Genomic DNA, 144,179 nt, shown 5'->3' on the forward strand with positions numbered 1-144,179 from the left:
GCATTATCAGTTTCGGGCTCTACCATTCGGCTTAACATCTGCGCCGAGGGTCTTTACCAAGATTCTAGTGACCCTCATGGTAGAGGTCCGCAAACTGGGAGTCCAGGTACACCCGTACCTGGACGACATCCTCATTTCCTCTCCCACGCAGGAAATGAGTCGGATCCACACGAACATTGTACTCAAGATCTTACAGGATCATGGCTTCCTGATCAATTGGAGCAAAAGCCAACTGATTCCTTCACAGAGGCTGACCCATCTAGGTGTCGTCATCGACACTACGACCAGCTCTTTCATCCTCACGACAGAGAAAGTACAATCCATCTCTTCTCTCGCCAGACAGGCAGCATCTGCTCCATCATTTTGCCTCATGGCTTTAGCCAAGCTCCAAGGACACATGATCTCGTGCATCCCGTCAGTGCCATGGGCTCGTTTTCGGGCGAGACCATTACAATGGTTCCTCCGCCCTTTCCAGAAGGACATCGCCAAAAAAGCGCACAAGTTCCTCAGACTCTCGAACTCCGTCCGGCTGAGCCTGGCCTGGTGGACGATTCCCGACAATCTATCTCGGGGGCTGCAGTACATTCACGAAACTCCCGTACAGCTGTTCACGGATGCCAGTCTGACGGGATGGGGAGCAACTCTACACGGTCAACCGGCTCAGGGTCTCTGGGAACCCGATCATCTCGGGAAAAGCATCAACTTCCTAGAGATCACAGCTATTTGGAAAGCCATCTTACACTTCGCCCCTCAGCTAGCGGGAACGCACCTTCTCATAAGGACGGACAACATAGCCGCGCAGGCGCATATAAACAAACAGGGGGGCTCCAAGTCGTCCTCTCTACACAAGCAGGCCTCCAGAATCTTGGAGTAGGCAGAGTCCCACTTGGCTTCGATATCGGCCGAACACATCCAGGGAGTCCAGAACGTTCAGGCCGACTGGCTCAGCCGACAACACCTCGACGAGGCCGAGTGGACCCTGCACCCGGAAATATTCCAACAAATCACTACCAGATTCGGGGTTCCACTAGTAGATTTGTTTGCGACTCCAGCCAACTCCCAGTTCGAGAGGTTTTACTCCAGGTATCACCAAACCGGAACGGAGAAAACAGATGCCCTCTTGTCCCCTTGGCCGACCGGGCTACTGTACGCGTTTCCACCTCTACCTCTCATTCCCAGAGTAGTCAGACGTATTCGGACTCTCCAAGCCATGATACTACTGGTAACCCCAGACTGGCCAAGAAGGCCATGGTATCCGGCATTACAACAGATGTCCATCCAACCTCCCTGGCGACTTCCGTTCAGACACGACCTGTTAACCCAAGGACCGATCTGTCACCCGGACCCAGGGTGGTATCGACTAACCGTATGGCACTTGAAAGGAGAGACCTCATAGATCAGGGATACAATTCCGGCATCGTCGATACCATATTGGCTTCTAGGAAACCAGCCACTCAAAGAATATACGGGGCTACTTGGAAGGTTTTTGCCATGTGGTGCCACCGTAACACCAAAAATCCCCTAAAACCCAGGGTGGCGGACATTTTAGCATTTCTTCAGGATGGAAGGAAGCTTGGCCTTAAGGTTTCCACCATGAGACGTCAGCTGGCCGCAATAGCCACCCTAGTACCTCGAGTGGCAAGATACCCTTTGTCAAAACACCCTCATATCCGCGCCTTCCTTAGAGGGGTTAAGCTGTCATCCCCGGCGGTGGTGCATAGGTTCCCTTCCTGGAATTTACGCACCGTGTTACAAGCCTTGACTAAGTCACCGTTTGAGCCCCTCAGAAAGGTCGATCTCAAGTGGGTCCGCATGAAGGCTCTTTTCCTTACCGCCGTTACATCGGCCAGAAGGGTATCAGAGCTCGGAGCTCTCTCTGTACGACCGGAGCTGTGTGTTTTCCATAAGAACAGAGTGGTTCTTAGGACAGATCCTACCTTCATACCAAAGGTTCACACGCGTTTTCACCTCGAGCAGGAGATTGTTCTCCCTACCTTTTCCCCAAACCCTTCCAACCAAAGGGAAAGGGAGTGGCATTCTTTGGATGTTAAAAGAGCCCTACGCATCTACATCCGACGAACTCAGCAGATTAGGAAATCAGAACGCCTCTTCATTTCCTTGACGGCTCCTAACAAAGGCGGTGCCATGTCCCGGGCGGCTATTAGCAGCAACATAAAGGCCTGTATTTTCCAAGCCTATAAAAACTCCGGCATACGTACTCCGTCTAGTATTACGGCACACTCTGTTAGGAGTGCAGCCACCACTACGGCTTTTAGACATAGGGTGTCGCTGGAACAAATATGCAATGCCGCTACTTGGTCTTCCTTGTCGACCTTTTCTAGACACTACAGGGTGGATACTTTCTCCACAGATTCTTCCGCATTCGGCCTGGGAGTGCTTCAGGCAGTACAGGAAGACTAACTCCCCACCCTAATTCATTAACAGCTCTGGTAGGTCCCAGAATGAAGACGCCCTTCTTACCTAGAGCGAGAAAGAGCCTTGGTTCACTTACCGTGAAGGCTTCTTCTGCTCGTAGGTAAGAAGGGCGTCTTCCCCGCCCTAGTTTCCTGCCAGAAGCACACCAAAAAAAAAAAAAAAATTACATCGGGGAGGGTGAAATTGTTCATGTTAACCTTTGAAGGTGTTTCGTTACCAGTCGTTTGTTCCTTTTGCTACCTCTTCTGTCAAAGGGGGGAAAATGTTCTTTGCAAACGAAATAGTGATAGTTTTTTCGATGATTAATGTTAAGCTTTTCAACTACTGAGGCATTCCGATGGGAGGGGGTCATTTCCCCCGGGGAACCGGAAGGCCTACATTTTTGTTGAATCCTGCCTTCCCTAGCAAATAAGGAAAATAACCCAGAATGAAGACGCCCTTCTTACCTACGAGCAGAAGAAGCCTTCACGGTAAGTGAACCAAGGCTCTTTCCAAGTGAAATAAAGAAGTCCAAAAAATGACATTAAAGAAAACAAGAGAGATCAAATTCAGTGTTAAGACCTCCTGGAGAAAGGGTTTTAAAAAGAAAGATAAAGCTCATTTCCTGATGCTGCAAGATTTTTGTAATGTCTTGTGTATGAAAAGAGCAAGGGCCACCACAGCAATTGCTCCTTGCAAGCCATTGTTTACGCAATTATTTGTTCATGTTCTTTGATGTACGTCAGGTCCACCATTCATCCGGTATGGCTCTGCATAGTTGAGCACAGAGCCAGGATCTGGGGGAAGGTGTTAGATGCTCCATTGGTTTCCCGTTTCCTACAAAAGGGACACTCGGATCGGGACTTTTTCTTCTTTGTGCTGTGGCAGTTTCGCCCTTGCTCTTTTCATCTTTATCCCTAATTAAGCACAAGTATGTCCCCCTTGCCTGCCCCATCACTTTCCCTCTCTAGTTATGGTCAAATTTTAGGTTGAAACATCTGGGAGGGGCATGGAATTTGCTTGTGCCATAAAGTTCCTTGCATGTTGGCAGAGTATAAATAATGCCTCATGGGGATTCATGAAGGAAAACATCAAGCTCTAATTTTTCTTTGGAAACAAAGATGAAAGCAAATGTGTCTCTATGACATGCTCTAGACACCTCCAGTGACTTAGCTTTACAGCACTGTCTGGTAACACCACAGGTAGGGTAATTGAATGGAATACGGGCATGCATACACTCAAGAATGGCACGCGATAGGAAAATGGCTATACAAAAACATGGGTTCCTTAACTAAAAATTAGTCTTATGTTCATTTTGGAAGTGATAACAACAGATACAATAGATCATGTCTATTTGAATGTTTAATAAGTTGTCCTATACAGACTTAAATGCAATTTTTTAAGTTGAGAAATGGGGTATCCACAGCATACTGTAGGGTGAGTGAGGAGCAGTTTTCAAGAGATGATGTCAGTTGTGTTTTCAGGGACTCATTTTTTAGGGTACATTTGATTTATTATTTTTATTTGCGATGTTGAAAAATGCATCAGTGAAACTTGTGAATGTCTCCAAAGTTAAGAACTGTTGTATTGCAGAGAGTATAAACTGGATGATCTCAAAGTGGTTGGCGTCAAACAAACATTTTTGTTATCAGATAAAGACTTGTAGTTTGGTATGTACCTTGTACCTAGGTATGTTTTGTGTTGTACCTTGGTATCTTGTACGTTGTACTTTGGTATGTTGGTTGATCATAAGGTAGTTCAGTGGCTGAATTACTTGGAATGGTTTTGGCCTGCAGGCATGTTTCTTTGGTGCATCATTTCTTTGCTTGAAGCACAATCTCTGGGATCCACCTATGCTGGTCTCTAGGCAGAGATCAACTGGTGAGGAAAGAGATCTTGGGATGGATCAGAAGCTAACTCAGGGGTCACTTTGAGAGGAGTATGGCACAATGCTCTGGATTAGTGGGCAGCTGAATGTAAAGTTGTGCAGCCTGGCCAGTAGGAGAGGTGCAAGCACTGGATTTAGGTGCTCCCTGCCCCTTTGGAAGCATACGTTACTGCCATAGCACTCCTTTGTCTTGTAGCAATGGCAGTGCAGGACTATCTGGTTGCCAGTGAGGGCGAGCAGGGCTGTGCTCTGAATGAGTAACAGAGTGGGGCATTTTTTTGTCTATTCTGCCTAAGGAAAGGAGTACTTCAGTTGGGCTGCTCATTAAGATGACTAGTTAAGCTTATAACTGGGTAGAGAGCCAGCGTGGTGTAGTGGTTAAGAGCGGTGGACTCTAATCTGGAGAACCAGGTTTGATACCCCACCCCTCCACATTAAGCCTGCTAGGTGACCTTGGGCTAGTTACAGTTCTCTCAGAACTCTCTCAGCCTCACCTACCTCACAAGGTGCCTGGGGAAGGAAAGGTGATTGTAAGCCGCTTTCAAACTCCTTATGGTAGGGAAAAGTGGGGTATAAAAACCAACTCTTCTTCAAAACCACCAGAAAAGTTTGGGATTCCGCATGATAGTATAGGGCAGTGATGGCAAACCTTTTAGAGACCGAGTGCCCAAACTGCAACCCAAACCCACTTTTTATCGCAAAGTGCCAACACAGCAATTTAACCTGAATGCGGTTGCTAACTCCAGGCTGGGAAATTCCTGGAGATCTGGGGGACAGCGGAGTTTGGGGAGGGAACTGATCTGTGTAGAGCGGCGGTCGGTTGTAATCCCGGGAGATTCCCAGGCCCCAACTGGAGGTTGGCAATTGCGTGTGTGTGTGTGTGTGTGTGTGTGTGTTAAGTGCCTATGAATCAAAGTCCTCCAAAAAGTCCTATCTTTGGCAATCGTACCAGGGGAGGAATCCCTGTGAAGGCGGGAAAGCAAGGCGACGTCGCTGTGTTACAGCAGGATCGCCCACTTACTGCAGCCTCGGGGAAGTTGGCCAGGCTGCGCAAGCAGCAGCAGTTCTTTGTGAGAAGTGAGGGCGGAGGTTGCCCTGGCGGGACTCCTCCTCCGAGGGCAGGGCCGGGGGCGGCGCAGGCAGCTGGAGCCAGCTCCAGTCTTTCCGCCACTCACGCCATGCGGGACAGATGCTGGCGGCGCAAAGCAGGAGCAGCGCGGCGGCTCCCACTCGAGGAGAGCCTGGACACGCCACCAGCCATCCCAGCCGGTCCCGGTGCCTGGGGGGCGACCGCAGCAAGGTTGCCCTGCACCACCAAGGGGGAGAGAGAGGGAAGCTTGCAGGAACCCCGGTGACGGCGAGAGGACCCAGGGAGCTCAACTTTCTCCCCCCACCCCTCCCCTCGTGGTTGCCAAAAGAAGGAGAGGAGAGAGGCAAGAGCCGGGGCTGCGGGCAGGGGTCGCCACCATGAGGCGGCTCGGGGGATCCTGTCCGCCGCCTCTCCTTCTGCTGGGGCTGCTTTTCTGTGCTGGGGCGATGGTGCGCGTGCCCACAGAGAGGGCTCTGAGTGCCCCCTCTGGCACTTGTACCATAGGTTCACCACCACTGGTATAGGGCTTCATTTCAGGCACATTGAGGCATCTGAAACAATGAAGGGAAATTTATCTAAACTAGTATCTCAATGGACTGATGGGAAATGGTGATGGAACCATCTTGGAGCTGGGCAACTTTCAAATTTAAGATTGAGCAAACTAGAAGTGTGGGTTGTCATGCTTCTGGGCCCTTCCTGGCTTACTTTTCATTGTGCAGATAAGGAAGGGTAAGGCACTTATGTTTGTTAGTAAGATATGAACTTCTCAAAGATGGAAAAAATTCTCTTGCTGTTCTTGCCACTGTTGATTCATCTGGTTTGCTGAGTTTTACAGTGTTTAATGGAATTTTTATAATGGTGTTTATGCGGAGTTTTAAAGCTTTCACAGTTAGAAGGTGCAATAGAATTTTTGGTTAAATAAATTTTTTAAACATTATCCAATTACCCATGTGTTGAATTACTGCAAAAAGTAGGTAAATATACAGTTTCAGCACTTTCAGTATGTCAAATACTTTTGGAAACATTACAAAAAGGGAAGCCTATTCCATATCTTTTGCATTATTATACTTCCTTACATTATTAAGCAAGATGCTGTGCTGAACTTAGGTAAACCCAACTGCAATGGTTGAATATACTCAGCAGAATTGCTTCTCTACACATTTAGTATAATAAGATCCTAGTTGAGCTGATAGCTAAAAATAAAGATTTGCCGGGTCATAAGAAAATAAGAGCCATTCTGGATCAGACTTTAGACAGACTAACACGGCTACCCACTATGGATCAGATCAATAGTCTTTCTAATCCAGCATCTTGTTTCACACAGATGCTGTTGGAAGGCTTATAAACAGGAATGGAGATCAATGCTTCCCCCATTGCTGCTCACCAGCACTTGGATTCAGAGAGTTACTGCTTCTGAACATGGAAGTTCCATTTAGTCATATCATAGCTAATAACCATAGTTGGACCTCTTCTCCATGAATTTGCCTGATCCCCTTTCCAAGCCAACTGTTCTAGTGGCTGTATTTTTAACAGTGAATTCCACCATTTCTCTTTCAGTGAGGAAGTATTTTCTTTGGTCTGAATTTCATTGGGTGCCCCTGAGTTCTAGCATTACAGCAAGGTAGAGGAAGAAAAATGTTCTCTTTAGGTACTTTTTCCACACTATGCATACATTTATAAGTCCCTATCTTGTCCCTAAGATAGGAAAAAAAGAGTCCTTCCTCATAGTCTAGATCAGAGTTTTTCAACCTTTTTACCCTTGTGGAACCCTTGAAATAATATTCAGATTCAGACACCTTTATTGACATAGTAAAATAGCAACAATGGCGATCTGGCTGCGACATCTGTCACCTCATTGATCGCCAGGGTTGATTCGGCTGATCTGGCTGGCTAGGTGGGTATACCCTACCTCCCTCACCACTCCATGTGCGTCCTGCCCGAAACTGCATGCTCGGTTGAAGAGGACGACCTCCCAGATAGAAGGAGTGTACCGTTCTTCGGTCAAGGGTATACAATAGCTGCGCTCCCCTGCTAGAACCTCCAAACAAACAAGAAATCATATTCATGTCTCAGGGAACCCTTGCATATTATTACATATGATTTACATATGATTAGCCTATTCATCACTATTTCTTGCAGAACCCCTAGCGATTCCTTGCAGAACCCTGGTTGAGAAATGCTGGTGTAGATGCTCCAACCTCTTGAGTATTTTGGTTGCTCTGTTCTGCACCTTCTTCAGCGCTACAATACACTTTTAGCGATACAGTGACCAGAACTGTATACAGTATTCCAAATGTGGCTGCACCATAGATCTATACAAAGGCATTACTATACTCGCTGTTTTTTGTTAAAAAAACTTCCCTGATAATGCTGATCAAAAGTCTTTTTCACCACTGCCATCCACAGAATCAACTTGATCAATCACCACCAATTCATCAGCGTATATTTAAAGTCAGGATTTCTGAGAATGCTATCTTGGAGGACTTAGGCGCTAACTTCCTGCCTCCAGGATCACATATGACTATACTTCCTAACGTTGGTTGGTGCTGACCAATGATCACTGGCTCCTTCACACACTGTCTGGGTGTAATGACCTCAGCCTTTGCCCCAAGTAGGCAAATCAACATACAGTCCATAAATGCCCATCACAGGCTCAACGCTTTATGTTCCTAAGAATTGAATTATGCATGAAAATAGTAATACGGTTTTGTTTGTTTTATTATATAGTACTAAAAATAATTCAAGTTGGAGACTGTCCAGTGTGAAGTAACATCACAGCAGCTGATCTTTTCAATCACCACCTGTCCCAGGATCGGCCACTGAAACAAGAATGTCCTCTATAGATCCTTATCAACACATTACGGTAAGAAGAAATGACTGTTTCTGTTCCAGTGTCAAGGACAAACCACAACTAATTATTTTAACAAGGCTTGTAACACTGAACCTCTGAAAATGCAGGTTTTGTAATAGAAATTTTAGATAAGGTAAGAGAGGGCTTAAAAGAACCCGAGAAAAAGTAACTTAACAGCAGTAAGTACATTTCAGCTAGCTGCCATTTGCATATTTCTAAAGAGTGGTCATAGAATTTTTATCTGAAAAAAAATGGCACATTTTGCATTGGACAGTGTGAACATTCAGATTTTAATTTCTCTCCTCTTACGCCATTTATGCTTGACTACTTCGGAGTTTTGTTTGGATTATTCATGATTTTTACAACCTTCAGAAGTCACTTCGCAGCCACCCTTCACTTATCCTGCGTTATCAGGAACCTTGTTTTATCATGAATTTAAATTCTGCTTTGAAGCAAAATCAAGGAAGATTGCTGCAATTTCCATGCATAGTCTTAACTCTGGGTTTCTCTCCCCCAGCCCTATTCTCGCTTTCCCCTCCCAAGTGTCTGTCCCTCCCATCCAACCCCTATCTAAGCCCAGATACACTATTCTGGGACTGGAATGACAGCCCCTAGGGTGGAATGACCCTGGGGGCTTTCATTCTAGTCCCAGAACACTTCTGTTAGTCCCAGGGGCTGTCATTCCACCCTGGGGGCTGTCATTCCAGTCCCAGAATAGTGTATCTGGACTCAGAGACTTTACTGGAAAAGCCATTCCACATTTTTTTTGCAACTCTTTTTGTGTTGTAATGTATTTCAATGGAGCCCATGCAAGTCAGTGGGCAATCAAGGCTCTCATTATCTTCAGTGGGCTGTGCGGCTGCTCCCATTGTTTCTAATGGGCTATCCTGTTATTCATTTTAGTACACCCCTGCATATGTTCGTGTTTTTTAAGGGTGGGAATGGTGTGAATTTGGTGGGTAAAATATCGTTACGAAAATTTTAAAAATATATTCTCAAGACAAAATCCTTTAAAAAAATATACCTCCTCCATGCTGCTTACTACCCTTGGCATAACACTGTACAGCACCCCCAAAATTGGTAACCCCTCCAAACAGACAGGTTTCCCCGACCACTGTAGCCCAAAAAATAGAAAAGAGAGTAGTGTTCCATGTGAAGCTTTAAACACAGTGATATATTGCTGTTTTTGCAACCAGAGTTTTTTTTTAATTACATGTTCATGAGAGGGGGCTTGTGGATTGGGAAACAATGAAATGGATGGGAAAATGTTATGCCCTGCTTCTTCTTTCGCACTTCATACATCTCTGTCCCCAACAAAGAGGTACTTTTATTTTCCGGCAACTCAGTCGGCCAGCCAGTGGACGGGGCAGGGAAAGGGGTAGGGAGAGGGGCAGGGATTTGTGGCCACCTGAGGTGTAATAATGGCTGAGGGAGGGCCAGCCCAACCCTAATTGGAGTGGAATACTGCAGGGTTGACTACCATGAATACCGTCAGCCTCGGAGTTTCCCGGTTAACAGCATGTCCCTGAATAGGTGTTTTATGGTCCGAGTTTTAAAAGTCTGCTTCCAGTGAGCAGCAAACTCTTCCCTGCTTAAATGACCTATGAATGAGGATCACATAACTGCGTTGCCTTTTGCCACCCTTTAGATGGCAAAGCCAGGGTCTGAACAAAGAACTAAAAAACCCCATATAACAGTCCTAGATGGAACACTTTTCTGTATTCTGTGGTTAGAGAAAGAGAATCCAATAAGTAAAATTAACAGCAGTAAATGGTACATCAAAGCCTTTGCCTCCAACAATTCATTTCTTGACTATAAATTCAATGAGATGCAAGCTGGCGCATGCAGAAGTATTTCCACAGAATGCAACCTTGCAAAATGCAAACTAAGGTTTATTATAATTCTTTGGAAACAGCTGGGAGCAAGCAAGACCACGTATGACTGGAGTTGCAGCCACTGGTGCAGTCTTCCGTGTGCTGCTAAAAATACCCTTCTGCACTTCCTCGGAACGATCCTTTATCAGCTGTGTGGCTTTGGGCTTTCCTTTTTATACAGTCACATCCTTCTAATTTACTACTGCAAACAGTCACTGAAACCATGTGCGTTTCACAATTCCAGAGCTTTATTAATGGCAGCATAATGCTATGGGAGGATGGTGGTGGTGGTGGGAAAGGGAGGGTTGGTGATAACTTGCAGCGCAACCAAAATGCTAAGATGGGGATTGTAACAAACTGAGATAAGACCATGCTGCCACCTCCTGGATAGTATGTTGCTCTGGACTTAAGACCCGGGTTGCAGCACCCTGTCAAGCTTACTTCGCCAACAAGGGTTCCACCTAATGTGTAGCAGAGATGAAGTGCAAAGATTGGCTGTGCAGATCTGTACTCTTAAACAGGTGGGATGTGTTGAGATGGCCATCTAGGCCTGATACTCACAATCAAATTCGGACCCGTGTAGACATTTAGCATAGTCCGGAAGTACTACGTTTTTGCCTAGACTGCTATTTCTGTATTGATGGTGGTTGGAAGTTTGAATGAACTTCCGTAATGCAGAAAACTAGCATGTTTTGGGGAGGGACAGCATGATTACCTTTTTCTGCCGGCAGGTCGGCTTTTTATGGCGGAGTGTTCAAGCGTGCTAGCTCCCACCTGCAGCCTGAAATGATACATTCCAGGAAGTTTTTGCCATTTCATTCTGCTGAAAATATAAACAGTCTGAGGGTGTGTGTAAGAGGAATGGATGGGTGCAGCCTCGCTTGTCAAAGTTGTGCCTCCACCAAAAAAAGGCTGCTGAGAAGGGGAGCTGTAAAATTCCCTGGGCCCGGCTTGCTTTGACTGCCGAAGAAGCCAGGCAGTCCACTTATCCTGTTTGTTTCAGCCTCATGCAAAGGCAAAGGAGCAGTCAGCCTGATGCTTGCAGGTAGGTTGCCAACTTTTAAACAGGGCCCTCTAGCTGTCTGTTTGATATCAGTTTGATCTGCAAGCAATTGCCAAGTGGTGCACAGCACAATAACCCCACCAACCAAAAAGAACACAGCAGCAATGCTAAACTTCCAAGCAAAGAACAACCCCCGCCCCGACCAGCCATCTAGAAATTAAAGGGCAACAGACCTCAAGACCCCTATGCAATTCAAAAGTAGAAGCCTTTCAACAAATAAAACCAGCAGAAAGTGAAGGCAAAGGCAAAAAAGGAACCACAGAAAGCAAGCTAAGCAACACAGCCTCCCCAACCAGACCCCAAAAGGAAAGGAACCCCTCCAGCAAAGGATAGGAATGCTGAGGAACCCCCCAAGCAGAATAGCTTAAAAAAAACCTAACCCTAACCCTCCCAGGGCCAGACTGCATCTACGGGTGCTGTTCCTATGCATTTTAGAGAATCTGCAACCACATTGTGTTTTCCAGGCTTATGATGAACTGTGAATGTATATTCAGACAGTTTGTGGATCCATAGCCATAGATAACCTTCTTTATTGCGGTTTGTAAGTAACCACTGCAAAGCATTGTGGTCTGTATAAACTATGAATTCCATACCTGGTAAATAGGCTTAAGCTTTGAGAGCCTCCACTGTAAGGAAACATTTCCGTTCTGTTGCTGAATATTTGGTTTCTCTCACATTTATCTTCTGGCCACCAAAAGCTGTTGATCTAAGTCTTCCCAGTTCATCTGTTTGTTCTAGTGAAAACCCAAAGCAACTTTTGAATCATCTCAAGTCACAGTAAATGGTGGATCCAGGGAATTGCATAATTGAACAGACCCTCCTTTAGTGATTCAAATGCAGCCTGATGATTTGCCTCCCACAGAAAGTTATTCTTCCTCAGCTGGTATGGAAGTACTGCCCTCTCTGCCCTTTCTTTTACAAATCTTCTGTAGAAGCCACAGAAAGCAAGGAATCTTTGTACCTCCTCCACAATTGTTGGTATCTTCCTTTTTAAAAATCACATCTAGTTTTTGGCTCCGACCCATTTTCACTGACAATATGACCCTGAAATATAATGCAGTTTCTTGCAAGCTGGCACTTATTCCCTGCTGGTTTAAATCCAGACTCTCTGAATAGCTTCAGAATCCTTTCCAGGCTCAACAAACATTCATCCCCTGTTTTATGGAAACAAACGAAGTCAGCTAGGTCAGTGAGGATATCTGCACCTTTCAATACTCCTGAAAGGTCATCAACAACTCTTTGATCATTTATGCGTGGTAATTAGCATAGAATCATAGAGTTGGAAGGGACCACCAGGGCCATCTAGTCCAACCCCCTGCACAATGCAGGAAACTCACAACTACCTCCCCCCTCACACACCCCCAGAGACCAGAAGATGGCCAAGATGCCTTTCCTCTCATCATCTGCCTAAGGTCACAGAATCAGCATTGCTGACAGATGGCCATCTAACCTCCTCTTAGAAACCTCCAGGGAAGGAGAGCTCACCACCTCCTGAGAAAGCCTGTTCCACTGAGGAACTGCTCTAACTGTTAGAAAGTTCTTCCTAATGTCTAGATGGAAACTCTTTTGATTTAATTTCAAACCCATTGGTTCTGGTCCGACCCTCTGGGGCAACAGAAAACAACTCGGCACCATCCTCTATATGACAGCCCTTCAAGTACTTGAAGATGGTTATCATATCCCCTCTCAGTCTTCTCTTCAGGTAAACATATCCAGCTCCTTCAACCTTTCCTCATAGGACTTGGTCTCCAGACCCCTCACCATCTTTGTTGCCCTCCTCTGGACACGTTCCAGCTTGTCTACATCTTTCTTAAATTGCAGTTCCAGGCTGAAGTGCCAGACATATATTTTTTATTTCTTCATGCTGAGTCATCACTTCGAAGCCAGCACATACCTGCTTCACATTTCTTAACAGCCCTTTTAACGCGGCCTTTTGTATTTGCTCTGCCCTCTCATCAAAGCATTTACTGAGGGAACCATGAAAAATCACAGCCGCGGCTTAGCTATGCAAATGACCATTGCTAATGGCTATGGAAACGAAGGAGCAGGTGAGTGGGGGGTGGAATTTGTTTCATTTTCTCCTCTTGCATTGGGACCATAAATAGTAATTTTAAAGGGCGGATTTAAAAAAGCAGAGGGCGGATTTAAAAAAGCAGCTTTGGGCGAGCATCAAAATTGACTCTGCATAAATGGCCCTTTAAAGGTACTTGGAGTATTTATGATCCCAAAAGGAGAAGTGAGCTATGACTCAGAAAGCTCATACCCTGCCAATTCTTTTTTTAGTTTTTAAGGTGCTACTGGCTTTTGCTCTTTTCTAACAATCTCGGAGAGCATTTAGCATTACTGGAAGAGTTCATAGGCAAAAACAGTTTTTCCTTGACTTCTAGAGCCACTTGAATTTTGTGATATCCAAATATCAAATCAAAACTACTAAACTTTGTTCTAGTCATTGTATCCAACATTATCTACTATGTTTGGCCATGGATAGCTATCTTGAACAGTTTGTTTTAGTCTTCTGTAATCACAGATCCTCTAATCTCCACTGGATTTCAATAATACAATAAAATAAAATACAAATACCTGGTTTCTTTACAAAGACTATTGGGGAAATGCAGGTGATGTAGAATGTTCTATTAAGCCTCCTTTTAGCATGTGAGTTAACTTTTCTTTCACAGTGCCTTGATATGCTAAAAGGATTCGATATGGAGTTTTCTTCACTGGTGTGCTTCCTGGTTTTAGTATAATCTGAGATTGCATTTTATCATATCCCCCAAGTTCTTCATTATTGTATGGAAACTCACTTGCATACTCTAGGAGCTTCTGTTGCAGTCGCTTCTTAGCACCACCTTCTACCGCTGTTTCTGTCAAACCAATATCCAGTTTACTTTCTGACTTGGCTCCTGCATAGCTCTTAACTTCCATATCTTTAAGAGGCTCTGAGACACTAGTTACCTGAGACACGGTCCTTAAGGTCTGATTCTTTTTAAGTTGCACTTCTTGGTCAGTAACATTAAGTTCTCTAATCCAGAAATCCCCTTTTGGCCCAGCTTGAAATAAAGTTCTACTGAATGACAGGCCTGGATGGATGATGTTGGGTTCAAACAATGTGATGCTTTACTTGCAGCAATTGTTCCCCCCTCAGAGGTACCAGACCACGATATCTAGGCTTCACTAGCACTTCATTATGATCTACTGCAGAAAGATGTTCCTCTTTCTTACTATGCTGACATGGTGTAAACCACCCCTACAACCTGTAGTGCTGCCTGCTAAGGTTCAGATGTTTTAATGTTCACAATCAGGAGAGGTATCTGGAAGTAATCCAAGAGCCAAATGTGTTATGCTAACAGTCCAAGAAATCTTGCGGTACCCCTGAATGAAGCTTACTCCAAGAACAGCTGCATTAGAAATCTCTGCGGTGGTTATGAAAGTCCGTGTAGTCTTCAATCAATCTTTATTTTACAGCCGTTTGACCAAAAATAGAACACATCTAATCAAGAGTAACATAAATTTGTACTAAAACAGTATCAGTCAATCGAAAAGTCCACAAAATAAAATATATCAATAAAATCCCATATCTAAAAAGGTAAGCAAGCTAGCTTCTAAAACGTTTATCTATCTATTTGTACCTATTTGTACATTACATCTTTTCAGGCCTTACATCTAGCAGCACAAAGTTTGGCCACACATCTCGAAGTTTGTGTGTTACTATCTTCCAGTAGTTGTTGGATACAGATTTTATCAGGTAGCCCTGTATTCTTTCTTAGTTTCTTGAATAGTCTTAGATCTTAACTCATGATGGAGAGGGCAGTATAAAAAGACGTGTTCACGGGTCTCAGTTTCTTCACCATTGCACACCATTGTAGACTTCAGAGAACCCCAAATCACTGGGTGGCCAGTTGTTCCTTCTGCTTGCAGTGGCTTGTCACCAGTTTAAACCCAGCTGCATCCATTTCCTTTCAGTTCAGAGCCGCGTGCTGACTGTGGATAAGGGGGTATTTCAGAACAAAAGCACTGACGTTTCCCAGCCATCAATGTTCCCTTCACATAATAGCTGGTGCCTTGCCTGCTCCGTTCTTATGGTTGCTGATAGTGGTCCTTCTGCATCAGCAACATTTTAGTTTCCCCAGTGCATTTTTCTTTCACTTGTACAATTCTGTTTCCAGCGACTTTCGGTTTCCAGTGACTTTCCCCTCCACATTGTCAGCAGATGTCCTTTGGTTTGGGACTCCCTTGCGTAACTGCTTTCTGCGTTTTTCCTCCAAGACTGCTTGTGAATCGCTTGCATTAATTTTAAAAATTAATGCTTATTAATACTTTTTACTGATGACGAACATTTTAAAATCTGTATTGGTTAATTAAAAAGTTATGTCTTTTACCAAATCCCATCTCTTATTGGCTCAAGTTTGCAGCTTTAAGCTGAGAGAAAGTAACATTTTGTCCCAGTAGCGATACCCATGAAAACAAGTTATCAAATGCCAATAAATTAATGTGTCGAAATCTGAATTCTAGAACTTGAAGTTGAGGCCAAAATTGTCCTCCTGCCTCCTCTCCCCCATCCAAATGGCCCTGGCCATTTTGAGCTCTTGGAGGAAAAAATGGGATAAAAATGTACTAGAAAATGAATGCCATTTTTCGCTGGAAACAAATTTACAAACTTGTAGTTGTTTGGGTCCCTTTGAAGAGCAGGAAATGTACTTTACAAAGGAAAATACTTAAACATAATCTTCCCTTACTATGTTGATCCCAAGTAGCTATTTAAATTTTATTGTCGCTGCCAAGAACATTAAAAAAAGTGCTCTCATACACTTGATGTGTTCAGGTACAGTATCACGGGTGGCTCAGCATTCTTGTCATTTAATAGCTCAGGTGCTGCAGGGAAAGGGAAGAAAACGTTTCCCATATAAACCGGCAGCTCATGGGCAGCAGCCTCTTTCTCGGCTCCAGGCACAGTATATAAAATAGGCATAATGGAGTTGCAAAGAGGTCTGGGGTCAAGATTGTAAAGGATTAACCGCATTCATAATATTGTAGGAGGAAATGAAAATGGGGGACTTCCTCATAGCCCACTATGGATCCCCCATCCTCGCTTTCTCTGAACAGTGCCCAGCATTTCCTACAATTCATCTTTCCTGTCATTAGGGGCACTTTTCCCTTGGGCAACTGCAGGAGGCTGGCGAGAAGGTTGTAAACCACCATTAGTAGGCTTGCCAACCTCCAGGCGCTAGCGGGAGATCTCCTGCTATTACAACTGATCTCCAGCCGATAGAGCTCAGTTCGCCTGGAGAAAATGGCCGCTTTGGCCATTGGACTCTATGGCACTGATGTCCCTCCCCTCCCCAAACCCCAACCCTCCTCAGGCTCTGCCCCCCAAACCTCCCACCCCTTGGAGGTTGGCAACCCTACTCCCAGGGCTGTAGTAAAGGTAACATACACTGGAGGAAGAACCATGCATGCTGCCTTAACTCCTTGGAGGATGGATGGGAGGACAGAGTGATATGTTTAAATATTCGTATTAGATGTAACCTGTAGCATATATTTAGATGTAATTACACCCTTCCCATGGGAATTGTAATCACAGAGTAGGGGGGGAAAACCCTCATAAAGTAACACTTCCCCCGCCTTGCTCTGCTCTTGCTGACTAGTTGAGTGTCTGTCCTTGAAGGGGAGGAGCACTCATTCATTGAAACTAAAAGAAAATCACAAAGGTGTGTGTCTGCGCGAGGACCAAACAATTGTCTAGGAGCGTCTGCAGCCACCGAAGCTCAATGTAGTCCAGGGGTTTGAAATTTCAGCAGAGCTGAAGGCAGATAGCGGGACGTTTCCCTGTCGAGATGCTTTGTGTGCCGGTAAGCGCTTCCCCTGTGTTTGGGGTGGCAAAAAAAAAAGAAGAAAAAAATTGGGAAGGGAGGTCTTAGACAAACGGAAAGCTGTTCAGTTATTTCTTTCCCTGGTGGCGTTTCAATTGTCTCCTTCACCAGCCGCTCTTTTGGCTTGCAGGTGGAACACCAATATTCACACAAATTCACTGTGACTGTAAAGGAAGCCAAGAATGTTACCAAGGGTGCCCTTGGAGATATGCGTGAGTATCTCTTCCATGTTTTAAAATTTTTTATAAATAACTTTCCTGTTACATCTTCTATCTTATTGCAATTGTGCTTTCCTCCAGTCCCTACCCCGTTATTTTCTTTTTTCTATTTTTTTTCCTTTTCTTTTCGCACTGCTTTGGGTGTGCAAAGTTCTTAACTTGGACTCTATATTCGCTTTCAGCTTTGCTATGCCTTACACCAGTGACTCAGCAGAACGTTTGCATTCCCCCCCCCCTTTCCTAAGCTACTACCAGACAGACAGCCATTCGGCTCCACTAAGCAAAATACTGGAAAATGCGGGGTGGGTGGGGGGAGAGGCATTTTTAAACTTTGCTGCCACTTGGAAATGTAAAATTAAAGTACAATGAAAGGTAAAAAGGCGTGCTCGCGGCCTTTAGCGCCTAGGTTTAGTCAGTAAATGCCCCAGCACTTGGCTCAGTGGAACAGAAGGGCTGCCTGGTAGTAGTTTAGGAAAGGGGAAAAAATGCAGAAGTTCTGCTAAGTCATTGGTGAAAGACATAGCAAGGCAGAAAGTAAATAAAGCGTCCAAGTGTGTACTTTTCTTTTCCAAAAGCAATTATAGCTTTAAAAGCGCGGAGATTTGAATAAATGGAGCAATGATTGTTTCCTGCATATTTCTGTTATTACTCAGGAGTTTCTGGCACTACTAAAAACGGAATGTTTAGATGCTGAAGACTGGAAAATTTATGGCTATTTAATTTTGCTACTGAGGAATTTTGGAAGAGTGTGTGTGGGTGTACTACCGAGCTGAAACCAGCCGCTTCTTTACCCTGACACTGAGCTATCTTTGGGACTGCAAACTCCCTTGTCTTGCCCCTCTCTGGCATAATTTTCTTCCTTCCCACCTTATAGACAGACTTCAAAATAAAGGAATAATCAGTAGAGAGAAATGTTTTCCTTTTCTCCTAATACCTAGCCTAGGGTTGCCAACTGCCAGGTAGTAGCAGGAGATCTCCAGCTAATTCAACTGATCTCCAGCCGATAGAGATCAGTTCACCTGGAGAAAAGTGGCCGCTTTGGCAATTGAACCCTATGGCATTGAAGTCCCTCCCCTCTCCAAACCCCCTCCCTCTACAGGCTCCGCCCCCAAAATCTCCCGCTGGTTGAGAAGAGGGACCTGGCAACCCTACACTAGCCCTTGGGTTCACCCAATGAAATTGATTTGGTGGTAGATCCAGGTCAGATAAAAAGCCATATTGCTTTACACGATGCATGATTGTGTGTCTGTGGAGACCCTATGAATTAATGACTTCCAAAATGTCCTATTGTTAACATCCTTGCTCAGGTCTTGCAAACTGAAGGCCATGGCTTCCTTTATTGAGTCAGACCATCTCATGTTGAGTCTTCTTTTCATGCTGCCTTCAGGTTTTCCTAATGTTATTGTCTTTTCCAGTGAGTCTTGTCTTCTCATTACGTGACCAAAGTACGGTAGCATGATTAGCAGACACTACCTTAAGTAGTTTTTTTTAAAAGGAAGATGGATCTATCAATGATTATAAGCTATGATAGCTAAGTATACTTTCCAAGTTCATAGAGAAAGCATAATTATGGATACTAGTTGTGTGCAACAAACAAAAGTAGAAGATCTACTTTGGGTTTATTGGGAGGCATTTAGTTACCACTATTGGAAACAACATACTGGACTAGATGGACCAGAGAACCAGTATGATGTTCGATTCCCCACTCAGCCATGATACTCATTGGGTGACTTTTGACTTGCCCCTCTCTCTCTTTCTCAGCCTAAACTGCCTGGCAGGGTTGTTATGATGATAAAATGGCGAGGCACAAGCCAATGTGTGCTGCGCTGAGGTCCTTGGAGGAAGAGAGGGACCTCAAACAAATGGAGCTTTGGTCTCATCCATTGTGGCGATTCTTGTAGAAAGCAGATGGGAAAAAAACATTCCTGAGTAGGGATGAGGGGATGCATGATGATCAGGGCTCATCTAAATGACTCAAGGGGCACAAACCATGTCATTGAAGCCCTGATATGGCTAGGATCATCTGTATTGTTTAGATGAGCCCTCAGTCTGCTTCCGGGTGTTTTTTTTTTTTTTTAAAAATCACAGTTAATAGGGAGACCCAGTAGCCTCTGTTCTGATCTATTGTATGTGCATGCTTAGGACGTTGAAAAGATAATAAGTCTTCACAAAAGTCTTGTGTGTGTGTGTGTGTGATAAATTAGCTTGCCATTACTCATTGGTACTTGAGAAGACTCCAGTGCATCCACTAGTTCCTGGTATGCCAGGAATACCCTGTCACTTCTTATGAGTTAGGGGATGTGCTTATGTACACAATGTAGGAGGGTTTCCAATCTGACTGCAGAGCATTCCTTGATTCTCAAGCGGGATTGGGTCTTTGTCGTTGAGTTTCATTTATACAAGAGTGTTCCCATGGAACACTGGGTTTCCTTTCGCTGATTCCCTTTCAGTAGTAGCAACCCTGCTGGGTACAATAATTCTGTGTGATGGAGCCAGACCAGATAAGAGAGGCTGGGGGTGTTTTATGCATTCTAATGTCAACATTGGTCAGAACTGAGCCATATGGCAGCCTACCACTTAAACCACCAGGGAATTATTTACAGTGTTAGCTCTTGCTCATTTTGGGTGGGCCTGAATCAAGGTTTCCTTGCACTTTTTGCAAAGCAAATCTGTTTTGAGTACTTCCCTGTGGAGAGCACCGTATGGTTTGAAGAGGAGGCATAGGTCCCTTAAATACACAGCAAACATGCACCTGTGAGACAGAACCAGGTGGTGCCCCTGCTGCTTACATTTAAACGTTTGACCATCTTTGCGTTCTCAGAATCTCAACCTGCTGCCTCAGTAGAGGGGTCACTTGAAGCTCTGCCCTCCAGGCAACATGATACAGCTACCCTCTTTCCCAAGATCCAAAACTTTCCTGGGAAACTATGTGACTGTGTCTGCATGTAGGCAACCAGGATTTCCAATCACAATTGAAGCATACTGGCTGCAATACTTTATTTATGTTTCTTTTTAAAAAGTCTTGCTTGTATCGATTTTGAATCCATTTCTATAGAGCCTTTTTCGGGATCCAATACAGAATCTTCCCCCACCCCTTTAAATATTAAAATGTCGTAAGAACTAACCACGGGACATAGAGAACATGGTGCCACCAATTAATCAGTCAAAGGTGGTCCAGAAAGAGAAATGTTTCCATTTAGTCCAGATGGCCTGTAAAAACAGTGCCAGCCTCACCTCCTGGGGGTCAGAATACCACAATGTAGGAATGTCAGCTGCAAAGGCCCTTCCTGAAGTGCCCACCAATCTCATATCAGATTGGGCAGGTTCCTGCAAGAAGGTCTTCTCCATCGGTCTCAGGGCTTGCACAAGGTCAAAACCAGCATTAAAGGTCAAAACCAGCATTGTGGATGAGATCTGGAAGCCAGAACTGCTTTGAGAGAACCAGTTCTGTATATTCCTTACAGTGGGTTCCAGTAATGACCTTACCAGATGTAATTTAAACTAGCTGAAGCTTTGAACTGTGATAGAGTGTAGAACATGTTACAATAGCCAAATCTGGATGTTACCAAGGCATGTTTGACTACTGCCTGGATCAGTTTTCTCCAGGTTGATCAACCTAAGCTGGGGAAAGACATTTGTTACACATTCTTCCACCTGCCTCTCCAAGTGCAGAGAGGCATCTAGGTGCATTCCTATTAGGTGCTCGCAATTTTCCTTGCTCAAGTTATGTGTCCAGAGAAGGGGGGGGGGACCACAAACCCCTCCCCAAAAAACCTCTGTGGTCATGTAAACAGATAACTTTAGTTAATCCAATGTAATATACAGCGTCATCCTAAACAGTTACACCCTTCTAAGCTGGTTGACTTCAAAAGGATTTAGTACAGTGTAACTCTGCTTTGAATGGCACTGATAGTATACTGACTTCCAACAACGTGTTCTTAGATGTAAATACTTAATGATCTTCTGCCTCAAAGGAACTTCCATATAAGGTCATAACAAGTGGGGGGAGCCTCAGGGACTTGCCTCTTCCTTTTTTCTGCTTCCCCTTTTCCTGTTTTCCTGCTTCCTTCGCTCCTTTACACCTTGATGGTTTTAGGTCAGGTTAGGATTTCCCAGGGCTTTAATATGTAATATGATATATTTAATATATCAAACGATATACAAGAACTACCTACCAGATTACATTAGGGTAGTGCATTTTTGTAGCAGTAGGGGTACAGTTGGAAAGGGTTTTATCAGTAGTGGTATAGTGGCCAGCGTGGTGTAGTGGTTAAGAGCGGTTGTTTGGAGCGGTGGAGTCTGATCTGGAGAATCGCGTTTGATTCCCACTCGTCCACATGAGTGGCGGAGGCTAATCTGGTGAACTGGATTTGTTTCCCCACTCCAATGAAGCCAGCTGGGTGACCTTGGGCTAGCCACACTCTCTCAGCCCCACCCACCTCACAGGGTGTCTGTTGTGGGGAGGGAAAGTAATTGTAAGCCGGTTTGATTCTCCCATAAGTGGCAGAGAAAGTTGGCATATAAAAACCAAATCTTCTTCTTCTAAACACTTATGTCTCTTCTCAAAACGTTTTTTTTAAAGATTTTTTTATTTTGTAAGTATACAAACAAGAATAGAATACATTAAAAAAACATACATACACATATAAAAAGAAAAAAGAAAATTATGAAGGAACATATAAAATTTTGATAGCATTACAATAACTTCCTTTAACTATAGACTATTCTAGCTTCTTAATAATAGATACTCTTAATTTTTGCTTACTCATTCTTTCTCTATATTAATACGTTTGCAATTATATAATATTGCTTGTTTTGCTAAATATTCAACTAGTTTTAACATTACTGCTAACTTTATTTTTTTAACATTATTTCTGTTGTTTACTTCTATCTAAAATTATATCCATCCATTTTCAATTTTGTTTACGGAACATAAGAATAGTACAATATTCAATTCTTTTGGAGCTCTTCACTGGGTTTTGTTCACTCGGTTTGTCAGCCTTGCCATCACTGCCTATTCTGCTAATTTAGCCTTCCATTCTTCTACATCTGGCCATTCTTCTATTTTCCACTTTGTAGCCAGCACCCCTCTTGCTGCTGAACAACTCTTCTGAAGATTTCCCAATAATGGTTGGTACTATTCCTAGCAACATATTTTTAGGATCCATCGCAAAATTAACTTTTAGATTTTTTTGAATTTCAGTATGACCTTCGCTGCAGAATTTTAACCTTCTTGCATGATCACCATGTGTGGGGGAAAAGTCCCATCTACCTCCTTACATTTCCAACAGCTTCCACTTGTGTCCTTGTTCAACTTCTGGATCTCCTTTGACGTGATGTACTAACAAAAAATATTTTGTACCAATTTTCTCTTAGGGCTTGGCTTGCTGTGAATTTAATCGCTTTAGTTCATCTCTTCTCGAAACTTGACATAAATGTGGAAGCTCTTAAGCTGAACATGGTCTTTTATTGTGCTGTTAGGGAACAGATATATAAACTTCTATGCTTTTGATTGTTTTTTTTAATGCACACATTAGTGGAAACAATAGTAAGATGTGGAACTCTTAAGTTTAGACTAAGGATGAAAACGCACGGTCGCTTTATCCTCCTTTAATCCCTGTTTCAGCCAGGATTCAGCCAGGATCGAATGCATGCATTTCACCTAATGGGCGTTCGTTCCTGGCTAAAACAGGGATTAAAGGAGGATAAAGCAACCATGCATTTTTGCCGTAAGAGGATTTAAAAAATCCCTCCTACATTCTCAAACAGGGTGGATTGGTCATTATTACAGGGAAAAGTCTCACTTGACTGAGGGCACTTTTCAGGAGCCTCCCCACTTAGGCTTCCCAACTTCCTAAACCCGGTAGGGTGTTCCTCATCCCTAGTCCCAATCTCCTGCCCTCAAAGAGTTGAATGGGAGAAAAAAATTGCCTCCCTAGTGACACTCTAGGAATTTTCTCTAATCCTTATGGTCTTTAGAGATCAGAAGACATTCCTAGAGCATCACCCAGAAATGACATCACATCCTCCCCAAACTCTACCCTCCCCAAGCACACACACCCCAAATTTCCCAGTGTTCGCCTAGACAGCGTTGGAACCCTACCCCTGCCTGGGCCTAGTTGGAATGGGCGGGGTGAGGAGCCCTGCTGAGCGCAAGCTGCCATGACATGATAGGAAGCAAATACAAAACAGCAGAAAAACAAGCATTCAATAAATGCATTTATTTTGCATTTATTGAATGCTTGTTTTTCTGCTATTTTGTATTTGCTAACTAACCGTATAGCAGGCTAACCTTTATTTACCTATGACATGATAGGAGGCTGCTACGCTGCTGCCACCCCAGCCTTGCTGCCACACAGCCCGGGCGAGTTGTGTGATGGCAACCACCTCATCTACCCAGTGAACTCACCCAGCAGCAATGCCAATATGAAACTGGGCACTGCATGTTGTTTGCCCAGGCTGGGCCTCCTCCATTGGGGGGTGTGGTGGTAGAGGGGGCGTGGAAATTGAGGGGTAGGACACTTAAGTATGTTGAGATAATTCTGGCGAGGGCATTCAGTTGATGAAGCTAGTTGGTCATCAATCTAAACCACAGACTGGGGTTCATTGCAAATTTGGGAGTCTTCCATTGCCGAACAACAGAAGGCAAAGAGGGGGAGGAACAGTCAAGCCCAAGGATTCACTAGGCTCCCTCCTGTACCAGGCTCATTCCCCATGACTGTGGTACTTGAACAGGCCAGTGTTTTCCAAAACAGTCAGTTTCGAATTTGGGATGTCCAAGGCAACGTAAATGGGATAGTATAATAGCTAAAGATTGTCATCTTTTGTGCTGCAAGATTAATGAAAGGACTCTGGGGACACTAGTATTTTCATGATCTTTTAACAAAGTGACTATTAGAGCAAACAAAACGTATTAACAGTAATTTAAGAAATGACACTTAATCCCATCAGGCATATAAAGCAGAGAAGAAAAATGTTTAAAATTGCAAGGGCGGGGGATAATACAGACCTGGTGGTAAAGAGTTTGTTCTTAAATTTGAAGAACGCAAACTAAAAAAAAAAGCCCCTCTCATGTACAATAAAAGGTGTTTTTGTCAGAAATATCTGTGCTCACGTGTGTGGGTTTTCCTGTCAGATTTGAAGATGGTGCATTTTTTTTGTAAGCGGAGTAATGAAGGAGGGCAAATGCCGCAGCACTTCCTACATATTAAAATCTGTACGGGAGTAGCACTTTGGCGGTATTTTTTAAAGGTCACATTAGGCCATTACTGTAACACCAGTGGTTCAATCCGCAGTCTTTCTCTGTAGTCTCCTTTTAGGAGGTGGAAAATGTAATAAGGCACTGCCCCTTTTAAATCCTCATGGCAAAAAATCGTAGATGAGAAACTGGCGTTGTTGGGCTTCTCGCAGGATATGTTATTAGATCTTGGGAAAACTGAAGCTTTCGCCAAAATTAAAAAGCGCATTAAAGAGCTCGATTAAAACAGCACTACTTTTCGTGCTCGTCGCGTCTGTTCATCCCAGTTCTTTGGATTACCCCCTCCACGTGGTCTGCCTGCCGATACATATTATCTAACAACTCCTCGTCTCTGTAGAGCTTTTTGCTTGGCTAGATTGAATGCTAACCCTTCTATGGTAATGCAGGGCAGAATTCTGAATATACCATACTCAGACAGGATCTGCCCTTGCTCTTCTGGCTCCATTGACTCATTAGCCCATGCCCTTTTGGAATGCCGCTTTTACGAGGAACTTCGATCGCACTATATTTTCCCCCTTTTAACATACAAATCCAATGCCTCTGTGACTGACATAATGCCTTTTTTACTAAGCGACAGGGACCCCAAGGCTACATTGTCAGTGGCAAGATTTGTTTCAGTCCTTATATCCCTCCAACACTAGATATATGCTGCTCAAAATCAATGGATCAAAGAGCTTCTAAGGGATCAAAGGAAGGAAAAGAATAAGGCACAGAGGGAAGATTATCTCTGAATGGCTGAAGTTAAAAAGGGATGCCAGTGATAGCTGGGAATGAAGCAAGATAGCGTCGTTGCCCCTTCATGCATTAAAAAAACGAATATACATTATCATATTTAAAATAAATAATGATAGGCTTTGCCTGCTGTAATGTTTCTGGATTCCAAAATAGAGACCAGAAGAACGAGTAGTAGTTCGAACAGTTTTAATCTAAGGGACAACTCCCAACAGGTTCATGCAAGCACTCTTAAGTAACTGAACTGCCTACTTGCTCGTGTGACCTTAGAGAAGGTCTTCAAATTAACACACTAGACTAATACAAGTGGAAACCTGCAGGAAACTTGCAGAGATAGGTGGGCAGAAGCTCCCCCCCCCACCCTCCCTACGTCCCTGTCAGTGGTGGCTAGCATGGAGCAGAGCCTTCCCCGCACACCCTTTCTCCCCCCGCATTTTTTTAAAATGCCAGATTTTTCTGTAGACCTCAGGTCTGCAGAAACATGTGTTTGTGGTGAATGTGCCCCCTATCTGCGCATTCAAGTATCCTTAGGCAGGGGGCACATATGGGAATTAGATATATAAATAAGGGAATATCTTGAAAGTATAAATTCTGCCACGACACTCGCTTCGAACTGGCAAAACAAAATTGTCAGTTTTTCTTTGCACTAATGCTTTGTCTCAAACTCGGGTGATACTATGCTACTTGTGAGGTTCCTAGGCATCTGTCAAAAATCTTTTGACCGTAGTGCTTTGGGTCCTGCTGAACATTTCCACTGAAGGAAGACTTTCTGCCACTGGAGCACAAATTCCTCTCAACCCCCTACCCACTACAGTCTGAAATGTAATACTGGTGGATGGGGGACCTGCAGTAGGGGGAATTGGCAAAAATTGCCCTCTTCCTTCAATAAACTATTCCATGCAATCCAACTCAGTAAGACCAAAGTGTCCAAGCTTTCCCTTTAATTCATGAAGCATATATGGTATACAAGTTCCCAGATGAAATCCTACCATTACCTGGGGATGTTGTTATCCAGTATAGGAACAATTCCAGTTACTCAAAACAGCAGAGTGGTTGACAAGAGTACAGTTGTATTGTGTAAGTGTGTGTATAGCCGTGTGACTTAACCTCAGAGTTTTTAAAGATGCTATTGTTTTGAAGTCCCTGAACATCTTACATTTTGTTACAGTTGACACGCCTGACCCATATGTAGAGCTGTTCATCCCTACAGCCCCCGACAGCAGAAAGAGAACAAAGCACATCGATAACATTGTGAATCCAGAGTGGAATGAGACCTTTGAGTTCATATTGGATCCTAACCAGGAAAATGTTCTTGAGGTACCAAAATAAATTGTATTGGTGTGTAGATATGCAGGGCTGTTAATATTATACATGAAATATACATGCATGATGGAGAGGGGGTTGGTCACTCAAAGAAACTGAAATTTAGCACCAAAAATCAAGTTGATGATGATGAAGCCCCATGGTGCAGAGTATTAAGTGGCAGTATTGCAGTCAAAAACTCTGCTCATGACCTGAGTTCGATCCCGACGGAAGTAGGTTTCAGGAAGCCGGCTCAAGGTTGACTCAGCCTTCCATCCTTCCGAGGTCGGTACAATGAGTACCCAGCTTGCTGGGGGTATAGTGTAGACAACTGGGGAAGGCAATGGCAAACCACCCTGTAAACAAAGGCTGCCTAGTAAACGTCGGGATGTGATGTCACCCCATGGGTTTGCAGTGACCTGGTGCTTGAACAGGGGACTACTTTTACCTTTTTAAATAGTTTATACATTTGGAAGTGACATGCATCCATTGGAGTGAAGAGTGGTGGTGAGGGATTGGGGTTGGGAGACTGCAAGCCATGATCTGCAGCCTGGTAAGCCTAGCGTGAAGTGAGGGAGCAATGGCAGCTTACAGAAACTTGAAGGCTTTCCGAGAAGTTTGAAGAAGAGGGAGTGTGTTGAGGATCCTAATAGGAACATTTTCAACTTCTCCTTCTGATTTTTGTAAACCATCAGTGGTCTTATTGATGAGAATAATTTTGATTTTATTTAAGTATCCTACTTATTCTCATACTGGATACTTAAAGTGGAGTAAAAAGTAAAAAAATATGCATGAACAGTAACAGTTTAAACAAAAATATACAATCTAGCAGCCCCCCAGTCAAACTTAGCACAAGCATTGAGTCATGAGACATTCTGGGCTGGTACTGTTTCCACCAGCTTGGCTTGCACAAAACCACAAACCTTAAGCCATGGGCTAAAAACCTGTGGCTCTTGGCCTTCAGCTCACATCTATGATCAAGCTGAGACTTCAAGTTTATACGGAGCCCATTGTTAATGGGAATGAGAGAGCTGTAGAAGTCTTAGAAAACAAGAGAGCTGTAGAAGCTATAGGAGAACCAACAGTGGGATTGCCAGCTCTGGGTGAGGAAATACGTGGAGATTTTGGAAGTGGATCCTGGGGAAGGTGGGGCTTGGGAGGGACCTCAGCAGGGGACAATGCCATAAAGTCTACTTTTCAAAGAAGTCATTTTCTCCAGAGGAACTGATCTCTTCTCTCTGGAGATCAATTGTACTAGCAGGAGATCTCTGGGCCCCACCTGAAGGGTTCGCCACCCTAATCAATAGATAACCTAAGAAGGTGACAATCTGAAGGGGAAGAGGAGAAGCTGCACCTCTATATGCAATCCCCAGAGTCCAGTAGTCCAACTCCTACAAATATGCAGCCAGAGGACCTCCCCACACAAACCTTTGAGGTTACCATCACTGAGCACTGCTCATTGGAGATTCTGGTGAACCTGCTGGGAGGCCATAGAGCACCACAGGAGAGGTTGACTGTTTTTGGGTCTGGCAACCCCATTGGAACAAGTTGTTGGCCTCAGAGGTTTCTGAGGCCTTGCAGCTCATGGCCAGGCATGCTTGCTCTGCAGTCAGGTAGACACCTATGTGGTGATCCCCCTGTGTGGGACCTCCTCCTGCAAGAATTCTGCTATACGCTACAGGCTCCAAGCTAAGGCAGAATGGAGGAGATCAAATGTTCTCATGTTTAGTGCAGACATGTCTTGTGTGCTGACTTTATCCCATGGACAAAATAGATGAAATAATATGTGCTATCCAAACTAGTGTTTTTGGACCAGTGCTATTCTTTTTTATTTTTTACAGCTTGTGCTACTCATTTTGTGTTGTTTGTTTTTCTTCTGGGAGAATGGGAAGAAATCAGAACAGTATTGCTTCTTTTATTTTCTGTTCAGAGGCTAGTTCAGCCATTTACTGCTGAGCAAGACCTGAATCTTTTGCTTCCCACTGAATTCTTACCAAATGAAATAATTTTTCCTGCTGTGTGGAACTGCTGACATCCAGCTTTAGAAAACTGCTTTTGTTTTATGAGGATTGTCTTGTTTTTCAGTGAGGGTTCATGAAATCATTGTTAGGAGCTGACTTTCAACGCATTGCTGCCATTTTCAATTTAATGTAACCAAACCTGAGTGCAGAAAGAGTAGTTCCCTAAAGGAGAACACATTAGAACAAAATACGGTTGGGAATTTAGTAAGTTTCCTTACACTCAGCTGATTGTGGATGACGCCAAATACAGGAACAAAAATTCTGATGTGATATGGTTCTGTAGATGTTGAGTTCTCATGGTCATTACTTGCTGACTCTAGCATCAAGTGGGAACTTGTACGAGTGAATGAGACATTTTAGATGGAACAGCACCAATAGCATTTTCACACCTTCTCCAAACACAGTGATGTGCTCCGGCTGAAAGTAAAGTAAAACCTCAACCCTCAAAAGATTTACTGTCAAAGTTGCTCTTTTTGAGGTATCCCTCCCTTAAACATAGCCAGTCTTGGCTTCTCAGCTAATAATGAACAGGTCCCACTGGAGAGAAAGACTGTGAGCACAACTGTGAGCACTGTGACTGTGAGCACCTTCAAGGCTCCCATAACATGTCATGATTAGACCCTTCATATTCACTACTGCCTTTCCAGCCCTTCAAATGAAATTTGGAGAAGACATTGAAGTTCTATCCATCTCAAGGAGAACAATTCCAGCTCTTTGGCAGATATTAATGCATTCGGAAACCAAAGGTGGTGGCCCCATCTTTTGCATAGTTGTTTGAGATTAATTTTGTGTGACAAGGCAAACACCTTGGAATATTTTCCAGAAAGACGGTGAGCACAACTTCTAGTGGCTTTGGCAGAGTTTTTCATTATTATTTTTTTATTTTTTATTTTAGTTTTGGCCTCATGCAAATCTAAGTGATTGTCAGACAATTAGAGCCCATGGAACTTTTTTCCTGATTGAATAAAACATGTTTTATTCATAAAACCTGTGTCTTATCTGTCCCGTCAAATAATGAAAGGGGGACTTTACCTCAGAAGTACATCTGATATTATTATGAGTATCTGAAGAGGAGACCTGTGAGGGACACACAATTCATCACACTTCATCATAAACTCACATCATCCACTCTCATTAATGTGGATGGTTGGGGATTGAAATATAAAGAGAGGGTACTTTGAGGAAGGGGCCACTGAGGTGGTGCAACCATGGAAGCCGGGCACTTCAGGCACAGGGGCTCGTGCTGATGCCATAGGGGGTGTTACTGGGGGCAGGGCTGGCTTTAGTCAGCTCCGTGAGCCCTTTCACCCCGGGAATGCCCACTTTTAGCGGCACAAACTTACACTCGCAAAAAATTGTGGCGCTGGGTTGGGGGAGCGTTCCTCTTTGGCTTGTTGGCCACAGCACAGCAATCCACTCAGGAGGTGGCTTGGCTGTGCCCTCCCAGGCCATGGCGCAACTTACCCCCCTTCAGATTGCTCTGTTGAAGTAGGAATATGCAGTCAGAATATCTGAAGTAGGAATATGCAGGACTTAACTTGGAGCCTACTAGTAGTAAGTACTAGGAATGTCACTATAGGAAAGACACTGTCAGAGTTTCTTAATACGGGGGCATTTGGAAAAGGACATTTGATATAGATCTTAATGAAAGGATTCATGTGGGAACAGACAGATTTCCAGACAACATAATATTTATAGAAAACTGACAGAATTTGAAAAATTAATGAACAGCTTTTCTAGTCAAAAAGGGATGTCTCAAAAATCTATAAAAGTCTAAGTTTGGATGCACTGGATTTAAGACATAAAATATGATGGGAAAAGGACCAGTCCATCTTGGTGTCTTCAGTGCAGTCCCGCATGGGACTGTGCAGGCCAACCGCAGGAACATTTTGCAAGCTTCTTTCAGCTTCAGCACTCTATTTGTGCTCCCCCTCCCCTCCTCCCATTCCAAGGGTGGGCTCTCCCTTCTTGCCCAAATGACCATGTGATGGAGGGAGTGCTCCCTGAGCACTAAAGCTGAAAGAAACTTGTGAAAAGTTCCTGTGGCTGGCCTGCACCTGTGCAGTCCCATGCGTTCCTGCACGGAAGACACTCAATGAACAATAGTTACAGGCAAGTGCAACCTTGTTTTTCACAGTGGAATCATAAGTTTACAGAATCAGCTAAACATCTTATGGAAGCAAATATCACTTGTAGAGTTTTGCCCAAATGCTAGGGTGTCTGTCCTTACATGTTGGAGGTGCTAAATGTGGTATGTTGTCTTATCCTATTTTTATTTGTTGGGGCAGTTGGAAATCGTGTTCTGTATATGCCTCTGTATTGGTTTGGCTGTCAGCTGTATTTTTAATAAAGAAGAATATGGTATGTGTTTCGAGGGGATATTTGAGAGGTAAGAAAATATGCATTTGGTAACGATAGTGATAATTTTGTCCAACATATGAATCAGAACATGTTGGAAACACAGTAAAGTGCCTTGTGCTTCAGTCTGAAGTATAAAATATGGAATGTCGTTCTCTACAGGAAAATAACATAATTGTTTTTGGAAGGCCATGTCATGTAAGGAGACATTTAGGGAATGATGATTGCTTAAATTTTTTTTTTGTAATACTTCAGTGCTGGCTGAAAGCTTCCAACTTGCTATGATTTGATTTGGCTGTTACAGTGTACCATTTGAATGTGTTGGATTTCTTTTGTGCTTTTCTGTATTTTAGTTCATTGTTGGATGATTTGCTTCTTCTGTTTGGTATTTCTATCACTGTATCACTTCTAAACTATGCATTTACAGTTTAAAAGAAAAAGAAAAAATATGTTTTGTAGATCACTCTTATGGATGCCAATTATGTGATGGATGAGACTCTTGGTTCAGCAACATTTCACATCTCATCACTTAAAGTTGGAGAGAAGAAAGAAGTTCCATTCATCATCAATCAAGTAAGTTCCAAATTTCTCTTAGTAAAATCAAGATTCTCTTCATATCTGTGGCCAGATTCCGGTGCTCAATATTGTGGTGAACTTAGAATGTCTTATGTTGACTTGCAAGATGGTACTGAAGCAGCTATTTCTAAGAATGGATCCCAGGTAGCCATCTCAAACACTGCTATCTTTGCTAATGGTCCTAGAATTGACTAGTAGTTATGCCATAATGCCATAGACCAGGACCCCACAGATGGATTCAAACAAGCATTCCAAGGCAGTGGCTGGCTTGTTCAGAATATGACTTCTGGGCTTAGACCCCACTTTTGAAGGCTTTTGAGGAAGTGGTGAATTCTGATCGTAACATATGTATTGAAACAATCACATGGGTAAAACTAAGCTATGTTGGCTTCAGTGCCATAGAAGGAAATTTACCTGATGGAATTCCGACAACCACGGGCCTCAGGAAAAAGTCAGTCAGTATGGGATGCAGGCCCAAAGCTATGTGACATGGATGAGCTTTTGACCTGATTGCAACCCTTGCTTTTTGACCAACTGCAGCTGGATGTCAGAAGTCAATCCATAGTGTATTTAAATGATGCCAGTATTCACATAACTAGCTCCCCACAACCTGAAGCTTCCAACTTACCACACTTTGTTTCTGTTAAGCTGTCTTCCTTCCTTAACCTTCTCCAAAGTTTTAATAATGGTGGTGTTGCTTGTCAGAGGACAGGTTTTCTGCTGTGTAGAAGTATCTGATATTGATGATCGACCAAGCGAGAGTGGTAGAAATGGCATGACAGATTTCAGATAAAGAGCTAGGGGATGAGGAAGGCAAAGTGTGGGAAGACCAGAACATGATCTCTGTGTTGGAGGGTAGCATGGCCCTAGAATACTATTCAGTGCAAAAGATTCCTATGCCTATTTTTTTCTAGTTTCGCTTTACATTAGATGGCCTGGATTTCCACTGATGATGTTGAAATTCTACAACTATTTGCTTTTTGTATATCCAAGAGACTTCAAAGAGGGTGCTCAAGAGTTAATAGCTTGAGAGCATCATGGCCTTGATTTGCTCTAGTTGGCTGCCTTAGAGCTGCAAAGATGGAAGCAGTACATTATATGCTATCTGGGCAACAGTTCTTTTCTCTGTAATATGTATGAGCCAAAACATAGATGTGCCCTTCCTCCAGAATTTAAGGAGTAGAGCCTCTTAAGCCAATGTGGTCCCGTATACAAAATTTTGGGACATTGCCCTCGATGAACATTCTCATTCAGCTGTCAATTGAATGACCTTCAATAAGTCACTCTTACTTAGATAGGACATTTTGGAGGACATTGATTCATAGGGTCGCCTTGAGTCAGAAGCGACTTGACGGTACTTCACACACACACACACACTCCATTTTCCATCTGTTAAAACAGAAATAATAGTATATGCCTACTTCTTGGGTGATAAGGCAGAGCCCAAAGGAAATTGGGTAGGGCATGCATCTAAATATGAATAATATTAACATGTTACCACAGGAATTTAGTTAATATTTTCCCTGGTAAGGAGGGACCTGAAGAAATTGCAGGGAAATTGCAACACCGAATGAGTTTATACTGTTCTTTATTACATTTTTCCTTGGTAAAAGCTTTGTGATGAAATATCATGCTATTGTGCCTCAGTGTAATGCCTTATGAAGAAAAAAGTAAAGAATGTCTTTGGATTTTTAATAATAAATAATTTCTAGAACATAGCTATCCTGGGGTTTTGTGTTTGTGAAGGGGTGGTTAGCAACCTGGGGATATTGGCCAGAGCCCCTAGTGCCTATCTTTTATACACAACCTTTCCCCCCAGTAGAAACCCAAAGTGGCTTACATCATTCTCTTCTCCTCCATTTTATCCTCACAACAACCCTGTGAGGTAGGTTAGTCTGAGTGTGTGTGACTGGACCAAGGTCACCAAGCAAGCTTCCATGGCAGAATGGGGATTCAAACCTGGGGTCTCCTAGATCATTGTTGAAGGCTCTAACCACTACACCATACTGACCCTCTTTTTTAGAGAAAGAGAGGAAAATGGAAGAAGAGATGTTTATTTTATGTTGTTTTTGCTTATAGCACAATTAATGTATGTGGTGTTTTTATAGGGTTGCGTTCAACTAAAACATAGAATCATAGAGTTGAAAGGGACTACCAGGGTCATCTAGTCCAATCCCCTGCAGAATGCAGGAAATTCACAACTACCGCCCCCACAAACCTCCAGTGACCCCTACTCCATGCCCAGAAGATGGCCAAGATGCCCTTCCTCTCGTTATCTGTCTAAGGTCATAGAATCAGCATTGCTGACAGAGGGCCATCTATCCTCTGCTTAAACACCTCCAGGGAAAGAGCGCTTACCACCTCCCGAGGAAGCCTGTTCCACTGAGGAACCACTCTGTTAGAAAATTCTTCCTAATGTCTAGACGGAAACTCTTTTGATTTTATTTCAAACCCCTTGGTTCTGGTCCAACGATCTGGGGCAACAGAAAACAACTCGACACCCTCCTCTATATGACAGCCCTTCAAGTACTTGAAGATGGTTATCATAGCCCCTCTCAGTCTTCTCCTCTTCAGGCTAAGCATACCCAGCTCCTTCAACCTTTCCTCATAGGACTTGGTCTCCAGACCCCTCACCATCTTCATTGCCCTCCTCTGGACACATTCCAGCTTGTCTACATCCTTCTTAAATTGCGGTGCCCAAAACTGAACACAATACTCTAGGTGAGGTCTAACCAGAATAGAGTAAAGCGAAGGAGGATCCTCTGTCTACCATTTTCTTCCTGTTGTTTCTCTCTGCTTATATTTCTCCTTGGTGTTACTTTTTCCTAGGAATTGGGAAGAGGAATAACAAGGAAAATTAGCCTCCAAGGAGAGTGATTAGTGTTGATAAAATGACCGAGATAAAAACTGATAAGGTGCTTCTTCTTTCCCTGTGCAGTTAACTTTTGATTTCTTGTAACACATCCTGTAGAGTTCTCTGCAAACTTGAATGGGTGCTAGATGGGGGTTGATGTTACGTTGTGTTTTTGTTGATAATTTAATCTCTAAAGAAATAACTTCTTGACAAAAATGTGACAATATACCATTTCTTGTTCAGGTCACAGAAATTACTTTGGAGATATCTCTTGAGGTTTGGTAAGTAATCTTGATTAACTGAAAATAGAAATGCAGGAAACAGTCTCATAAGCAGTCACTCTTTACAAGAGTTTTGGTTTTACTTTTTTTGTGGGGGTGCATTATAAAATGGGGACAATCTTACTTTAGAAATAACTTATGGTGCTATCCTGTACAGAGTTAACTCCAGTCAAAACCTATTTATTCCAGTAGGCGTACACTGGGGTACCTTTGCATAGGATTGAAGTTAGGTTGAAAATATTCAGAAGAAAGTGAGCATGAACCAGCTGATGTCCTGTTGGTTTAGAAGGTGGGCATAAGTTTCCTACTGAAATGACTGAAACTTGAATCATGCCCTGTATTTGCAATATTCCAAAACCAAAAGATTGTTTCTTCAGGAATCAACGCTGCACTCCCATTGAATGTATAACAAGGAACTCTGGAAATATACTTATGCACCAGAACACTTATGGTACAACTACTGTTGTGCATGGGAATATAGAGAATTGCATATATTGTGGCTTGAGCAAGCATTAGTGATGTATTCCCCATGTATTCTTCCACTTTTAATCCATCCTCAATCCGTTGCAGAAAGATAGTGATGTAATACTGATAACATTTTTATACAGAGTTCCAGATTCCTCAAAATAACCTTCCACAGGCCAAGCTATGCTCAGATGGCACACCAGGTTTGCATAACTGCACAATTCATTCAAACTATAGAATCCGTTTTTTCCCCTTGAGGCACTTTTGCATGCAGCTGAGAACAAATTTAATGATACAATTGGTATATTATTATTCAAAACACCACCATTTTCAGGAATTTTATGGAGGAAAACTCCTGTACTCTTTTTCTTTCTTGCCTTTCCGCCTGTAAACTAGATCCAGATCTCTGTGCAGTGTGCTTGACCCATATATCCAGCATCAAGTGGATGTCTTTGGTGTGCTGCAATTTCAAACTAGGTTAGATTTGCAACCAGGTTTTATAGGGGTGTATGTGCAATGACTACCCTGTGTAACCTCCCCCATTTTACTTTAGTTCCTTGTCATAATTAGACAGTGGTTCTCACATATTCAGTGACAATGTACTTCTGAATACCTATGGTAGGAGGTAGGATCATGCAAAGGCCTTCGCTTCTATGCCTTGTCATAGGATTGCACCGTACATCTCTTTAATCCATCTGCATCTTAACCCACCAACAACAATTTTCTTTTCTCACTCTTCCACTTTGACCATGTGATAGTAAGTGGGCAGAGAAGCCAAAGTACATGATCTGCAGTTTTCTTGTTTGTTTAGTGATTTCTAGCCCTCCCTCCCCAGATAAAGCCGGCTTAGGGTGGGTTACATCATTTAAAATTGTACCATCAATATTAAAACTTATAACAATAAAACCCAATAAAACAAACGAAACCCAAAGATGGCGCAACAATCCAGACATATTGACCAAGCAAACAGGCAGGCGTTGTAATATCCTCAACTGTAGGCCTGGCAGAAAAGCTCTTACAGGCCCTGCGGAACTCCTTAAGGTCTCTTAAGACAAAGCATTCCTTAAGACAGAGCATTCCATTAGGCTGGAGCCAGGGCCAAAAAAGCCCTGGCTCTTTTCGAGGACAGCCGCTCACTCTTAGGGCCGGGGACCACCAGTAGATTATTATCAGATGATCTTAATGCTCTTTGGGGGGTATACCAGGAGAGACGGTCCTGAAGATATGAGGGCCCCAGACCGTGTAAGGCTTTAAAGGTCAAAAACAGCAGGTTCTGTAATCAAAGATCTCTAATCTTTTTCCCATAAAATAATTCTTAGAATTCCTACATAACTAAGTTGACAAAAGCTCCTAGGACCTGTATTCCTCAGCATTTGTGATGAATGCAATCTTTTCAAGCAAAAGGGTAGGGTTTTGTTTTCGCAATGGTTGAGATTCAGCAAGGAACTTCAGTGCCCAGGTGACACCATGCAGGACTAGGTCATTCCGGTTTTTCAACACAATTGAACAATGCACCTCACATTTTGATTGCTTTGCACAATTCCCAGGTTCTTCAGTTTTGTTGTCCTGAGTCTCCCTAAGTTAAAAATCTTGCCAAGAACAATTAAAATGATACAAAGACAGAAATCCAAGCTACCATCTCTCGGTCTTTATTTGAGCATTAGGAGAAGGGCAGAGCATAAGAAGGGAACCTTCTATCCTTGGAGGCAAGCTATATGGCCTTTAAGAGAGGGACTCCAAAGGAGGAAATGGCGGGAGTGAATGGGATGATGTTCCACCCCCCCTTTATTCCACAGAGCTAGTGAATGGTAGAGCCTCTTCTGCTGCTACAATTACTTCGGGCTTTTACCTAGGGTTGCCAGCTTTGGGTTGGGAAATACCTGGGGATTTTGAGGGTGGAGCCTGAGGCGGCACGGTTTGGGGAGAGAGGGGACTTAAATAGGATATAATACCATAGAGGCCACCTTCCAAAGCGGCAATTTTCTCTAGGTGAACTGATCTCTGTTGCCTGGAGATCAGTTGGGAGATTTCCAGCCACCACGTCTATTTTTGTACTAACCTTCTAGAGGTTGGTAGCCCTACTTTTACCATTCAAGTATGTATAATGCTAAAATGTGTCTTTTCCACTTACTAGTCCAGCTGGGATCTCGAAAGTGGCTTAAAATTAAAACCAACAACGCAATCATCAGAACAGAAAACCTTCAATAAAATTATAAACATCAGCGGTGGTTAAAACCAACCTGCCCCAACCCCCAACCCCAAAAAACTGCACAGCAAAACCCCTTAAAACCACACCAGGAAGTAAAATATTTACTAAATTACAAAGGGGTGTAATGGTTTTATTTATGCTATTTTACGGTCTTTTAACTGCTCTAGTAGATAACTATTTTAACTCTTGTGCAGCTGTGTTAACACTTTAATTATGATTGATCAATGTGTGTTTAACATAGATATTTGATGTAAAAAAATGAGTCTGGTAGTTTTTGCCTACATTGGGAGCTGCCTGGAAAACTGAAAGCTTCAGAGGGCAGAATATAAATATTTTATGAAAATAAGGAATAATGTGATTGTGAAACTTCATGGTGGCACGTGCATGAAAGAAGTGTTGTGTGTGTCACCCGTGCAAATGGTCTCTGCTGGACCTGTAGGACTGCCTCATGGAGGCACTGCAGCATATATCAACCAGTCCTCAGTGGATCAGAACTTCCACCCTTCATAAATTGTCAAGAGAAAGCTGGAGCCCGCAAGAATGTCCCTGGGGTGTGCTTGACAAAACAACCTTGGTAATGTGTTGTGTAGCAGCCTCGGTATTTCTTCTCTCATTTTGTGGTCAGGACAATTCTGCTACCTTGCTTACCACCACATTTTGCAATAATTAGTACTTTGAGGGGAAGCAAAACAGTGTTGAATCAGTAAAGATCCCAAGTTTGGTGTGTTTTTTTTAACTTAATTACTGTTTAAAGGGAAGTGTAAAGAAGATTCTGTTGCAGTTTTTTAAGTACAGTGATTTCCTTCAGGCAATTTATGATACTTTTGAGTATTGCATCATTAAAAAAAATAAATCCATTCACAACTTCATCTGGAGTTTATTTTGTTTATTTATTTATTTTATTTAAAACATTTATTAATTACCTTTCTACTTTACAGGAACTTAAGGCACCTTACAATATAAATGACAATAAACCCCAATAAAACACACACAAAAAAGATATAGAATCAATAATTTAAAATCAATAATTTAAAACTTCTGGTAGGCAGAAGAACTACAGTTAATCAAATGCCATCCTGAATAAGATTGTCTTCAGCTGCTTCCTAAAGGTCAAGAGTGAGGGAGCCAGGCGCATCGGCTGGGGAAGTTATTCCATAATCATCGGGATGCCGGTGAAGAGCTGCACACTTCATGTTTAGTATATCTTTACTGAGAAATGGAACTAAATAGGGGATTCTCATTGCCATGCTCATGCTGTACAACTTCCCTAGATCTTTCATGTCATATAGAAATGGTTCAGGATTTTGCCAGTCTACAGAGGAATTAGGAGCCCAATGGCACAGAATGCTAAGCTACAGTACTGCAGTCAAAGCTCTGCTCACAGCTTGAGTTTGATCCCAGCAGAAGTCAGTTTCAGGTAGCCAGCTGAAGGTTGACTCAGCCTTCCATCCTTCCGAGGTCAGTAAAAAAAGCTTGTTGGGGGTAAAGTGTAGAGGACTGGGGAAGGCAATGGCAAACCACCCCATAAACATAGTCTGCCTAGTAAACATCATGATGTGACATCACCCCATGGGTCAGTAATGACCTGGTGATTGCACAGATGATTGCACCTTTACCTTTACAGAGAAATTGATGCAAACCTGGCTGCCTGGTTTATTTATGTATTTATTATTTATTTGTTATTAAATTCATATCCCGCCCTCTCTGGCACTGCCGGCTTCCAACAGGTAGAGCGATACACATAAAACTCACAACTATAGCAACATTAGAACATACAGTAAAAGCTTAAAACCCCAGTTAACATGATTGCGCCATTTCTCAGTGGCCAGCTCCTATGAATGTCCTTGCCAAGGAGGTTTGCCAAGGTGTTCATCAGGCGGCCAGTCACCTCCAAGGCCCACCGGCCTAAGCCCCTGAAGAAGAAGAAAAAACCTTTTTTTAATGGCATAAAGCTTGTCTGTTCTCTGCCTGTTAGCTCTTCGACAGACCTCCGCTTCAGCATGGCACTGTGTGATGAAGAAAAGACTTTCCGACATCAGCGGAAGATGAGAATAATGCAGCATTTGAACAGTTTCCTGGGGTCTACAAAGGCCAACCACTTGACCTCTGTTCGTGATGTAAGTTTGGAAAACGTAGTCAGTCTTTGAGAGCATTGTTGCTTTTGGCATCTTAGTCTTGTCTTTCTGGGCAAATAATATTATACCAGGCAAAGTTGAGTCTGTGTTTTTCATTCTGAGTGCATCCAATCATTAGGTCATATATTACTGCAGGTAATATTTGGTTTATTTTCCTGTTTTTTGTATCTTCACAGAATGTTCAGTTTTCTCTCATCAGCAAACATTGTTGCTCTTAACTAGCCCTGGCAAAATCTGGATTAGGTTCTAGGATTTTAAGAACATACGTACAGCCTGCTGGGTCAGAACAGTGGCCCATCTATTCCAGCATACTGTTTCTCAGCGATCTATCAGTGGCCCTGGAGAGCCAAACAAACAAGGCATAGAGGCAAAGACCCTCCCCTGCTGGTATTCAGAGGTTTGTTGCCTCTGTATATGGAGGTTCAGTCACAATGGTTAGTAGCCATTGATGGACCTCTCCTCCATGAATCTTTAAATCTATCTATGCTCATAGCAGTAACTACCTCCACTTGTGTTCCTCAGGCGTGCTGAAAACTTAGTGCTTTGCATTTTCATTTTGAACGACAGTATTTGCTTCAATCCTGCAGAATATTTCTGCTGATGAAAGGGGTTTCCATCAGCAGAGTGGGGATTTAAAATGCTGCTAACACAGCAGGCAGCCCAGATTTCAATAAGCAAACCTGAATGCACAGGAAAGGGTTAAACAACCGTCTCCCCTCTCTGCACTGCTCTGAGGCAAATGAGCGGCTCCTGTAATATGCATTTGAGTGATGTAACAAAATGTGTGATCTTTGTCTGTTTTCTTTAGCCCTGAGGTGGCATCAGCAAGTAGTTCAAAGCAGAAAGGACAGCAAGGGGAAATGGGCAGAGTTGATTAAGAGGGCAAGGGGCTTTGGGGAAACACTGCCAACACAGTCCTAACCCTTAGAAGGCTGTTGATTTCAGCAGACTTAGCAGGTTGTAACATTGCTTGGGATTGCACAGGCGGAGGAGTAAAGCCTGAGATGACTATTGGGGGGAAAGGGTTAAGAGGAGTATTGGGGGAAAAAAGGGTTAAGAAAGGAGGTGCCATAGAGGCATTTTAAAGGAGAGGACAAGGATCTGCAATTTTTCATTCAAACGAAAAGCAGTATTGGGGTGCAGTTCTTGCTTGTCTGGTTTATTTTCTGCTCTGTGGACATCGGGGGCACCAGCATCTTTCCTGACTTAGGCTCCAGTGCTTTGTTTTTAAGCGTGCTCGGTGGTGATCCGCCAATAGCAGATTTGCCCATGGAGCAATGGACACAGGGTGGCTGCATAAGTTGGTGGTGCACCATAAAATACTCTGCTGCACTGTGGTTGTGCAACAGCAACAAAAGGGAACGTAGTTGCTTAGCAGGTGGTGCTAGTGTTTTGAACCTGTTGACTAGGGTTCATTAGTGAGTCATCAGTGAGACTCAGCTCTGAGGTTTTGGGGCAGGTATTGGATGCACGGTGTGGGATCAAGCATTGTCTGTGTGATTGGTCCCACACTCTGTAGCCAAACCCTGCCCCCAAACTTCAGAGCTGCTTCTCATCAATACTAGGGCAACATGCGCCCCTTTAATTTCAGATAGCTGGATTTCCAAATCAATCTTTGCCAGATATGCTTCCTGGGCAGGGCTAGACCAGCACCCATCTGGGGGGAAAAGTGACACAATAAAGTGTTTGGGACTAGCTGTGGTATATGCTGTGAACTTGTCAGTACAAGGGCAATGATTTATGTAATTCATGCTACACTTGTGTACAGAGCTGCAGTGATGGGAAAGACCATACCTGTTTCCTTTGCTACCAGCTGCTGAGAGCACAGGAGTTTTGGTCAGGAAAGGAGCTGCCCGCCATAGCATAGGTGATAACACTGAAAACAGCATCCGTCATGCTTTGAGAGAAACCTCCACTGAAGCTGGCATACTCTGTATTTTCATTGGTAGAATAGGAGTGACTTCTCATATGTCACATGTATTGCCTGCAATTATTCCGGAAAGCGGAGTTGTACTCCAGGACACAAAGTGGGAGATCAGGGAAATGTTCTGTCACTGATACCTGCATTATGATGGCTGAATAAATGGAGGGATTGGTTGTGGTAGTGATAGTCTTCGGAGCTATTGGTTCCACGTGGCTTCCCATGAGGGCCTTTCCTGTTTGTGAGAAATTTTGTTTTTAAAGAGCTGGGCACTTCCCCTGGGAAAGCGGAGATTAGCAACGACTATCTGGAGTATCCGGTAAAGGTCTTTTATATCACCTACTACTAGATAGAGATGCTCGGGATTGAACCTGGGACCTTCTGCATGCCAAGCAGATGCTCTGCCACTAAGACATGGCCCCTTCCCTTGTCACATGACCCCTTCCCTTCCCTTCCCTTGTCACATTGCCTTCCTTTTCTGGCCCATGGCCACATCCACCTGAACCCTAGTGATGGAACGCACTGGTAGCTTTCACCATCTTATAGCATGCCACTCGAAGTAAAAGGCTTGGATCCTGTCCAGAACTACCACTGATGGAAGAACTTCCACCGATGGAGCATGACTTGCTTACCTCCCACTTCCGGCTGCAGCCCCAAATGCTGCTTCTGGGAGATGGAGGATCCCAAGGAGCAGCTTGAGGTGGATTTGGAGGCCTGCTGCATCTGGGCGGCAGCAGGGTGGGGATGAATGAAAATCACCCCCTCTCCTTCCATTGGCAGAAACATCCAGTGGGATCCAGCTGTGTCTCTGCACTGGCGGTTACTTCTGAAACTTACTCTTTGGAGGAATGTTCAGCCTTTCCTTTCTGCTCTTGCCATTTTACGGATGAATAGATTAGTTGAGCAATGATTTCTCTTGATTATTATTTTTTCACTCCCAGGCTTGTTTGTCTGCAAATCTTCCCTACCTTCTGCTTATCGTGTCAAGATCTGCTTTTTATAGACCAATTAGCTACGGTCTGAAAAGGACTTTCAAAGTTTAAATGGTGTCTAGTTAAAAGAAAAGAAAAAAGAAAGCTGAGCCTGTCATTCTTAAGAAACAGCACTCTTGTTCAAAACTGTCACCCACTGGGAATAATTTAAAAAAGGAATGGTTGATAAAATAAAATGTGTAGAAAAACTTTTCTGTTTTTGGACACCTACACTTTATTGTCACGCTGTCGGTGGTGTAACATGGTCCGTTCCACTCACCCCCTCTTGCGCCTAGCTCCCGTCAACATTTTGTATTGTTGCCCCAGCGTCTCTCCCAGTTTCAGCCTGCGTCCTGCTGTTCTGGTATTTCTTCCAACCCATCCGTTCTGCAATCCCATTTGCAGCGATGTCTAGAATTTCCTGTTTCTATACCTCTTTTCAGGTTGCGCAGTCAATAGGCAGGTGGCTATTTCTGTTCTGTAGACTCTGCAGCTGGACATGTCATCCCATAACGTCCGGGCAAGCTTTCATTTGGAATTCTGCTCTATAGAGATGACTGGTAGTGTGTTGTGTATAGCAGAGGCAATCTAAAAGGAAAAAAAAAACCCTCCACTGAGAGCTTGTTGTAGTGTAGCGGCTGAGGGCTGAAACAGAAAAGTAAAAGGTCGCTCATCTCAATCCGTCCATAAAATGCAAATATCAGGCTTGTGCAGCTTCCCTCAGGGCCACACAGGGAAGAAAGAAGGGGCTTAATGCATTCACCTCCATTCGGTTTCACTACTCAGAACTGGGCTCTCAGCTTTGGTGTTGTCATTTTAAATGAGAAAAGATGTGTTCTCTAAAAAACTGCATTCTCCTTGAACAAAGCAGAGAAGGGACTGGTTTAGAACAGTGAAACTGAATGGCGGTTCCACCCTTCTCTCCCTTCCTTGCCTAGTCCAAGGCAGTTGAGGCTGCCCATTTGCATTCTGTGTACAGGATGGCATCTTTGTCTCACCTGTTTGAGCCCTATGATTAAGCTCTGGGTCAAACCAGTGTTCGTGGGTCGGATGTCAAGTTGGGCCCTCTGAATCAGAGCATCCCTAGTTCAAATCCCTCTTTTGCTTTTACTTTCCAAATGGTCTTAGACAAGGCTCAAACTTCCAGTCTTAACCACACATTTGAAAGTTGGGGACATTAGCTCAGGCTCAATATTAAGGGGGCTTTGTAAAGATTACAGAGGATAATTTAAGAAAAAGAAGAGTTGGTTTTTATATGCCGACTTTCTCTATCACTTAAGGAAGAATCAGACCGGCTTACAATCACCTTCCCTTCCCCTCCCCACAACAGACACCCTGTGAAATAAGTGGTGCTGATAGAGTGTGACTAATCCGAGGTCACCCAGCTGGCTTCATGTGTAGGAGTGAGGAAACAAATCTAGTTCACCAGATTAGCTTCTGCTGCTTGTGGAGGAGCAGGGAATAAAATCCAGTTCTCCAGATCAGAGTCCACCGCTCTTAACCACTGGCTCTGTTAAAGCTCTTTGAACACTTTAGAGGTGCATAAATGCTAAACATTATTATGATGAAGTGTGTTTTACAGGGTCATGCTATTAGCTTGATCGCAACCCAATCCCCACAATAACCCTTCCCATACAGCAGTCACACCTTTATGCACATAACCTCCCTCCATCTTTGCAGTTAGCATTTTGGCAACTGTCCATACAATACCTCCCTTCTAAAGCCTGTTTTAATTAGGGACTGGAAAAGAGTCATTGGCCCCAAGAGAAGAAAGAAGCCTCAGTGAAATAGAAGAAAGGCAGCGCTTGCAGGGAAGATAAACTGGGTCTTGCATTTGCCAGCACTTTATCTGTGGTCCGTCTTTCTGACCACAATTCCATCCATATTCCTGCCGTTTGTTGCTGGTGTCTTTCTGTCTGGGATGAAAATGTGCAAAAGGAATCTTCACAGAATTGATGTGCAATGCATTCATGATTATTTTTACAAGCGTAATCTGTAGGATGCTTAATTGAATTTAATAGTTTTAGTTACCTGCTGTTCCCATTCATTAGCAAAATAGGTAAGGCGGGCTGGAATCTTATGGGAGTGGTTCATTGCTTCTTGCTGGCTATGTTTTCAGATGGATATCTGGAAGAATATTGTACACTTTTGTTCTCATTAAATTCCTAACAAAAACATTGTACTTAACAGCTTGTATCCAACGTGCTACATCTTTAATGTACAGTCTCCCCCCCCAAAAAAAAATAGGGTGCACAGAAACAAAGCACCACATCCTGATACTTTACATGGTGTAGTGGTTAAGAGCGGTGGCTTGGAGCGGTGGACTCTGATCTGGAGAACCAGGTTTGATTCCCCACTCCTCCACATGAGCTGCGGATGCTAATCTGGTGAACTGCATTTGTTTCTCCACTCCTACACATGAAGCCAGCTGGGTGACCTTGGGCTAGTCACCCTCTCTCAGCCCCACCTACCTCACAGGGTGTCTGTTGTGGGGAGGGGAAAGGGAATGTTTGATTCTCTCTTAAGTGGGAGAGAAAGTCTGCATATAAAAACCAACTCTTCTTCTTTCAACTCGCTGTTTTTTTTAAACCCTTCTTGATTAGGGCTTAATTTGAGCATGGTCTCTGCTCTGGATCAGGAGTACCGTTGATAAAAAATAAAGCCACATACGTCTGAACTTCTGCTGAATGACTGTGAGAGGTGACTTCTGGGCCACTGGCTTGAGTCTTGACATCTGTTGTTTTAAAAATGAAGCACTGTGCCTCTTTCTATCATGGCTGGTTTTAGAATGTCAGCATGTTTAGTTCACTCCTTAATAGAGAGTTCTAATCCTCAGTATTTATGTAGCACTTCAGACTGTTTAAAGTGCTTCACAGACATTATTTCCACAATCCTTTATAGCCACCTTTTAAGGTATGTCAGCAATTTTATTCTTGTAATGGAGATGGGGCTGAGAGATAAGCCACCACCCTTAATTTTACCTATCAGGGTTGTGGCACAGGTGAGATTTGAAATGGAATATGCATTTTTGGTTTGTCAAATATTTTTAAATTGTGGAGTGTTCCTAAACTATTTTATTTGATTTATTTCAGGATTGTATTTCATGTTTTACTTGATTCTGTGTTTGACATCTGTTTAGCCTTTTGTTTTATGAACCCCTTCAACAGGGACTGGTTCAAACCATTGAAAAAATAGCTTAACCGCATCGGAACCCTATCCATATACAAATTGTACTGGAGCTTAGTTTAATTAGGCAGGCAATGGCAAGCTGCCTCTGAACATCTCTTGCCTTGAAAACCCTTCAGCGTCACCATAAATCATCTGTGACTTGATGGTACAAAAAAAATGTATCCAAGATTACTTCTATGTTCCGATGATAAGGTTTATGAGGGATTTCATAAATAAAAAGCAACAGTGGTTTATGTTTAAATAATGGTTCATACCAATAAAACATTAAGGAACATATCACAATGCTACTGAACTAAAACTCTGAGTGCAATTCCATGCATGTTTGGCTATTCACACATTATGGCATAAACAGATTGGGCATGGGGTGCCCACCATGTGTCAGATGTAAGATATGAGTTGCAGCTTTTCTTCAGTTCTTGTACGGGCACTGCTGGATCAGGACCATAGCACACATAGAGAAGGGGCATCAGCCTTCTCCCCTCTCACATTTTCCCAATCAGAATCACTCTAGGAAAGCTTACATGTATCTCAGGAAATAAGTATGTTTCCCCAAATAGCCCTTTTCAGAATGGGAAAATGGTATAGAGGAAAAGACTGAAGACTGAATCCCCTTCTCCATGGGTGCTGCACTCCTGATCTGAATCTACCTGATTCTCACACATCCAGGAATTGAGGAGAACTTGCAACTCAAGTCTTACACATGATGTGAACCCTCAGGCCTAACCAGTATCCTCCGTAATGACCTGTGACTGGGCTTCAACACTTCAGGTTGCATGTAAGGATTTGTACGATTAAATGCTTCCCCATCCCAGAAAACCCAAAACAAAAAGCCCTCACACAGAAAGCTAGCTTGCCAGGGGAGGGGGCTACACTAGACTTGTCTCCCTAGAATCTAGCTTTCTGTATGTAGGGTTTTTTTCTCCTGTCTGGGAACAATCCATCATATAAAGTATCAGCAGCAGTCTGAAACCAAGATCCAGGCTTCCATGTAACTGGCTGTTTGTTGAGACAAAGTTGAAGTAAATGCATAGAGTGGGTCAGATTGTATCTATGATATGAAGAGAGGTAAAGGGCACTAATAAAAGCAGCATTGTGAACAAATTGAAACTAAACCCTGGAAAGACAAAAGTAATGCTGGTTTAGGAAGGCGGAGGTCTTGAAGGACATTATGCTTCCCACTTTTGGTGGGGTTCAGCTGACCCTTGCTGACTCAGTTAAGGGCCTCACAGTTATACTGGACCCGACATTATTGCTGGAGAAGCAAGTTAATGCAGTTGCAAAAAAGTCTTTCTTCCACCTCAGCTAGTGTGGAAAACGGCCCCTTATCTTGAAATGGCTGATCTTACCTTGATATGGCTGATCTGGTCACCTGGAGGGACTGTGGCTCAGTAGTAGGGCATGTGCTTGGCACGCAGAAGGTCTCAGGGTCCATCCCCGGCATCTCCGGTTGAAGAGACTAGGCAAGTAGGTGATGTGAAAGACCTCTATCTGAGTCCCTGGAGAGCCACAGCTGGTCTGAGTAGACAATACTGACTTTGATGGACCAAGGGTCTGATTCAGTATAAGGCAGCTTCATGTGTTTATGTGTTCATGGATCCATGCCACGGTGACACCAAGACTAGACTACTGTAATTCATTGTATATTGGTGCCCCCTCAAAATCAGTTCAAAACTCCAGTTGGTGCAGAATGCCACAGCTCGGCTATTATCGGGAGCTAGATGGAACTTGCATACTACTCCCATTCTACAGTCACTTCACTGGCAGCCCATCAGTTACCAGGATCAATTTAAAGCATTGGCTATTACATACAAAGCATTTCATGACCTTGGACCCTCATATCTGTGAGACTTAGAATGTCTCATTTGATAGCTGTTCAACTGTTCACCTTTTAATTATAAATGTTTTAAAATTTTAAAGCTTTAGAAATTGCCTTTATCTGTTTTCTTGGTTTTCTGGGACTTAATAATCTCACAATTTTAAGTTTCTTCATTTTCTCTTTTGGGGGGAGAAAATAACCAAAGAATATTCACTGAAACCATTCCAGCATCCGACTGATGCATGATTCAAACCAGCAAGGATTGGGTGAAGAATTGTGGGTGGAGAAAGAGAGGATGAGACATATACACAAAATGTTCTCAAGGTGTCGTCATTTTTCTGAAATGTGTCATTTCCCAGTAACCTACATTGTTTCCAGGTTCTTTGTAAGGGGTCATGTTTGTTTCTGGGTCAGCAAGAAACAATTTAGGTCAGCAGGAGTTCAGAATTTTTAGCAAATTGACATGAGCACCAGTCATGCGCTCTGTGTTGGATGGCAGCCTAGCCCACAACGGTGTGTTCAGCAAATGTCTAATGGCGTTATCCTAAGCAGAATCACATGCTTCCAGGCCCATTGACTTCAATGGATTTGGAAGGGTGTAACTTAGAGAAGACTTGCATCTCTGAATATTGGTAGGTCAATGTAAGAAGAAGGAACTAAATACACATAGTGTTAAAGTAACTGTATTAGTTGCTTGATTCCCTTAAAAATAAGGAAAAACTACTTCAGGAGGGGGAAATTTGGAATAGCAAATTGGGGCAAAGAGAAGAGGCATGTAACCATTGGTTGATTCCCTAGGAGAAATCCCACCCCCAGCTCCTTTTTAGTATTGTTGAGTGGGGCGGGGCGGCGGCGGCGGTATCAGTCTTGTGAGTGTTTGAACTGGAGTGGTGAAATTACAGGCATGAGAAAGATTAAGCACCCTCCTCCACCACACCACTTGTCCATTCTAAATCCCCTCTACCACCTGGCATCTTTGCTTTTTTTTGGGGGGGGGAAGCACTGTGAAATGTAGTTTATCTTTCTGGTGAGCTCTTTAAAATGTAACCTTACTGTATGTTTTGTCCAGGTCCCGGTGATTGGAATACTGGGGTCTGGTGGCGGATTCCGTGCCATGGTGGGGTTTGCTGGCGTGATGAAGGCACTGTACGAATCCGGGATTTTAGACTGTGCAACGTATATTGCTGCTCTGTCTGGATCTACATGGTAGGTCTCTCTCTGTTTTTGAAACCTTCTCTTCTTGGTTGACTAGAAAACAACATTAAAACAATAATTCACTTGTTTCACAGGTGTGGCTATATGTGGCATAGCAAGATCAAACAGTTTTGAACACTCGACTTCCTTGTCTCCCGATTTGGTTACCTGCTGCAGGACTATCAACAACTGTATTCTTTAAAGAAAGCAAATCAGCTTTTTCAGTTAAGAACTGGAGCAGTAAAAGCCAGAATGACAATTTACAAATGTAAAAGTGCCAATGGCGAGCCTGTCATAAAGAGGGCAGGAAGGGGCCAGACCCCTCCCCATTGTGCCTGCAACAGGGCTGTTGCTGAGGGCCCCTTCCTTCCAACTGGTCACTGCCCGTAGCTGACTCTGTTAGCAGGAAGAGAGAACAGCCAGCTGAGAACCCCCTCCCCAAGGATCATTTTAACTGAATTATACAACAACAACTGCGGCACCTTTATTGGCATGTATTCAATTAATACAGGGGCTAAAAACAAGGAGAACAAAAGCTAGGACCAGATAGGATCAGAATTTAGAGTCTCGAAGCCTCATAGCTAGTGGTAGAAATTTTGCTACCCTTTCCATTATATCGGAGTTTTGTCCAGAGAACAGAAACTGAACTTTACAGTTATCTGAAATTCTGTTCCATTAATCTAAGAGTAATTTAAGAAATTTAGCTCGGGTATCAACATGGAAAGGACAATACCAAAAAACAAAACAAAACAAAAAAACCCCATGTTGTAGGGATTCTACACTGCTCATATTGCACGAACAGAGTCTTTTACAATATGGTATTTTCTGAAACCTCCCAAAAAGTACAGCTGAGGGTAGAACATTAAACCTCGCAAGCACAAAAGCTCTTCATTGTTGCAAATTAACCTGGTGGTGGAAATAGAGCGCCAGACAGTCCAGAGGTAGTGGGATCCCAATTTACAGGGGAACAGGTTTTCCTGGCTGCACAATTTAGTTCCTGTAATTCTATAGGAATCGACCTTTTATTATTTTGAATGCGGATGCTTCAGAGGCCAGTACAAGCGAATCTAAATGGATTCCTAATGAAATGATTTTTGCTCAGTGTAACTTAACCATTTGGATGACTGATATTCAGTTAACATTAAGTAGGTAAAACTATTTGGATCAGACTTAAAAATCAAATGCAACCAAAATGTAATCGTTAGTTAGGAATTATACTTGTCTTTAAAATTGGGTTGCTTTGAGAACCAGTTTTTGCCTGGTTAAAATATATAAATTACCTTCGTCCTGAAAGACAAGAACATTTATGAGTGTTCCCAAAAGTTGATATTTTTGAAGATTCAGATTGTATTTTGAAGGAACGTATATGATTAGTCTTAATCCACAATGTATTCACAGCATACTGAACTTTCAGAGTGGCATTTGATCAGCTGTTTGGTTTTTGTTTCAAGACGGATAACATCCATTTTTGCTTCTTCTTCCTATAAGGCCATAGGTGCAGTTTAGAGTTGCCAGGCTCAATAGGTTTGCCAACATCAGGTTGGAAAATTCTGGAGATTTTACTGGTGGAATCTGGGGAAGGTGGGGCTTAGGGATGGGATAGACCTCAGCAGGATATAATGCCAGAGAGTTCATCCTCCAAAGCAATCATTTTCTCAAGAATAACTGATCTCTGTAATCTGGAGAATCCTCTGTAATTCTGGTCCTAGAGGTTGGCAGCCCTGGCCTGGCAACCAGCAGGAGACCTGGGTAGGGACATAGAAACAACATCATGATATTACTTCTGGGGGGAAATCTCCAGAAGTGATCAATCCCCTCTAGGAATTGCCAGTAACGTTGTGGTTTTACCATAGAGTGTCTGGCAATTCCTAAAAAGGTGTGGCGTCACTTCTGGGTTTTCCCTGGAAGTGATATCAAGCCATTGGCCTGACAAACCTTTTTTTACAGTTTTTCTCTTCCAGCCCTGCACCAAGCAGTGGCAGGAGAGAAGAGGTGTGAGCAGAGGATCCCCTGCTGCAGGACTGGCAACCTTAATGCAACTTGATACCAGCCTCACCCAGTACCTATTGAAATCAGCAGCACAGCATTCTGTCCTAGAAGAATAGGCCTCAATATCTCCCTCCCCCCAGTTTTCTCTGTTAACATCCAGCCTGTTAAAGAGTTCTAGAGAACTTGAAAGCTTGCATTCTGCACTGTGCTATCTTTTGTTGGTTTTTAATAAAAGGTAGCACATGGATTTTGTTTTTGCTCTAAACATGTAACTAACAAATGACTTGATAACCATTTATGTGCTGCTGTGTGTTGTGGTAAGGGGTGTACATCCTTTGAACATGAAGGATCTATCTAGGTTCATGATGATTAGTCATTGGTAGATTTGTCACCCACATTAATTTATCTAATTTTTACAAATTTCTCCTCCACACATAATCTGGGAGCACTGGGGGTGGGGACTACAGAAATCAATTTATATGGTTCCAGGTCCCCCCCCCCCCATTTTTATTCCCCTTGCTCAGTTTAGCACCAGTGGGTGGCTGGGGGCAGGATGTTGCCATAGCAGGCAACCTGGCCCCCAGTCTATCTTCTCTGCATGATTTCTATCTATGCAAGCCAGAACAGTGGAAGGTGAAAGTAGGTGTTGTTGGGAAGAAGTGATAATTCGTTAAAGTGATTTTGTTATCCATTTTAACAGCTGATTGCTAACAGTTTTTGTTTTTTTGTGCCATTTCAAGCCACAAGTGCAAAGTGGGGCTGAGCTGTTTTTTTTTTTTTTTTTTTTACAGACTCCTTTCTTCCATTTTCAAGTGTTTGCGCTTCTGAATCGCTGCAGTGTGATGTATGAAATGCCTGCAGCGCTTCTCAAAAATTCCAGTTTCCACCCAATCTTTTTTGCAGTGCGTTTTATTTCAGCGTCTTTAAAATTGTTCTGCTATAGCATTTCAATACTACACTGACAGCATTCAGATGCTTCCAGCTGTCATTGAGTTGCTGTATTGGTCTAGAGCTATAGCGCAAAGGTTTGAACGTGTTTTTTTTTTTTAAAGGCGCAATAGGATGCACTGCGAAAAGGATGGGGGGGGGGGGAAGCAGCATGGTTTGAAATAGGCAGAGCGCTTCAGACATGGCTGATAAATGGATTTAATTATGCTGTCTGAATCCTCTGTCCCCATGTTGCTTTACAAGGAATCAGGCCGGCAACAGATTACAACCAGTTTTAAACTAGCAATGTGAAAGGGGCCCTCTAATCAATAGGAGTTGAAAACCCACAAGAAATATGTTGTCCGATTAGGTTGTCAGGATCAGGCATTTACCCCTAGCATCCCTTAAAAGAAAATTCATCCAGGCAGGTGGTCCTGAAGCAATAATACTTTATTAGGAGCAAAAAGGTAAATTAAAAGAACTGACTGTCTACAGAACGAAGCAGGCTGCTAATGACATGGCATGGGTAGAATACATGGTTGAAAGCACTCCAGCCAGAGAAAGTAAAACAAAGTGAAACAAGTAGTAGAAAAGAGCAAGAGTCCAGTAGCACCTTAAAGACTAACAAAAATATTTTCTGGCAGGGTATGAGCTTTCGTGAGCCACAGCTCACTTCTTCAGATACAGCTAGATTGTGAATCCATCTGTCTTTAAGTAGAGGAGAGTGAATTCAGACAAGCATTAGTATGTACAGCAGGCGTGATGGAATTAGGTGTGGTATGCAGAAGAGTCTGTGATGTCCAGGGGAGAGATGGGTGTGGAGAAATCAGCATTGGTAATGAGCCATGAATGCAAGGTCTTTATTCAGCCCAGGTAAATGCATAAAGTGAAACAATTCCGAGATAACAGTTCCCAGGGCAAGGTAGACAACACAACAGCTGTGGATTGCAGGCTGAGTGAATAACAGGATAACAGGATGAGAAACTATACCCAGAGTTTGTGACATGTGAACCAAGGACTTGACCTGAAGCCAGAGCCTGGTCAAGAGCCCTTCTTCAGGTGACTTTGGTCAGGACCTATCTGGGCATCCTTGATTTTCAGGGTCTTTTGCTGAATAAGGACTACTTCATTTGCCTACAGTGATTTTTGTTTTCTGTTGGCAGGGATGGACTGGGAGTGAAAAATAGCCCGGAAAAAGGGTCCTCTTCCCCTAAAGGAGGAATAGAGGAGGAAAGAGTCTGGCCAGCGAGACTCCATCTACATTTGTTGGGGCTGGTGGCATCATTTGTGTGGGCTGGGCTTTGGGCTCACAGTGGCAGATCATGCCTGCCCTTCTCAGGGCAAGGGCTGCCCCTTTCTTGGGCTTGCGGAGTGCTTCCCAGGCCTTTGGCCTCCTAGAACTTCCCCCAGAGGTTTTAATGACCACTCTGCCCCTGCCTATTGGAAATGGCTAAGCAGACTCCAACATGAACCCTTGATACATTATCTGTTGTCATTTTGGGAACCTTTCATGTCACCTGAGATACTTTTATTGCTGTGTTGTTGTTGTTTTGATAGGTACATGTCCACATTATATTCTCACCCGGATTTCCCAGTGAAAGGACCAAAGGAGATAAATGAAGAATTGATGAAGAGTGTCAGTCACAACCCGTTAAAGTTGCTTACTCCTCAGAAAGTCAAGCGATACATTGAAGCCTTATGGAAAAAGAAGAGTTCTGGCCAGCCTGTTACATTTACAGATATCTTTGGAATGTTGATAGGAGAAACGCTAATCCAAAATGTAATTTTTGTTTGAATACCTATGAAAAAAAATGTCAGCTCTGGTGATGGGGACAAAGACCCTCTGCTTTGGTTTTACAGCCATGAATTCACGATTCTGAATTATTCATTTCTGGTCTTGTCATTCTGTTTCTTTGTTTCTCTTCAGTTAATATAGACTAGTACGAATGGGTCAGCCACAATGCTGCACACATCAGTTACCTCTTGCTAACGGTTACCCACAAACTAGTTATGCCAGATTTAATCAGGTATATTCTAGTTGAGGCCAATTTACATTGAGGCCAATTTACATAACTTAATATCAACTTAATTTATATAATATCATTTGAGGCTGATTTACAAAACAGTATCTACTTAATTTTCATAATTTTTATTTACAGCACTTAGTATCATTTGAGGCTAATTTACATAACTTAATATCTACTGAAATCCAAGATTGAAGCTTATCTGGTTTGCATCTACAGCTGTGATAGACTTTCATACCTGTATGTGCTTGCTTATTTCCTACTGTCTCTTTCCCATTGATTGAAGGCACTTCCAGAGGAAAGAGAAGACAGTTTTTGTTTACCCCCCTGCATGTTGCAGGCCCTCACTTTGCCCAGTACGCTATTCAGTGGCTGGTAGGAGCAACATTTGCCGGTGGAAGACTTGAGCAGCACTAGAAGGGGAAGTGGGAAATTCCTGCTCCACAAACTGTTCTACTTGCAGGTCTCCTAGGATACACATCATTGTAATTCACTGCTTTGATTGGAGTCTTGTAGAAGGGGATGCATGCATCTAGACCAGTGTACTTTGTTGTTGTAACAATTCCTTCTCCTTGGCTTTGAGCATGGCCTTGAGAAACACTGTGGAAATATTTTGGTTCAGGTTGCACCCTGGTCTTGGATGTTGTGCCTGTAACTTGGTTGTCAGGTTATTTTTGATCCAGATCCAATTGCCCCATTCCTGGCTGAATGTGTAGTTCTAGCCTCCCTTCTTTTTCTTCCTTGCTCAACAATTTAGTTGGCATTACAGAACATTTTTCAAGTCTATCCTGATACCTGCTGAGTTACCTGACCAGGATAATTCCTTAGATCCTTTTGTGGTGTCAATGCACTAGACCGCTCAGCTAGATCCTGGTTTCAGATCCTGCTAGTGTGTGTATTTGTATTCCAGATTCTTAGTCAGGCTTAGAGAGAGTGAGAAAGATCACACAGCTTAGTTTAGCCACTGTGAAGGATGATCATTCAGTAATGTTTAGTACGTAATTCTGTTATCTTTTGCCATGTTGAATGATTTCACAAAACCTTCAGAGTACTAGCTGGATCTTCAACTCCAGTTTTTATGTTCCTTCTGCTCATTCTTTCCTATAGAGGATGGACACTACTTTGAGTGATATGAAGGAGAAAGTCAATAAGGCACAGTCTGCTCTGCCACTCTTTACGTGCCTCCATGTTAAACCTGATGTATCGGAACTGATGTTTGCTGGTAGGTGTTCTGCTTAGATTATTTTTATCTAGTTTATGTTAGTCTATGTTATGTTAAAACAGTGTGTTAATACCCATACCTGCATGGAAGCATCTGAAGGCCAAACTAAATATGACAGCTTCCATAGGTCTGATCCGTGGTCGCAGCCCAGGTACCATTTTAAAGTGATTTAAAATGCCATATATGGAGGGCTGAGGCACTTTTGTCCCCCTGTGTCTTTTCAAGTGCCAAAATGACCTCATGCCCCCTAATGGCTGCTTTGGCACTTGAAAAGGTACCAGAGAGCAGCTCAGCCCACTGACTGGGCCCTTGAGGCATTTTTAAATTGGTTTAAAATGGCATCAGAGTCCATGTGTCAGACCTATGGATCCTGTCACATCTAGTTTGGCCCTAACTAAGCTGTGTTGTTAACATTTTTAGCTCCTGGACATGTGGTCATACCTTGGATTAGCCAAGTCTCTATGGATGGATTATCTGACACTTGTAAACAGAATGATATTCATGTATCTCTCTTTGTGTACTCTAGCACCCACACAGTGATAATGTTGGCTAGCACTGAATTGCAAGAGAGGTGTCACATAGTTATATGAAATTACTAGGCGTGTGTAAGAATTGTTCCTCATCTAAATTTCTTCTCAGTTGTTGTGATGTGCAGGTATTTACAAAAACTGGACCTGCAGATAGCAAAACTAAAACTGGGATGGGGGGGCACACATGCAACTGGGGGTGGGAAACAGCTGCACAACTTTCTCTCCAGGGCATCCCTCCTTATACGTTAACTGCCAAATGTCTACCTGAAAAGAACAGCTTTACAACACCCTCAGAAAGCAGACAGTGTAAGAACCTTCTTCACCTCCTCAGGAAGGGCATTCCGTAGCACCAGTTCTGAATATAATTCTCCAAGCTGAACTAGATGGCTGGCAGAGTGGCAGGTGAGGCAGCATGAGCCCTGGAACGGTAAGAGAACAGAAGGGAGAAAATCGGCTCATCCACAGCAATTATACTGAGATAACCAACGAGGACAACAATGGTCCTCTGGTGTAATGAGTGTCTGGTTGTATGTCATAGTGAAATGCTCTCCCTTTTATTGGTTGGAATATTATATCTTTCAGGTACCACCAAGAAAGGATACATTTCACAGGTGTATATGCACAGTGAGGTTCCCATCAATGCCAGTCACTTTCAGGGGTGATGGGCAATTTTGGTTCCTTTGCACAGTTGTTCCCAAGTGCAGCATATAATTTGTCCCTTTAAATCAAATGTTAGCCATTCAGTCGGGCTGGAAGGATTGGAGGTTAACATAGAATGAGGACTAAACCTGCTTGTAACTCACTGATTACAGTATTCCATGGGAATCAGCCTCACGTCCCCATTAGAGGAAAGTGTGAGGGTCTAAATAAAGATTTAATTTCTTACTATGTTTAATTTCTTACTATGACTCTGGATTTTGTCAGAATCCTAGCAATTGCTCCTTTTTTATTACTTTAACATTGTATTAGAAAAAAGCAAGGGTCCAGTAGCACCTTAGAGACTAACAAAATTTCTGGCAGGGTATGAGCTTTCATGAGCCGCATCTCACTTCTGACTCACAAAAGCTCATACCCTGCCAGAATTTTTGTTAGTCTTTAAGATGCTACTGGATTCCTGCTCTTTTCTCCTGCTAGTGACAAACCAACATGGGTATCCATTGTGATCTTTAACATTGTATGTATCACCATTCTGTCTTTTTGTGTCTTTGGTTTGTATTCCACAAATTATAGCAGACATAACTGTGTATATAGATTCTGAAATTTTCACTCTGACCCCTTGTATCAGTCTCCTTCATGCATGTCCCATTAGGCATATTCAGTGTCCATGTTTCTTTCTCTCTCTGTTAGATTAAACATCCTCTCTTGAAAAGAAACAGGTTTTGTGGTATAATCTGAGGATTTTTAGAACAAATCTGGTTGTGTTCCTTCCTGTTGGTTTCGGCAGCCAGCTCAAGTGACAGTTCTTTGAAAAGTTAGGATGCGAGATTTCAGCTCAGCTGCTAACCATTTTCACAGCTGCGGCTCTTTAAGTTCACATGATCCATAGTATTTATTATTCAAATATGTGCCGGTCATGCCCAGAACTATGAGCAATTATTATGAGCCAAACATAATTAAGATGATTGATTTCTGCATGCACGAAGTCACAGTGTTTGAAATAAAACACATGAATTGTTGACGAGAACAAACTCTCCGGTGGTACCTGTTGTAGCAAAGAGATGTAAAGTTGAGCCCTTTGTTGAGACTTGTTCACGGGTGGTTGAACTAGAATCCATATGGCCCTTTCTTACCCACAGATTGCTTTAGAAAAACACACACTCTGTGTGGGTGGCTTGTCCGGGCATATACAGTTTGCTGGAAGGTTTTCCATAAAACTGCTAACCCTTGGAATGGTGCAGAAAGGCTGAAAAGGGAAATTGCGAGAGGGTGGGGATAAATTGAGAAAATAGCAGAAACAGCTGGCTTTTTCAAGCAGGAACTTGACTGAAGGTATAGAAGAAGGGAGGAGAGGAGAGCAGCTGTAGCACTTGCCCTATGCAAATACCTAATCATGGTTTGTTTTTCTTAAACTTGGTCTAAATACCTAAGTGTTAGGAAACCTCTTTGGCTCAAGTGCCAGAAAAAAAACATATAATTTATGAAGATAATGGCATTCCATCAAGCAAAAGGGGACAGGCGAGAAATGAGTATTGTACTTGGCCAGACACACTGGGAGCAAGCTGAATTTCCCCCACCCCCGCCCCGTAACATTTACAGGACCTTAGGTCCTACCTCAGTTGTCTGAGTGGAGAAACAGCCCTGCGTGCCAAACAAAATCGTCTAACGTGTCGCTTTTCAGCACAAATGTTGGGGGTGGCTACGTTTGACCTAAGCCATGGTAAAAGATTCAAGGGCAAACAATGGTTCAAAGTGGATTTGCAAATCATGGTTTATATTAACCATAAGTAATCATTACATATGCACTGGGGGAAAAATCATTAAGGCAGTGTCCCCACATTTCTATCTTTTCTGGTTGAAGGGTCTCACTGGTGTTTTTCTTTACAAGTATCCTCTAGGGACAGACCTTAGCTCAACAAGTTACGCTATGATTTCATGATACGTTTGGGATCAAAACTAGGGTCAAGGCAACAAGGCAAGGTTAATACCTTGGATGGTTAAATGACATGTCTGCATTGGGCCTCATTAAGAAGGTATTCACATTGGAAGGGGAAATTCCTACATGCTATTCTCTCCAGTTTCTTCTTTTAATACAAACTACACTGTTCCCAAATTAGCAGTAACTGTTTGTGGACAAACTATGATGCTGCATAACTAACTGAAATGTTCATTTTATATTTGAATATATTTGTAACTGGAATTCTACATAGGTGGAGGATAGGAAGGAGTCAGATTTCTTTTGGGCCTTTAAGAATTCTCCATGCATGGGGATCATACCTAGATGTATTTTTATTTTGTTTTGTTGTGCTCTAAGCAATGTCCTTTCTTTTCTTCTGTGCAGATTGGGTTGAATTCAGTCCCTATGAAATTGGGATGGCTAAATATGGCACCTTCATGCCTCCCAATTTGTTTGGCAGCAAATTTTTTATGGGAACGGAAGTGAAAAGATACATAGAGAACCCCTTGCATTTCTTAATGGGTAAGCAATTGAGTGTCAAAACAACAACAACAACCTGGAACAATGAACAACCTTTAAACTTTCCCTGCTTACTGTTCAGTATCTATGGTATTGTTTATTTCTGAAAACGCTATAACAAAAGGAAACATAATCTGTTTGTATAGCTCTTTTCCTAAGTGCTTCAAATATCTCGTAACAAAGTTGATTAAAATAGGCCAGTATTGTCCTCACAATGTGGTATGTATGTGTTAAGCTTGAGATGCTAGTTTGCCAAGTGGTTTCATGGCTGAGATCTGAATTTGAGACTTGCCAGTAATATTTTTTTTTAATCGAGTGACACAACCTGTTTGAATGATCCTGCCTTGTATGTGGATGAGAGAATGGTTTTGACTGCTGTGTTGGTATAAGAGTCCTTGTGGTTTGCAGTATGTCACAATGGCTAGCACTGTGTGTGACTGGCCGTTGCTTTCCCATACCAATGGCTCAAATCTCATTTTATAGCCAGATCAGGAGGAGTGTATTATCCAGTGTAAAACTTGAACTTTTAGGAATGTAGTCATTCATCATAACCCAACAGACATTGCACCTCTTATTCGTCACTACTGAGAGCAGGTCTAGATATTAGACCCCCATAATAAATTTCTCACTCTCCCAGAATATCATCAATAGCCTTTTATTCAGGGACATTTCCCCACGGTCACCCCCGCTGACTGCTTCAGGGCTTCCTTTTGATTATGCATTCCTTTTCCTCCCCTCAAAGGTCACCTCGCTCTCCCCATGCGGTTTCCCCGCATTTTCCAGATTCTGGCTAAAACAGCATCTGGAAAACACGGGCAAAATGCGCAGGGAGAGCGAGGCGACCTCTGTCGGGCAGAAAAGGCATGCATTATCGAAAGGAAGCCCCGAAGCAGTCGGCGGGGGTGATCATGGGGAAACGTCCTTGCTTAAAAGGGCAGAGTGAGCTGGACTAATGGGTAACTAGCTTCCCTATGGCCAATTGAAATCAGTGGTAACGCTTGCAAGTTACAGCAATCAAGACAAATTTGCCGATGTCCATGAAAATGCAACTTTCAGATCAGCTCCAAATCTTTCTACATCTTCTCATGGAATTATCTTTCTCTCAGATCAATTTACAATGCAGTCCTAAGCAGAATTACACTCTTCTAAGCCCAATGGCTTCAGTTGCTTATTAGTATATGTATATACTTTCCTCTCTTTGCCCACTGAGATTATGAGTATCCTTGACATGTTTGTAATGGCCTATGGATGAATGCAAATAAAACTATTCATTCACTGAGATCATGGATGGAAATTTTATCTCTTGATGTTCATTCTGCCAGAAAGTCTTATTTTTACTTACCAAATATACTGTGAAGATTGAAGTATTGATGAAGAAACATAGGCCCTTTTGCCCAGCATAATGTATGTCATATGTTGTTTGGGGAGGTCCTTAGTAAGGCTGAAATATCCTTAGCAAGATAGAAATGAATGATAAAATATCACCTAATCCAATATTCAGTGTTTTTTAATTGATAATTAATAATAAAATCTTAAAATTAATGAATATTTTATTTTATTCAGGTATCTGGGGAAGTGCATTTGCTATTCTATTCAACAGAGTCCTTGGAGTTTCCAATTCTCAAAATAAAGGGCCCACAATGGAAGAAGAACTAGGTATATACATATATATGTTTTAATCTGACTTTCAATGGTTATTTTGTTCTTCAGAAATTCAGTTGTCCCTCCTCCTCTATATTTGTGTGGTGAGGAGGTGTGATATATTTTTTAAACAAGGATCCTCAAATACCTTGATTATAAAATATTTTCCTTTCCAGTTTACCTACTGTAACATCCCAGCAAGCATGTTCTGACATTGTGGTTTGTGACATTTTGGCTGCAATCCTAAGGAAACTTTCCCAGAAGTAAGCCCCATTGAATGACATGGAACATACTTCAGAGTACAACTGCTTAGCATTGCTCCCTTTATCCAGTTCTCGGCATCCTTTTAAATCACTACTAATTTGCTGGCACAGCAAGTTTTAAGTCTGGGGAACAGAAATAAAACAATCACTTTGATGTAACAGTTACCAAAATCATATATTTTCCCCCTCATAATGGCTTTGAATCTGATCCATTCAGGCTTATGTAAGCTATCCCTTTGTGGGCACAGTACTTTGAAAACTGAAGGCCTAATATGATTCAACAGGATGGTAGGGCAGTCCTGTGCTTCAGCTGCCATTGAACTGAGTCCCTCATGTGAGTTTGTGAATATTGCCTGGCACTGGTTGCCGGGGATAGGCCCCCCCAACCAAAGCCAGGAGAGGCTTGAGCCTTTCAGCCTCCCCCCCAAAGTTTTCACATACGTTCTTGGGGATGCTTCAGCTACTCTGCATCAGCTCTTGGTAGTTCATGAGCTACCTGTCGAAGGCCACTGCTCTAACCGTTAAACAATACTGGCTCTCTAATGTTCTTCCTGGTGGCAAGGTAAAAGTGTGGTTAAGAGTACAGTGTCAATTTTACCAGTTGTGCTTCATTTTAATGCAGTTTATATTTAAACTCCCTCTAATAGTTCTGCATTAAACTGCATTAAAATGAAGCACAACTGGTAAAATTTTGTTGGTAAAAGTTGTCCTGCTTGTGCATTAGAAACCAGCTGAAGCACTAGGATTGTTGAATGTATATTCCTTAATATTCATCAAGCAGAACCCACATTATGAATATGGTTGTACTGACATGTTGCTCTACAGTGCAATCCTGACTGAACTCAGTAGTTTAATGTATTTCAGAGGCATTGGGACTGTATATCTAATTGGTCAAATGCAGCAGCAAAATCTGAGTATATGGGTTTGAGACCTTTTTAGGTTGTTTCTTTTGTCCTGTTTCCTTATCCCACATAAATGCCAGCCGTTTTGCCTTTACCATATGCTGTCAGCATTTACAACAGTTTGGGCAGTGTCTGCGTAACTGTAGAGCTGGAAAGATCGCATGAGAAATATGTAAATCTGCCGTGACATAACTGTGATAAATCTACATTGGACGTGCACGCAGATGTAAATTGTGTAAGAGCTCGACTCTCATAAAAGCTGTCTTAGTCAAATATACCTTGAAGAAATCTTTCTGTTTATTTTCCCAAAGACATATCTCTCCCAGTTCATTTGTGCAGGTTTTTTGTAAAGCTATTGAAAAGTAAATCAATGATATTCTCTTTTCTGTCCAAGTTTTTGTGATTTAGCAAGTTCTATGATGAATCTATAGCAGTTTTCATGAGAAAATAGGTTGTTAGTTCTGGTATCCACACAAAGTCTACAAAAATTAACCATGAAACAAACAAACCCCTTTATATCAATAACTAGGTATTTTTGATCAGTGCACACTTTAAGAGACATTTTAAATTTTGAACTTGCCTAGAAGCATGAATCCTTAATAACATGAGTTTTGACTCTGCTGGAAATGTGGAGTCAAGCTGATATTGTTTTAGTGTTAGCAAGAAGCTGAAGTCTTTATCTGAAATATTTACAGTACAGCCAAATTTTGGTTTGGAAGGGGAAGAACCAAGCCCTCGGTGTCCTTAACCAATCAATATGAGCTGGTAGACTATGAGATCTTAACACTCCTGACCAAAATTCTTTCTCTGGGAGGGCTTGGATGAGGGTGGGACAAATGAGAATGGGTAGGGGAAGAGAAACCCAAAGTTGAGACCATTCACAGAAATTGCCTTGATTAGCTTTGCTTTGGGATCGAGGCAAAATTTAAATTTGTGTTAAAACAGGTTCCTGAAACTGCGGGACAAGTGTGGGGTAGCTGCGAAGTCACTTCTGAAGGTCAGAAAAATCATGAACAACTCAAAAGAAGCCCCAAAGCAGTCCCGCAGGGATTGCGCAACTAATAACTAAGCATAAATGGCCATAGTGTTCTTATCAGCTCGTAGGATTTTGTTCCTGTTTACCTGTACTGAAGTCAATTACCATGAGAACAATCCATACTAAGCCCCCACCCCACCTGGTTGCTTAATTTTAAGACGCTTGAGTATATTTGATGTGGAAGTAGGCAGATCTCTCCTTAAGATCATTATTGTCAGACTTTTCATAGATCTTTAGGCTTATAAAGTTCTGATCTATTTTTTTAATTAATTGAGAAAGTCCTTTGACATTAAATCATGAAAATACTCCAAACTATCTTTATGACTACTCAGCTATGAAGTTGTCAGTGCCTCCTTCAGAGCACTTGTATTTCTGGCTGCCTCCATTCTCATCCAGCCTTTTAAGGCACCAACGAATTTCTTCTGCCTTTCCTTTCCACAGAAAACATCAGGCTGAGGCATCTAGTGAGCAACGATTCAGACAGCGATGATGAGTCACAGGGTCCAAAAGGTAAGTGAAGTCACCAAATGCAACAATTTCCACACACCTATAAACATTTTTTATTAAAGTTTCCCATCAAAACAGGGTGTAATGGAAAGGAAGAAATAAGGTCGTAAGTTAGTTGGGGCAGTTTTTTTTGGAGGAAATGTTTCCCGACACTTGGTTTAAAGGAAATTAAAAACAAAGTCGCTTAAATGTACGTTCTTGCATCCGGTAAAACAAAATCTACCCAATGTGAATGAAAAAGAGAGTTTAACAAGTTAACAAGGGAGTTTAACAAGATTCAGATCCAATAGCACTTTAAAGTCCAACTAGATTTATGAGCTTTCAACAGTTAAAGTTCTCTTTGTCAGATCTGTTGAAGGGAGCTTTGACTCTTGAAAGCCCTGGAAATCTAGTTGGTCTATAAGGTGCTACTGGACTGGAATCTGTCTGTAACATATAGAGTAGGTTCTATATCAAAGTATAACAGTTTTGGTCCCCCTTGGAGAGAAAGTGATGATATTTTTAAAATCTGATGGAGGGTGCAGGTTCATCTAGTTGCTGAAATGGTAGGTCAGCTTTTGCTCTTCAGATTTTCATGTTCTGACTTCACATCAGCCCCGAACATCTGGATTGGGAACCCCGAGAGCTCTCTTTATAATCCGTGGAGGGGCCAGTCATCTACTAACCTCTTGAGCAGATAGTACTAAATGAATCTGAGACTAGTGAGTCCTCTAGACCTTCAGATTTTAGATTTTCACATGCTGCTCTTGATTTAAAATGGGGATTTTTAAAAAAGAAAAAAGAGACTTGGCAGATAAGGTTTTCCTCTTGCCTAAAATGTTTTTCCTCCTGCTTATCCATGTAGGAAAACTAGCTCCGCTTTCTCGCGCTGTCCATTGTCATGGAATGTTTTACTTCCTGTGAAGAGAATGTGGCACAGTTCAGATGATAAATGTAGCTCTTATCAGGCCAGATAGCGTCTAGTTTTCCTTGAGCATGAATCACAAGAGTAATGGGCCATTTCCACTTTTAATTCCATAGTGATTAGTAAAACCTGTTTTTTCCATTCATAGATCACAAGCAAATGGCCTTAAAGATTTTGTTCTTTTCCCTCTTTAAAACACCACTAATTATTGCCCGTATGCATGCAAAAACTTAATCAGTAGATGTCAACTAAAGCTTTCATTTATTAATCTTAGGGGGTCTGATAATCTGTGAGCCATTTTGGACTCTCAAATGCTGCTTATCCCTGGTTACGAAAGTGTAGAGCTGAGTGTGAATTGGGAAGCTGTTATGAAGTTGAGCACTATCATGAAACTTGGTCCAGACAAATGGATTTCTCCTATTCCTGGTGCCAGTTTTTCCTTTGGCCCTTGGCACCGTTGGTTAATCTCACCTCCACCCTAATGAAGGAGGATAAAAAAAAAAACCCGTCCTTTTCACATGAATGATCCTAACATTGTAATGCATGGAAGATCCAGCTAGATGAGACTTTCTGCTGTGCCAACTGCCTTCTCCCCATGACAAGCAACAAGTTAAACATAAATGCATATATATATATATATATTTGTTAAAATGCTCAATCCCTTCCAGCTATTTTTCTTATTTGAATCCCTCCTTGGCTGTTTCCTCCCCCAAACAGGATCCCGGTGTAGGTTTGCAAGGCTAAATATGCACTTGGAATCCTGTAAGGGTGGAAGCACCCAGGGAGGCCCATTTAGAACAGAAATATGGCCTATCTTCTCTCCCCCCTCCTCCCAGTTTATGGCTGGTTAATGAAAACATCATCTCAAGAAAAGTGCCTTTGCTATGTTCTGTGTACTGACCATCATTGACTTTGCCATGTTCTGTGTACTGACCATCACTGTTCTACTCGTCTTCTGCATACAGGCTCAGAAAACCCTGACTCCAAAAATGAGCACAGCAGCCAGGAAAGCTGGGTCCAGAGGATGTTCATGGCTCTTGTGGGAGACAGTGCCCTTTTCAACACCAGAGAAGGGCGGGCAGGCAAAGTGCACAATTTCATGCTGGGTTTGAATCTCAACACATGCTATCCATTTTCCCCTCTGGCTGGCTTCAATACTCAAGAATCTGTAGAGGAAGATGAAATGGATACTGCTGTGGCAGGTTAGTGCATGGACAATCTTCATCCAGCTGTTCTCATACCAAGAACCTACCATTGGAAGCTCAGTCTTACGTATGCATATTTGTTCATGTCCCACTAAACTTCATGCATTTTCCTTCCAAATAAATGTATAAGAGCACAGTCTTGGCTTGACTGCAGTGCCTATTGCCAGGTTCCTGTACAGAAGGAGTTTATTTTTACAAAGTGGCTTGTTTCTTTCAGAATAGGAATCTTGCAGGTCAGTTATCTGCGACGTGGAGGAGGGCAGCGATCTGCCACAGGGCTTATGGTGTTGCTACAGGGCTCAGCTTGGACCTATCCATCAGCAGCACAAGAAAAATAACGAATGTGATCTGCTTGGTGTGGCAAAATGCTTTGACCCAGCTCTGGATTCTTTATTGGGCGTGTCTGTCTGAGATGCAAATCACAAAACCTTCACTAAAACAGAAACAGTTCAGCAAAGTGGCAGCATGAAATTACGTCAACAATCGAAGATGAACTTGTAAAAGCTTTGTATCCAGCTTTCTGTTTACTAAATGAAAAAATTATTTAAAAATTACACAAAATGCATCAACAGGAATAAAATGAGGAATAGTTAGGCATTTAAAAATATTAAATCAGAAAAACAGTGGTAACACATTAACACACATGAAGCTGTCTTACATTGAATCAGACCATTGGTCCATCAAGTATGTCTTCTCAAACTGGCAGTGGCTCTCCAGGCTCTTTCACTTCCCCTGTTACCTGATCCTGTAACTGGAGATGCCAGGGATTGAAGCTGGGACCTTCTGCATACCATGCAGATGCTCTACCTCGCAGCCACATCCCCTCCCCTCTAATGTAGAGACTGCAATCAAATGAAAAATAAACAACGTATGCCTATTTATCTATTTAAGTCATTTGTGTCTCATCTTTCTGTGTCTAAGGTTGCTAGCATTTAGAAAAACATTTCCAAATGTTTGTGTGAGGCGCAGTCAAGTTGCTTCTGACTCATGGTGACACTATGAATCAATGCCCTCCAAAATGTCCTTTCATTAACAGCCTTGCTCAGGTCTTGAAAACAGAGGGCCAGAGCTTCCTTTATAGAGTCAATCCATTTCATCTTGGGTCTTCCTCTTTTCCTGCTGCCTTCAACTTTCCTAGCATGATTGTTTTTTCCAGTGACTCTTGTCTTCTCATAATGTGACCAAATGTGACGATAGCCTTAGTTTATTCATTTTAGCTTCTAGGGATAGTTCAGGCTTGATTTGATCTAGAACCCACTTATTTGGGGTTTTTTGGCAGTCCACGGTAGCCATACCACTCTTCCAATACCACATTTCAAAGGAATCTACTTTTTTCCTGTCAGCTTTCTTTATTGTCCAGCTTTCACACCCATGCATAGTAATGGGGAATACTATGGCATGAATTAACTTGATCTTGGTTGCCAGTGACACATACTTAAGAATCTTTTCTAGCTCCTTCATGGCTGCCCTTCCCAGTCTCCTTCTAATTCCTTGGTTGCAGTCTCCCTTTTGGTTGATGGTGGAGCAGAAAGTCTTGAACAATTTCAATTTCCTCATTGTCCACCTTTAAGTTGAGTAATTCTCCAGTAGTTACTTCTGTGTTCTTGATGTTCAGATGTAGTCCTGCTTTGGCACTTTCTCCTTTAATTTTCGCTATTTTCTGCCTGTAATATAGTATCATCAACATATCTGAAATTGTTAATGTTCCTCCCCCTAATTTTCACTCCACCTTCATCTAAATCTAATCCAGCTTTCCTTATGATATGTTTTGCATACCGAACGAAGAGATGTGGAAGTAAAATATATCCTTGTCTGACACCTTTGCCAATTGGAAACCATTGTGTTTCTCCATATTCTGTCCTAGCAGTAGCCTCTTGTCCAGAGTACAGGTTGTGCATCAAAACAATCAGATGCTGTGGCACACTTGTTTCCTTTAAAACCAGCCATAGTGTCATGGACTCACCTGCTTCTGAGAGCTCAGATGATGAACTAGAACAAGTAGCAGTCTCGCCAGAGAATGCTGCCGACACATCTCCTGAACCAGCTGTTAAATTAACAGAGCCGACTCAGGCTAAGGAAGTACAGACCCCATCGGGAAGCCAGCTATCAGAAGGAGAGGATTTATCCCCAGGAGAGCTCAGATGATGAACTAGAACAAGTAGCAGTCTCGCCAGAGAATGCAACTGACACATCTCCTGAACCAGCTGTTAAATTAACAGAGCCGACTCAGGCGAAGGAAGTACAGACCCCATCGGGAAGCCAGCTATCAGAAGGAGAGGATTTATCCCCAGGATCTCGCAGAAGGAAAAGATTGAGAGCTATAATGAGTGAAAGACGACGCTCTGCAAGAATTCAGAATAGGTGTGGGATGACAGCTGTGGAAGATGAGAGTGATTGATTGCCAGACCAGCCTCGCTCTGAGAGTCAGCTAGATTTAAGGAACTGAGGAAGGAACCAAAGTGTGGAAGCAATGTACTGATCTCTGGTCTCAGTGCTGCTCCACTTGGTATTTTCTTGCCTGCTTTTGACCCGGACTGCCTTTGGATAACAACGGACTGCCTTGCCAATGACCCTGACCTTGGACTGCCTAATTGACAACTCTGCTGCCTCGACGCTGATAAGTACCAGCCCCGGCCTGACTTCTGGAATTGTTTATCGGACTTTGCATCCCCCGCTGTCTTCACGGCTTAGTGCAGCCTGCCGGCTGCAGAAGCCTCTGGCTTCAGTTTCCTCCTTGGCTTCTGGCCATCCCCTCACTCACTCCCTCTGCACCATGCTGCAATAGCAGCCCAACTCACCTGCCCGGCCAGTACACATAGTTTTTCATGATCCACACAGTCAATAGCTGTGCTGTAATCTATGAAACACAGGCTAATTTTCTTCTGAAATTCTCTCATATGTCCAGTAACCAACGTATTTTGCAATATGATCTCTGGTGCCTCTTCCTTCTTTGAATCCAACTTGAACATCAGGCATTTTTCATTCCATATTTTACCATATATGGAACGAATAATTTCCAAATAGCAAATAATAAAGTGATACAATAAAACTAATCACCCCCTTCCCTCAAACAGCCAGGTCTTGGTAATGCACACCCTCATCCAGGATCAACTCCTCCGTGGCATATTTCTTCCCCTGGCATTCAGCATCTGTTCATATGGCGCCCGAGGCATCTTTAGTTGGGGGAAGGACTGGAAGAGGGGATAGATTTAGTTAACCATGGCATTTCCACAGTTCTCCATAATAACCATTATCCCCCTTTTTTAAAATGTCATTAGGAAAGATGGAACTGTGTGTCATCATGGGATTGTAAATTGTGCCTACGTGTTTAAAAACTCAGTTAACACTGGAACTCTTGAGCAGAGTATTTGTTAATGCAAATCACTCTTCTAAGTGGCCACATCATCATTTCCATCTGTGTTCTGCTAAATATTTTTTTTAATCTGTTCATAGGTGTTTACAGCTATTGACTCCTAATATTTACACAGAGCATGAAAGGGGGCATCTAAATCAGAAGATTTCTGGGAAAAGTATCAGTAGGGAAAAGAGGCTGAATGGCATCTGTAGGTTTGAACTGGATCATTGCAAATCCTTACTTCACATCGTGTGCATGATGTCATATAAGGAGGCTTTGTTTTGGGGTGGCCCACTGGTAGCTGGGTGCTGGCCCATCAGCCTATGGCTAGGCCTTATTTCAATTCTCTCCCTACCCCCATCTTCAGGCTTAGAGCAGTAGTCAGATAGTGGAGGCTGGAAACCAGAGCATATGTACTTCCAGCGGGATTAGTGTGACTGTTTCCTAGGTCCAGTTTGAACAAAATGGGCTGTGATTTAACTTACAGTGTTCATCCTCCTGGCCCTTTTGATGTGCAGTTAAGAAATGAGATGTACTTCAGATTTGCCTGCTGCTCTTGCCTCTGCACAGTTAGTCTTAATTGCATTAGGTAGCTAAGACCAGTAACCATTGTTGGCTTCAAGCAAGTTCCAGGGATAAGTGTAGGGCTTGCTTTGTTACGTAATTGTTACCTTGATAAAAGCAAATGCATGAAGATGGTTGGAAAACATTGGTCTTCCCCTCTAAGATCTGTTTGAGAGAAAAAAATTGTTCTTCCTGAGAAACAACAAACCAATCAATTTAAAAATCCATCAAGTATCCTAGTCATTTTAAGAATGCCTCGCTCTCCCTGCGCATTTTGCCTGCATTTTCCAGATTCTGGCTAAAACAACATCTGGAAAACACGGGTAAAATGCACGGGGAGAGTGAGGCGACCTCTGATGGGTGGAAAAGGCACATGCATAATCAAAAGGAAGCCCTGAAGCAGTCGGCGGAGGTGACGGCGGGGAAACATCCCTGCATAAAAGGCCTTTGTCATGTGATGAATGGCAATAAGCAGGGTTTTGTGGGTATTAATTTGTAATGACTTATTATGGGTGTTAGCGCTGCCCCATCCCAGGCACATGTGCTGAACAGTGGCATGCCAGATCATTTTGCCCAGCATCCAGGGCCAGTTCTCTACTCGAAGGACTGAGGCGAGCCCCTGAAATTCTCGCAGTACCACGGGGCTCAGCTTGCATGTCTGATCAAAGACAGGTCTAGTTTCTTCCCTTCCTCTTTTGTTCACCAGCATCTTTACAGGAAGTCATTGTGGAAGTTTCATCACACAGGTCAAAAGATGCCCTACCTTTGCTTTATCGTCCAGTGGGATGCTGAACAGTGGTGGTGGTGGTAGTGGAAAGTGCTGTCGAGTCACAGCTAACGTGTGGTGACCCCATAGAGTTGTCAAGTCAAGTCAAGTTTATTGTATAAGGCCATAGGCCATTACAATCTAAAACAGTATAGTATATAGAGTTTTCAAGGCAAGAGAGGAACAGAGGAAGTTTGGCTCAGCAAAGCAACCCTAGACTTCTTTGGTGGCCTCCCATCCAAGTACTAGCCAGGTTGGACCCTGCTTGGCTTTTGAAATATGATGAGATAAGGCTACCACGGGCCATCCAGGTCAGGGCTGCAAAACAGTAGTTAGCCATAAAATTTATATTTTTGGTTTTGAGATGGAAGCAGTAATTGATCAGTATTAGTAAAATGACATTCTTCTGTCCTCATGCTCCAAGGTGCACTTCCTTAAAACATATGCATGTCTTGGAACCTTTTTAAACTACCAATTTAGCAATCATATTTGCTTGCTACTTTTCCTCCAGCAAGCCTAGAGTGGGTTTATATCCCACTTTATCCTTACAACAATCCTGTGAGGTTATATTAGGCTGAGAGATTATTACTGGCCCCGCATCATACAATCTGCTTCATTGCAGATTAAGGATTTGAACATTGGCCTCTGTGGCCTAAAATCAGTACTCTAGCTCCTACACAATGCTGGTTTTTATTAGCAAGGGTACTTTAATGAAGCAGAGATATTTTGAGGGCATCTGATACAGTGCTGCTCTAGTGTAGTACAATACCAAAAGTATCATACAATGGTGTGTGGATGTCGATGTTGAGAGCCAGTGTGGTGTAGTTAAGAGGGTCAGACTAGGATCTGGAAGACCCAGGTTCGAATCCCCACTCATGCCATGGAAGCTTACTGGGTAACTTTGGGCCGGTCACACTCTGTACCTCCCAGGGTTGCTTTGAGGATAAAATGGAAGAGAGGAGAAGGATGTGAGCTGCTTAGGGGTCCCTACTGGGGAGAAAGGCAGGGTATAAGTGACTCAAATGAATGGATGGATGGATGGATGGAAGGAAGGAAGGAAGGACGAGAACTATATTGGTCTCATCATGATAAATGGCACATTTGTTGTATTTTTGCCTAATGTTGCACAACAGCTTGCTTATGTGCTTTTAAATGACTAACAGTGTAGTCCTACATAGAATTACACCTTCTAAGTCCACTGAAGCCAATGGGCTTAGAAAGGTGTAACTCTGGTTAGGATTCCCCATCTGAATGAGCTCTTCTATTATTTGTAGTTTTGATACATGAGAGATTGCCTTGAAAGTGTTCCTTAGCCAGCTTGCTTTGTTTGTCTCACTTTTACTAGATCCTGATGAATTTGATAGGATCTACGAACCATTAGATGTCCAGAGCAAGAAGATACATGTTGTAGATAGTGGACTCACATTCAACCTGCCCTATCCGCTTATCTTGCGGCCACAAAGAGGAGTTGACCTCATCATCTCATTTGATTTTTCTGCACGTCCTAGTGATTCCAGCCCTCCTTTCAAGGTGAGTAATCTGAGCTAATATAATGTACAAATCTGTGCATAGAGAAATAAATGTGTCTGAAATGCTTTCAGAAGTAACCTGTCTTCACAAATAAGAAGGCAATGGTTCCAGGTCCCTCCATCTCTTGCCTACGAAGTACTTACCTAGATATTTTCAAGATGAATTGATCAATGTAGAAAATAGACTACAATAGCCTTGCTTATGTTCAGCTGCTATTGATTTTGCATTATAGATTTATTCAAACATTAGTTTTGCCGTTGTTAAACGCTTCTCATAAAAAGAACATGTCCGTTGTTTGTACATTAAAGCTTCACCCACTTTACTCTGTGATAGTTAAATAAATTATTCTGGTTTCCCAGTCGTGTTTTGCCTAAATAGTAAGCATGTTTTTGACTTTTGTGCAAAAGGTATAATGAAAATAAAACAGACCTAGTGCAAGTATTGGGGTGATTCCTAATCACATGTCCTGCTGGAGGAAAAGTGAGATTAATTTTCACCAATTTCTTCCCTCCCATTTCAAACCCCCACTTTTGCCCCCACATTGTTCCCAGGGGTCCACTGATCCCTCAGGTTATTGTTTCATGGGAATAGCAGGAGGTAGTTGGAGGCAGGAAAGTTCACTTACGATAGAGCTGCTCTGCTCAAGGGCCATAGTGTTTCTGATCGTCTAACTGGCGAGGAGATTTAGAGGCTCTCATATTCTTTTCCTTCCCTCTTCTCCTCTGTCACTCAGATTTTCTCTTCCCTTCCACTTTAACTGTGTCATAATGTTTTATCTGTGCTATCACACACACGCAGAGTGGTAAGCTGCAGTACTGCAGTCGAAAGCTCTGCTCACGACCTGAGTTCGATCCTGACGGAAGTCGGTTTCAGGTAGCCGGCTCAAGGTTGACTCAGCCTTCTATCCTTTTGAGGTTGGTAAAATGAGTACCCAGCTTGCTGGGGGTAAAGGGAAGATGACTGGGGAAGGCACTGGCAAACCACCCTGTAAACAATGTCTGCCTAGTAAACGTTGGGATGTGACATCAACTCATGGGTCAGGAATGACCCAGTGCTTGCACAGGGGACCTTTACCTTTATCATTAACACTAACCATTGTTAGTTCAAACCACCGTTCATATCCATAGTTAAGTTTCAAAAGTGTGGTTTCAGTTTATAAAAATAATGGCTAGCATTGGTGCAGATAAAGTACTGAACCCACATTGCGCCTGAAAATGAAAGGGAAGTGTGTCATCCTATAAAGTGTTCCTGGGCTCCAAGCCATGGTTGGGGAGCAGAACATCTGCACCAAGTCACACTCTATTCATACAAGGTTTATTAGTCCATGAAATTCCAAGGCCTTCTTTCTTCTTCCCCTATATTATTGGACTCTCCCCAACTCCTTCCTTGCACACCTTATATAGCTAATCCGGTTCAAAAAGGGGTGAGGGAAAGTGTGGGTGTATACGTTACACACAGTCTTTTTTTATTTGTGTCAATGAACTTGTGAACACTCACTGCATTTGCTTTCTAGTGGAGCCTCTTACCAGCACTAGAGATAGCATCAGAAAGGTCTAAGTTTATCCTTTTACGATGATGGCTGACGCAAAGATGACACGAGAGATTCTCAAGGCTAATGCCGTAGCACTTCTGCAAATGTGGAAAGAATGTGAAAGTTGGGAAGTGAGCCACGGTCTCCAATGTAATTTCCAGCACTGCAGAACAACTGCTTTCACGTTGTGAGGGGAGTTTCTCCATGTCATATAGACAGTCTCCCTCCTTCAGTAGCTGCCTTTGCAGTATGTTGGAAGAGAAATAGATTTTTCACAGCTGCTGCCAAACTAAGCTGTGTTGGCTTTCCTGAAGAGCTGCTGTCTAGCACATTTTTAACCTCACCCTTCCTCCAAGAAGTTTAGAGTAGCAGACATGTTTCCCAATCCTCATTTATATCCTCTTACACACCAAGAGACTGGCCCAAGGTAATTTGGAACCTTTTCCTTTTTGTGAGCCACTTTGGGTCCCCCCCCACCCCGGGAGAAAAGCAGCCTAAAAATCACTAAATAAACAGCAAGGTCACCCAGTGAACTTCATGGGGTAGGGATTTGAACCTGGTTTCTACCATCATGGTTCAACAGTAACCATTTGTACCCCACATGTTTGTCTAAAGAGCAGGTATAGCAAAATCCTATCTTTTTTCCAAAGTACAGAATCTGGGTATTTTAAAATTAGCAGTCCATAACTGGTAAAATTAGCTCAGTTGTAAAGGTGGCTCAGTTTTCTTCTCATAACCTTCTGAAGTCAATGTACTTGGGATCCTGCGACAATGATGCCATCTTGTCAGAGTTGCTCCAATCTAAGCCCATTGAAATAAATTGGCTCAGATTGGAGCAACTTTCCTTAGGATTGCACTGTAATGGACTGAATAGTATGGCATTCTGTCTTGCCCTGCTCCCTGTTCTGCATTATTGGCTCTTGCTGGCAGGAGCAGGGAAATGCCCAGTGTAAAAATCAGTTTCAGTAAATGCTACTGAAGGGAGGAATGCAAATTTGATACAGAGCTGCCATTTTTTGTGGTATTCCCTTGTTAATCCACTTTGTGGGGCCTTGAGTCAGCTTGCCCCCTTTTTCACTTCCTCTCTGCATCTTTGCAAATGGCCACATTCAATTTGAAACCAGAAGTACAAATCAAAATGTATTTTGTTCTGGTTCCCTAGCTGTGATTATTGGTAGTAGGGCCATAACCCTCAGTTGTACTCACACACACATTATAGAGCTTGTGTAAATGTCCTCGAGATTATCTTTGGTTTGAGATTTAAAACCCCTGCTTTTGACTTGACTTGGAATTTGGACTTTGCTTCTGATACTGACTTTGGAACCAGACCGGGAACAGGTATTGACCCTTGGACTGCTATTTGACTACTCTACCCACCTCTGGCCCTCAGGTCTGCCAGCATTCAGGACATCCCCACAGTTTTGCTGAACAGAGAATACATAATAGTGGTAGTGTGGAGTTTTGGAGAATGAGATGCTGAAGTCCTTAATGCCACCTTATTGATGACATCCACCATTTCCCCCTCTCTGTTATTGCGTTGGCTTTCATTCTTCTTTGAGAGATTCCAGTCAGTTAGGGATCATGTAGTAGATACGGTGATATCAGAACACAATGCACTCAGTCAGACTTGGTGTGCAGATGCTTCCTGGGCTTTTCGCGAGGGCAATCCTAGCCAGTTACGGATTCGTTCTAGGAATCTAACAGGTTCTTAGCACTTTCACAACAGTTCCTGAAAAATCACTGAAAGGTGGGGAGCAGAGCATTATATTCATCTGTGCCTCTTCTTGATGTTCTGAGCCACTTCACTGGGTAGTTCTTTCTTCAAAGCTCTGGATTAGTAGCAAACATGTTTATCCGGTTGAAAGGTTTTCCATCGCCATCATAATGGAGGAATTTTGGGGGGGGTCCCCTTTACCAAGGACACATTGTAATGTGTAGTGCACACATCCTACACAGATGTAGAGTTTATGTTACCTCTATTCCTTACCCACACATTCTTGCTATCTTTTTTTTTTGTTATATGCATAGTGGTGATTATCATATCAAATATATTATTTGTTTGTTTGTCTCAAACTTTCCTTTTCATGACATCACCTTGCTGTGAATATACAAACCTTTCCTTTCTTCCCAGGAAATTTTACTTGCTGAAAAATGGGCCAAAATGAACAAACTTCCTTTCCCCAAAATAGACCCACATGTGTTTGATCGTGAGGGATTAAAGGAGTGCTATGTCTTCAAACCCAAGAACCCTGCATCGGACATCGATTGTCCAACAATTATCCACTTTGTTTTGGCTAATATAAATTTCAGAGACTTCAAAGCACCAGGTGAGTTGCCAAAAGCCCCCCTCCCCAATAATACTGGATTATTGAGTGATCCAAATTGCGTATTTTTAAAAAATTGGTGTGACTTTAACAATTATAGACATTCTTGTAGCTCACTTCCTACACCAGTGTCGAATATTGGACACACTGGGCAAGAGTATGTGTGTGTGTGCATGCTTGCACATGCACATAAACTCTCTTTTTTTGCGGGAGAGACTTTGCCTTTTTAGCTGCTGCATTATTTAAAGACATTGGCTTGAATTCCACAGAAAAGACCTACTGTTGGAAGGATTTCTATCAGTAGAGTGTGATTTCCTTGCTGCCTCTCTCCTGCCAACCAAAGTGTCCCTTCAAATATTGCTCCTTGGGGGGCACAATCAGAGACACCCCCCTCCTCCCAGAGAAGAATGAGGGTAGAGTCAGCAAAAATCACCCTGCCTTCCATCAGCAGAAATCCTCTGCAGGATCCAAATCACTGAAATATCTTTTTAATGAGCTGAATTTCAAACATACCAAAATAAGATGTGATTGGCTATCATCTAACTATTTGTCGAATGTACAGCCCACCATATCTTGAAGATATGTTGCAGCCAATAACATCCTTCAAAGCAATAATTAAAAAAAATACCTGGAAATTTCCCTGTTCTTTCCTGGCTTTGTCCTGAGGCCACTCCAATCAAGTAGATTTTGTCGGGCTTATGAAAGTTGTCAGCCCTGAACTCTGTCACGTCTATAATGGGATGGAGTTCCTGCTTAAAAAGGCTAACAGTTGAAAGGGGGGGGGGAGCAATTCAATCACAATCCCATATCAGCAAAACCATTCCAGTCTGCAGCCATAAAGCGAACAGCCAATAAAGACAATAATCCTTCAATAGCATAAAATAATGTTACAATCATAAAAGCAGGTTATAAGAACATCTGCCAGGTAGGAAGAAACAGGCCAAGATCATAAACATAATGATTGGGTAAACGTTTAGTTGAAAAACTAAGCAAAAATGTGAAGGGAAACCAAACTGGTTCTGCTTGATGCCTAAATTCTAACAGGATAGGCTCCAGCAAGGTCTCAGTAGGGAAGGCATTCCAGGCATGTGATGCCACCACCAAGAAATCCCTATCTCTAGTGGGGACACAAAGAGCTTGAGATGGTGAGCATGACAGTCTGGGAGAAAACCCTCCTTCCAGTCCCCTAATCCATTTAGGGCTTTAAAACTAAGCACTGGCTAGTAACACTATATTGCAAGGTTACACTTTCTTCTGTATGGTTTACTCGTAGGTGTTCCTAGAGAAACACAGGAAGAAAAGGATTTTGCTGACTTTGATATTTTTGATGACGCCGATACACCATACTCCACCTTCAACTTCCAGTATTCGAACGAGGCTTTCAAGAGGCTGCATGATCTGATGGAATTCAATACTCTCAATAACTTAGACGTATGTATAATGCAGATTCTGCTTTGACTTAGATGCCATAGTGCTAGATTGAAGATGTGCTGGACTAGATGTTATAGAAATGGCACTCTCTGTCTCATCCGTTTTTATCCAGTGCTTCTTCTAAAGAGCTGAGGCTGTCATATATCTAGCCCCAGAATCCTACACTCTTATGCTAGTGGGAGAGGGCATTTTCCCATTGTTATAACCTTCAACACAGTTCTTCACAGACCGCCCCAACTTGAAATTAAGGGAAGGAAGCAGCAAATACAATAGCAAAATGACACCCAGAGAGATGGTTTCCATGAAGAAGCACATTCTTTAAAAAAGGGACCTCCCTCCGACATCCAGGTTTGAAAACCAAAGCCTACTGGCCTGGGCTGCCTTCATCTTGTTGTGGAAGTCTGGCAACATGATGGTAGGCTGCAAGGGGAAGTTGTCAGCCCTTGGCCCACAGAACCAGAAATCACCACAAAGTCAGATAGAGTCCAAACAGATGGCTTTTACTGGTCAAATAGGCATACAGTGCAAACGAATAAAATGACAGCTATGAGAGACTCACTAGCTGGGAGATATTATAAGGCAGGAAAGGCGGGAGATTACACGCACAGGCTGAATACAGTTTCCCAGGAGCTGAGTTCCCAGGCCTAGGTATGCGACCTTGGGGGGCAGACAATACAGCGCAGAGACAGAGGCAATAACGAAACCGAGATAGCAGCCTGACATTCTGCTCCCCTCAAGGCCCCCTCCCAGTTCGCAAGGGGGCTGGCCTATCTGGGTAAGCAATGTGAAAGGCGTCGACGAGGTCGGGGGCGGAGACATCCCGTGCGCGCACCCATTCGTCATAGGCAGGGGGGAAATGTTTCCAACGGACTAAATATTGCAGGTTGCCATGGTGAACACGGGAGTCAAGGATCTTGGAGACTTCGAAGTGTTCCTCCCCCCCCACCATGATGGGTTGCGCAGGAGGTGGGTCCGGATGCCACTGTGGAGAAGCAACATGGGGTTTGAGGAGGCTAATGTGGAAAACAGGATGCACACGCCTCAAGGATTTGGGGAGAGCCAGTTCCACCGTGACAGGGTTTATGATCCGGGTGATGGGGAAAGGGCCAATGTATTTAGCACTGAGCTTATGGCACGGTTGGGTGGAACGGAGATTTTTGGTGGAAAGGTAAACCAAAGTACCCACTTGCAGATCACCCCCGGGGGAGCGATGTTTGTCAGCTTGCGCTTTGTATTTACGTTTGGCCCGGTCGAGGTTGCTAACGAGCCAGGGCCAAGTGGTACGGAGGGCGTGTGCCCAGGAGGCAATGTCGGGGTTCCCCTCCCCCTCTACATCATCTGCAGGAGCGATGGGACTGAAATCTTGTCCATACACAGCAAAAAATGGGCTAAAACCTGTGGATTGATGCATGGCATTATTGTAGGCATATTCTGCTAAAGGTAACAGTTCCACCCAGTTATCCTGGTGGTAGTTAACATAACAGCGTAAATAACATTCAAGTACAGCATTGACACGTTCAGTTTGACCATCGGTTTGAGGATGGTATGCACTAGACAACCCTTGTTCCACTCCCACCAACTTGAGGAAAGCTTTCCAAAACTTAGAAACGAAACCACTTCCGCGGTCACAAATTATCTTACGCGGAAACGAATGTAAGCGAAAGATATGCGTCACGAAGAGGCGGGCCAGTTTCTGAGCAGAGGGGATCCCTGCGCATGGAATCAAATGTATTTGCTTAGAAAACAAATCAGTAACAACCCACAACACAGTTTTACCCCCACTGAGAGGGAGATCAGTCATGAAGTCCATAGCAATCACTTCCCAAGGTTTGCTGGGCGTTTCAAGAGGTTGTAGCAGTCCCGGGGGTTTTCCCTGCGATCGTTTCGCAGCGGCACAAACGGGACAGCTGCGGATGAAGGAGTCAATGTCGGAACGCATTCCCCCCCACCAGAACTGTCTGCGCAATAAGTGAAGGGTTTTCAGAAACCCAAAGTGTCCAGCTGTTTTGGCTCCATGAGCTAAATGTAAAACGTCCTTTCGGAGAGCTTTGGGTACATACAATTTCGAGTCCTTGTACCAGGAGCCTCCTTGTTCCAAAACACCAGGAGGTAGGGTATGAGCGGTGCGTTCTAAAAGGCACTGGTCCCGAAGGACAGTTAAAAAGGACTCGGAGATGGGGATTTTGGAGGGGGCCCCCCCGTCGGCCATGGAGATCTTAGAAACAGTTATGGGGCTAGTGCTTACGTGCGGCGGCGCGCAGACTGCAGGCGGCTGGGCGGTCGGAGGGGTAGGAAGGGTGGGAACTCCGGTTTGTTGCGGTGGCGGCTGGGCAGTCGGTTGGGCTGGCGGAGCTTGTACGTTGGGTAAGGTGTGCTGATGCTGGGATCGAGTTTGCACAGCCAGCATAGGTAGAGCCCCACGTTGCATAGGGGTGAACAGAGAGTTGGTGGGTCTTTCGAGTTTTACCGGATATTGTGGTAAACGGGAGAGGGCATCCGCGAGAACGTTCTGCTTCCCAGGGACGTGCTTCAGGGTGAAACGGAACTGCGCAAAGAACTCCGCCCACCGTTGTTGTTTCGCCGATAGCTTATGGGACCCCGTGAGGGCAGCTAGATTTTTGTGATCGGTCCAAACCTCAAAGGGGACTTTAGACCCTTCCAAGAATTGTCGCCATAGAGTCAGTGCATGATGAACTGCTGAGGCCTCTTTCTCCCAGATGGGCCAGTTTAATTGAGCGTGCGCAAATTTTTTTGAAAAGTAAGCGCAAGGGTGAAGAAGACCATCCGGTCCTTGCTGGAGGAGAGCCCCTCCCATGGCTACATCGGAAGCATCGACTTGCACAATGAACATTTGATTTGGGTCTGGGTGCTGTAGCACCGGCTCCGAAGTGAAGAGGCGTTTGAGGGCCAGAAAGGCGGCTTGGCATTGCTCAGTCCATAGGATTTTTGCGGAGGGCAAGGCAGCCGAGCTTACTTTTCCCTTAGTTTTCAGTAGGTCCGTAATGGGTAGAGCCACCTGGGCGAAGTTAGGGATGAATCCTCGATAGAAGTTTGCAAATCCCAGAAATTGCTGTACTTGCTTCCGGTTGGTGGGGGGAGTCCAATCGAGGACGGCTTGGACTTTGGCGGGGTCCATGCGAAGACCTTGGTGGGAGATGATGTATCCCAAAAACGTGAGTTTGCTTTGGTGAAATTCGCACTTAGCTAGTTTTGCGAAAAGTTGATGGTTACGCAGGCGTTGCAGAACTTCCCTGACCAGAGCCACATGCTCGTCCATAGTTTTCGAATAAATGAGAATGTCATCTAAGTAGACCACCACCCCACGATATAGAAGGTCATGTAGGATTTCATTGATGAGTTGCATGAAGACTCCCGGGGCCCCTTTTAATCCGAACGGCATCACAAGGAATTCATACATTCCGAAACAGCTAGAGAAGGCAGTGAGGTGCTCATCCCCTTCGCGGATACGGACTCGGTAGTAAGCTTCCACCAAGTCTAATTTAGAGAACACACGGCCTTCCTGTAATTGTCCCAAAATATCGGATATTAATGGGATAGGATAGGCGTTGGTCTGGGTAACCGCATTGAGCTTTCTGAAGTCAATGCACAGGCGAAGGTCGCCCTCTTTTTTCCGGACGAAAAACGCGGGGGCCGAGTTTGGGGCATTCGAAGGGCGAATGAACCCTCTGGCGAGGTTTTTGTCCAAAAAGTCCCGGAGGACAGTGTGCTCGGAAGCGCTCATAGGGTAAATCTTACTCTTGGTTAACGTGCAGTCCTTTACCACTTCAATCGCACAGTCTGAGGCCCGGTGGGGGGGTAAGGCATCACATTCCCTAAGGTCGAAGACATCTTCAAAGTCCCGGTATACAGCGGGTAGAGCCGGTGGTGCTGGGGCAGTAGAGGTTAATGCTGGAACGGGCGGATATAGCAGAGCAAAGTTTTGCCGATGCTGGTCGCAGGTGGGACTAGCGAAGGAGATAGTGTTTGTTTCCCAATCAATACTGGGACTATGTCCTTTAATCCAGTTAATTCCCAAGACCACTTCAAATCGGATAGGGGCTATAGTGAAGTCTATTTGTTCCCAGTGGGAACCAATTCCCATTGCCACCCCTATGGTGCGGTGATCAACTGGACCCCCCTGGAAATGGCTTCCGTCCATTTGGGCAAATTGGACGGGGGCGGGTAAAGCCTCAGAGTCGGCTCTGAGTGCAGCAAAAGTGGTTTCGCTTATGAGAGTGCGACAGCAACCGGAGTCAATTAGTGCTTTGACGGGGATTTGTGGGCCACCGTTAAGTTGTTGTAAAACTGCATCTACGTAGACGGTGGAGTCCACTTCTTTGATTTTGGTAGGAGCATTCGGTTTGATAGGAAGATCCTGAGAGGTCTGTGGAGACGCTCCATTCACCACAGACCGGAGCCGTTTTTTGACAAGTCGAGGGGAGATTCCAGGTTTAAGGCTGGAGAAATCCAAGGATTTTCCTCATCCGAAGAGGGAAAGTCGTCCCCCAATGGGGCACTTGTAATCCGAGACCCGGCGGGGTCGTTGGTAGTAGGCAGGGAGGCTGGGTCCCCGGCATGGAGTGCAGAGGGTGTGGGTCTTCCCGGAGCTGCGCTGCGGGTGGCCGCGGTGCCTCTGCGTGGTGGACGACCTCGGGCGCGGGTTGTCGTGCTGGGACGAAATAATTCCTGGCGGCGTGGGCAAACGGCTGCAAAGTGGCCCATTTCTCCGCAAGTAAGACAGGCACCCCTCTGAAATCGGGCTTCACGTTCCTGGGGCGGACGTGGGGGATTTCGTGGGACGAGCAGTGGTGCCTTGGGTTGAGGCTTTTGGGTGCCTTTTTCCTTGTGCTTTTGACGGACGAGAGAAATAAAGCGTCGGCGGGTTTCCACTTCCTCGGCTAATAGGATCCAGTCTTCGAGGGTATCGGGATCGCCTCGCATGTAAGACCAGTTCAGAATGTCAGGATGCAAGGCTTCCCTGAAATGATGGATCAGGGTGGTCTCGGGCCAACCTACAATTTTACTTGCCAGTCGTTGAAATTCATCGGCAAATTCTCGAACTGTAGCAGAGCCTTGTTTTAATTGTAAGAGTTCCGTTTTGGCTCTTTCCCCCAGGAAGGGGTCCTCAAACCTCCTTCTCAGGGCAGTCATGAAGTTGTTGAGGGAACGAATAGCACGAGAGCGGGTGTCAAACTGGAGGACCATCCAGTCAGCCGCTTTACCTGTCAGAAGGGAAGCTACGTAACGCACCCGGCTATCTTCCGTGGGGAAAAGTTGTCCTTGTTCTCGCATATAACTGTCCACTTGATGCAAGAAACAAGGCAAAGTCTCGAGAGATCCGTCATACGTAGTCCTCAATTTGAGTTGCTTCCAAGGGCCGGGCGCAGGTTGACCCGGTTGCACGGGTGGTCCGGGTGGAGGAGCAACAGGAGCTCCAGGAGGCAAGGGTGGAGCAGGCACATTAGCGGGTGGTTGCACGGGTGGTCCGGGCGGAGGAGCAACAGGAGCTCCAGGAGGCAAGGGTGGAGCAGGCACATTAGCGGGTGGCTGTACGGGTACCCCCTGACCCGGTATCGGCTGTCTCTGAGCTATCAGGGTTTGTTGTAATTGCCTGTTCTCTTGAAGCATAAGTTCCATTACTTCCTGGAGTTGATCAACACGGTCGGAGAGCTCCCGATTCTGGGCTCGTAAGAGATGAACCTCCTCACTCGGGCCACCAGTAAGATGAGGCTTACTGGTCCGGAAGCTTGTGGCCCATTGAGAGCTATCCCCATATAAATCCTCGTCTTCAGACTCTCCTGAGTCTCGACGTCGGTCAGCCAAACGGCGTGCGCGTTGGGTCGCGCGCGACGGGACAAACGCCGGGGAAAAAGACAGACCCGATAGCCCTAGTAGATTGTCCTTGGGGCGCGTGTCCACGTTCGCCAGATTCCTAATCCTTGCTGCAGCCGCCCTGGCTGCTTCCGCAGCCTCTCTCTCTCTTGCGACCTTAGCCGCTTCGGCGGCTTGCTGATCCGCAAGAACTTTGGCGTTCTCAAGTCTTAGGGCAGTCTCTGCCGTAATGCGCGGCAAAAGTTCTGTCTCCAGGAGTGTGAGTAGGGGGTCGGGTTCCCCGCCCAGCAGAGGTTGTACTCGAACCGCCAGTGCGGGTGCCTCGGCTCCAAAAGTCGAGGTCAAAACTTGAGCCAAGGTGGCTACCGGGGTGTCCTTTGTACATTCCACAAGGAGAAGAGCGGTGCTAATAGCGACTCGCTTGGCCTCAGCCTGACAGCTGGCTGCATCCGGGATCAGGGAAAAACCCTCCGGCGGGGCTCCCGCCATGGTAGAAAGAGTTTCTCGAGAAATAAGATTATCCAAAAGTCCAGTTAATATTTGTAAATCCTCAGTCGCCAATCGGGCATCGTCCAGTAATTGATCCAAGTCCTGAAGATCTAGACGAGCATCAGTATCCTCCGACGTTAACATCCAGAGACGTCCTTTAAGAGATTGCCACTGTTCCTGTACCAGTCCCCTCAAGCGGCAAACCTCTCGGGTCGTCCGGAAAAGTTCAGCGATTAAGTCTTGTAACAGAGTAGGATCCTCAGAGAAGGGCTCCAGGGTGTAGATCACCTGGAGAGCTGCACAGCTCCCATCCAAGTGGCAGGCGAACCCCCCTGGGCTCCAGCCTGGCTAGTAGAATGGTGAAGAGAAGGGATAGCTGTCATAATGTCAGCCCTTGGCCCACAGAACCAGAAATCACCACAAAGTCAGATAGAGTCCAAACAGATGGCTTTTACTGGTCAAATAGGCATACAGTGCAAACGAATAAAATGACAGCTATGAGAGACTCACTAGCTGGGAGATATTATAAGGCAGGAAAGGCGGGAGATTACACGCACAGGCTGAATACAGTTTCCCAGGAGCTGAGTTCCCAGGCCTAGGTATGCGACCTTGGGGGGCAGACAATACAGCGCAGAGACAGAGGCAATAACGAAACCGAGATAGCAGCCTGACAGAAGTCTCCAGAGTGGCAGAGGGCTGTTGGGATGAAGGACGGCAACCTTTTCCAATCTTCATGGTCCCTCAGCAGCATAGCCCTGGAGGTCTATGGCACTCAGGTTGGGGACCACAAGCTGTTCAGCCAGCTCTAAACCCAAGCCCTGTATCAATTGACTGGATGACTGGTGGAGAGCTGGATAGCTTTTTGGAGGAGGGCAAGGAAAACGTGAATAGAAGCAAATGTTTGTTTTCAAACCACAAAAATTATCGCGTGTTTCCCACTTTTCTATTATATCCCTTGTCAGCCCTGGCTCATTACACTGTATTTGTCGGCCCTGGCTCATTACACTGTATTTTGACCTGTTTCCATGGCCTCCCTCTCCCTCAGTAATAGGTAGGGTTGGCAGTGGCCCTGGAGAAGAATATCCCATCCCTTCTAATAGAGGCTTCATGTGTAGAAATGGGCAGTTCATGGCATGGAGGTAAATGACATTCCATTAAGCCCCTGTTGAAATAGCAGAACTTTTGTCTCCAGGCCAGTTGGGAATCCTGCCTATAGCTTCCCAACACAGACTGAATTCTCAAATCATCATGGAGTGCTTGTCCATGATATAATTTAATTGCTGTGTGGAAATGGGTCCATTTGACTTGAATCGGCAGGGGAGTTGAGCGCCATATGTAGCTGCATTACCTTGTACTTGTCTTTCTTTGTACTTTGTGTTTGGAGACTGCTGCTGTAGTATAATTCACATGCACAGACAAGTCATAACCTGGTTATTTCTTCTTCTGGCTGAGAAGACAGCTGAGTAGGGAGTGGTTTTTTCTATTTTTAAATACTTGGGAGTGTCTTTGATAGGGAAACTGTCGGGGACGTGGTAAGCAGCAAATCTGAAAGAAATGTCTTACATTGAGAAGGTTGTCCACATTGTTTGCAAAGCCTCAGAACTTGGGAGCTTCCATAAATATGTTCATGTGCAAGGTCATTCTTCATAACATCTGTGTAAACTCTGGACAAACAAGCTGTTGAAACTACTGATGCTTTTCATTAGAAAGGGCGTTTGAAGGCTGTTTTCAGATTGAGCAAGATTAAGTTAAAGCTCTTTGGCTCTCCCTTCCCAAAGAAGCTGCTTTGGTATGAATCTGCTTTTGCTGTTGGTTGTTTTTCAAGGGTTTTGATCTTTAACATTGTTTTGAAGTTCTTCTATGCTGTGTCCATCATCCAAGAATGTGAATGTGTGTGTGTGTTAAGTGCCATTAAGACTCTTTCGATTCATGGCGACCCTATGAATCAATGTCCTCCAAAATGTCCTATCTTTAACAGCCTTGTTCAGGTCTTGCAAATTGAGGGCTGTGGCTTCCTTTATTGAGTCCATCCATCTCTTGTTGGGACTTCCTCTTTTCCTGCTGCCTTCAACTTTTCCTAGCATGATTGTCTTTTCTAGTGACTCTTGTGAATACCTCCCATATAACAAGATGAGGCAATAGTATCTTAGAAAGGATGTTGCTCTGGATTTTGAGTATCCGGGTGCACATGGTCATAACTGTCTGCTCATGGAGGAGAAAAAAGAATTCTTTTCCCCCTCCACTCCGCCCCCTCCCCCCATGTTCATAGTTCAAGCACCAAGGCAAGATGAAGGACAGGTGGGGTTATATGGGAGGCATGAATGAGCCTTGAATGATGGCTTGGTATTCTGTGGTGTTCGTGAACCTGGGAACGTGCGTTTAGAGAGGTGGGGAGAACTGGGTTCTGCGGGGCTGCATGCCTGTCCCCTCCATATTTGGGCTTGGGTACGTATCAGTTATGTTTTCCTAGGTGAATGTTTTAGATACTAATAAAATGCAAACACCTGAGCGGGACATAAAAACAATACCTGTTCAGTCTGGAAACACGATTTCTAATAGTCTGAGCCAACATGACATTTCTTAGATTCTTGTGGGGGCAGGAGGGGTTCTTGTCAGAGCTGTTTGTATGTTTTACAGTTTTCTCTGTCCTGTCTCACAGGGTCTAGCCAGCCCAAATTTTTGGGTTCGGAACATGACTTGTTTCCGTTTTTCATTGTGGTTGGGTATGTCAAGCGTCCCTAGTCAATAGAGCACCGGAGGCAAGCCTTGGCATTGCAGCCTCCCCTCATTGCACTGAGTACTGCTTCCTCCTTATGTCAACACCACTGCTGCCAAACCCCTGCCTATAGGGCCAGAGGCTGAGGCCCCAAACTGTGTCAGCTTTGAAGACCAACAGCATTATCCCGCAAATAGTAATTTATTCGGGTTTGTGTGTGTGTGCGTTTTCTATTTAGAGAGCCCTCATGATCTGAGCTCCCTAAGTAACTTTCTGAGCTTGTGTGTAAATCCAACTCTGCCGTCTTTCCCTTAAGGGACAGTTTATTGGGCCAGGAAGGTGAGAGAAAAGCACAACTGGTTTGTAAATCCAATGGTCAGGCTGGCCGTGAGGGACGGGCTTCTTTTTAGAGCAGACTCTTTCTTGATATATGTGATGTTATTATTTCATGAACACTGGGTAGGGGGGAAGGGGGTGGATGTTCCTTCCCAACTCTCAGATGTGTCTAGGCTTCTGCCACAGAACCTAAGATGGAAATGGGGGTAAGACACCCTACCAGGTGAGCATGCAGAGGTGGGCCAAGGGATGTCTGAGGACATTTAAGCCCTTGGTGTGAACCGCTCTCCCCTCACCCCCTCATTCTCTTTCCAGATGCAGCTTAGAATAGGTCCATTAGTATGGAGGGAGAAATATAAACATTGAAATGCTTGAGTTAAGCAAGGAACTTTTAAAAAGAGTTAACCTCCCCTTAAACATATTAATGGTGTAATATAACCATTTTAGTATTAATTATTCTCCTAGTATTATGTTAAAAGGTTAACTACTGTGCACAAACTTTAACAGTGTGCCATCAGCCTGAGTGATGAGCAGATGTAAGGGCTTTTCTTTGCTAACAGTATACAGAGTATTTTCCCCCCACCACCCATAGCTGTCCAAGTTCTTCTCAGAATGTGATCAAGTTATGCCACCTGCTGGCTATATTTCACCCTTCACTTCTAATTCATTTTCAGCATGTACAAAAATAAAACACAAATACATATATGGATAAACAATTGTGGGGCAGATCATGTTTTTAAAAGAAGAGGCTAACAAGATTTCATAGTTTGCATCATAATTTTTATGGAAGCTTTAAACATGGTTTTCTTCAAAACAGCTACTTATAGTATCATCTTTTAAATTAATTTAGAGGCTGGCATTAATCTGTAATTACCATATCCAATGAGTTATTAAACTATTTGTTAACTGAGAGATTTCCTCCACTTTGATTAGTACTTGAATTAAATTCAGGCCCTAAGCTGTGTATTTCTTTGAAATCCCTCCAGTTGTATTGCCCCATTAACAATAATTGAGTATTTGGTATGGATAATAATCCTAGCAGCTGTTACCCTAATTCAGCTGTAACTCTGTTTCATATAGAGTCCCAAATCCACAAACCCACAGTGGATTCCACTGGGTAAGCATAAAAAGGTAGAGCTAAAAATCTTGCTTTCACACACACATTGCAAACATCCAACATAGAAACATCCAACAATCTATTCAGGTTGGGTCATCAGATACTTTATACCATTTGTATATAGCAGTGCCCCTGGCAATATACTCATGAGTCTCATATTAAATGGTCTTTCCATGCGTTTTGCAGTGTACGTTTTCATCACTATATCTGTGCCTGTGCACATTTCCCCCCTTTCTGCATTGCTAGTCACACACAATTGTTCTAACCTGGTGTGATAGACAGGCTAGGTTCTGCCTCTTCCTGGGGGCAATCAATGGGAGTTGACAGGATTTTGGGAAGTTTACAGCTGGAAATCAGTAGTTAAGAGGGCAGTTGGGAGTTGGTAGCTAGGTAGATGAGAGGGAAGAAGAAGAGTTGGTTTTTATATGCCGACTTTTCCTACCACTTATGGAAGAATCAAACCGGCTTACAATCACCTTCCCTTCCCCTCCCCACTGCAGACACCCTGTGAGGTAGGTGGGGCCGAGAGAGCTCTAAGAGAGCTGTGACTATCCCAAGGTCACCTAGCTGGCATCATGTGTAGGAATTTGGAAACCAACCCGTTTCCCACCAGATTAGAGTCTGCCGCTCATGTGGAGGAGTGGGGAATCAAACCCGGTTCTCTAGATTAGAGTCCACTGCTCCTAACACCACCGCTTTTAACCACTACGCCACGCTGGCGGTCTTGACACGGAGATGTCTGACTGAGTGAAACTGGAGAAGAGCAGCTTAGAGCTGGCTGAAAATAGTCCATTTGTAACAAATTCCCAAATTGTGGGAATGGACCCACAGTTCAAAAGTTCAGTGGACGTGAAAGGTGACTTCTACCTTACTTTCTTTAGTGTTATGTTCAAACCATAAATAAAAAGTTAACTTCTGGTTTTGTTTTGGTGTGTGTGTATATAAATGGTGGCAGCATGTGGCCCTAACCTGGATGGCCCAAGCTAGCCTGATCTCGTCAGATCTCAGAAGCTAAGCAGGGTCAGCCCTGGTTAGTATTTGGATGGGAGACCACCAAGGAAGTCCAGGGTTGCTGTGCAGAGGAAGGCACTGGCAAACCACCTCTGTTAGTCTCTTGCCTTGAAAACCCCGTAAGGGGTCGCCATAAGTCGGCTGTGACTTGAAGGCACTTTACACACACACGTATACATTGCCCTGACCTGGATGGCCCAGGCTAGCCTGATTTCGTCAGATCTCAGAAGCTAAGCAGGGTCAGCCCTGGTTAGTATTTGGATGGGAGACCACCAAGGAAGTCCAGGGTTGCTGTGCAGAGGAAGGCACTGGCAAACCACCTCTGATAGTCTCTTGCCATGAAAACCCCAAAAAGGGGTCGCCATAAGTCGGCTTCGACTTGACGGCACTTTACATACACACACACACAGCATGTGAATGGAACAATGTCTGAGCCCCTGCTCCAATAACTCTGTGTGAGAGAGAGGCCTTGTTATTAAAAGGGGCTCAGCTACCCTGTCTGCTGATGCATCTGTGAGTGAGAGAGAGGACCTGAGGTGTGAAATTACCATGGCGCTCTATATATTTTAAAAGACACGAGAAAGGTAGTGAATGGGGCAGCCTGACCTGCTTGTAACCCGGAACCTGTGTGCTACCTGATTTCACAATTGCCTTGCCTTTTAAAGCAGTAACCTTCCGTTGCAGTAGTTTCCGCCAGATGTTTACAAGCTCCGCTTGTCACGTTTTGAAACAGCAAACCGCCTCTCCGTGTCAGCTCAACAGTGGCGCCCGCCGGAACGGCTGGAGAGATGTCTGAGACACCCACACAGTCCGTGACTGCCTCAAAGCAGCCCTCTTTTGCTTTTGCTTTTCAGATCATCAAGGAAGCGATCGCGGACAGCATTGAGTACAGGAGGCAGAACCCGTCCCGTTGCTCCGTGTCCCTCAGCAGCGTGGAGGCAAGGCGATATTTCAACAAACCCCAGAACAATAACCATGCCTAGAGACCATGCGCTGCAGCCTTCCTTGCCCAGAAGCAGACATTATTGTTTAAAAAAAAAAAAAAAAGAACAACACTGTTTAGGAATGAAACGCTACAAAACAAGAGGAAGATGGCTACATCAGTGTTTTTTCCTGCTTTTTTTAATATATCTAAGTTTATAATACAGCAATATGGCCATTCGCTGGTTTTAAGCAATGTGAAAACATATATTCTAAAAGTTCCATTTATTTCATGAACAGTTTATTTTTATAGACATGTTTCTCACTTGAGATGTCTGTTTTGTTTTAAATCTGTGAAATGGTATATTGGACTTGAATCACAGAGTTGGAAAGTACATCTCTCCAACACACCAACTATTTCAGTGTATGCCACAATGAGTTCATCTCTTAGATTTAAACTTGATGATATTAAACAATGTTTTGTTTGACTGAGAGTACAGTCACAATGATACAAACACACATTTCTTCTTCCTGAAAATTGCCCTATCTTCTTGCAGGTGACGATGCGTATTTATTTAAATGTTTTTGGACTGCAGTGCTAAGCATGTTTATTTGACAGTAGTTCTCATTGAACAGGACACGTTTCCAAATAAACATATAAAATATTGGACTGTTAGGATCTTACATATTTTGAGGGCCATACTGACTGACTCTGGGGCTGAGTCTTCCGAACCCTTGTGATCAGTATTTTTACTGCAGCTAGTAAAACAAGAATAACTTCAGCCTTGGATCCATCTACACCTTGAAACTGTCTCTAATGGAGGTTGGTGAGCCCATTTGTAGAGCCTCTTCTTTGCATGAAAAATATCCCAGGTTTAATCATTCACATATCTAGTTAATGGTCTCTGGTAGCACATCTTGGGAAAAACTAAAAGCCTACTCAATTGCTACTAGCCAGAGTGGACGATAGTGTGCTTCATAGACCAATGATCTAATAGTATACAATTACATATGTGTTCCTGTACTTTCCTGATTATATAATTATTTGTAGAAGCTGTATTTTTTATTAATACCATGCTATTGTTAATAGTAAAGGTACTGGTTAATAATATTAATTCTATTTCATTTTAGAATTCCCTTATAACTTGTTAGTAATATGATTGCTATTTCATCTTAGAATTCTGATTTCCTTTAGTGAAAAAATTGTGTATGATTTGACTGATAATATAGCTGAAATGAAAAATCTTTCAAATTAAATTATGTTAATGTGTTTTGTTGTGTCTCTGTTTTCATTTTTTAAATGATTTTTCCTTTTCTCTCTTATTAATATTATATTATTATTGCTCATTGATATATATTAAATAAGGGGAAAGTATAACATTAAAATAATGACTTATAAGGATTAGAAAATATTAATACAAAGGAGACACCAGATATTTGTAGGGAAGTCGGATGTCGGTGGGGAAGTCAATTATAATTAATTATATTTAATACTGAAGACATACACCTAATAATTCTTTAATTTTTTATCGAGTCAAAGATTGGTATATAGGATGTATTGTCAAATGAGATGTATAGCGATTATTGAAAAAAAATATATATAAAGAAAAATCTTTCAAATTAAAAATGTAGTTAATGTCTTTAATTAATCATCAGTTTTTCCAGATTATGGCAGTGCGGACCAAGGCTCTTAAATCCCACAAGGATAAGATTTTAGTACAACGATAAATGTAACAATAAATGTAATGTTTCTTCCTGAAAACTGGGTCAACATTTAGGATTGAATCCAGACTAAATTTTCTGCTGATGAAAGGGGAGGTGTAATTTCTGCCAGTTGTCACTTCCTGCTGCAGACTCCTGGTTTGCACCTCATACTATTCCTGAGAGTCCAAATTTGGGTGAGGCAAAGACTCACCCAAATGAGGGGAGTTGCACAATTCTGCTCACAATGCTTATGATCCAATTTGTGAAGTATAAGGAATTGCATTAGCTCTTTTTCACATCTGCTGCAATGTTTAGAGGCTGGAATCCTCTCCAAATGGGGAGATACATGCAGTTTTTAATGATAGGCCTGAGTTTATCATGCTTCCTCTTGTTAACCATGACATTCCACATTGGCCTGTTACAATGGAAGTGCAGAAAGAGGAAGGATGACATGCTTGGGCCTACAGCTAGAAGTTGTGCATGTGTGAGAATCTAAAAGTGCTAAGGTAATGCAGAAGCGGGTGTGTGGGGAGGGGAGCTAAAGACACATACCTTTAATCTTAGTAGATTTAATCTAATGATAAAGCAATGTCAATGAAGGTAAGAAATAAATACCAAGTGTCTCATTGTCTCAGTGATTTTGTATTTAGTAAGTTGCGTTCTATCACGCTATCCGGCTAACAATGTAGTCTTAAACAGAGTTACAGCATTCTAGGCCCATTGACATCAATGGATTTAGAAGGGTAAAACACTGTTTAGGATTGCACTGTAAGTGTAGAGCGTTCCTCATGGATAAGGAGCATTCCTCCTAAGGAAGAGCTTCTTCTGTTGGAGGAAGGCTCCACAGCTAGCTAAGCAGAGTGGAAGGATACAAGGCGTTGGCTTTAGAGTGCAAACTGGTGTATTTCTTACTGGACGTAATGCCTCCTTGATTTTCTCATCGTGGGTCTAGTAGCATTTCAGCGTTGTTGAATTCAAACTGAAACTTTGGGGAAAGGGGCCCGCAATATGCCTGGGGGACCCAGCTCTTCCTCCTCTTTATACCTCTTTGTGATATTGGAACTTTTTTTTTTTTTGCCGTCAAGTCACAGCTGACTTATGGTGACCCCGTAGTGTGAAGGCAAGGGACACTCAGAGGTGGTTTGCCATTGCCTGCCTCCATGTCATGGCCCTGGTATTCCTTGGAGGTCTCCCATCCAAATACTTGCTATGGTTGAGGCTGGGAGTGTGTGACTGGCCCAAGGTCACCCAGCAAGTTTCCATGGCAGAGTGAGGATTTGAACCTAGGTTTCCCCGGATCTTAGTCCGACACCTTAACCACTACATCACACTGGCTGTCTTATTGGAACATACAATCCTGAAAACACAAGCAACACCTTCTATTTAAAAGTCACATCTCATAACCTCCTGGCTATCCACATTCATTACACAATCCTTTGCCCCCTTTGGTAGCAAACGCTCACGCTGTGCAAACCATTTCTCTGTCAGACGTTCTCTGCTTAGCTGAACATTTTCAGCGACTTAAAGCTATTTGACTAGGGGCTAAACCAGACAAGATGGAGGGAGCTTCATGATCAGAGCTCCCTGTGGTTTTCTCTGATTATTTAAAGGTGGGATTAAGCCTTCTCCCCTGTATGCCACTTTCCTGACCTGAGCTGGCTCTGGGAAGTGGTTATTTAGTCTGTTGGTGAAGCATGCTCCCCATGCGATGAAATACTATTGTGGGGATGGTCTGTGACTGAGAATGGAGTAACACGGTAAGCTTTCTGATAGCTGTGTGAAGCCCTTGCCATGCTGAAGCAGATTTCATTGGCAACTAGCTGGTGTAGATTCTGCAGAATTAGGTGCTGATCAGGCTGCGTTGTGTAGCAAGACAAATCTCCTTCACAATGAAGTCTTGTTTTAGCCTTGGATTATTTTTTATCAAATTTTAAATAGAACAAATCCAATCAACCATCAACTTTCAACAATATGCACAAGGAGATGTTACAACGCCAATGGATGGTTAATAGGTCATCTGAATCCACCCATAGCATCGTGAAGATGTTACTGCTGGTTAACAGCATTTGAGCGAAAACAAGAGTCTTATGAAATCTTAAAGACTCATGATTTTATTGTGGCTGAAGTGTGTGTGTTGGTTTGCCAGTGCCCTCTTCTGCACAGCAACCCTGGTCTTCCTTGGTGGTCTCCCATCCAAATACTAACCAGGGCTGACCCTGCTTAGCTTCTGGGATCTGACGAGATCAGGCTAGCCTGGGCCACCCAGGTCAGGGCTGGCTGAAGTGTAAGCCTAGTAAAAAATGTATTTATTGTTGAAAAGTGTATCGCCTTGTTTCACCTGCATAGTTGTGAAACACTAGCCTGGAAACACTGCCCTCTAGAGCAGGGGTGTCAAACTCAATTGTTACAAGGGCCGGATAGGACATAAATGTCACTTGGTCAGGCCGGGCCATGCCTCGCCAGCCAGATTGAGAGTGGGGTGGTGGTGGCTGCCTCGGCTGGCTCGCGGGCTGGATAAGAGCTCTCAAGGGTCCGGATCCAGCCCTCGGACCTTATGCGTGACAACTCTGCTCTAGAGGGAGATGCTTCTTACAGGGGAGGCAGGGCAGTGGAAGGAGTGGGAAGGGGAGGACTCCCAAGAGGGAGACGCAGCTAGAGGAGAAGCTGAGATGCTTTGTCCTCCTGGTGTGGTGGTGAATTTAAGAAGAAGCTCCAGAGAAAAACAGATGGGGAGACAGAGAAAGGTAGCTGGCAGAAGCGTGGCCATCTTCTGGTGTGAGCCTTCCATCCTGAGTGTTGCTGAAACCTCTGCTGTGACTGGGAGGAAAAGCGGCTTCTCTCAGTGACTGGGAGGAGAACGCAACCTTTAAAGCGACTTCCGTCTCTTTTCATACTGACTTTGGGACTGATTCATATGACTTTTCCTTCACACTGCTTTGTTTCAAACTCCCAGTCTGACTAAAAGGGTTACGTACGCATTTGAAGACTGCTTCTTCAGACGCATGAAGTAGTTATCTAAGTGGGCAGGTATATTTGGATTCAGGGAAAAGGAACAAAAAAAAAAAGGTGTGTTTTTATTAAAGTGAGGGCAAATGGATGAGCAATGCAAGATAGCGCTAGGCATGTCCCAGGCTACGCAGAACACAAATACAGATGAATGCAAGATCCGATCAACATGAGTGTGGTACATCTCTCCCCTGCAGCAGCTTCTAATGGCGAAGAGGAAAAGCAGCGTCAAAAACCACAAGTCTAAGTAGAATTATTGTAACTAGACAAGGTGACTGAAGGGAACCTTTGTATCCAGATGCAGTAAAGCTCTGAATGCCAGTTTTGGGAGGCCACGTTCGGCCTCTATGAGATGTTCGTTGGCTTTCCAAGGCAACTGGTTGGCAACTGTGCCAAAAGGGTGCTGGACTAGATTGGACCACTGGCCTAATCCAGCAGGGCTGTTTATATGAATTAAACGCTTCCAAGTCCATTGATATCGCTGGGCTCAGACGTGCCCCTCCACTTAGGATGGCACTGCTACTCAATTTGTTAAGTAACCAAAATAAACACCACTGCACTGATACAACAGGTAAGGAAGAAAAGTGCAGGAATTGCTGGGATTACTGAGATATAGTGGACAATACACAAGTGTGACAAAATGTATCAAAGTGTATCAAGTGTACAAATTAACATATAACAAACACACAATATAATACAAAACTCTTTCAAAGTCCAAGGTACAAAATGCTAGTTTAAGAGCCAAGCATCAAGGAATTCTTCATATAGAAGTTGCTAGGAAGACGATCGTTTCTGTATTCTTCATCAGTTCCATTTAGTTCAAGTTTCTCTTATATGCACATAAGGTTATCCAATTTAAATACAGTCTCTTTCTCAAACTGATAGGAGATCAAGCTGTGTATGGTCTTTCAAATTAAGGTCCCAATACAGGATACAACATTGTCAATACACACATTGTACAGACAAATTCAACATTTCAACTGTTCCCACCGGGATATTGCAAGTAACTCAGTTACTTGATGCTTGGCTCTTAAACTAGCATTTTGTACCTTGGACTTTGAAAGAGTTTTGTATTATATCGTGTGTTTGTTATATGTTAATTTGTACACTTGATACATTTTGTCACACTTGTGTGTTGTCCGTTATATCTCAGTAATTCCAGTGATCAATTTGTTAAAGCATAAGCAGCTGTGAGTCAGAGCGCGGACTCATGAAAGTTGCCATGCTAAATGTGTTAATCATTAAAGTGTTTTGTCTGCAGCAGGCTAACATGGCTATCCCTAAGGAATTTGCCTTTGTGGAAGGCAGCATTAATGGTGTAAATAGACACAGAAAAATAAATTATTTTTCCTTAATGAGCCAGCCGTTCCCCGGCTTCATTAAGAACAAAGTCCACAGTGTCACGTTTTTAATGCATTTCAGTTTGAGGTTTCACACTGAACCTCCCTTTGAAACCGTGGTGCCCTATAACTTTAAAGTCTGTTACAGAATTCTCTAGGAGAAGGGAGTGTCAACTGGTTTCTGCTGCCATTTTAATGCCCAATATGTGTGTCTAAGCACTGCTGCTGTTCTCTTACCATGAAGAAGACAGTAATCTCAAACCTATTTGTGTAATTTGTTTGATTAATTTTTTAAAGGTCAGAAATACGACTACATTTCTATAGGTTCTTGCTGGAATAAGATGCAAATACACAGTTTTTAATGTATTCTTTGGGGGAAGTAATGAAAATTAAATTGGTTTCAAACCACTTTAAATCTCTGGCAGAGAGATGGCCTTTCTACCGGCTAATTCTGAAACCTTGAAAAATGAAATCCCTGATAGGGGTTGTGTACCATTCTTTTCTTTTCTTTTTTTGGATTCGGGTTTAAAGGACACATTTTTAAAAAAAAAAAATCTGAAAAAAGCCAAATCCCCATACTGATATGGATTTTCCCCCTGGCTTTTTTCAGATCTGAAAAATTTCAGGTCCTTTATAACCTATGGGGAATTTTTCCTGGGTTCCGGGTGTGTGCGTGCTGTTTTTAAGGTAGATGCACCAAATTTTCAGTGTAGCTGCAAGTGACTTTCCTTAGAAGAATCCCCAAGTTTGGTAAAGATTGGGTCAGGGTCTAATTTTATGGGCCCCCAAATGGAGGAAAACTTGATGCCCATAAAATTGGACCCCTTGACCCAAACTTGGGGGTTCTTGTAAGAAGAGATACCAGCAGCTATGCTGAAAATTTGGTGCCTCTACCTTGAAAAACAGCCCCCCCAGAGCCCCCAAAGACTTCCCATTGACCAACATGGAGCTGTTCCCTTTAAAAATTAAAGGGAATGGCTTCATGAGGCTGCAGGGAAAGCCAAAAAGCTGGGGGGGAAGCCAAAATAATTTGACTTTTTTCAGCTTTCAGCTTTTTGGCTTTGTTTAAATGTGAAGTGCCTATAAACTTCATTTATGGGAAAATATATATTCTTTCATATGTATGAATACTCACATGTTTACAAGGTGCTATGCTCAGGTATAAGAGCATAGCATCAGGCACAATATATATATCTGCACACATATGTACAGGCACTGCCCCATGTATAAGGGGTGAAGAATTAATCTTTGGTTCAGATTCACTAGTGTGCGATCATTGGGTTAGCATAAGCTGGTAGCCATTGCTAATCAGGTGCCAATGAGATCATCCTTGCTCGGCTGGTACAGCTAGCTGCCTTGACAAGGCCCTGACCAGTGATTTAAGACACCAGGGGTGTCGGATAAGAATGTTAAATTTCGTTTCTTCATTAGAGATCATATAGCCACCTAAGTCAATGCCTCAAGACCACGCTAATAGGATATGCTAATGGTTGTATACACACACACACACACACACACACACACACACACACACACACACACACGAATCTAATGTGTATTGGCTCTGATGTTATACGTAACTCTGATTACTGCCTTCCATCCTAAAGTCTATAAAGCACGATGTCTTTCTTTGTTCTGGGTGGGAATGCTCTGACGCTTTTAAGGGCATCTCCACACGCGCTTCTCTTTTATTGGTCCAATAAAAGAATCGTTTAATCCTGATAACCTCTCCTGAATTACTTTATTGGGCAATTGAAGGTAATTGAGGCATATCATTTGGCACCTTTTTTCAGCCAGAAAAAGCCCAAAAAAATTCAAAGCAGCTTTTTTGGGGTGTGTGTGTTCAGTTGGGCACACCCCTAATCCCTGAAGCCTCTCCTTTGTGCCTGCTCCTGAGAGCCAATCTGGCAATCTCAGTTTCATTCAGGAGAGCCACTGATATGGCTGGTTCTGTCTCCCACTTTTGGGAACTATTTGTCTAGGAGACCTTTTGGGTGGCTTTCTTGGTGCCTCAGACTTCCCGTATCTACATGTTTGCGGCATCCAGTCCGTTGAGTTTATCTGAGTTTCTGTCTTCCAGCTGCCTACTCCATTTCCGACAAAACCGGTGTTGTAAAAATAATTATTAATACATTTAGCAAAAACAGTTTCCCTCATGACTTATTAGAAGTCAAATTGAAGTTTTAAATGGTACTTTCAGCAGTAAAGATTTTTTACAACAGCTTCTAACCTATCAAAAGTTATTGCTTATGAAATGGTTGTTCCATGTATTGGATAAATTATGATACCCTTTTAATTGTCTAAAATATGTAAACCTACAAGAAAGATCCCATTACACTTGCTTGCTTTTGTAATAATGACCCCATCAGCCATCCTTAAATCTATATACAATACTAGGGGATTAATAAAAGCACTATCTTACTGATTAATCAGTTTTATGTTGGCTCGAATTAAAACATGTTTAAAACCAAGAGAGGAAAATAAAGGCAAGCTATCTTTATTATATATTTTTAAATGATTTGCAGTGAGATTGGCAAAAGCTGGTGAACCATATTTTTAATATGTCTTAGAAAAGAAATCAATATGCATTATTCATATTCTTTTTGTTAACGTGATTTTGTTCAGAAAGAGATTAGTGGTGTTTGTTAGTTTTATATAGAACGAAATTTTGTATGCATCCATTCTGATACTTGCAGGAACTTCTGAAAGAATATTGTCACATGTCAATATTTGTTCCTGCCTATCCTTGTTTCTCAATGTTGAATAAATCAGGTAATTCAACATATTACTTCAATTTTTTTATCATGTTAGTGTCTAAGTTAAAGTGTTGGATGTAAATATACACTCTCCTCTGTGACCAGATTTATTATCACAAAGTAGAGACGACGCCAGGTTTAAGAAGCAAAGGGAGAAAAAAGCTTTTTTTATTTTGCCAGGCAAAAGAGGAAGACATTTCAGCCCTTTTCGGGTTCAAAAGTGCAAGTCTCCTAACAGATTCCGCCTAGTTCTCATATTTATACTTTTCCAGAGTTCTTTGTTTTAAGAGGATTTGAATATCTCCTCCTCTCAAATCCACCCTAACTCTGATCTCATTTTGTGGTCACATGTATATGATCTCATCTGTTATTTGGTGATATCCTGTACCAGATACGAAAAATCACCTGCTTTGTTCAGTTTAAGTTAGACAGGACTATTTTCTACTGACTTATATAAATAACCACAGCTTACAAATATAATAGAAAAATAACATTTTTCCAATATGCTAGAATTAAATTAATTAAAATCTTACACATCCCACAGTCCCCCCTCATGATCAAAATCAAAATTATTTTGAATCTTGATCATTTTATTATATTAACTTGCAATTTTAAAACAATAATGTAGACACAATGTTTCCCTAGCCACTTTTTCTTAACCCAAAGGACCAAATAATACATCAAAATGGCTTTTTAAAAGAGTCTCAAACATTTACTTTTGTTCTTTAGCTAACAATTGTGCTCTGGTTTCCAAGTTTTCAATCATAAGTCTTGTTGATTTTTGAATAAAAAATTAAGTTCGCCTGCAGGTTTGACCAACCACTTCGAGCCTCTTGCGCTTGAGCTCTCTCCAGTTGCAATGGCGTTGGCTGCCACGACGTCATTTACTGCCCTTCTGATCTCGGCCTCACACGGTGGTAGCACTTTTTTGCATCTGGATTAATGGACCCAGCCTTCCTTTCCATTTACCTTCACTGCGACATCTGTGGTGAAAAGAATTTGGAACGGACCCGTCTACCTGAGCTGGAGAGTAGTATGCTTTTAAGATTTTACAAACACCCAGTTTCCTATTAAAAAAAGAATGGACAACAGAGTTTAGGGGGAGAGGTTGTACAACACAAGCCAGTTTTTGGGTTTCTTTCAAAGCTGCACTTAAAGTTTTTATATAGTTTTTTTATATATTTGTTTTCAACCTCTTTATTGGGTGTTCCCTGATTTTAAAATGCTAAAAGAGACATTCATACAGAGCCTCAAAGGGCAACAACTTGTGTGGCCCCCGGGCTAATATACGGATGCGTGTCAGTGTGATAGGCAATACATCTGACCATTTTAAATTAGTTTTTTTTACACAAATTTTAATTAACATTTTTTTTTAGGGTTTGATTCATTTTTTTTTTACTGTCCCTGATAACTGGGGTCGCCAAGCCATGTAAAAACTATATTTTATTTTCATTTTTTTTAACTGTTCTATAACTTCCCTAACAAATAACCCCCTCTGTCTACATATACCCTTTGATATGTTACATGCTTTTGTTATGTGTTTTGTTTTTTGATAGATGCCCTTTCCATTGTATGATTGCAAGAATATTTCTGTTAACCCTGTTCCCCAGATGACTATTTTAGTGTAATTGTGTGAGGAAGTGTGTGATGTGTACCCTTAGGCTTTTTTTAACCACCCCCCTCTTGTTTTTGTAGTCCCTACTTTTGCCATCCAGTTCCTTTTCTTCTTCAGTGCAGGGCCCTGTAGGTGGTAGTGTAAAAACTGGGGTTAAAGTCATTACCATATCATAGGATGTTGATTTTGCTGTAGTCACTTTTGCCATTTCATCAGCTCTGCAATTTCCTTTGGCCTCCTTGGTATGTCCAGTTTGATGTTATTGTCACCTGTAACTAAATATTGTCCAAAACCTGTAAAATTAAATTTTCATGCTTTACAGCTTCCCACTAGCTGTCAGGACTCCTCGTTCTTTTCAGATGTATTTATATGCTTGTACAACTCCAAAAGCATCTTTGCTGTCAGTATAAATGTTCACAGTCTTACTTGCTGCTTTAAGTAAGGCCTGGTTCAATGCATATAATTCGGCTGCTTGTGCTGAAAATGACGCTGGTAATGGCTCTGCTTCAAGCACTTTGCACTCAGTCACCAGGCTGTATCCACTCTGCCTTTTTCCACTCACCACTTGAGAAGATCCATCAATCCAAATTTCGAGATCTGCGTTGTGGATAGGCTCATCTACCCGTGCCATGGTGCACATATCTACAGTCTGTAGACAGTCATGATATTCCTCCAGGTTAGTTGTTACAGGCAGCAGACTAGCAGGATTTTTGTAAGCCACTTGGCTCCTTTCTGTTGTAACAAAATAGTCACTGCATGAGGGCAAAACACTCTGATTGGATGTTCAATAGTCAATTTTTTTGCTTCCTTTACAGCCAGGGCAGTTGCAGCTACTGCCCTCAAGCATGGAGGCCACTCTTGTGCCACTGGATCCAGCTGTTTTGATAAATAAGCCACAGGTCTTTTAGTTAGCCCACAAGTTTGTGTAAGGACCCCCGCCATGCAACCCTCTTTTTGCAGGTCAGGGATACCCAGAGCTGGTGCTGTCATTAAAGCTTGCTTCAGCTTTTTTTACTTATGTGCATTTTCAGGTTCCCACTGCAATACTTCTGGTTCCTCATCATGGCATATTTTTATAAAGTCTCTGGTTAGTTTACTATATTCTTTTATCCACTCATGACAAAATTTCAATATTTCCAAGAAGGACCTTAGCTGTTTCTTAGTTTGAGGGAGTGGCATGCGATAAATAGTCTTCCCTGTGTTATTTTGTGTCCCAAATAAATTACTTCCCTTTGGGCTACTTGGAGTTTTTATTTTGAGACCCTATATTCTTTCTGTCCTAAGAAATTCAGCAATGAGATCGTTCCCTCTAACACTAGCTTCCCTGTTTTTGCAGAGATTATCTGGATTTTTTCACCCCAGGAGAAACAGGTCCTTAGAGTTGGCATCCAGTGGAATGCTAAAAAGGCATTTTTCAAATCTGTCACACTAAACCATACATGGTGTCCTGATGGGGTGTACAGGAAAGTGTGAGGATCTGACACCACTGGATACCCATGTTGAACAATCTCATTGATTTCCTTTAAATCCTCAACTAATTTTTATCCTTTTCTTTTTCCTTTTCTACCTGGCTTTGGCAATGCCAGAATAGGGATGTTGTCTCCCATTTGTCAGCAACTGCTGTACTACTGGTAATTTTAACTGGCATTTACGCTCCCAGTCAAAGGTTACCTGTATGGGTGAAATGTTCAACTGGCCTGCATTGTCATCTTGCACTTACAGCATTTGTTTACAAATAATATATATACTTTTTTTTATTAATGATGCCACTTTTATGTTATAACAACATAAAAACAGAAAAACATAAAATAAAAAGACACTGTCCTTCAGTGTTACTCCTTTGAAGATGCCCGCCACAGCCGCTGGCGAAACGTCAGGAAAGAAAATTCCAAGACCACGGTTACACAGCCCAGATAACCTATGAGAACCAATGAACTTTGACCGTGAAAGCCTTTAATAATACCCCGGCTTTATTTTGACTGTGTTTTAAAACACTTAATATATTAACATGATTTCTCCGTCCCTGGAGAAAACAGGCACTCAGCATCACCAATATCCATCTCATTGAATAACCATAACTATCCTCTCTCTTTATAAACCCTTCTGCTTTCCTCTCTTAAAGTCTTTCCCAACCATACATAACACCTTTCCTCAGCCCTCTTAAGCCAAAACACTTGCCCCTTCACAACACACTCAAAACATGCTCTAACTTTCTCATAACTTACTTATTCCCTCATATTAATACACATTGCCTTTCCACCTTGTAAGCATTTCCAGTCTGTTTTTTTTTCTTCTTATAAAGTTTGATACAGTTCACAAGACTCTGCTTTCCAAATTCCAAACACTTTTGACTTGACCCCTCCTCCTGCGTTCAGCAAGAGGGCTGGTTCAGTCAGAGTTAACTTAAAATTCCTTTTTTTTTTAAATTTTGTTTCACATTTTAAACTTCAGAGAAAGAAAGGATCTTCTGTTAACAAAACAGTATTGCTGCCTTGATTTACGACCAGTTTGATAGAGAGAAGAACAGAAACACTTTGAAGCGGAGAAAGGAGGGGCATGGGGGATTTTTTCTCTTCCAGTCTCTTCCTCAGAAAGAAGACAACCAGATTACTTTTCTCCCAGCAAAGAACAGATTTTCAACAGAAAACAACAACAACACACACAACAAAACCAGACTACTCAAACAATTTGATTTCCTTTCGGCAACACAGTTTGAAGGGAGGAGGGAAATTCCTTTTGGCTGACGCCGTCCAGTATCCCAGGCTGGCCCCATAAAAAATAAACACGTTAACATTTGTCAAATAATCACATAACCCTTTATAAAATACTTCACAGAAAGAGAGGACATATAAGAGAGGACAAATCACGCTGGACAAGACAAAACACAAAGCTACGTTCCCTTTTCTAGGCATTTACCTTTTCCAGTGCCCTGGAGGCAACTGGAAAAATTCCGGATCAGCACAGGATTCCACAATCCCTGCTCTGGCTATTGCTTTTCACACTGACAATAAAATACCATTGGCTGAACCCTCTGTTACAGCCCCCGTTACCATTCCAACTCAGTGGCGTCCCACTGAGCCCCTTATCCATGGTGGCGTTGCTTCTGCCTTTTCCTCTTAGAAGGGCTTACCTCTAAGATCTGCCCCACCATTTAGGGTCCCGTAATTCCTTTCCGCGGTTCCTTACCTCCAGCCCGTTGCTTCTCCTGGGTCGGTTTAAAAGTGGGACTCTGCAATTGCACTCACCCCCCAGATGCTGTGTCTGCCAAGCTTGAGGACCAGCGAAATCGCCGGGTGCACCTGTCCTACAAAACTTCGACACCAGTCATCTGTGAGCAGTTGACAACCAGATGTCCCCTGGGGTGCCATAAATCTGTTGGATGTAAATATACACTCTCCTCTGTGACCAGATTTATTATCACAAAGTAGAGACGACGCCAGGTTTAAGAAGCAAAGGGAGAAAAAAGCTTTTTTTATTTTGCCAGGCAAAAGAGGAAGACATTTCAGCCCTTTTCGGGTTCAAAAGTGAAAGTCTCCTAACAGACTCCGCCTAGTTCTCATATTTATACTTTTCCAGAGTTCTTTGTTTTAAGAGGATTTGAATATCTCCTCCTCTCAAATCCACCCTAACTCTGATCTCATTTTGTGGTCACATGTATATGATCTCATCTGTTATTTGGTGATATCCTGTACCAGATACGAAAAATCACCTGCTTTGTTCAGTTTAAGTTAGACAGGACTATTTTCTACTGACTTATATAAATAACCACAGCTTACAAATATAATAGAAAAATAACATTTTTCCAATATGCTAGAATTAAATTAATTAAAATCTTACACATCCCACAAAAGAAGAAATATGTTGAAAATTAGGCTCCGAAGAAGCCATAGAAAGAACATTTTAGGGGAACTATAATGTTTAAATCAGCAATAATATGTATATACGTGACTCTCTGTAACATTTAAAAAAAATTATTAATGTAATTCTGGGTGTTGTGGATCATATATTTTGTATGATTTTAATATGAATATTGTTAAGGCCTGTGTCTAAAACATTAATATAATTGAATTGAATGGACAGAGGCTCAGAAATTACATCTGCAAGTTCTTGGATGCAATTCATCTGTCCCTGAGGATTTTGTTTCATTCAAAGAAACTAGACATTTGTGCACTACCCCAATGCCAATCCTAGGCTGCAAATCCTTTCCCTCATCATGTGTTCTGTTTATGCCATCTTGAGCACCACTTTCCTTGCAAGAAAAGACTGAGGAAAAGTAGGAATTGAGGAGTTCTGCCCTCTCTTCATCTCCTGTTACAAGTTCACTTTCTGGTCCCCGCAATGAGCTTACCCTTTATGGACACATACCCTCTGGTGCTTTGAACCCATATGCTGTGTCAGATATTATTCACAGTGCATGCATGTTGACACAAACTATCTACAGATACAGCTATGACATCCCAGATTTACTCGAAGGAGTGTAGAGGCTAGAAAAACAGATTAATCCTCCACTCACCCTTTATTTTATTTATTTATTAGGTCTTTTAGTTGCTGCTCACCCAGAGGGTCTCGCAGCAACTTACAACTAGTGGCCTGAACGCCGGCGGGAAGGCCTGGACCCTGGGTGCTGCCATGGCAGTGCTGCCCCAGAACACTGACGGGGCCTTCCGCCGGTGTCACAGCCCACGCTGGTGTCCCGGGAGGCATTCCTGAGGCATTCCGGCATCTTGGGAGGCATTCCCGGGGCGTTCCCGGGGCGTTCCGGTGCCAGGCTGGGGGAGGAGCCACTTTTTGGCAGTCTCCAAAGCCCTTTCGGGCCGGGAATGCCCCTTTTTTATTTTTGAGAGATACACCACCTTTTTTGGTGTTAGTGTCTGTCTTACCTTTTTGGGTGGTGTATCTCCCATGCAACCCTATGAAGGGTTGCATGGATTTTTAACGTAGCAGGGAGGTTTCGCAGCTGTGCTGCCTCCTATGACCAGCACGGGCATTCCTCTCAGGAATGCACTATTAGTCCTTCTGTAGACTTCTATGTTCTCTCTTCAAAGGCTGCCCATGGTTTTGGCCTTGGAATCAGTAAGATATTAACCCTGATGCTGCAACTTTCTATCATCTGACTGAGTTCTAGTTCTGCGTCTGGAAAGGTTGAAGCCCATGGTTCTAAAATATTTCTTTGTACATGCTACTTGTTCTAAATCTGGAAGAACTCTAACACTGTCCTCAATATTTAAGGTGTATGAGCTTTCCAAGCCTTTGTAAATATCCATGTATCCGCTAGAGATACACAGGCAACCTCTGACTTTTTAAGGTCCAGGCAATTGCTACAGTATGTATATCTAATTATTAAATGAACAACAGCTTTAGCACAAACAATTTATAGAGGATTGTTTTACTTGTCTGGAAGTTATGGACAATGTCAAAGTTGCAGTACTTGGGGGTCAGGGTAGAATCAGATATTCCATATTTCCAGCAAGTGGGTGCATCAGAATAATTATCTTTAGAAACCAGTTTACTCATAATACTTTTTTGTTGTGTGTGTCTCAGTCTTAAATCAGATATTGAAATTACCAGAGAGTTATGCATCTGTTTACACCTTAATGGCAAATACTGATTCCTTATCCATGATGAGCACTTTATGATTAAATAAATCGCCGTGCTTTCCATTAAGTGGGTATCAGAGAGACCGCCTCTCTGACTTGAGCAAATCTAGAAGCTTCCTTCAATATTCTCAGTAAGGTATCTATCCCAAGGTTTCGTTTTACATGCAAATATATGTAGATTTAATCAACTTTAAAGCCAAGTAACTAAAGATTTTTTTCCGTTAGGCTGTCAACAACCCCAGTGGTCCATTCATTTAGAAATGGTAAATTACTGAGTCTATAAATGTATAGAGGTATTACATCAAAGTTGCCAACAGATAAATCTGCATGTGTCAAATTACTAGGATAATTATTGGTCATTGCTGGTTGATACCCCAACAGAGAGCTATAGAGTTGACTCAGGTTGTATAAACAAAGGTTTTCCTGCTTGCTCATTCAGCACAGAAGAAAGGAGATATTTCCTGAAGCTCTAAAATCCAGCCCATGTTCTTGTTAGTTTTTAATGGTCATAAGAACTGGATTTTTGGTCTGTTGTTGACTTAACAGATAGGAGTTTGGCCTCCTCACGCTAAATGGTGGAAAAATGATAAATCATATAAAATAAATTCTACAATCCTTCAGAAAACATCCTGAACTATATGACTAATGTATTTACATTGGAAGTTAGGGAAAGATAGTGTTGAATGATGCGGTGTCTACATCAAATAGATCTAAGTCAAGTCTTGAGTCCTTTCCTCCAGTGCAATGGGGTGGGCTAGAGGGAATTTGCTTTATCAACACCATCTGCTTGTCATTGACTTAGTGCCACTAAAGTCCTTGCCTCCATGCTGTAATGCATCCAACTCATGTGGGAATTTCTTCAGTAGAATGAGTATTCTCTGGTCTTTGACAATATCCGGCTCCAGATGGGGTTCTTGTGGGTGGCTGTCAAAAGGCTGTATCTTCCTCTTTCTGGTCCCACTGGGGCTTTCCTTCAAGGAGAACAAAAACCAAGAAAGCTTCACCAAGGACCTTGCTAGGGTACACATGCAGAAAAAGCACTGACTCCCTAGAGCTGTGGCTTCTGCTTTTGTTTCCTGTGTCTCTTTTTAATCCAAGGGATTAGTGAAGGGAAATACCTCACTAACTTGATTCTCTCACCAGTGAATTTTTCATACTGAAATAACAACCTGAACCTGGGGCTGTTTCCAATAAAGATGGACACACATTGGCTTCTAAAGTCACTTCAAACTAATCCTGTTTTGAAAAAGCGAGGCTATACCTAGTTTTAATAAATGGATAATAAATTAATTAAATACATTAATCAATCAATCAATTAATTAAAATTAATTGAATACGTTAAAGAACTGTTGCAGATATAGCCAGAAATATAGGGACAGCTGCCTCTGTTGCCCTTTGCGTCCCACTGCAAACGGCTCAAGTTCAAGCCAAAATGCTGGGGTGGGAGTGAAGTTGATCCAGTCCTCACTATACGTAATTTATCTTTGTCAGCTGGAAGGTCTGAAATGAACTTGGCTGGTAAATATTCACATTTTTAAAAGGCCTTCAATAAAAATGCAACTAGTATTGAACAATGACAGAAATCTCTTTCAGATCTGGAATCCAACAGAAATGGATTCCGTTTCTGGATGACAAACAGACTCTTTCTGTCTAGTAGACCTGCAGAGTTGGCTATAACTTGAGAATTGGACTGTCATGCAGGTAGGAGACAAATATAAGTAATGACCTTAAAGTGCATATCAAAATTCTGTGTGCACAGGACAGTATTCATGGACACTTTGCACAAAGATCCTTTCCTTAAGTGGGTACAGTCACTGCTGAGGATACTCTGACATGCTCCGAAGAATTGTTTCTTTCACTCTCAAAACAATGGAAGAGACATTAAATCACCATTTTGCGACATTGTGGTTGGTCCTGTCAAAGTTCTGCTCATGACCTGAGTTTTATCCTGACATAAGTCAGTTTCAGGTAGCCAGCTCAAGGTTGATTCAACCTTCCATCCTTCTGAGGTCGATAAAATGAGTACCCAGCTTGCTTGGGGTAAAGTGTAGATGACTAGAGAAGGCAATGGCAAACCGCCCCATAAACATAGTCTGCCTAGTAAGTGTCGTGATGTGACATCACCCCATGGGTCGGTAATGACCCGGTGCTTGCACAAGGGACTACCCTTACCTTTTTAATAACTAATCAGGTTAAATGATTGCTGTCACTGTCCAAAGACAACTAGCACTTAACGGTTACAAAAATGTAAAGTCCTTGCTTTCCTTTCAAGCAGTCCTATGAGAAGCATAAATATTTCTTCATTGGCTTGGGATAAACATGCTGTTCTGCTCAGTTTTGGGAGAAGGCCCATCTGGCATGCATGTGAGCATGTAAGGGCAGTGGCCACAATGGGAGAAATTGAACATGCTCTATTCCTCCCATTTCTGGGGATATTTTGCACCATTAAACATTTGTCATGATGATGTTGTATGTTCCGCACAAGTTTTTTGCTTTCCTAGCCCTAGGCTACCCTGGTACATGAGGCAAGGTGTCCAGGACTGGAGCAAGGGTATGGGGATGGAACACTGCTGTATAGCCAGAGACAAAAGGGATCTCCTGGCATCCATCTTGTGTGCCAAGCTACAGAGCTGACTGGGCAAGTTCAGGCTTGTTTACCTGTTTCCCCTTGGGAGGACATCTGGTGTCACTTGGAAACAAACGGACAAAAGACAGACTTCTTTAGCAATTTGTTAGCTCTCTCCTACAGCAGATAAGGCACACTTTTCTAATCTCATCAGAAACAGAACTCCATTTAGAGAATCAGGATAGACACAAACTCATCAAGACAGTAGCCAAGCCTTCTGACTCACCCTGGCAGACAGTTTTCCAGACCTCGCCTTCATCTCAAACTCTATAGCCAATGCTCAGGGGTACTTACCCAAAAGTACCTAGGTGTTGTTCCTGATCTATCTCATCTCCTGTTATTTTCTCCTTCCTACTCCTAATGTCCTCAAGTGCAATCAAACCTTTTGTCCATTGACAATCACAGGCTGTTACCAGACATTGCCAGGCATAGTGAACCATACCTCCAACTCCTCTTTTGGGTATAAATATTTGCCCTCTTACAAAGGCAGTGTGTGTTGAACCTCATCCGCACCCCCACTTATTGGTTCGTGGGCTCCCTTCTCTTTCCCCCTTTGCAGCTGCCATTCTGGACTTCGCCCCCTCTGAAAGGTAAATATAATTTCCCCCTGGGAACCTCTAATCCTTATGTCCACCCCCTCCTACCTTTTATTTCCTAGTTCTTGAGTGTTTCAAGTTCTCTGTGTGTTTTGCTGTGTGTGTGTTTAAAAAGTTCTTTTTTACAATAAAAACCAATTAATTGTTAATACAAATCTCCTCTTTATTAATAGTTTGCCACTGGCATTTGACTGCTGTATACATAGGGAAAAGATCCTGGTTACCCCTGCTTCTTGCAAAATATAGTCTCCCCAGCTAATTCCCCAACCAAAAGGGGGAGACTATCTGGGTAACAGACCCACTCTTTGAAAAAGAAATCCAAGGAAAATTCTTTATCCATGTTGTTATGTTTCAGTCTTTAGTTTTTAACATAAAAAGTTGGATGGGGGGGGGGGAACCCAAATGGATACTGGTATTTAAGTAGATTTCCCCTCCATTTTTCTTGTTCATAGCAAATACAAATTCAAGTGGTAAGTAAAGCTATGTCATGACATATCTATGGTGGATTTCTAGTGAATAATGGGAGCTGAAATCAAGCTGGAGTTGCATTTTAATCATTTAATGAAAAATATGGATGTTAAATATAAAGAGTATTCCCAGATTCTTCATTGTCCCATTACAACAAATAGGCCAGCATTTATTCCAGTATATGACAGAACAGAGAGAAAGAAAAACCAGTTCCTACTGGATTTAATAAGCATAAATTGCTTTGATCGTCAATTTGAGTTGGCTTTTCTGTTGCAAAGAAAGAAAATGTAGAAAGGACATTAATCCAGTAATGCACAAATGATCCATTTTAAATATTTTTTTAAACAGCTGAATTTTAAAATACTAAATGAAGGATTTTCCTTGACAAATTAAGCTATTTTTAATATGAGGAAAAGCACCATAGAGGCCAAATTGTCAAGGCTGGGACCAACTGTGGGACATTCTGAACTTTTCTTTAAATGAGGAGCTACATGAAATAGATCTCCTGCAACTGCTTCTCCGGCAGGTGAAACTTGTCATCCCCTGCCACCTTATAGGTATACCTGTCCAAAGGTGTGTGTAGAATTAATGGAGGGTGATACTCTGGCTTCAGAAACTAGGTAGGTAGGTAGTGACTGGTAGCGGGGTCAGTTGTAGCAGTCCATTAGGCTTTATTGGTTACCACAAACATTTTTAATTGCGCTTAGATACATGCTGGAAGCCAGCGAAGCTCTTTTAGCATTGAAAAGATATGTACATGTATCAATGAGATATGGATACACATTGTATTTTCGGTCAAAGAGTAATGCTTGCAAGCCTTATGGCTCCATTTATTTATATGGTCTTGGTCTTTTTTGTGTGATTGCTATTGGCCTATTTCCATTTCTTTAGCTAGCTCAGTCCTCAAGCATTCCAAAGTCCAAGCACATTTGTTTAGTTTATTCCCAGTTATCTGTGGCGAGCAAGTATATTATATCAAAATGACAGTTGGTTTGTCTCCTGAGTCTAACTTGCTGGCATAGTTGATTTTGTTTGTGAAAGCGATTTCTAGTTTGTTCCCTATGGTCAAATCTTTGTAGAAAATTTAATGAGTTTTCTCCCCCTTATCTTTAGGAAATACATATTTGTGTGTGTGTTTTTAAGTTGCATTCATTTTAAGGCAATTGCATTTTCTATGACAAATGTCAACTGAACTTTAAAAATGGATGCTTGAAACTGGGGGTGGGGGTGGAATTAATGCACGATGCTGTTTTTCCTTCTTGGGCTTCAAATGCTTGAGTACTAGATGCTTTCTAAATGAGAATAAACAGACAGATCAATAGCAAACGAACTGTGTAAATACTGTCAAAGAGTTTTTCACATCAAGTTCATGAGTGAAGATGTAAGAAAGGTTTGGGGGAAAGGAGAGCTCTAGCCAAAATAAATGCAAACAAACATAAAGTATATACAGAATGGAATTTCAATAGCTGTGCTTAAGCAAATTCCATTCTGTATATTCTTTATGTTATGGAACATAACTAAGAAGAAGAAAATGACATGGAGGGGAAGGCTGTAGCCACTTCAACCCTTGCCCTGGTTGCGAGGAGAAAAGGTTACACAAAATTCTCATCCAAAGTTTGCTTCAATGTCCTCCTGTCATGACTCAGTGAACATAAGGATTTTGTAACATATCAAGAAACCCTAGTTAGAATAAGGGGAGACAAACCTCTGCGCAGGTGAGAGCCAGCGTGGTGTAGTGGTTAAGAGTGGAGGTTTGGAGCGGTGGACTGTGATCTGGATATCCAGGTTTAATTCCCCACTCCTCCACATGAGCGACGGAGGCTAATCTGGTGAACTGGATTTGTTTCCCTGCTCCTACACATGAAGCCAGCTGTGTGACCTTGGGCTAGTCATACACTCTCAGCCCCACCTACATCATAGGGTGTCTGTAGTTTGATTCTTCCTTCAGTCAGCATATAAAAACCAACTCTTCTTCTTCAGGTGTTGAACAATGGCACACCAGACCACTTTGCTCAGCACTCAGGGGTGGTTCTCTGCCTAAGTAACTGATATGAGCTCTAAAGGAGCTGGCAGTGTGGCTGGAGTCAGCAGAGTATGAGGAGGTAATGGGCACGGTTTGTTGCCCCTTCATCATTTCCTGTGCCCATCTAGGCACTAGCCAGGTCTGAGGAGAGTCTTTGACACTTTGGCAGAGCCACTACAACTTGGCTTGCTCTCAGTGTATCTGGCCAAGTGCAATCTACATATCACCCCACTCCCCTTTTGTTTGCCTGGAGACCAACAACTTTAGGGGTAGGGGCTGTGGCTCAGTGGCAGAGCATCTGCTTGGCATGCAGAAGATCCCTACTTCAATCCCCACCATCTCCAATTGAAAGGGTCAGGTAGTGGGACATGAGAAGACCTCCATCTGAGACCTCTGAGAGCTGATGTCAATCTCAGTATATAGTGATAGACTAAGAATCTCATTCTTTATAAGACAGCATTGAGTGTTCATTACATTTTTTTTATACACAAGCCAAAAAGTTTGTTTATTCCTGGTCTAGAAGAATTAACTGTTCTTTTTAGTGTTACTTACTAGAAATATTTTGTTTTCTGTATTGCAGCACCATTATGAACCATATGCTTACAAGGTAACATATGACTTCATAACTTTATTACCCGTCAATTCAAGGGGAAATGGGAGTGTCATGCTGAACTCTGGTGAAGTGTCAACTCACATTGGAATTCTCATTCAGGCAACATGCTACAGCAGTGATTCTGTCCTAAATGGTGTGCTGAGTACAATAGTGTGCCATGAGGGAGACTGAAACCTGATTTGACAGTTAGCTGGTATGTTGGGGTGCAATATATCACTGTGCACCTGTTAACTGGGATTAGCAGTTGCAAGAAAGATATTTGCCCATTGTTCTGAGAGAAAATACAGCTGTAAGAGTGAAGTATGGTGGAATGGTTAAGAACAGAGAACTCTAATCTGGAGAACTGGGTTCGATTCCCCACTCTTCCGCATGAAGCCTGCTGGGTGACCTCGGGCCAGTCGCAGTTCTCTCAGAACTCTCTCAGACCACATGGAGGCAGACAATGGCAAACCACCTCCGAACATCTCTTGCCTTGAAAACCCTACGGGGTCACCATAAATCAGCTGTGATTTGACAGCACTTTCTGTGTGTGTGTGTGTGTGTGTGTGTGTGTAAAGTGCCGTCAAGTCACAGCTGACTTATGGCGACCCCTTTTTGGGGTTTTCATGGCAAGACACTAACAGAGGTGGTTTGCCAGTGCCTTCCTCTGCACAGCAACCCTGGTATTCCTTGGTGGTCTCCCATCCAAATACTAACCAGGGCTGACCCTGCTTAGCTTCGGAGATCTGATGAGATCAGGCTAGCCTGGGCCATCCTGGTCAGGGTGACAGCACTTTCTACCACCATATCAATCAATAAGAATTATGTGCCAATAGTATCAACAGGTCAGAAAACGCTGCTCAGGGTAACACTGTGATTGTTCCAGTCTCCACTGAAGTCAATAGTCATGTCTGTAAAGTAGCATTCAAATAATTTTTTGTTTTAAAACGGTTCTTCTAATTGGTAAACCAGTACTACCTGAAGCGTTATCTATCATGTCTCATTTGCCAACAGGAAGCGTACTAAATTAGTTTTGGTAGACATGCTCTTGAATTCAATTAAATGATCATTACATTTGGTATGCCATTATAAAAAGGTGTTGATATGAAATGCAGGATTTTCAGAGATCCAATTAAATTTAGGTTCCTGTTCATAATGAGATTGGTTATCACAATATTCCACATGGCACAAGTAGCAATTTCTAAGAGAGCCACTAGATGTCCTTCTTGTCATGCCTAAGTCAGTTTCAGTATGATTATAACACTTTGTGCTTATAACTATGTGTGGAGATGGTTGTGCTGTGCTTCAAACTTTTCCACCCACGCTAATTTCAAAAATAGTCTTTCATTTGCTTTAGCGTTCTTACCTTGAGTTTATGAGACTGGAACTCTTTAATAACAAAAGACAAGTTCCCTGCAATTCCTATAATCCTAAAGGCTTAATTTAGTCTCAAGGTATGGACGGAAGCACATCAAGCAGGCTGCAACCACCTGGCTAAACTGAACCAGGCCTGGCCTGGCCAGTGCCTGTATGGGAAACCTCCTGGGAATCCCATGTATGAACTCAATAAACAAAAATAGTCCTGGCTTCAAACACAGATTCCCAGTTTGAAATAGGGTTGCCAACCTCCAGTTACTAGCTGGAGATCTCCTGCTATTCCAACTGATCTCCAGCCGAGAGAGATCAGTTCACCTGGAGAAAATGGCCACTTTGGCAATTGGGCTCTATGGCATTGAAGTGCCCCTCCCCCAAACCTCGCCCTCCTCAGGCTCCACCCAAAAAACCTCCCGTCGAAGGGACCTGGCAACTCTAGTTTGAAAATACAAATCTATTTCATGAAAGTCGTACTCTGTATTATTCCCTCAAAGTAACAATATTGCAATTGATGTCATGTGGAACCAAGGAACCTAACTGAAAGATCTAAGAAGCCAGTGATATTTTACCCAAATTGATTTTTACCTCTTAGCTGAGAAGACGCTCCTTAGGCTCTGGGTTGATCTATGTGGTCATTAGTAACAGTTTTGTAAGATTTTCAGTTTCTTGAGATTCTTGATGTGGATAACAGCAGAAGCAACATGAAAAAGGCTTGCATATGATAGATGAAGATTTCTGTTGACCACCCAGAGACTGTATAAGTGTGAAGGTACTGGCCACATATCAGTGGATTTATCAGACATGAGGAACTGATGAGGGAATTCCTGTATGTTCCTTGCTTTTGTTAGTAACACTAAGGACATAATAAGGACTGCTATCGCAATATGTATTATATTTTCATTATATTATGATAGTGAACTTTAATGAATTATTTTCAAATATTTTATATGATTTCCAGGAACAGTTCTGCCTAACCCAAAGCCTTGTCTTTCACTGAACCCTTGGTATGCCAGAAGGAAGGCAAAGGAGGAAATGCCTTTTTAGAGTCTGCAAAAATCAGATATTTAAACTACATCCATCAGAGAGTCCCTTCTAATGCTTACACTGCTAGGTTCTCTGTTGGATCTCTATATATTTAATTAGGGTACATTCATATAACCATGCGTCTATGAGGTAGTCATAGCTAATATGTGACATAAATGTTAAAACATAGTAGCCCTGATCAAGTGTTCATTCAAGTGCAAAGGGACACATGGAAGGAGCTGATCAGGAATGTATGCATTGACCCTATTCGCAGGATTGCAAGGCATACATTTGAATGTGTGTTACCTCCTGCACATGTGATCCTGCACACGGTATCAGAGTTGCATGCTTATGAAATTGTAGATCTATGCATGTAGCATCCACATAAATATGATCCTAACGTGTGAAGATCAGAGGCAATGTGATGGATACATGCCAATCGGGTGTCCTTTGCCTTTTTTGCTTTGGTATTTATTTATTTAGTACATTTTTATCCTGCCCTTCCTTCAAGGAGCTCAGGGTGTTGTGCATCTTTCCCTTCTCCTCCATTGTAGCCTCAAAAAAATCAGACAGTGAGGTAGGTTAGGCTAAAATAGAGTGACTGACCTAAGGTCACTCTGTGAGCTTCAGGGCTGAATGGGGATTTGAACCCAGGTCTTCCCATTTTCATTCCTTGTTTATGGATTAAAGTGCCAGTATTGTATTATTTCAAATGTAAGTGTGTTCTTTTCAGAATCAAGGCTGAGCCTGTTGCCATAGAACTGGAAGAAAAGGAATCCACGCGAGCATCCTGTAGGAAGAAATGAGCTGCACAGAGGGAGAGAAAGCATGAACTAGGGGAGACAGACACTAATGTTCAACAATGGTACACATGTGTGCCTAGTTTAAAATAAACAATTTAAACATGCATACCTTGGGCCCAACTTTTTAAAATGTCAGAACAAACATGCAGAACAGAATGGTCCTCCTTCTGCTTGTGAGGCTATGAGAGCCACAGCTGAGATAATTGAACTTCTTTTACACAGGACCCTGAGTTCTGGCAGTCTGACAGCAGGGCCAGCAGGAGCAATCCAGGTTTTACTTCTCCATATGTTCATTTGTGCCCCCAAAGAATACATGAACTGAGCGATTATCTCGGCAAAGGCAATAGACGCTTCATCATTTGCAAGCTGGATCTATCAGAGGGGAAGGAAATTCACACATGCCTCACCTTGATAATTGACATGGTAACTGTGAACCTAACTGTTGCTGATTTTGATGCAACTCCCTCCTGAATGTGGGTAGAGATGAATTTTAATCTAATTTAAATCAATGTATTATGGCTTGATTGTAATGTGTATTTGTTTTTATGAGCTCAAGTCAGTGATCTGTATCTGATGATCCTAAACTGCAGGGATTGCTTTTCACTTCTTCTGAAGAGGCTGCAGCCTTATATCTGGGATTTAGGTCTGGTGACTACAATTTGTAGTCTTCAGAGACGACTACCATAACATACTGCCTTGACAGCCTGAACCAGGCAGCCTGAACCAGCCTGAACCAGCCTGCCTTGACAGCCTGAACCAGGACTCTAATATCTGCATTAGCTCTCTTGGGCTGGCCTGATCGTATTTATGTGTGCTCGATGCAAGTCCCAATGAGTTCAATGCGGCTTGCCCTCAGGAAAATATGCATAGGATGGTGGACAGAATGACATATTCTGGTTCATATTCCTAAATAATTCAGGCCTAAACATTATGAGAGCCAGTGTGGTATAGTGGTTAAGGTGTTGGACTAGGCGCTGGGAAGCCCAGGTTCAAATCCCTACTCCACCATGGAAACTTGGACCACCATGGGCAGTCACACACTCTCAGCCTTGACCCTGGCAAGTATTTGGATGGGAGACCTCCAAGGAACACCAGTGGTGTGACACAGAAGCAGGCAATGGCAAACCACCTCTGAATATCTCTTGCCTTGATCACCCTATGGGGTCACCATAAGTTAGCTGTGACTTGATGGCAAAAAAAATATATGTTCCAATATTACAGACAGAGGTATAAAGTAGTCCATCTGGTCCAGCATCCTGTCTCACACAATGGCCAACCGGTTCCTCAGGAGGTTCAACAACAGGGTATAGAGGCCGAGGCCTTCCCCTGATGTTGCCTCCTGGCCCTGGCATTCAGAGGTTTACTGCCTCTGAACATGAAAGTTCCTCTTAGTTACCATGGCTAGTAGCCACTGATAGACCTATCCATGAATAGGGTTGTCAACCTCCAGGCATTAGCTGGAGATCTCCTGCTATTGCAACTGATAGTGATCAGTTCACCTGGAGAAAATGGCTGCTCTGACTATTGGAGTCTATGGCATTGAAGTCCTTCCCCAAACCCTGCCCTCCTCAGGCTCTGCCCCAAAAACCTCCCGCCGGTGGCGAAGAGGGACCTAGCAACACTATCCATGAATCTGTCTAATCCCCCTTTAAACTGTCTATGCCTGTGGCCATGACTATGTCCTCTGGTAGTGAATTCCACATTTTAATAACTCACTGTGTAAAGAAGTATTTCCTTTTGTCCATCCTGAATTAGGAGAGTCTTGTGGACAAAATACCCATCGTGCATGGGTTGGGAGTTGCCGTTACTCCCACTCCTCACAGTTCCCCCCATCCAGTCCAGTCCATGAGACTTCTCTGGTCCCGTTCCCAGCATTAACCTTCTGAGGTAACAAGGGGCTGTAGGGAGAAGATCAGGAAGACCTAAGGCTGCAAGTGCCATCTGATCATAGTTCAGATCCCATATGTTGTTTTAAAGTGCTATAACTCTGCCTATCATTTTCTGCTGGGCCAGGATAACATTCCAATAACTAAATGCCTGCAAAGAAAAAAATGGTTAGAATAGTTTACCCATACTAGGCTGTTCTTTACAAGATTTTGTAAAACTTCTCCTAAAAAAGTTTACTGCAGTAGGCAGACAGTCAACTTAAAAAAAAACCTGAAATAGGATTTCTGTTTCAGTAGCTCCAGTTGGCAGATTCACGCACATGGACTGAGTGTATGGCCAAATGAAAAGTGACAAATGCGAGTGGACAACAACATTGACCGAGAGGGACGGGCTGGTATCAGCAGGGAAGAAATGTATAAATAAGGAAATATGGTAGATTCCACCAGGGAAATATAAGAGGATGTATTTACATTTTGCAATAGGTTATTTACCTTTACTGTGGTGTTTTGCAGACTTCCTGTCCCGTGGGAACACTTTTTACATTGGTTTATATGCTGTGGACTTTTACAGGCTACCGTTCCAAGACACAAGTCCCTGATTACAATTCCTTGAAAAGTGCAAAGGTTCTGCCCATCGAATGAAACTTACCAACACCTTAAGACATCACAAATTGCTCAGCTGATTGCCAACAAAGTTTAAGTTAGTGTGCTTCAACATGTACTCACATGCTACTGATAATTCCACATGCACAGAAGCTACTAAAATCTGTTTTCTTCATCATCACCAAGTGCAAGGTACAAGCATCAGAGATGTACGGTAGCAATTGCTTTGCATCTCTTCATGTGTTGCTGTGATAGAGACTCCTTTCTAGAGGCCATTATGCCTTAAAACTCTCCCTTTTGCATTCCTTCCAAACTGATCTTTCTCCTTTTTCCTTCTTGTCCATGCTACTGTGAAAAGTGCATGAATTGCTTTGACTTCCTGATTTCACTGGCAGCTCATGAACCAGTTCTTCTTCCTCATATACTGCATTTCTTTGATCCTAGCCATCTCATCAGCAAAAGCAGTGACGCGGGGACAAGCTCAGAACTGGGGGAAAAAACCATCTAAGCTAAACTGAGATTATAGTAGATGACGCACACAATCTTATTATTTTTACCTCCCCTTTGAGACTCTAGGGCAAGACAAAGTTGATATCCTTCAGGGACTAAGCATGCCTAATTAATCACCAGATCGGTATCAATCGGGGTTCCCAACTGCCCGCTCATAGCGGGCAATCTACCGCCCATTGTTCCTATTACCCGCCCACTCTGAGCTGTGGGCGAGCGGAAGCGGGCAAGGGAAGGGAGGGGAAGGCATCGGCATCACCTAAGTGATGACGTCAGGAGCCTAACTGGGGCAGCTGAGAAAAAAAAAAGCAGCCCCAGACGATTACTGCAATGAAGGAAGGAAGGAAAACAAAAGAGGCTGCAAACTGCGCCCCGTCCTCCTGCCTCGCGCAAAAGAGCTGATTGGGAAAAACAGCTGAAAAGGATATGGAAGAATTAAAAAAAAAAAAAAACTTGGGCAAAGGCCATCACATATTGGGATAAAATGGCAAAAATGGATTTTACTATTTTAGTTAGTGAGTTATAGAAACAAGTTTACTTACTTTTCTATTATTACTATTAACAATTTTCAAAACTGTTTAGACACTTCAGCAGAAGTCAGGTGAAGGGTCACTTTTTAAGGTGGGTGGAGGGTCAAAAGGGTATTTTTGCATTGTTGAATTTTATAACTTTGTATAATTATAATTGATATTATTATAATTGATACTCTTTCGTATTTTCTTTTTAGTTTTTTGTTATTGTATTTATTTTGTTTTATATTATAAAAATAAAAAATACATTAAAAAAGGAAAAACAGCTGATCATCGGCAAGGCTCTGTTTCCCCCCCTCCAGCTACCCTCCCTACTCCTCCCAGAGCCTCACCGATGATCAGCTGTTTTTCCCAATCAGCTCTTTTGCGCGAGGCAGGAGGGCGCAGTTTGCAGCCTCTTTTGTTTTCCTCCCTTCCTTCATTGCAGTAATCGTCTTGGGCTGCTTCTTTTTTTTTTCTTTTTCTCAGCTGCCCCAGTTGGAGCCACCCTACAAACCGGATGTACGTCATCACGTAGATGATGCTGATTTCTGCCCCCAACTCCGCCTCCTGAAACCTCATGCTGGTTGCAAGGAAGGACTTGGCAGCCCTACTATCAATACTTTCTTGAGTGTCCCTTTGGTTCACGCATCGCACCAGAAACTAGAAAGCTGCTTCCATTCATGAAAAGAAAAAAAGAAAAAAACAGTAGGAAAATATCCACAGGTGTGCTAATTTGTATCCATGGGGGAAAGATGACTTCTCCCTTCCCTCCCTCCTCCTCCTGCAGCCCCCAAATACCACCCCAAATCTAGCTTTGGGGGGAAAGGGACCCCCCAGGAATAACTTGGGGTATCAGAGGTCTGCCAGGGGAGGGGGAATGGTATAAATCACCCCTTTCATCCACAGAACTCTTAGATGGGATCCAAGCAGCAAGCCATAGCATTTCGGGTGGCTAAGGGTTGATAAGAAGCCGGGTCTACAGAGTTAGGTGAAGAAAGTAGAGGAAAACTTTTCTTTCTCTCTCATAATGTTAGAACTCGGGGTCCCCCTACAAAACTGATTGGCATTATGTTTAAGACCGACAAAAAGAAGTACTACTTTACACAATGGCTAGTTGGCTTGAGAATACCTCTGATAAGCATGTCAGATGCTGAGGGGGCTTCCCTGTGGCATCTGACTGGCCACTGTTGGAAGCAGCATGCTGGGCTAGATTGATCACTGGTTTTATCCGGCAGGGATACATTCTTATATAAAGATAAGCCACCTGTTGTGAAGGGAGTATCAGTTGGACAGTACTCTTGATGAAGAGCAATTGTGCCGTCCTTAGAAAACAGATTCTTTCTTTATGTGAATGTGGACACAGCACTCCAGTCAGCCTTATCTGGGTGGACTGAGAATGCCCCCTGTAGAGCATTGAGCATTCTCATGTGACTGCGCATTGTGAGAGAAGATTGACAACAGTAAACAAGCTGTGTTTCAGAGACTCTTGTAAATCATCACTGATCCTCTTGTTGAGGACAAGCTTCCGAGGAACTCCAGGTTCCTAGGCAAACTTTGAAAACTGCTGAATTATAAAAACAGCAGAGCTCTTGCATTTGAGCCCAGAACTGATTAGAAGAAAAGAGCTTGCTTATGCTGTAGTCAAGAAATTGACACTTGAGCCCAATAACTTCTGATGTGTATTTGTTCTCATGAACAGTTGAAGTTGGTTTTTTTTACTTTCAGCATTGTTCTGGCATTATAACAACACAACCATTTATTCAAGGTCTCATTAAACGGATTCTGGTATAGCTGAGTGTGACCCCGCTTTATAAATACATAGTTACCGATTGCTCAGCTAATTTCCCCATATTAAGGAGCAATTCGGCTAACACTCCTCTTGGATTAGGCCCCAAAGTTGGGAGATGACTACTCCATTAAAATACTGTCATCATTTGCCTAGTTTTAAAGTGACTATCAAATTAAGTTTTTACTTTTGAATATTCCCAATTTAATGTTTACTACCTAACAGATGAGATAGGAGCCCTGTGGCACAGAGTGGTAAGCGGCAGTACTGCAGTCCAAGCTCTGCTTATGTCCTGAGTTTGATCCTGACGGAAGTTGGTTTCAGGTAGCCGGCTCAAGGTTGACTCAGCCTTCCATCCTTCCGAGGTCGGTAAAATGAGTACCCAGCTTGCTGGGGGTAAAGAGAAGATGACTGGGGAAGGCACTGGCAAACCACCCCATAAACAAAGTCTGCCTAGTAAACATTGGGATGTGACGTCACCCCATGGGTCAGGAATGACCCAGTGCTTGCACAGGGGACTACCTTTACCTTTAATAGATGAGATATTGAATACATGTGAGAAGCTGTCACTGATGGTTAGAAGGGATTTTCCTGTTCATTTCTTGTATTGTCTTATTCATTCAAAAATACACCAGTCCTCAAAATAGCCTCAAAATACAGGTAAGTGTGCCCTCAATACCATGCATCTCTGATGAACCAACAAAAGATTTAGCTGATGAATCTACCAATTAAAGGAGCTCAAGCGTCTTAGCTTGTTTATGAGTGTTGGATCTGAATTCTTCTAAATAAGTTCAGGAGTTAATTTTGAATGAAGAGGAAGCATAAAATTAAGACATAATGGACCTGTGACAAGGGCATATGTATGCAGCAGCACACGTTTTTCACCTGCAGCAACTCCCCTACCTGAAAAATACACATATTTTTGATGTCAAACAATTACCACCTCTTTGTCAGTGGGACCTCCCATTCCTGAAGAGGCCAACCATTTTTGAAACTGAGATGTTGTCACCTCTTTGACAATGGTATCTTTCACAGAAAAAACTTCCAAGGGTGCTTGGTTGTATGTACAGTGCCCTTCCTCGAGTGTAAATCGCTTCTTTGTATTGTAGCTTTGTTCTTGTATGAGGCAATGTGAAAAGAAAACATCTCCAAAGTTGTGTCTGTGGTTTGGCAGCAAATAAAACCATGACATTTTCCATTCAAAAAACCAACAAACACAATTTCTCATTCAAACATTCAGTGGTCTGAACGAGAAGTGCTGGAGCCTGCTTTGACAACGTTAATGACAATATCCATGCACACTAACAATGGAATAAGACAGCATCTACTGAAGAGAGCGACTTTGCAAGTCACATCAAAAAAGTGAAGTCTGGACCAAAGAGTAAGTAATCTTCTGAAAGCAGAACTATAGAGCGTAAAGTATTCTTATATCTCCTTTTTTCTTCTAGTCAAAGAAAGACACATTGCATAAAACATAGGAAAGCTCCCTTTGATCACACACAGATCTTTACATTTTATGTTAATCATGGGAAGGAAAAAGATTGTAACAGAGGTAGTCATATAATATTTAGTCTTTCCAAATGACTGTTTCTCCGTGACTCCTGATTTTAGTTTGGTTTGCGTAGCCTGTGTTCAGGGTGAAATGAATTTTCCTGACACAGTTAATTAAATTTTGATGTTGCAACTCTTGAAAGAAGGTGGAGGGGGAAGAAAAGAAACAGATAGCTCAGTGAACAACAGGTTTTGGTGTTGGGAGGAAAGAATTGACAAGAGTAATTCACAGAATCATAGAGTTGGAAGGGACCATACAGGCCATCTAGTCCAACCCCCTGCTTAATGCAGGAGCAGCCTAGGACATCCCTGACAAGTATTTGTTCAGCCTCTGCTTAAAGACTGCCAGTGAGGGGGAGCTCACCACCTCCCTCGGTCGCTGATTCCACTGTCGAACAACTCTTACTGTAAAAATCTTTTCCTAATATCCAGCCGGAACCTTTCTGCCCACAATTTAAACCCATTATTGTGAATCCTATCCTCTGCTGCCAACAGGGACAGCTCCCTGCCCTCCTCTAAATGACAGCCCTTCAAATACTTAAAGAGAGCAATCATGTCCCCCCTCAACCTGCTCTTCTCCAGACAAAACCTTTCTAACTCCCTCAGCCTTTCCTCATAGGGCTTGGTCTCCAGGCCCCTGATCATCCTCGTCACTTTCCTCTGCACCTGCTCCATTCTGTCCACATCCTTTTTGAAGTGAGGCCTCCAGAACTGCACACAGTACTTCAGGTGTGGCCTGACCAATGCAGTGTACAGTGGAACTATGACATCTTGCAATTTGGATGTGATTCCTCTGTTGAGACACTCCAAGATTGCATTAGCTTTTTTAGTTGCTGCATCACGTTAACTGCTCATATTTAACTTACTGTCCACCTGTATCCCAAGATCTTGTTCACACACACTGCTACCCAGAAGTGTATTCCCCATGCAGTATGCATGTCCTTCATTTTTGTTACCAAGATGTAGATCTTGACACTTATCCTTGTTGAATTGCATCTTGTTCACATCCGCCCACTTTTCCATTGTGTTCCAATCTTGTTGAATTCTGTTTCTATCTTCTGGTGTGTTCACTACTCCTCCCAATTTGGTGCCATCTGCAAATGTAATGAGTAGTCCCTCCACCCCCTCATCCAGATCATTTATAAAAATATTGAAAAGTTCTGGGCCCAGAACCAAGCCCTGTGGCACCCCACTGGACACCTCTCTCCATTCAGATGAAATGCCATCGACAACTAATTACTTCTTGAGAGCAAGCTTAAGTTGAATAACGCTTAGTTAGCACAAATAGCACGCCATCTCTTTGACCATCATCTAACGTAAAATATGTATGTGTGTGTAGCATTGTAAAAGTGCATTTCACAAACCAGTTAAGAAGAATAATGACTTAGGTGGTTGGGCAGCTTCAGCATCAGCATCTTATAATGAGAAAAGATGGTGTCCCCACCCTCAAATACAAACTCCAGGCCAAGCTTCAGTAGACTATAAGCAGAGTGTATTCTTAGTAAGGCTGCAAGCTTTAATTGGTTTAATCAGCTTAATGAAAGCTTTAAAAGGAGGCAATGAGTTAAAAGTGCATTCTCTCACTTTCTGAGGCTATTTTGGTTCTGGGTTCTTAATGTAATAGGTAATGAAAGATAAAACTTTGTGTTTTAATAAAATTGTTATTAAAAGACTGTCTCTCCTGATACGGTCCACTGAGACAGCTCTGTTCTGCTGAGCAAAACCTGTTGAAGATCTTGTTGTGCTGACAGGTTTGAATTCTGTTTGTTTAGAACAGTTTTTTTTTACTTTATGGCCCCTTCCTGCTGTAATAGGACTGCCATCCTCCAGGTGAAGGTGTGGCAAAAAAGAACAGCACAACGGCCAAAAAACCAATGACAACGCAACAATGTGCATCTATATATCAATGTGTATTGAACTTGTTGGGAAGATGCTTATTGGGAAGATGTGAAAGGGTCCATCTTGGCCTTAATGGCTGTCCCAGTAATCATTATAAAATTTCTTTGAAAATACTTACATAAATGAATTTTGCAAAACTTACAGAGTGTCGTAACAGCAGCCACTAGTTTTTGTTGTTAATTTACAATATCACTGTCTTTAGGGCTGTTGAATTAAAAAAAATTCGGTATAGTTCGGATTCGGCTGAATTCAGCCTGTTTAGATTCGGGATATGCTGAAGTCCGAACTCCCCCACTTCGGATCCGTTCAATTCGGCGGGAATTCAAAGTTCGGAAAAAAATTCGGCCGAATAAAGCCATTAAAAACACAATCGCGCCTTTCCGCGGCTCTGGGGGGGCATTTTTGGGGTTAGAGGTCCCAAACATTCGGCAGAGCTTCAAAGGACGTTTATTGAAAGACTCCCCAAGTTTTGTAAAGATTGGGTCAGGGGGGGCTGAGATATGGGCCCTGAAAGGGGTCCCCCCACCCTTAATGTGCATCTCTCAGCAGAGCTTGCTGCCCACGCACAAAGCTCCCAGCCCCGACAACAGCTGAGAAATTTGCAAAACAACTGCAAAACAACACAACCTTGTTAAACAACACCTTTGCAACACACAACTGAAACCTCCCCCCTCAAACCAGGGAGCGAGAGACTCGAGGGGGAACACACACTCCAGGCAGAACCGACGAAAGCCCCCTTTGGCTTCCCCCCCACCCACAGAAACTGCTCCCTCCCCACACACACACAGACTCTGCTTTCCCCCCCCCCACACACACATACACAGGAGAAAAATTATAGATTAAAGCCCCCAAAGGGGTCTTACTGTGTCTGTCTTCTGTTCCATCAAGAGGGGCTGAAGAGGACTTGTAATCCAAGATGTTTCCAATTAGGCACGGAACTTTTTGCTCTGGAGATGCACAGGATCGGCTGATCCATTCATCCCAATAGGGAAAAGGGGAAAGGGGAAAGGGGAAAGGGGAAAGCCCATATCTCAGGACCCCCTGACCCAATGTTCACAAAACTTGGGGGGTATCTTAAGAACACTGGTCTGAAACTCCGCTCAAAGTTTGGGATCTGCACCCCCAAAAATGCGCCCCCTGCAGCCATGGAAAGAGAAAAGGGGGGAGGCGATATTTCTGCCCCCACTGAACCCATCTTTACAAAACTTGGGTAGTATCTTAAGAATAATTGACTGAAGCTATGCTAAAAGTTTAGGGGCTATATCCCCAAAAAAGCGCCCCCTGCAGCCACATAAATGGAAAAAGGGGGGGAAAGGGGGAGAGCCCATATCTTGAGACCCCCTGACCCAATGTTTACAAAACTTGGGGGGTATCTTAAGAACACTGGTCTGAAACTCCGCTCAAAGTTTGGGATCTGTACCCCCAAAAATGCGCCCCCTGCAGCCATGGAAAGAAAAAGGGGGGGAGCCCATATCTCGGGACCCCCTGACCCAATGTTTACAAAACTTGGGGGGTATCTTAAGAAGCTTCATCTGAAGCTCCACTGAAAGTTTTGTGTCTGTACCCCAAATAATACGCCCCCTGCAGCCACAGAAAGGAGCGAATGTGCACAAGCACCCCCCCCACACACACGAGGATTTCGTTCTCTCTCTCTCTCTCCCTGGCCGGGCCGCACATCAGCTGATTCCTCCAGTACTCAATCCTGACTGATTGGCCAGAAGAAGACCCAGCTTGGCCACCGATTGGCCGGGGGAGGAGAATGCTGCTTACTGACGGTTATGCTGCTTACTGACGGCCCCGAATTTGCCGAATTTATTCGCGAACTCCCGAACTCGCTGAATTCGCCCCCCCCGGTTGCCCGCCAGTTTTGAGTTCGGTTCCTCCCGAACTAAAAACCACCGAATCAGGGGAAATTCAGCTGATTTTCAGTTCGGGCCGAACCGAATCAACAGCCCTAACTGTCTTTTCTAATAGTTTCCTTGATGAACTTAACATATCTGTGAAATGTGTTGGGAGGGACTTTTTAAAAAAATTCTCACTCAACTGTATTTGTTACAACTGCTACAACAGTTGTTGCCACTTTCATGCTCTATCAGCTGTTCAGATTCAGTGCACCTTATTGGGTGGAGGTAGTGCAGTAGTGCATCTTGGGAAGGCTGCCAAAGTTTGGGGGAAAGGGAGGTGGAAGAACCTTAGAAAAATGGATGGCAGTTTCTGTATTGGCAAAACCAATCCAAATCAATCAGACCTGTTTTTAACTGGGCCTGTGAGCCACAAACAGTATACCAATCTACTTAAAAGCTTTAGTTTGTGGGACAAAGTTTAATCAACGGGTTTGCAATTTAAAGCCAAAACTTCTTTACTTTGGTTTGTACCGTACTGTGGTAGGGGTAAAAGAAGACAATCTTATAATTTGTAAAAAACGAATAGCAGCTTTTCTTTATTCAGTTGTAAGTTATCTCTCTGGATTTCCTTCAGCATCTCAATGAGGTACCTCTATTGAAATGTTGTTACCGTACATGTTTATTTGAATTGAATAATTGATCGATTAAGCCTGTAAAAGAAAGAGAATCCACTAACAAATCTTTGTCGAAAATCCTTACATGCTTCAATTCTATTCATTATCCTGTTAGTTTTTGCACACATATATACAAACGGTTTGTGCAAACAGAACCTGTTTTGTGAATGTAAGAAAGAATTAGGTCCCCCCCCCAAAAAATAATCAAAATACAACTGGATTTTCAGTTTTATTGTTACATTGACTTTTCCCCGCACAGAAATCCAGGATATGTGTAGAACAGCATAGGACCTGCAAACTGACTATAAAAAGAAGCTTATAATACTGTTGGAAATGAGGTTATTATCACTGTCACAAATAGCTGTATGATGAAGATGGCCAGCACTATGCCGTTTTACTTATAACCTGGTAAGCAACCACGCTTAGCAACATAAATATAGATACTGAGCTTGCATCTCCCTTGGTTATACTTCTTTGTCACAGAATGGAATAATATCCTGCACCAAGAAGAACATATCCCTAACTCTTTTCCACTTTCCTGTTACCTAGGCAACCAAAAATTATCACCAGTGGAAGGATGGAGACAGATTTCATTAACACATTGAGAATAGAATTCTAGTAGATTAAACAAGATTTATCCCATTGTATCTTGAATGCTTCCTGAGGTGGCATCGTAATCCAAAACTGAAATGAGTGTCTCTAAGGGAATCCACTTGAGGAAAGTGTCTCTCTGAAAAGGCTGCCTTGAAGCCAAGAAGAGATAACAGGGGAAATAGGCCTGAGGAAGCTCAGGAATTGGAGAGAGTGAGAGGGCTTGGTTCAAGATACAGTCTATGAAAATAGCCACAAAAATTGGATGGTTTCTGGAACCATAAAAGTTTTTTTTTCTTTGAACAAAGCTGGCCACTGGTTCTTGTGGGTTATCTGGGCTGTGTAACCGTGGTCTTGGTATTTTTTCCCCTGACGTTTCGCCAGCAGCTGTGGCAGGCATCTTCAGAGGAGTAACACTGAAGGACAGTGTCTCTCAGTGTCAAGTGTGTAGGAAGAGTAATATATAGTCAGAAAGGGGTTGGGTTGAGCTGAATCATTGTCCTGCAAAAAGTATCAAAGGTAATGTGCTAATCATTGTCCTGTAAGTATCAAGATAATGTGCTAATGAGGGTGTGGTATGATAATGTGGAACCATTGTATCCTGAAGTGATCTGTTAATGTGTGAAATCCAAAGCTAATCTGCATGGCTATTGTTGACTGTAGTCTTTGTTAGTCTGGAGGTTTTCAGGACAGGAAACCAAGCCTTAAAACCTCCAGACTAACAAAGACTACAGTCAACAATAGCCATGCAGATTAGCTTTGGATTTCACACATTAACAGATCACTTCAGGATACAATGGTTCCATATTAACATACCACACCCTCATTAGCACATTATCTTGATACTTACAGGACAATGATTAGCACATTACCTTTGATACTTTTTGCAGGACAATGATTCAGCTCAACCCCAACCCCTTTCTGACTATATATTACTCTTCCTACACACTTGACACTGAGAGACACTGTCCTTCAGTGTTACTCCTCTGAAGATGCCTGCCACAGCTGCTGGTGAAACGTCAGGAAAGAAAATACCAAGACCACGGTTACACAGCCCGGATAACCCACAAGAACCAATGAACTCTGACTGTGAAAGCCTTCGACAATAAAGCTGGCCACTGTTACATCTCATCTGAAAGGCCGTCTAGTCCAAATCCTTATTAATATATCTAATCCATAATAATCTCAGTGATGGATGCTCATTATGATTTTCAAATGTCAGGTTTGAAAGAGAAAAAAACATGTACCCATCAGTCACAAATTTACAGGAACCCAAGTTGTCTCTGTGTGTATACAAATGTGTGGGTGTTCAATAGTTTAGTCTTAACCAAGCTAGACTGGTTTAATAATGATTTACCAACTCCTCAGTACATTTCATGAAATTTATCACAGTTTGAAGGAGGATGCTACTGCAGTCATCTTGTTTGTGAGCTTCCTAGGGGCTGCTGGTTGGCCGCTCAGTGAACAGAATGCTGGCCTTGATGGGGCTTTGGTCTGATCCAGCATGGCTCTTCTTATGTTCTTAAAGGCCAATATGAGGAGGGGACAGGCACATGAGTGACCAAGATAGTTACCAGGCTTTTTCTGTTGCTTACAGGTAGGACCAGGGAGGCAAGATGGCTGCAACATCAAATGAGGTGCACTTGAGTAAGCTATGCATTCTCTTTTTACCTGATCTGCTTGACTGTTGCTCCCCTGTTACTTGTTGGTTGCTTTATGGGTTTGTCTTGTGTTATATTGGTGTTTTAATTCAATCTGTGTTTTTAATGCATTTTATATTACTTGTTTTTTTGTTTCACTCTTGAACACCACCTTGAGCACCCTTGGGTGGAAAGGCAGTATAATTAAATAATTAATTAAACTAATAATTAAACTAAACTTGCTTCCACACAATATAACATTCATGTAGTTGTCAAACTGGCAGGGGTCTTTTGCCTGTCTTGCCTGGCAATGCAAAGGTAGTGGTGGTGAGAGGAAACTGGCTGAGGCAGTAGAATTTTGGTTCGTTGACAATCCTGATTCAAAAGGGGACAGATATATAATCTGTCATGTATAATAAAACTATAGAAGTGGGGAGAATAGTTGCTTCAGTTCTAACAGAAAATATCTTTAGAGTACAGTGGAGCTCGTGAAGTAGGAGAGGACATGATGTTAGACTAGTATACCAGCCTCTTCTGTGGGTACCCAAATTTATGAAAGCTGTGATAATTTCTGGTGGGTCCATGATGTAGGGAAAGAGGTAGGGAAGATGTAGGGAAGGAGGGCTGCGCTGCACATGTACAGAGATGTGCATCCGAGCACCGCTATGTCATATTTTGGACTACAACACAACTTATTGAAAAGTTTGGGCACTACTAGGTAAGACTACTCTTCAATTGTATACTACGGTTCAGCACAAGGGTCCATGTGATACTTTTAATTAGGCCGTTGGGGATTAATTTATATACCTACCTGCAGCATGCAGGGTTTTTTTTTTTTTAATGCAGAACAGCAACAGTTTGGCTGTATTCATGGCCTGTGTTTCCAAAGCATTATCTCCAACATCCCTGAATTTTCTTGTAATGTAGTCAGCGGGAGTAGGCGAGCCACAAGTGACGTGCTATTTTCAGAGCACATTAATGCGCACAATTAATATACAATCAGACATGGGTCAAGCAACTGGGTCATGCTTGATTTCTCAATAACACCATGGGTGGGAACATCGCTGTTTATAGATGTGTGTTTCTGACCTTTTCCTCTTCCTTTTGTATTAATCTGTAGAAAATTAATGCTTCCCTCTTAGTGAAAAGGCCTAGGTCTATCTTTTAAATTATTCTTATTCCTGAATATGCAGTGCTTCAGGAGTTTTTTGCTTTGTTTTTTTATTAAGTAGAATAAAGTCTTGTTTTGTATGTGAGAATATGAAGGTTCCGTTTTTACTAATGTTTTGAGATTTCTTCTCCAACTATTGGTATTTTAGCCCCAAATGCAACCTGGACCATAGGGGAGCTTTCAATATCATCTCTCCAAACCAAGCTTAGGCTGGAGGAAGGCTTCAGATTTTGACTGCAGAGTGGTAGGATGGATGTTGTTTTCTTGTTGTCCTAACAGCAGCCCTGTAAGGTAATTGTCATCGGTGGTAGCTGTGTCAGTAGGCATATTGCCTCCTCCTCCTCCCAAATAACTACATCCCATTTTATTTGGGTATTTGAAGTAGAATGCCCAGAAAGTGTTATGGAATACTATAAATGTAAGCAGTCACTTAGCATCCATGAATTCATTCCAGCTTTATTTACTGTAGAGTGTAAGATTAATTGGGAGAAAAATCTGCTGACTGCTGAGTATTTTATTAGATGATGGTACCTGTAGTGAAGTTAAGATAACATGCTCATAATATTATGCATTGTTAACAATTTGCAAGACCTGAGCAAGGCTGTCAAAGATAGGACATTTTGGTAGACATTGATTCATAGGGTCGCCATGAGTCGGAAGCGACTTGACGGCACTTAACACCCACACATAGTGTTTGTGAAATAAGAGGGAGTGGGAGTTTAGGGTCTGAGGCCAGGATTAAAGATAAGCTAAACTAAGCATATATGTACCAGGAATGAATCACTTTAGGGTACGGTTGCCAATCTTCAGGTACTAGCTAGAGATCTCCTGTTTACAACTGATCTCCAGCCGATAGAGATCAGTTCACCTGGAGAAAATGGTCACTTTGGCATTTGGACTCTATGGCATTGAAGTCTCTCCCCTCCCCAAACCCCGCTCTCCTCAGGGTCCACCCCCAAAACCTCCTGCCGGTGGTAAAGAGGGACCTAGCAACCCTACTTTAGGGTATTCAAATGGGAGGATAAATGGGAACAGGTTGTATGACTACTAGGCAATATACCATGTAAGAGTACATACAGTGAAGTCAAGGTAGAATGGTTGTATTATAAACATGTAAGAACGTAAATGAGAGCCAGCATAGTATAGTGGTTAAGGTGTTGAAGCAGGATCTGGGAAACCTAGGTTCAAATCTCCACTTACACCATGGAAGCTTGCTGGGTGATCTTGGACCAGTCACACACTCTCATCCCTGACCCTGGCTAGTATTTGGATGGGAGACCCCCAAAGAATACCAGGGTCATGACATGGAGGCAGGCAATGGCAAACCATCTCTGAATGTCTTTTGCCTTAAAAAAAAATCCCTATGGGGTCACCATGTCAGCTGTGACTTGATGGCAAAAAAGAAAAGAGAAAAAAAAGAACATAAATAAATCCTTTTAATGCATATTCCTCTAGAAAGTTCAATCCCCATTTACATTCATTTACATTCATTTCAAAGCAGGAAAAAAATGCTCAGGGGTTTGAACCCTTTCCTAACTCCCTCTCCTCAAAAGGTGATAAAAACTTTTGGTAGAAACTTTGAGCAAAGATAACAGACAGTTGTCTAATACAGGTTTGCATAGCATGTACAGTAATTGCTCTGTATTCTCCCTAAGGGATATTTTTTTTACAAAATCAGTAGCTTCATTTGAGTCTCAACATTGGTTTCTATCTCATCACATAGCTCAGCCAAGGTTGAAGCCTTTCTCTGGCCCAAAGACCCTCTCTAGTTTGAAGAAGACTCTTTGAGCTGCAGGAAGGCTTAATAAATGGCTGAGAAGAATGGTGGGATACAAGCCACCCACTGAAAATCATATTCAGCAACCCTTCTGAGATTTTAGCAGGCATTGCTCACATTTTCTTCCACTGTTACCATGTATGGTCAGAAGAATGTGTACCCTAGACACGCATCAGTGTGAATGCGGCCCACTTTCCAATCCCACCCCACATTCACACAGAAATTGCCTGAGCGTAAGGAAGCTACCTTCCTTCTGCCCTCTCACTCCCAAGAGCAGGTGACTTAGGTTCTACTCCCAGTTTATAGATACTTTTTTGAGAAATGCTAATGTGACAGGTTCTTTATCTGGTTCATCACTGAGAGACCATGATTAATTACCAAATGGCCAGACACTGGGTGACACCAGCCTTCTTCCTGGGACAGCCTATTATATTCCAGCTTCTCATTGATTTCAATGTGGCCCTGCTTAGTCTGCTGATTCTCTTGATTGTTGTTTCTAGAAGGATGAGAAACCAGTGCAAAGAAAGACAGTAGAGCAGTTGGTCCTGGTTCCAAGATGGAAGGGGAGGAAGGAATGATATTAACCAAAATGGAGGTGTGTACCCTAGCAGAATAAAGTTCCAAGGACAGTACTGCTTGGATTTAGCTCTCATTGCAAGAGAGAACACAGGAGATTTATGGCGTCTTTTAAATATGTGTTGATTCTACAAAAATGCAGAACGCAGGTGGAAGCAAAGAGGCATTTCTACAAGGCAGTGCATTCACCATGTAAAATCACATCCCCAGAGGGTGAACATGATCCCAAAGGTACCTCATCTTCTGCCAACTCATACCATATTCTGTCTGCTTCTCTCTCTCTCTGTCTCTTTCTCTTCCAAACTCTAAACCGCTACCTCTCACACACACTTTCCTCATCTGGATGAGTGGCACCTTCTCCAGCCTTAAACGAGAAAATAAATAAGCTTTCATCCTATTACTATCAGCTCCCATTGAGGAAGGATTTACCACTATTAACACTGCAATCAGTCCTATGCAGTTACACCATTCTATGACCATTGAAGTCAATGGGCTCCAAAGGGTGTAAATCTGCTTAGGATTTCACTGTAAGAAACATTTTTTTATCATAGGCTTTGACTCCTTCCAAGTGTATCACTGTAAGCTAAACTATAACACTTCTGTACAGAGGCTGAAAAAATACATCAGGGGAGTGAGATTGCACCTGGCAACCCTATCCCTGAATGCTTTCATCCCATGCATACAGACTCAATGTTCATATACTCGTTTGCATGTATGTCTTCTAAAATGATTCCCTGCCTCCCCTTCCTTCCTGCTGCCTTTGCCAAAAGGCACAGGGGAATCTGTATGCATGAGAGAGGACATCTTCTTACCCCGTCTCTCTCTCCTTACTCTCCTTACTTTAATTGCCACCAGTACCCATGCTCTGCCCTTCATTTCTCTACTTGTGGGCTGAGGCGCGGAAAAGAGCTATGTGTGTGCATGTGGATGAACAGCCAGGCACCCTGGGTGAGAACTTTGACCACAACATGAACTATTTAAAAGAAAAGATCTTTATTTTCTAAAACACAATCTCAATTCACTATCAGGATATTTGGATTGAGTCCCACATATACCACATTTACACACTCTGTACCCTCTCTCCAATGAATTAATGCCCACACACACACCAACCCTTTGTGGCTCAACTCAGGATATTTATTTAATTAATTCATTTATACCCTGCTTTCTCCCCAATGGAGACCCCAAATATCTATCTTGCACCTTGCTGGCATGTGGGCAAATAGTCATTCCTCATCCTGCCTATTTGTCTCCATAAAGGAAACTCAGTTCTCAGCAGGCAATTTGAAACATTTATGGGTTTGTTCCCAGAGAAAGAATATTTTCTCTGAGATCAGGGCCTCCCTTAGTATTAATTAAGGAATCCTGCATCTCTTTATTATAACAGGGCTTTCTGCAGATGTTTGAATGAATGTACAGATATTGAGGGGTGAAGTCAGCAGGTATGATCCTATTCTCCTCTATGGGTTAGATCCACTGAAAGGACTGCATGTCATCTGTGTGTTCCCCTCCCGCCAGCAGCCATTTTCGATCCTTGAAAAAGTTGATTCCCAGAATCACAGGACCTGTGTGGAGTAATAACCATGTAGGTTGGCAGAAAAGAGGGAAGGGGTCAAAATTCCTGCCTTCTTCCAATAGGAGAGCTCAGCTGATAGAAGGCAGGATTTTAACCCGGGCAAGGTGTGTATGCTCTATTTCTGAATTAGGAATTCCTCCCCTTTGACCCCTCATATTTGAAAGTCCTCCCAGCACCTAGCCATGGGTGTGCTTTTATGCTTGCCAGATTGAATGCCCTGCCAACTGCAGAAATAAGAGGACGATTTGCTAAAACTCCATTTTCAGAACACTTCTGTGATTGTGCATCTGGTGCAATAGAGACTGTAGACCATGTTTAGCTGTTTTGTGATCAATGGTCTGCCTCCAGAGCTCTCTGGATTAGTCTAGATATCAGTTCCCTCTCAAGCCCTGCGTGGTATTGTTATTATTAGCAGGTATTATTATTAGCAGATCCAGAAACAACCCGAGCTGTTGCTAAATATCTGACAATAGTGATCTCCCCAAAATGTTGTTGATTTATGAGAAACCTTTCCTTTTATCCCTTAGAAGCTCCTTGATCAATTGATCTTGAGCAGCATATATCTAGTGTTGGAGAGATATAAGGACTGAAACAAATCTTGCCACTGACAATGTAGCCTTGGGGTCCCTATCACTTAGTAAAAAAGGCATTATGTCAGTCACAGAGGCATTGGTTTATGAGAAACTGTATAGACCCATTGTTACATATTATTTTTAATGTGTCACAGACTTTATGAGATATACGTATTCTATTGATCTGTTGTTGGTTTTTTTTGTCTTATGTTATACTGGTTTGTCAGTTTTGATCTGCTGTGATGTATTGTTTTTCTGCTGAAGACCTTTGGTCATGCAAGCTTAATAATAAGAGGAAAGGATTTCAACCCTCCCTCCTCTGCAACCTCCTGACCTGTGTGGCAATTTCTCCACATGGATCCCTTGTAACTCCAGGAATTAACTTTTCCAGGATCAAAAAAGACTGCTGGGGGAGGGGAATGTCCATGTTCAGCACCTTCTACTGATGGATCACTGGATCCAACCCTGTGCTGAATGCTGGCACAGTCATGCACAGTACCTGTGCACTGTAATCGAGCAGTAAACCACTTACCCTATAACCACAAAGGTTAGAAAACAGTTTGCTTTTTATGTGTGTGGAAATGAAAGCTGAGATTCTCAGGAAATTGAAATTTGCAGTCAATTCTGTATTCTGTGCTTTCCCATCACTTGCATAGATATGTGGCATCCACCCAGCCATAGCTAGTGCTTCATAGTCTGTTTTGTCCAGTGCAGCGGTGCTATGATTGCGATGTACAACATCACAGTCTGGCAGACACAGTAGCATTGTCATATTATATGGAACTGGTGATTTAACTTGCTTTTGCATAGAGCAATCAGCATTTGAATCAATGAGCCTAATTTAGCCTGACCTTTCCTTCGGTCCAGCTCTTCAGTTGAAATAATCAGCACTCCAGTTGCTCCTCTTTCAAACTTGGAAGTCGTCGAGATTCAATTCCTTGCCCCCAGTCAACTTTCTCTAGTTCTGGTTAAGGAGCCTTTATCCTAGAAAACAGGCTGCCCAATCAGAACGCAATTCTAATCTCTGATTAAAGCATTTAACCAAGTTGACAACCATGATATTTGCAAAATTTACTTGTGAGCTCCAAAAGATGTCACTGTGTCATTTTCAACAAAGAGATTGTTCCTGCATTAGCTTCTAATGGAAATGTTCAGTAAGTGCAGACACTCCAGATAAATGAAACACTTTAATAAAAAACTAGCTAATAGTGCTGGGGGAGGGGGGAGAACAGATTTAGGCTTATCAGCCGGCACACACGCCCTCCTCCAAGTCTTTGGCTAATGCCCAATTCACATGTTGCTGAGGGTTTCCACAGAGATTTCCAACTGCTACCAATTAAAAACTGCTCAAAGTGACATACAAACTATGGATTAGAGCCTATGGATCTGTTCCGCTAGCAGTGGAGCTTTTTTTTCTGGAGCAAGGAGCTTTTCTCCTGATGCAAGAGGATTAAAAAAGTCTCTTGCTTCAGGAGAAGGCTCCTTTCAATAGAAGGAAGCACCACTGCTTCTGAAACAGACCCAAGTTATCCAACCTTATATAAAATGTATAGCAAAGCAACAAACAGTGCATTCTTCCATGTTCTTGAGTGGTCAGGCTTTTCAGGACTAAGTTTCCTTTGGGATGAGAGAGCAGTGGAGATGTACAGTATTACTGAAAAAGTTGTATGTTTACACATGTTGACTTTGAGTGTGCAGGAACAGACAGCCTCCTTCCCAGCATTGCCATCCTGATCCAAATTCATATCTTCTATGAATGGAAATTTATACTGATAGGGTTTCCACCACATTTTTTTGGCCGCCAAATCACAGCTGATTTATGGCGACCCCATGGGGTTTTCAACTCAAGAGACATTCAGAGGTGGTTTGCCATTGCCTGCCTCTGCATTGCATAACCCTGAACTTCCTTGGTGGTCTTTTATTAAAATACTAAGCAGAGCTGACCTTGCTTAGATTCTGAGATCTGACAGAAGGCTGGCCTGGGCTGTCCAGGTCAGGACCACCTCATATAGTTAAGCCCTAATGACCCATGCTAATTTCGCACTATGTGGATAAAAATCTTAATGCTTTTAACTGGTGAAGCCTAAGTATTTGCCTTGACCTGGATGGCCCAGGCTACTCTGGTCTCTGCAGATCATGGAAGCTAAGCAGGGTCAGCCCTGGTTAGTACATGGATGGGAGACCATCAAGGAAGTCCAGGATTGCTATTCAGAGGCAGGCAATGGCTAAACCACCTCTGAACATGTCTTGCCTTGAAAACCCTATGGGGTTACCATAAGTTGGCTGTGACTTGATGCCTATGGAGGTGGGGGGGGGGAGAGAATGAAGAGCAGGCTTCTGCTATTGTCTGGGGTTTGGAGCTACTGCTTGCATTGATAGTTACTTCTGACCGCCCCCCAGGGCTTGGGCTGCCAGCTCAGCAATGGCCACTTGTGCTCACTCTATCCAAGCCTCAGGCAGCTGGCTTCCTACCTGCCTCACATGGGGTGATGGTCATCCGTAGCTTGGCCCTGGCAGGGGAGGCAGGGGAGGGGAAGCTGGTTGGGGTGGCAGTGATTGTGGGGGCCAATCTTGGACTTTTCCCCAGGCTCCCAAAAGCACTGATGAGATTACCAGCTCCTTGGACCAACAGCTTGCTGCAAAACACCATGTATGCTGTTAGTGCAAAATTAATAATAACAGAATTGCAGTTGTTTTCCCCGAGTTGGGTGGGTGGGGGGTTACTGTTGTATATAATATGTTGGACAGAATTGATCACTCCATATATACTGTCAGTAATGTTAGTAATTGGCAAAATCAAGCCAGACTATCTGAATATGTTCGTCCTATCTACCCATGCAACTCATATTTCTCTTTAAGCGTTATTGCTTCTCTTTTCTATTAGTTTTTTGCATTGGTATTGCTGCCTGTCACTTAATACATTTCCCTGCTATAGATTAACAAACCCATAACACTGCTTGCTATAGGCAAATCATGATACATCTACCGTTGTCGAGTCACATGGTAATGACTGATGATGCCTCTTCTATGCAAAATAACATCCCAAATTGAATATATAGATCAGTGTTATGCCATAAAAATCTAGAATATAGCACTGAAAAGCATTGCAGTTCATATTGTCCCCCTTTCTCCACAGTCAGCAGGTGGCATTTCCTGAGAATCAGCCAGGATCTCAATAGGTTTAATAAAGCGAGGCTGAGGCAACTTTGATACTTATTTGCACGGGTCAATGTTGAGTTCAAATGCTATTGCCGTTCATTTGCTGCATTGACCCCAAGGAACTGAAGATAGAAATGCCTTAGAGATGAGATATTTAATATGGTTGTGTAGAAAGGGAAGCGACTGCATTGAAACCGCATTTGCCATTGGCTCTACTAATCCGATCGAGCTATACAGATGCTACACAGCCGTGGCAATGCTCGCCCACAAAGAAGTGGTTCCTGCACCACAGAGGGAAGCATTCAGGATCAGGGGCCATTGTGCAGTATTTCTAGATCTTTCCTAGATCTTCATTTTCGCTCAGCATACAGACATGGGGGGTGGGTTTGACTATGCATGGATTTTTATCCCGCCTTTCTTTCAAGGAGTTCAGGGTGGCAAACAGAGTGCTCTCACACTCATTTGCCCTCACAATGATCCTGTGCGGTAGGGTAGGATTAGAGAAAATGACTGTCCCAGTGTCATCCACTGAGTCAATGGTGGTGGTGGTGGATTAAATCCAATCTCCCTAGTCCCAATTCAGCACTAACCACTGCACACACTGTCTTTCAACAGATTACTGGCAGCTGTCCTAGTTCTGCTGAAAATGATTGAATTTAAGGTGCTTTCTCTTCAGCTGATATGAAAGTTCTGTCTATGAAGCCATCTCATGGGCACATTGGAGAATGTAAATCATCACTTGATGCCATAATCCCAATATGATTTAGCGTGCATGTGCAAAGCTGCCCATGATGAATGAGTAAAACATGCTCTTTTGAGTTATAATAATCCTTAGCATTTCTGTCATACTCTCATGCACTCAAACACTTTGCATATGTTGTCTTGCACTTCTTATGATAGTATTATACACTATAAAACATTCAGTACTAAAACAGTAATAAATACCGGTAAGCAACAGTAAACCAACTAACACACCAACAGTGCAATCCTAAAAACACTTTCCCAGGATTAAGCTCCCAAGGAATAGACCTGAATGGGATTCTAAGTAGACATGTTTAGAATTGTTCTCTTAAATAATAAAATCAAGTATATCAATTTTTAAAGCCAACAAGAATATCACTTAAATAAGATTTAAAAGCCAGAATACTAATAGATGCTAGTTAATGATGAATAAATGCTCATTATCACCAAATGACTGGGATAATAGAAATGTCTGTAACTAAATTGTAAAACTTAAGAGGAGGCACCAGGAGAATTACTGCAGGGGGGGAGTTGACACATGTGAGGTGCCACCACAGAAAAAGCCCTTTCTCTTGTGTGTTAAGTGCCGTCAAATCACTTCTGACTCATGGCTACCCTATGAATCAATGTCCTCCAAAATGTCCTATGTTAACAGCCTTGCTCAGGTCTTGCAAACTGACGGCCTTGGCTTCCTTTATAGAGTCAATCCATCCCATGTTGGGTCTTCCTCTTTTCCTGCTGCCTTCAACTTTTCTTAGCATTACTGTCTTTTCCAGTGACTCTTGTCTTCTCATAATACGACCAAATACGATAGCCTCAGTCATTTTAGCTTCTAGGGATTTTCCCTTTTTATTGTTATTTTTACTAATGTTATATAGGTACTTGCACTGCTTTGTTATTTTATGCTGGCCAATGGCCGTAACAATAAATGTAATACTAATGCTTCTAGGGACAGTTCAGGCTTGATTTGATCTAGAACCCACTTATTTGTTTTTTGGGCAGTCCACAGTATCTGTAACACAGAGAAAAAGAATTTGGCCGAAACATTCTTGAATCCAAACAAAATTATTTCCAATATAAATCAGTTAGTCCATCTTCCCATCAAATAAGATCAACATGATTGGCATTTCTGTGCATCGTGTGTTTCCATTTCCATCAACCACAGCTCCATTTCAGGCTCTGTATGGGCTTTCTGATTCTGTATAAGCATATGTCTTCTTTATGTGATCTATTTTGTCCTTTGAGGCTTTATCACCTGCTAGGATGGGACACCAGCTTTGCTTGCACATAGTGTAAGGTGCAAGGGGTGGGAGTGTGGAACAGATGTCAAGTTACATCTCTCTCCTCCCCATGACAGATATGGACAGAATGGAGCAGATGCAGAGGAGAGTGACAAGGATGATCAGGGGCCTGGAGGTTTTGCCTTGAATTTGCAGCTCTCTAGTTGCACATTTTCCCCATCTGAATTCTCAAAAAACAGGATGGGGGCTTATTTTTGTGTTTTGAGAATTTGAATTGGGAAAATGTGCATTTAGCGAGCGGCAAACCCAAGGCAAAACCTTCCATGTATAAATGGCCTTAGAGGAGGGCAGGGAGCTGTTCCTGTTGGCAGCAGAGGATAGGACTCGCAATAATGTGTTTAAATTGTGGGCGGAAAGGTACCACGTGGATATTAGGAAAAAACTTTTTTACAGTAAGAATTGTTCAACAGTGGAATCAGCTACCTAGGGAAGTGGTGAGCTCCCCCTCACTGGCAGTCTTTAAACAGAGGCTGGACCAACACTTGTCAGCGATGCTTTAGGCTGATCCTGGGTTAAGCAGGGGGTTGGACTAGATGGCCTATATGGCCCCTTCCAACTCTAAGATTCTGTTTCTATGAACCAGGGCAACAGAGGCTTTCTTTGCACACTGTGGCTAGTTTCTTCTCAATTTGCTTCCAGGTGAGTCCAGAGTCACTGCCAGAAATACCAGTATGGCAGTTCACAAACCACTAATCCATGTGACGCCTGCCTGTCATGTATTTAATTTGTTGTTTTCGTATCCTTTTTATGCCTTTGCCATAAATGCTTAATGACCGAAAGCATGTGCAATCGAACCAAAAGATGGTGCTAAAGAATCTCTGGGAAAGCTTCAGAGGTGAACATTGCATCGTTCTTTCTGGGACTGCTGAAGCGGTGCAGAGAGAAAAGGAGAGGGGGGTTTAAATAACAGATGAGTTTTGTATTTACACTAAGGCAATATAAATGTAAACAATTTAATTTTAGCAGATGACTACAGCTTCTGAAAATGGATTAATTAGATATTAGCAGCTCAGTGGGATCTCTCAGAGTTAAATGTGATAAACGGAAAGGACATTCTCCTAGAGTTGCATTACATTTTGCAATTACATTAGACTCTATTGCTAACCTTCCTTGTCCACTTAAGATGGATGCCAAACAGCAGGAATAAACTGGAGCAATTATGTAGATTGAAAAAAAGAGCCTTTCTATTCTGCATGACACTATTGAATACTGTTGCTTTGGTGTGTACTTCAGTAGCATTTCCCTAGGCTACAGAGATCATTTCCAACCTATGGTGAGCACTAGGGCTGTCAAAAAAAAAAAAATTCGGTACAGTTCGGATTCGGCCGAATTTGACCCTTGTGGGTTCGGTACGTGCCGAAGTCCGAACTCCCCCGCTTCGGATCCCCGGTAATTCGGGGGGATCTGGAGTTCGGGGAAAAATTCGGCCCCAGCGCGCCTTCAGAGGGATTCCCTGAAGGAGCGCGGGGGCCCTTTAAACTGATCTGAGCCTCCCAGCTGTGAGGCGCAGATCAGTTTAAAGGGCAGCCCGCCCCCCTTCAGCGGGCTCCGCTGGAGAGGCTCGGGCTGCCCTTTAAACTGATCTGAGCCTCCCAGCTGGGAGGCGCAGGTCTGTTCAAAAGGCAGCCCTCACCTTTCAGCGGGCTCCGCTGGAGAGGCTCGGGCTGCCCTTTAAACTGATCTGAGCCTCCCAGCTGGGAGGCGCAGGTCAGTTTAAAAGGCAGCCCTCACCTTTCAGCGGGCTCCACTGGAGAGGCGCGGGCTGTCCTTTAAACTGACCTGCGCCTCCCGGCCGGGAGGCACAGATCAGTTTAAAGGGCAGCCCGCCCCCCTTCAGCGGGCTCCGCTGGAGAGGCTCGGGCTGCCCTTTAAACTGATCTGAGCCTCCCAGCTGGGAGGCTCAGATCAGTTTAAAGGGCCCCCGCGCTCCTTCAGGAGCAGCCATGGAAAGAGACATGTCCCTCTGTATCTCTGTGAAAACAAATTCTGCCTTCTACAATGGGCTGCCATGGATTTTGCTGTTTACACATGAAACTACCTAATGCTGGATCAAATTACTAGTCTATCAAGGTATGCATTTTCTACTCTGCCCAACAGCGAATCGCAGGTCTTTTATACCTTTTATATCTTTTATATCACCTGGTCTTTTAAACTGGAGATACCAGGGGCTCAACATGGGATCTTCTTTATGCAAGCAGAATGATGTTTTGCAACTGAGCCATGGCCCCTCCCTTAGAATTATCTAGTAGCTGTAGTTTAAACACTGCAGACTTAATAATGTTCCCATTTTTTAATATTTTTGCTTTATTTGCTGGTCGTGGACAGTAATAAATACCTTGAGCTTGAAACACTGCAGACTAATTTTGTAAGTAGTGAGATATCCTCCAAAGTTATGTGGCATCAATCAGCCCACCACTGTTTATTACTCCCCCCCCCAACATCTGGACCATCTAGCTTTTACATATCTCCCTGTTAAGTGAGCTGTATTGTTGTACTCTTTGTCTTAAAGATACACACTTGTACCATAGGTATGGGCCAAAGGAAATATATTAACCCAATGCTAGGTAAGGCTTCTTCTGGATCTGCGCCTGAAAATATGAATGGGAGCCACTACACTTAGTAATCGAAATTAAAAAGGAGATTCCGTGCTTTCGGCGTCATGTTAAAGCCGCACAGCTGGAATGCTTGCTCTTCTGCTTCAGCAAACAATCCTTTTACTCTTCACTTTTCATTTCTGCATTCTAGCGTGAGCTGAGAGATGCTTATTTGTGTTTTATCTGCTGTGCAAATATATTGGGATAACAAGGCATCAGCTATTGAAAAAACTAAGCCAAAACGCCCTTCCAATTCTGTGTGAGGTTTTGCTTAAAGTAAATAAAATCCAGGATTTCAATGTTCCACTGTGCCTCCAGGCCATCTCTTTGCCACAGCTCTGTCTGCTCTCTGGAGGGTGGGTTGTGTTTTTTGTGTGTGTCCCTCTTTCATCTGATGTTGTGCGAGGGGTTAAACAATCAGCCCCCCACCCCACAACCTGGAAATCCCGACTGGAGGATGCAACCAAAGAACTCTTGCCACATGTCCATTCCTGATAAGGTTGTCAGATCCCTTCTGGCAACTGGTGGGAGCTTTAGGGAGGTGGGTTTGGGGGTGTTCCCTGCCCAATAATGTCACTTCTGCATTGACGTGGACTTTGTTGTGCTGATCAGTGGTGGAGCTACTATGAACCAAATTAAGCTTAACTTTCAGGGCCCCTAATCCTGAAGGGGCCCTGAAGCAACTTTTTTTTAATGAGTGAATTTTTCAACAGAATCGATTGAGTTTTTTTGAGCATTTGTTATTAAAATAAGGCTATTTTAGTAATAGAATCATATGCATTGAAGTACTTAATGTTGACCTTAGGATATGCTCTAATACCCATTTCATATGGCCTCAAAATGTCCCTGTAATTGGCCAAATTTTAAAATTTTCTCGGGGGCTTGCAGCACCCAAAAGCCCAGTTATATTGGCTTGCTGAGCTCACCAGAATCTATTCATAGCTACATTTTGGCAGATGGATCCTTGAATCCTTTGTTGGTGCATGGCTTAAAAGTTCTAAAGCTCAGCCCTTAGGCTAGAACCAATTGGAACTATAAAAAGACATCTGAATTCTCAATTCAGGCTGCATTCATCTCTCTTGTGCATTTTAACACCAAAAACCAGATTTTCACCTATTCATCCTAAGGAGCCCCCTCTGATGACCTTCTACCTCTCTATTAGAGAATGAATCAATACATCTGCCATAGAACAACCCCACTGAAGATAACAGCGGTTACCTAGACCTCATTGTTGGTGGGAAGAGGCTCACTGTATGGCCCATTTTCAAGGACTCCACCCCACCACCCTGTTCTTTGCCATTTGGGCCTCAAGGTCCTTGCAAGGGCAGCAAGGCCCTTTGGACTTTGTCAGATGTTGCCCTATTGTTGCTGGTTGCGAAGTGGGGCCCTAACAGTTCGTGCTTCAGGGTCCCAAAAATGTAGGTCCGCCACTGCTGCTGATGAAATGTGTGGATGGAAACGGGAAATTTATATGTGGATAGGAAAGAGCAGGGACCAATCACAGAGGGGAAAGGTGAAGCACAAGAGAAGCTAGTTTGGCCTAAAAAAAAAGTGATGGTTGGTTTAAAGAAAGAAAAATCCAGTCCGCAGTGGGCTCAGGTCCATGAAAGTTTATGCCACAAGCTTTAAGCTGTCACAAAATTCTTTGTTGTTTTGTTGCAACAACTAACATGCCCCCCAGCTGTCAAATTCCACTTGCTCAAAGAGCAAGGCTCCAGCCCAGTTTTCAAAGGCCTGTGGGTTGTGTCCACCCATGGCTGATGACTCTGCCAACAAAACTCAGTTCAAAGAGTTTGAAAATCTAAGGAATAGGAAAACTCTATAATGAGTGTTGGGAAGACTTCAAGTTATAAACAAATTGTGTTCTTCTAGAAATAGGGTGTAATGATATTTCTTAGGGTAGAATTTCCAGCAGCAGTAAAGCAAGAGCGCAGTTCTATGTAAAATATCGAGCAGAGTGAAATGTTGTTACATTTTTCATTTAAATTACTCCTGCATGCTAATATTCCTGTAGTTCCACCTAAAGATTTTAATATACTTGATTGATTAGGTATACTTAGGAAATGTTAAAAGCCCCGTGCTGCTGCATATGCTGATCATTTTTAAATTGCCGTGCATATCTGAGAAATTGTTAATTGATCTCCTTCAGGGCCTCTTCCATTAGGAACGCAAAAGGTTCTGCGAGCTGATGCTGTTGTGCCCCCAAGAAGGTTTTTCTTGTGATTGATTAAATCAAAGGAAATGCTCTTTCGATTTGCTGAGACTTCATTGACTTAAAACTCACACGGAACGTACAAACGTGACTACTTCTGCGCTCATAAATGTGAAAGATGGATGTAGGGCATATGTCTTCCCTCTCTTTTCATTGTTGTTGTATTGTTAGGCTGGGAGAGAGAGAGTTGAAAAAGTCTTTTCTTTTGATATGGCTAGCTCAGCGACGAGGAACGTAGGCTTCAGGAAATCTCCTGCTGGAAATCATTGGTAGGATTAAGTTGTATTCAAGGGTTGGTATTGAATGGAAGGTGACTCCTGGCTGGGTGTTATGATGAAGCATCTCTCATCACTGGCCAGTCTTCTTTAAAAAAAAACAAAAAACCCTCCTGGTCAGCCCACTTGTCTTTGGTTACATTGGGCACAGGAGGTGGGTAATTGTGCTTCTTCCAGGTAATAATGTCTGTTAACATTTTAATTAGAAAGAAAAAGTGTCAAAGGAGACAAAGTATGCACTAGGTCCTTCTTTATGAAGCTTTCTGAACCAACTAAAATTGTGTGACCAGCTATTAACTATGGAGGAAGTTGAATTAGAAAAAAAGGATTGGAGACACATAAGAAGTGTCCTGTTGGATCCAAACAGTGGTCCATCTAGTCCAGAATCCTGGGTCACACAGTGGCCAACCTGCTGCTCTGGAGGACCAACATACAAACAAGGCCTTCCCTTTCCC

The 144,179-nt window shown here is 42.8% G+C and overlaps 1 protein-coding gene across 1 annotated transcript; it reads left to right on the forward strand.

The window, feature by feature from the left end:
* Positions 1–8,142: 8,142 nt before the first annotated feature.
* On the forward strand, positions 8,143–88,816 carry PLA2G4A (phospholipase A2 group IVA). The gene is made up of 17 exons (XM_056844321.1): positions 8,143–8,256; positions 17,179–17,260; positions 26,425–26,573; positions 31,397–31,510; positions 34,611–34,648; positions 39,298–39,439; positions 48,424–48,560; positions 53,022–53,244; positions 54,596–54,710; positions 58,239–58,376; positions 59,937–60,029; positions 62,657–62,725; positions 64,592–64,828; positions 70,862–71,046; positions 74,709–74,904; positions 76,175–76,332; positions 88,688–88,816. Exons 1-17 carry the CDS (start codon positions 8,224–8,226, stop codon positions 88,814–88,816), a joined length of 2,238 nt encoding a protein of 745 aa, XP_056700299.1. The 5' UTR covers positions 8,143–8,223.
* Positions 88,817–144,179: the final 55,363 nt, after the last annotated feature.

Source organism: Euleptes europaea, chromosome 2, assembly GCF_029931775.1.
Source record: "Euleptes europaea isolate rEulEur1 chromosome 2, rEulEur1.hap1, whole genome shotgun sequence".
Taxonomy (NCBI): Eukaryota; Metazoa; Chordata; class Lepidosauria; order Squamata; family Sphaerodactylidae; genus Euleptes; species Euleptes europaea.

Excerpts from the sequence above, each read along its gene's own strand:
- PLA2G4A (XM_056844321.1), top strand. The coding sequence starts at position 8,224 with ATGTCCTCTATAGATCCTTATCAACACATTACG. Across the intron at positions 17,261-26,424 it reads GGGTGCCCTTGGAGATATGC|TTGACACGCCTGACCCATAT; the intron begins GTGAGTATCTCT and ends ATTTTGTTACAG. Across the intron at positions 64,829-70,861 it reads AATGGATACTGCTGTGGCAG|ATCCTGATGAATTTGATAGG; the intron begins GTTAGTGCATGG and ends CACTTTTACTAG.